Source organism: Geotrypetes seraphini, chromosome 10, assembly GCF_902459505.1.
Source record: "Geotrypetes seraphini chromosome 10, aGeoSer1.1, whole genome shotgun sequence".
In the NCBI taxonomy this organism is placed as follows: Eukaryota; Metazoa; Chordata; class Amphibia; order Gymnophiona; family Dermophiidae; genus Geotrypetes; species Geotrypetes seraphini.
Genome location: NC_047093.1, coordinates 137015896 through 137140859, shown reverse-complemented (window position 1 = coordinate 137140859; position 124964 = coordinate 137015896). Strand labels below are relative to the sequence as shown.

Here is a 124964-nt window from a genome sequence, read left to right as displayed (position 1 = left end):
GATCAATGGTCCATCAAGCCCAGTAGCTCGTTCTCATGGTGGCTAATCCAGGTCACTAGTACCTGGCAAAACCCCAAAGAGTAGCAACTTTCCATGCTTCATTTTATTTATTTATTCATTCATTAATTCAATTTTCTATGCCATTCTCCCTGAGGAGCTCAGAATGGTTTACACAAATGTATTCAGGTCTTTAAGATTCAGGTATATAAGCATTTTTTTCCTGTCTGTCCCATAGGGCTCACAATCTATCTATAATACCTGGGACAATGGGGGACCAAGTGACTTGAAAATAATTTACTCAATGAAAATGCTTGTCATCTAATTTACTTTACAACATTTTACTTGAAGGAAGCGATAATTAAGAGATTTTCTTATATTAAAGTATAAAATTAAATTAAAAATATATAAATAAACAAGATTTTAGGATCAATGATAATGAAATCCATTGGTTACCAATTGACATCAAAGAACTCTATGGTTTGGAATTCAGAGATCCTTTTTCCTTCAAGTGAAATATTGTAAAGTAAATTAGATGAGTTAATCAAAACATAAAATACTGAGAAACAATATTTTCGAAACACAGCTTCAAGCATAAATTCAAATAATTCATAAATAATGAAGCTAAACATTCTTTAATTTTTTAACTTTATATATATATATATTATACTAGTCTTATAGTCCGTTATATTAACGGGTGCTAGAATATATGTGTGTGTGTCTCTCTTTATTTCTTTCTCTCTCTCTCCTTAGCCGCTTTATTTCTTTCTGTCTTTCTTTTTCCTTGGCTGTCCATCACCACCCCTTGCCTGCTCCCCCTGTCCATTCTCCCTTCCTTTTACCTCCCCTGTGTCCACCATCACCCCTTCACAGCTCTCCTTATGCAGCAGCAGCCCTTCTCCCTTTGTTTTACCTCCCCCCTGTCCAGCAGCACCTTCCTTCTCCCCCTGTCCAACATTAGACCTCTGTTCCTTTTTCTTCATCCCCCCCCCTGTCCATCAGCACCTCTTTCCTTCTCCCCCTGTCCAGCAGTAGGCATCCCTTCCTTTTTCTCCCCCTCCTCCTTCTTATCCCTATGATACCTTGCTCTGCCCCTGATCAGAGGCTCCCGACAGCTGCCCAGTTGCACCCATTGGAAAAGTTCCCTCTGCGGCATTCCGCACCCCTCCTGATGTGACTCCGGCTGTCTTTCTTTCTGTCTGTCTCTGTCCCTGGCCCCCTTTGTCTGTTTGTCTTTCTGTATATCTCCCTGCCCCTGAGTCTATTCTTTTCTTTCTCTCTCCTTCCCTCTGTCTGTCCGAAGCAGCATTCCCTCCCCCTCCATTTCCCTCCCCCCACACCAGTTCCCTGTGCACCTGCCCCTGTGTCTTTCTTCTTGTCTTTCTGTCTCCCTTCCGCCCTCTGTCTGTCTGTGCAAAGCAGCATTCGCTCCCCCTTCCATTTCCCTCCCCCCACAGCAGTTCCGTGCAGCATTAGCGTTTCCTCTATCCCCTTTCCCTTCCCACAGTCGCGACTACAAACGCGGGCCCGAGTCCTTTTCCGCCCCCCCCTTCCCTTCCTTTCCCGCGGGCCCGACTACAATGGCAATTCAAGCAGCGCATGCAGCAGTCTTCACATGCTGCTTCGGGTCCTTCTACTGCCCTGATTTACTCTGGCACGTCCGGAGCAAATCAGGGCAGTAGAAGGGCCCGAAGCAGCGTGTGAAGACTGCTGCACATGCTGCTTAAATCGCCAATCGGGGAGAGGGGAGGCGGCAAATGACTTGGGTCCCGGGCAGCGGAAAGTTGCTGGGCTCCTCGGGGGTGCTGAGTGGCCGCGATCCCTCTCCTCCCAGACCCCCCCCCCCGGAGGAATGGAGATCGAGTTGCCGCCATTTTGAAGATCATTCTGCCCTGCTCCTTGACTTAGTATATTTTTAAGTTGAAAGACACGGTGGCGGCGGCTCCTCTCAAGATCCCCGACTGCATTGGACTTCCGACGCAGGTGGGGATCCTGAGAGGAGCCGCTGCCTCGTCTTTCAACTTAAAAATATAGCAAAGCAAGGAGCAGGGCAGACCGAAGAACAGCACGGCTGACAGCCGCTGCGTCCGACATCCGCCTCGGGGGAGACAGCCGCCGCGTCCGACATTCGTCTCGGGGGGGAGAGAGAGTGTTTCGGACGCATGCGCACTCCTATCTGAGATGCTCTACATCTCACGGAAAACGGACGCACACGATGGGAGTGCGTATGCGCAGCCTAGCATTTTATTATATTAGATATATATATATATATATATATCATACAATCATTATTACTAAAATACCTACATTTAAATACATTAACCATGTTAACAAATAAGAATACAATGCATGAATGTTTTTTGTTTTTTTTTAATCTTTATTCATTTTCAAGTCTTACAAGTGTATAATATTCAGTAAGAGAAATTTTTAAACAAATCACTTAACAATCTTACTTATATTCCTTAAAATATATAAATAATACAGTGCATGAATGGTTTGTGTAAGTGCACATAGCTACCATTATTTGAAAAATAACAAAACGTTGTTTAAACATAAGCCTGAAAAAGCCAACTTGCTTCAAATAATGGTAGCTATGTGCACTTACACAAACCATATTTACTAGTGTAGAATGTTTACAGCAGGTGCTTTGAATTAAGCGATGATTAGGCGTTGAGGTGGTAGTGTTGGGTATTCCCGGGAAGGGGTAAAACGCGGACCTCACGGACCTCGCAAATCTAAACCCGTACGGCCTTAAAAAAATGAGGTCCGTGTCGGTCCGTGTCCGTGGCGCTTGTAGTTTCTGTCGCTGACAGACCTTGATTGAGATTTGAGCGCTGACGGATTCGTCTCAGCCTAGGGAGGGAAAAGTGTTAGGATCCGTCAGCGCTAAAAATCTCTTCGAGGTCAGAGCCAGAGACTAGTGCTGGAGCGGCAGAGCAGAAGCCAAGAGAGCGGGGACATAGGTTTTGGACGTGCGTTATGGAAAAGAAGTCTCCAAACTCCAGCACGAGTCTCTGGCTCTGACAGACCTCGAAGAGATTTTTAGCGCTGACGGATCCTAACACTTTTCCCTCCCTAGGCTGAGACGGATCCGTCAGCGCAAAAATCTCATCAAGGTCTGTCAGCGACAGAAACTACAAGCGCCAGGGACACGGACCTCAGATTTTTAAGGCCGTACGGGTTTAGATCCGCGAGGTCCGTCAGGTCCGTGTTTTACCCCTTCCCGGTATTCCCTGTTATCACCTCCATATCTCTGAGCATTATAATTCACTATCAGTTGTATATGATATTTAGAATTTATTATGCTTGAGTGATTATTTTGTATTTTTGCTACGACTTTTGCCCTATTTTTTGATTTGACTGGCAAATTACAGCATAAAGCTTTAATGCACTTTCTGATCAATTATTTCCCCTATATTAAGGGCTCCTTTTACGAAGCCGCGCTAGCGGTTTAACGCGCATAATAGCGCATGCTAAAACCGCCAGCCGTGCTAGCCGCTACCGCCTCCTCTTGAGCAGGCGGTAGTTTTTCGGCCAGCATGGGGGTTAGCACGTGATGAAAAGTCGCATGCGTTAAAACCCGCAAACGCACCTTTGTAAAAGGAGCCCTAAATGTGTGATAGCATTTAACGCAGTTTGGCAAAAGGGCCCCTACATTTTTCTTAGGTCCTTCTTGCTGTTCCTTTCAGGCCTCAGCAGAATAATATAGCATTTAGGGATAAAGATACATCCCAACAGTCCAGCACTGGAGGCCAGAATAGCAAATATCTCCACTGCCACCATGTACTTGCCCTTGGAACTCAGGTATGTTGGGATGAAGGAGATCCAGACGCTGCAGACAACCAGCAGACTGAAGGTGATATTCTTGGCCTCATTGAAACTGTCAGGTAGATTTCTTGCTAGGAAAGCTATGATGAAGCTGACACCAGCCAGAAATCCCAGATAACCCAGAACACAATAAAATGCAATTACTGACCCTTCATTACACTCAATTAGTATTGTTCCAAGTTCTGATCTCATATTAAGATATGCAAATGGGGGAGTAGTGAACAACCAGGCAAGACACAGAACTGTTTGAATAAGGGAACAGGAAAGGACGATAGAGTTAGAGACCCTGGAACCCATCCATTTCCGGAGCTTGCTTCCAGGTTTGGTGGCTTGGAAGGCTGTGACCACAGTGATGGTTTTTGCCAGTATAGAGGAGAGAGCGATGGAGAAAGTGATCCCAAATGTAGTCTGTCTGAGAATGCAGGTGACATCCTCAGGATGCCCAATGAATAACAATGAACAGAGGAAGCAGAGTGTGAGGGAAATGAGGAGAATATAGCTGATGTGTCGGTTGTTGGCTCTCACTATGGGAGTGTCTCTGTAATAAATAAAGATTCCCAAGATGGCAGTAGTGATGAGAAAGAAGAACATGCTGATGGAAGTTAAAGCAATCCCTAGAGGCTCTTCAAAAGACAGGAAAGTTATCATTTTTGGGATGCAGGCATCTCTTTTCAGGTTTGACCATTGATCATCCGGGCATGTTGTACAGGTGTCCACATCTGAGAAAGAATATTATCATATCATTATCTCACATATATCATGAGGTCTATTTACTAAAGTGCACTTAAATATCATGAGTCCTATAATCTTCACAGCTCAGCCAAGAAAGAGCAGTTTAATTCACATTAACTGCATGGAGAGTGAAGGACTGTGAACTACATATTGAGTTAGCACCTGGAACTTTAACTCTAATGTCTGCAAATAACACGGCTGCATGTAAGAGCAGGTAGTATATGCACTCATGCTACTACAAGTAGATACCATAGATCAATGCACAAAAATTGCAACCATTCCCCCCAATATGAATCCTAAACCCCTCCTTTCTACTGGTGAAGAACTAAACCTTCTCTCGCTCATATGGATCACCCAGCCTTTAATGGTGGTGTCCCTGGGGGGTTAGGCGGGGGGCATGAGCAATCCTCAGACATTTTTTGTTGCTTTTCAAGCTCAGATTGAAAATAGTGGCTCTGATCCATGGTAGTACAGTCTACCAAATAAGGATGATATGACTTTATTTGATAATTTGACCCCCTAGAGTTAATTCTGAAAGGCTGATAAAGCAACATGGAGGAGTGTGTGGCACAGTGGTTGGCTCTACAGCCTCAGCATCCTGGGGTTATGGGTTCAAACCCCGTGCTGCTCCTTGTGACCCTGGGCAAGTCACTTAATCCTCCATAGCCCCAGGTACATTAGATAGATTGTGAGCCCACCGGGACAGAGAGGGAAAATGCTTAAGTACCTTATTGTAAAAACCGCTTAGATAACCTTGATAGGCGGTATATAAAATCCTAATAAACTTGAAACTTAAACTTGAAATGGGGATCATTATTGCCCCACTTGTAATGCATGAGAGACACCCATAAAAAAGTGCTTGGGTCTCTGGCCCTATATCAAGGAGTTATGGGTCAAAGATATTAAGAGAAACAAATGTCCCAAACTTTATTGGAATGTTAGGAAGGGTGGACAGGTGAGTAGTATGGAAATCTAGAATCCTGTCAGGGTTGTGAATTCAAAACAGCACATTCCACTCTTCATACAGCTATCTTCAGACATTCAGTTTATCCTTGGAACTTATTCTCAATAGTTCATCACCTTAATCCATGACAGGACCAAACAACTGTAAGCTGTGCACAATGTGGCTACCAATTCAATTCAGCCTTGCAGCCATCCTAGTGGTCCATCGTGCCCATCAATCTGCTCCCACATTGTCCCCTAGGTCAAAGACCAGTGCCCCAACCGAGACTAACCCTACCTGCGTACACTCCAGTTCTCTTATTGTATACCATTTAGATATCTTTGATGGACGTATATCAAGAAACTAATAAACTTGAAACTTGTGGAAAGTGTATTCAAACAATCTTGTATAATTCTGCAAGCAGGGAACCAGTTTACACAAGCCCACATCTCTCATAAGGAGTCAAGTGATTAAGAATAGCCTACACTTGTTGCTGGTTTTGCAGAAGCCTAGCAACGGAAGGCAAAGAGGTGGAACGGAGATCAGCATCAGTGAGAAGAAAGAGAAAATGAAGCCAAAAGCCAGGCACACTTGGAGAGGAAAAGCATAGCCCCCCAAAGAAACCAGGTCATACAGCTACAAGATTGTGTATTTAAATTCCCTGAAACTGAAAAGCAGGAAGAGGTTCCCAGGGAAGACAAGGTCATAGTCAAGAGATTGAATGCATGTTTTGCATTTGACTTCAATGAGGAAGATAAGGGGCAGAAATGGTAGTCAATGCTGATAAACCAGAGAAACTGAAACAGATCTCTGAAATACTGGAGGATATAATGGGTCAGTTTGACAATCTGAACATTGGCAAAGTCCCTGGACCAGATGGTGTATATCCCAGAATGCATTATAGAATAGAAAAATAAACATGCAGAGCTATTGTTACTAATTTGTTTTTAAAATCCAGCATTGTACTGGAAGACAGGAGGGTGACCAATGTGATACCAATTTTTAAAAAGGGTTCCAGAGGTGATTTGAAATATTATAGACTGATTAGTCTGATATTGGTACCAGGCAAATTGGTAGAAACTATTATAAAGAATAAAATGATAGAACTTGTTCATAAGCATTGATTGATGATAGAAAGCCAACATGGATTTAGTCAAGAGAAATCTTGCCTCACCAATCTACTACATTTCTTTGAAGGGATGAATGAACATGTGGATAAAGGTGAGCCGGTTTATATAGTGCATCTAGCTTTTCAAAAGGCATGATAATTTTTGAACCTAACTGACCTCACTTTTACAGGTCACTTTTTTAATAATTTACCTCACATTTATAAACAGGTCCCCATCAATTTTACTGTGATGGGAAAAAATATTTAGATTATAAGCCCTCTTGGGACAGGGCAGGTTTTACTTCATTTTATTATAAATGAACAAACTTCTCTGTTCCAAAGTGATATACAGTACCTACAATATCTAAAAAATCTGAATGTAAGTCCTCCTTCAGCTACAAATACAGAAGTTGAGTGTTTAATGCATTATCTTAAAAATTCTATAATATATATATATATTTTTTTTATATTTTGGTGATGGTGTGGCTCTACATAATTCTCATAAGACTGAGGATCTGAGTTTTCATAGAAAGATAGAAACATGACAGCATTTAAAGGCCTAATGGCCCATCCAGTCTGCCCTTCCCTACCATCCATTATCTTCTCTTCTCCATAAGAGATCCCACATGCCTGCTCCATGCTATACTAAATTCAGATACAGTCTTCATCTCCACAGGGTTCAGTGCTGGGGCCAATCCTGTTCAATATGTTTGCGAGTGACATTGCTGAAGGGTTAGAAGGAAAAGTGTGCCTTTTTGCAGATGATACCGAGATTTGTAACAGTGTAGACACCGAAGACGTAGTGGAAAATATGAAGAAGGATCTGCAAAAGTTAGAGGAATGGTCTAATGCCTGGCAACTAAAATTCAATGCAAAGAAATGCAGAGTAATGCATTTGGGGATTAATAATCGGAAGGGATCGTATATGCTGGGAGAAGAGAAGCTTATATGCACGGATGGGGAGAGGGACCTTGGGGTTTTAGTGTCCGAAGATCTAAAGCGTGACAAGGCAATGGCTGCTGCCAGAAGGATGCTGGGTTGTATAAAGAGAGGCGTAGCCAGTAGAAGGAAGAAGGTGTTGATATCCCTGTACAGGTCATTGGTAAGGCCCCACTTGGAGTATTGTGTTCAGTTTTGGAGACCCTATCTGACAAAGGACATAAGAAGACTTGAAGCGGTCCAGAGGATGGTGACAAAAATGATAGGAGGCTTGCGCCAGAAAATGTATGAGGAGAGACTGGAAGCCCTGAATATGTATACCCTCGAGGAAAGGAGAGACAGGGGAGATATGATTCAGACATTCAAATACTTGAAGGGTATTAACGTAGAACATAATCTTTTCCAGAAAAAAGAAAAATGGTAAAACCAGAGGACATAATCTACCAGAGGGGTGGTAGATTCAAAGGCAATGTTAGGAAACTCTGCTTTATGAAGAGGGTGGTGGTTGCCTGGAATGCATTTCCGAGAGAGGTGGTGGAGAGTAAAACTGTGACTGAGTTCAAAGAAACATGGGATGAACACAGAGGGTCTAGAATCAAAAAAATAATATTAAAAATTGAACTAAGGCCCATACTGGGCAGACTTGCATGGTCTGTGTCTGTATATGGCCATTTGGTGGAGGATGGGCTGGGGAGGGCTTCAATGGCTAGGAGGGTGTAGATGGGCTGGAGTAGGTTTTAACAAAGATTTTGGCAGTAGGAACCCAAGCACAGTACTGGGTAGAGCATTGGATTCTTGCCCAGAAATAGCTAAGAAGAAAAAAATTTAAATTGAATCAGGTTGGGCAGACTGGATGGACCATTCGGGTCTTTATCTGCCGTCATCTACTATGTTACTACTTCCACTGGGAGGCCATTTCATGTTTCTATTACCCTTTCTATAAAGAAGCATTTTCTTAAATTACTCCTGAGACTATAACCACTTAGCTTCATCCTATGCCTTCTCCGTCTGGTATCCTACCCTAGGATGTTTTGTAATTAAAGAGACAAGGGCTAGTTCCTGAATTATCACCATGGCTGCTTGGCCAGCTGGTAGGAAGAGAGGAATCTTATCAAGTATTTTCCCCATTCTGTAAAGGAAAAAATAGACCCACCTAGCCTGTGTTCTCCCTTTTTTGTATCTCTAACCTATCAATCATTGCATTTCCCACACCTTATCATATGTATGAAATTAAATGTCTTTGTTGGTTTGTACTTGACACCCCGTATTTATTTAAATTTGTATTATGTGCACAGCTTAGATATCTGATAAGCAGTATACAAATTTTTTAATAAATTTGAAAATGAATTACACTTTTTGGAGACCTACATCCCTCCTTAATTTCAAGAACAGGGACCATAATAGATACCCTATATTTATTTGTATCCCATGTTTTCCATGATGTCACCCACCAGTTTGGTTGGAGATCTCTCCCTCTGCACACGGAATACAGTCATAGCAGCAGATGGGTTTTCCTTCCTTGGTTAATTTCCTGTAACCAGGATGGCAACTTGGACTGCATCTGAACTGCGGAGGTTTCTGAAGATTGAGAAAGCATGTTATGTATCTTCATTTGATACTGGACAGTTGTTTCTGAAATGGAATGCTATTTTATTTACTTTTAAATTATCATCATGTGTAATAGCATATTTCATGCATAGGAAGGTACTTGTAAAAATATCCTAAAAGTGTTGATTCTTGTCAGTGCATAGCCAGATTAGACCAGCCTCAGATCAGATGTGATCACTTTAATGGAAATCGATTTATATAGACTAATTAAGTTATATAATAATATTTAGAGCTTACTAACCTAAGGATAGGTTATAATAATCAATAATTGAATATTCATAATGTAGGGTCATGAAATGGTTAACTGTTGTTTAAAATATTGCTCTGGTCTACATAGCTGAAGAAAGTTTACAATCTATTGACTTCATCTGCCTAAAATGTATGTCCCTACCTTACCACATTGTAAGCTGAATAGATAAGAGTTTGAGCCATGATGTGCCCTACCCTTCTGTACATGTAGCATTTAGACCTGTAAGATTTAGATAAGCAGAGAAATGAGCTATTTTCCTATAGGACTATAAGTTGTACCCCTGAACCTATCATAAGTGCTGGTATAGGACCAATAATAATTGTAGAAAAGTTATAGAAGTAACAAATGAAAATTGTAGTTTTTGCATATATTAGTTTGCAAAAAGGGCATAAAAGTCCATGTATTTCCTGTTTCTGACATTCTAGTAGGCAGGCTATTAATTGCACTAGAGTCCGGTATACCATAATAAATTTCTTGTACTTTCTTCACGCCTCTGACTTTGTGTGTCCAAGTGACCTTTCATTTGGCTTCCGAACAGGGACTTGAAGGTCTCTTGACCACTGGTTACTCGATTGGTCACTTGTTTCTGGTCCTACGGCTGATGTGTCTGCTTAGCCAGCTGCCTTCCTTTTGGGGGGTTGGCAGACCTCAGGACGTTGGACCGCTTCAACTGACTTATCTAGTCTCAGTTTAAAGTACAAGAATCTGTATCAGTTTAATTCTGTCCTGGAGTGGCCACCATCTGGTAAGTGGGGATTGATCATCCCTATCCTGCCTCTCGTCTCCTGCCTAGTAAGCCTCTTGATCTGTCGCTGAATTCGTGGGAAAGGATTCTAGGAACTGTTATTTTCTGGTTGAGTAACTGAACTGAAATCTGTTGTGTTTTGTGTGTTTGAGAGTGTCTGAGACGTCCTTGAGGACGAAGCGAGTATGGACCTGTTAGTACTGCGTTTCCCTAGTCCGGAGACGGGCAGGTCCAGGAATTCAGGGAAGTGTTTTTGTCCTCCATTGCACAATGGGGGGATGTCTGTCTACCTGTGGGGATCCCTTGATATGTTAGCTAATTTTAAAACGGGATTTGGCTCTGATTACACTTAACAAATCAACCCTTATTTGTCTGTGCCAGTTAGAATGGCCGGTGTTTGGTGTGGGCTGGCCCCCTCTGGCTCCCTGGAAGAGGACATAACTCGTCAGGTTTTTATGCATTCGTTTGCTGTCGGTTCCTCTTCCAGTCAGCCAATTTTTGCATTCCAATGGGAAAACCCTTCCACTGGACAAACCTCCTAAATAACCTGGACCCGTCTACCCCAGGGCTTTAAAAATAGCCCCACTCTATTCAGCACCGCCCTTGCTTCAGACCTTGCCAATTTCTTCCCTTCATCTGATTTCCAAGTCCTGCAGTATTCCAGGTTTTTTTTATGAGTTCTGTCTGTCCAAATGTATCAGTGAAGTTTAAACTGTCCGTTGTTCAAAACAGGAGAGGGGAGTACCAGTCCTCCTCCTTTTGTGATAAGGACCATGAAGTGTTTAGCACTTCAAATGCGGTTTCTCCTGAAACAGATAAGTGGTTTTGCATTTGAAGCTTTTGGCTATGTTATAAAATGTTTATATATATTCAGAAATAAATATAAACGAAAAATATGATTTCTGGAAATTATATTCCATGCTAAAAAGAAGTTCTTTGTCCAAATTTAGAAGTTATTTGTCTAATTTAAAAATTCTGAAAAGGACTACATCTGTAATTTGATCTCTTTGATCTTTAAGCAACTCTCTCTCCTTTGTGAAATTCTGTAGGAAGGGGGAGTAAGTCTCTACTGAGACCCATGTTGATTGTAAAAGAAAAAAAATGAACAATGTTTAAACTTGTGAGTACAGTAAAACCTTGGTTTGGGAGCATAATTTGTTCCAGAAGCATGCTTGTAGTCCAGGGCACTCGTGTACAAAAATATACATACTTGTATTGCAAGCCCTTGCTCGTTTGGAACAGTCACTGCATTCCTGCAGCGTCATATAGAGAGGAACCATTGGCTCAGTTGTGAAATGTGATGCTTCTATACTGTATGTACGTGTATTGCACGACGTTGCTGGTATATAAAATGTAATCATTGCTTGTCTTATAGAACACTTGCAAACCAAGTTATTTGCAATCCAAAGTTTTACTGTATATTCCAATCTTTATTTTGTATTTCTGTTTATAAATCATGTAAGTTTAGGTATAACAATGTAATTTTTAGGAATGCTTTTGTATTGAAGTAAATATTTTTGCCAGTCAGCTGATAGTGAAGGGACTGCTGCTTTAGAGAGCGCTTGTGTCAGACTACCCTGCTTAGTGGGTGGATCCAGAACTGCATTTTACTTAATTTTTACAAGTCAGCTCTTTGGGGTAGGGACCTGATATAGAATAGGGATTGAGAACAATTCTTAAGTGTTAGTAGACATTTTAAGTTCAATTATTTTGTACCTTCTCTAATCTTTTGTAAACCGCATAGCACTTCACGGTATTGCGATATATAAACTGTTATTATTATTATTTATCTGAGTCTTTCAGATAGTGGATCTGCCTTTTAAATGCTCCCCTCATTCTTGTCCTCCTTGAGGCCGTTAAATTGCCTTCCTGTGTCGCGGTTATGCACTATCGTGCCCACCGTCGTGTCACTGATCTCATTTCACGTGGCAATGCCCTTGCCGACCGCACAGCCCGAGCTGCCAGTCTCTGCCCCCTCTTTCGGCTCCTCTGTATACAATCATTCCTTTTCTGGACACCCTTACACCCCAGTACACTTCTCAGGAACAGACTTGGGCATGCATTATTTTGGGCCAGTCTGTCCTGAAAGGGGGGTGGATACAAAATGCGCCAATTCAAGTGCCAATCCAGACCCACACACTGACACTTCAAACACGAGCACAGTGGGTACCCTCATATTCATTCCTCAACACCTGGCCCTCACGATTGTCAAAAGATGCCATGATCTGGCACACTCTGGAGAACCTGCTATGCAAATGACTCTCAAGAGACATTTCTTTATCAATCACCTTGATCAGCTAGTCCGGAATATGGTCCGACAGTGTGTTGTCGGTTCTAGAATAAAATCCCCAATCAGATGACTGCCTCCTCTTGGACACCAACCCATTGGAACATATCCGATGCAGGTTCTGTCTGTAGACTTTACCCACATGCCCATTTCCCGTTCCTTCAGTCACTTCCTAGTCTTCACAGACACCCTGACTAGATGGGTCAAAGCCTTCCTTACTTGCACTGAACGCACCAGAGACGTAACCAAACACCTCCTGAATAATTCCGTGCTTTGATCTCCTTGTTTCCATAGGCAGTGACAACGGCCCTGCTTTCATTGTCAATGTTGTCCAACAAATTGCTCAGGCCCTCCAAATTGAATAGAAATTATATGCTGCTTTACCACCCCCAGAGCTGAAAGGATGAACAGAACCCTTAAGACCCTTCTCATGAAATGAATTGAAGAAACTAATCTGTCCTGGCCTGTCCTGCTGCCTTCTGTTCTTTTTCAGATTAGATGCACCCCATCTAAACCCACTAAATTGTCCCCATTTGAGCTCATGTTCGGCCGGCCACCACCCATTGTGAACCCAGATCCTGGTTCCTTTGCTACTCTGGGATCAGATATCCTCCAGAGTCAGGTCCAATCTTTAGCTAAGGCCCTTCAAGAGCTCCACAAATGGGTCCTGGAAAGGGCCCCACTATCGATAGCTACACAAGTCCATGGGTATGTCCCTGGAAATACAGTATGGCTAAAACTATGAAGTCAGATCCCCTGAAACCTAGGTGGATAGGTCCTTTTACTGTCCTAATTTCTTCTCTTATAGTTGTCAAGGTGTCCGGACATGAAACTTGGTTCCACTACAAAACAGATCTTCAGCTGAAGCTTTCTAAGACCTCAAAAGTTCTGAATATTTACCATTGTACTTAGCAGGTGTTCTGAATATAATTCTTTATAAGTGTTTGAGTTTAATTGACTGCCTGTGGTTCACCACTGCCTTTAGCAAGTGTCTTGAGTATAACTGTTTGAAGTTTTCTAAGTTGTGCCTGAAAGAAAAATGAGCCTCCTATATTAGTATATATATATCTGATATTTGTGTTGCCCTTACTTATGCTTCTTTCTTCTGTATTTCAGGAAACGCCTCAAAACTCACCTATTCCTGAAATACCTAGACAGCTGACCCACTTCCCTCTTTCCCCTCTCTTGCCCTTTCTCCCCATTGTTCCCACATCCCTTAAGTTAACTCAACTTGTACATCAACTCAACTTGTACTCCACTAATCTTCTGTAAATCGCATAGAACTTAACGGTATTGCGGTATATAAACTGTTATTATTATTATTATTATTATTATTATTTCTTTCCTATTGTACTTAACAAGTGCCCCTAGCCCTTTTGCCTGATGTTTGTTTGCATGAAGGAGTTAAGTACAGAAAGTCTCAAACATTTGAGGGTATTTTCTGTTTCCAACCTACTGGTGATGAAGTTTAAAAGTGGACGGAAATCTGCATTTATAATGTTGAGGGTCCACTTATCAATTAGACTCTTATTGTAGACCCCACTCGCCCGGTGTCTTTGTATTGTGATACATGTGTGTTATTTGATGTTTCTCAAGGTCATGGTACTACCCCTAATACAGTTTTGTGTGGCTCCCTAGATTGATTGTGTTATTATACCAAATGTGCTAAGCATATATGTCTGTATAACCTGATGCCTTTAATAACTGCCCCTATGAGGAAACCTTCACTAATGGTGGAGCCTGTCCTTTATAGGAAAGTGTCTTGTGGGCCACCTACAAGAACCCTCATAAATACTCAGCCAATACCCCCTCTGCCTCCCTTACTATAGGTCCTAGCTCCGGCCCCTTGTGTACTACAGGCTACTGTAATCCCATGGTTTTCACTACCACTGACCCATATAACTGGAATCCTAATGTCCAAGTCCAGAAGGCCAGAAACTGCATGGTATTGTATATTGATGGTAAAAGGTGAGACCCAGGTACTGTTGTATATGTCCGAATTGTATCCCGCTCATGTGCTCCTGTCCATCACTCTGTGATGTTTCCCCAGTTTTATGAAATTATGAAAGTAGATACTAATATCCTGTAATCACTAGAAATCTGTTTATACAGTTTGCTGAAACTATAGGTCAGACTCTTAATATTAGCAATTGTTTTGTATGAGGAGGGACTGGTATGGGAGAACAGTGGCTATGGGAGGCAATACAGCTGGACATGTTAAACCTGACTTCACAGACCCTCACTTTTACGTCAGGTCCACGACCTTCACGATGGGCCTTGCGAACCTCCATTGTTGCTTCCCACTGTCTTCAGCGCACTTCAGACACTGCTTAATGAAACTTCCTATGAATGATGGTCAGCTCCTGATAGTTGATATTGGCTCTGTGATCTGTTTGCCTACTCTTGGTTGCCTGCTAACTGGACTGGTACATGTGTGCTTTGCATGATCCGTCCCAGCTTCTTCCTGTTACCGCTAGCCGATGGTGAACACCTGGGAGCCCCTGTATTCAACACCAGGGGTCGCCAAAAGCGGTCTACTTCCACCAATTCCCTTAAAATAGGTGAATGGGGTAATGACTGTCCTGCAAAATGGATCTTTGCTGCTTATGGACCTGCCACATGGACTGAAGATGGCACCTGGGGCTATCGGACCCCAATCTATATGCTGAACTGCATTATTTGTCTACAAGCTGTATTCGAACTGATAACTAATGAGACCACCTGAGCTCTGAGTACCATTGTCAGAACGAATGCTAAAATGCACACTGCTATCTATCAGAACTGCCTAGCTGTAGACAGAAGGTGGTGTCTGTGGTAAATTCAACCTTTCTAAACTGTTGCCTTGAACTTGATGATGATGGTAAAGTGATTGAGGACGATGTGGATCGTATCACCAAACTGGCTCATGTTCCTGACCAGACCTGGCGTGACCTTACTGCATACTGGATCTCTGGTACCTTCGGCTCCTGGTTGCCCTCTGGTTCAGCACTGAAGATCATCTTGCTGGTTGCCGCCCTGTCTTCTCTGCTCCTTTGCTGCCTGCCCTGTATGGTCCCCATAGCCATAAAGCTGCTCTACTGAACTATGGACTCTGTTGTCAAACGTTCCACTGCTGCATTGGCCCTTGCCCTCTCCCATATCGACCCTTACCCATTGGGGACCCCGACTTTCCTGACCCCCTAACTTTATTTTATCAGGCTTGGCTCCTTAGGGGGCTTGGCCAGCCTGAAAGGGGGGAATGTAGGGTCATGAAATGGTTAACTGTTGTTTAAAATATTGCTCTGGTCTACATAGCTGAAGAAAGTTTACAATCTATTGACTTCATCTGCCTAAAATGTATGTCCCTACCTTACCACATTGTAAGCTGAATAGATAAGAGTTTGAGCCATGATGTGCCCTGCCCTTCTGTACATGTAGCATTTAGACCTGTAAGATTTAGATAAGCAGAGAAATGAGCTAGTTTCCTATAGGACTATAATTTGTACCCCTGAACCTATCATAAGTGCTGGCTTAGGACCAATAATAATTGTAGAAAAGTTATAGAAGTAACAAATGAAAATTGTTACTCTCTCCGAGATTGAGAGAGTAATCTCTCCGAGATTGAGAGCGAGACCAGAAGGCTTTGAGCATGCGCAAATGCTCAAAGCCAGTCCAGCCCAGCCCAGACCAGAAGAGGGAGGATCTCCAATGCACCGCCCAGCCCAGGCCGTGCCAGAAGAGGGAGGATCTTCGGGCACCGGCACTGGTGCCAAGACAGGGTAAAGTTAGTGTCATTGATGTGCTCGGGGGGGGGGGGGGGAGAGGGAAGTAGGATCGCGGTGGAGGGTGGGGCAACGCGAGTGGGGGGGTATGCCGGATTGCTGGGGGGGATGCCGGATCGAGGGGGGGCACTCGTACAGCGAGGCAAGCTCGGTTTACGAGGCACCAAGTTTGCAAATGTTTTGCTCGTCTTGCAAAACACTCGCAAACCGGTGCACTCGTAAACCGAGATACCACTGTATATCTAAATAACTTTAGAATAAGATTCCAAATAAAATTTTCCTCAAAGAATTTAGTCCTTTCAAATAATTTTATCCTCACAGAGTTCAGATGTAAATTTTTCTCACAAGGTTCCGTTGTTTTATTTACACAGCGGTTGGGTACCAGCGCTTCTTCTTTCCTCTATGGAGATTCAGCTCTAATCAATAGCGAACCTACTTCCTAACTTTAAAAAAAAATCAAAGGAAGCAAAACTCTATCACCCTGAAAATTATATTTGTTTCTTTACTTTTTGACTAACTACCCATAGAAAAGAATGGATAATTGAAATTCCCTAAACTTTTTCCACCCACGATGTTTCTTAAATTATTCTCAAGCAACCCCAAACCAACCTGTCTTCCAGACTGATCACTCCCCAATTGCTCTCTCTGGCAATTTTAGAATCCTGATCAGCACTGCTCACTTCTACATGAGATCATCAGACCTGATGCAGACATCAGCATTCTAGAATTCTTACTGTCAGTCAGGCAAATACAGCATTCATTTTGCTGGCTAACAACAAAAAAACTTTTTAGAGGAAAAAAACTTCTGTCAGGTCTTCTGCCCTGGGTAAACTATAACATATTTCAAATTTATTTTATAACCCATGTTTACATTAAGTACCTGTATAAAACATGTAAAACACTTTGTAATCAGTGAAAAAAGCAAAATATCAAGCCCCATCCTCTTTCTTTCTATTTCAAATGAGACAGGAGTAAGTAGGCAGACGTGCCTGTAACAGTTAATTAGTGTCAATTAATCCCAATTGACTAATTACTATGGGCTAGATTCACTAACCTTCCAATCCGTGTCCGATCCATGGGCGATTGGAGGCAGACCAACAATCCACCAACCATCTTCATACATAGTAACATAGTAGATGACGGGAGATAAAGACCCGAAAGGTCCATCCAGTCTACCCAACCTGAGTCAATTTAATTTTTTTTTTAATTTTTTCTTCTTAGCTATTTCTGGACAAGAATCCAAAGCTCTACCCGGTACTGTGCTTGGGTTCCAACTGCCGAAATCTTCGTTAAAACCTACTCCAGCCCATCTAAACCCTCCCAGCCATTGAAGCCCTCCCCAGCCCATCCTCCACCAAATGGCCATATACAGACACAGACAGTGGAAGTCTACCCAGTACTGGCCTTAGTTCAATATTTAATATTATTTTCTGATTCTTGATCTTCTGTGTTCATTCCACGCTTCTTTGAATTCAGTCACCGTTTTCCTCTCCACCACCTCTCTCGGGAGCGCATTCCAGGTATTTCCTAACATTGCTCTTGAATCTACCACCCCTCAACCTCAAATTATATCCTCTGGTTTTACAATTTTACTTTCTCTGGAAAAGATTTTGTTCTACGTTAATACTGTAGCGGAGCCGGTACCTGCGTCCTCAGTAACCCCGGCTCTGCTCACTTCAACGAGGCCCTCACGTGCTTCCTGCAAGTAGGAAGTCCTGCTGGACCAGCCTTGTCAACACTGGAACTATAATGGTTATCAAAGAAAAATCAAATCTTGGTTCAAAAATAAAGTCATTTATTGTGGCATGTGTGAGTCTATGCACAACTGGACCTAGCTCCACAAGTAACAATGATAGTCCAGCAACAAAACAAAGCAAAACAGAGCTCAAATCAAAAGCGCTCAGTTACCACCTTAATTCAGGTAAGTAAAATATCACATAGTCCCAAAATCATTGTTATTAGTTGGTCTAAGTAAATGTCCACAAATGTTGCGGCCTTCAAGCTTCACCAAGTCTTCAGCAATAAAGCCAGCCCTTTTGATAGAGCTATATGCAAGCCTGTGGTTCTGCTGGCTTGCTCCCAATCAGCTTAGCTAAGCTGATGTGGGGGGGAGGGGAGTAAGTGAATCCACCTTTTTAAACTTTTCTGTAAAACAGAATGCCACGAATGGCTCCACTAACCCACCCAAATGGTAAGTGGATTCTCCCCAAGGTTCCTTACTTCCCTCAGGTATCTTAACCCATTCAAAACCTAGTTCAAAACTTCAGGTATTCAGTCATTCAACACTTGGAACAAAACAAACGTTTTTTTTTTTTTCTTTCCCTGTTCCAAATGAACACAGCAGTAGCAGCCTCATTATATTCTCAGGGCAGCTTGCCTTGAGCAACCCCTCCTTAGCTTAACCCTGCTATAATATAGACTGCACAGACCTGCCACTTAACTCCAGTCCATGCCGCAATCTTCAGGCAGTCCTTCCGTCTGTGTCCAGTCCATGGGTTCAAGTACTGGCTGCTGGCTGGTTCCAAGGTCAGTATCAGCCTCAGTCATTTCAAAATCCTGGGGCTGCAGTGCTCCATCAGGAGAGTCCTCTCCTGTAGCTGACCCAGGAAAGACTGATCTTTTCCTTCTGAGGGCAGCCTCTAAATTGCACAACTTCCCACACCCTGTTCTCAGAGGGGGAGGAGTTGGTTGCACTGCCTTCTTAGGTTTAGCTGCACTCTTGCTTATTACCCTCAGCTGGGGACTAGCAGAGGGAGAGGTGTGTCTCAGAGGCTGTTCCAAGCTGTTCCTCTTAACAACCTCCACTCCCTGCAACTGGATTTTTTTAGTCTTAAAGGGGCAGTCAGTAATTTCCTTCTTACTGCTCACTACCCTATCTCTTTCCTTAGTGCTCTGTATGTTAGGGGTGACCTTCGTCCTATCACGGCCAGGCACGAGTCCAGCTTTAGGGCTAGGATCGTGACAATACCCTTCAAGTATTTGAATGTCTGAATCATATCTTCCAGGTCTCTCCTTTCCTCTAGGGTATACATATTCACGGCATCCAGTCTCTCCTCATACGTCTTCTGGCGCAAGCCTCCTATCATTTTCGTCGCCGTCCTCTGGACCACTTCAAGTCTTCTTATGTCCTTTGCCAGATAGGGTCTCCAAAACTGAACACAATACTCCAAGTGGGGCCTTACCAATGACCTGTACAGGGGCATCAATATATAAGTACATAAGTACATAAGTACATAAGTAGTCGCCTCCGCCGGGGCAGACCAGAGGTCCATCCAGCCCAGCGGTCCGCTCACGCGGCGGCCCATCAGGCATATTGCCTGGTCAGCGGTCCCTGACTAATTTTATGCCTACCTCTACACTTATCTCTAAACCTTCCACTGCTCTTATCTGTACCCCTCAATCCCTTTGTCTTCCAGGAACCTATCCAGGTCATCCTTGAAACCCTGTACTGTGCTATTTCTTATCACGGCCTCCGGAAGGGTGTTCCATGTGTCCACCACCCTCTGTGTGAAAAAGAACTTCCTTGCGTTTGTTTTAAACCTGTCCCCCTTCAATTTCATCGAGTGACCCCTTGTTCTTGTGGTTTCTTTCAAATTGAAAAATCTGTCTTTGTCAACCTTTTCGATGCCCCTCAGGATCTTGAAGGTCTCTATCATATCTCCTCTGAGTCTCTGCTTTTCCAAGGAGAACAGCCCCAGCTTCTTCAGTCTGTCAGTGTATGTAAGGTTTTCCATTCCCTTAATCAGTTTAGTTGCTCTTCTCTGGACTCCCTCAAGCATTGCCGTGTCCTTTTTGAGGTACGGTGACCAGTACTGTACACAGTATTCCAGATGCGGGCGCACCATAGCCCGGTACAGTGGCAGGATGACTTCCTTCGTTCTGGTTGAGATACCCTTCTTAATGATACCTAACATTTGGTTTGCTTTCCTCGAGGCTGTGGCGCATTGTGCCGACGCCTTCAATGTCGTGTCTACCATCACTCCCTAGTCTCTTTCCAGATTACTGACCCCTAGCATTGATCCCCCCATTTTGTAAGTGAACATCGGGTTCCTTCTCCCTATATACATGACCTTGCATTTCCCTACATTGAAGCTCATTTGCCACTTTTTCGCCCATTCTTCCAATGTCGTAAGATCCCTTTGGAGATTCTCGCAGTCAACTGTGGTTTTAACCTTGCTGAATAGTTTGGTGTCATCTGCGAATTTGATGACCTCGCATTTTGTTCCCGCCTCCAGGTCGTCAATGAATATGTTAAACAGGAGCGGTCCCAGCACCGATCCTTGAGGAACCCCGCTCGTGACCCCTTGCCAGTCCGAGTAATGGCCCTTTACACCAACCCTCTGCTTCCTGTCTGCCAGCCAGTTTTTGATCCATCGGTGGACCTCCCCGTGCACCCCATGATTCCATAGCTTCCTGAGCAACCGCTCATGTGGTACCTTATCGAAGGCTTTCTGGAAGTCTAGGTAAATTATGTCTATGGGTTCACCTTTGTCCACCTGGTTATTTACCCCCTCAAAGAAGTACAACAAGTTTGTGAGGCACGACCTACCCTTGCAGAACCCATGCTGGCTCGACCTTAGCTGTCCATTTTTTTCGATATGGTCACAGATGCTGTCCTTAATCAGTGCCTCCATCATCTTTCCCGGGACCGATGTGAGGCTTACCGGCCTATAGTTTCCTGGGTCGCCCCTCGAACCCTTCTTGAAGATGGGCGTGACATTAGCTATTTTCCAGTCCTCCGGGATCTCTCCAGTTTTTAGGGATAGGTTGCATATTTGCTGAAGTGTCTCTGCTATTTCATTCCTTAATTCCTTGAGCACCCTTGGGTGAATGCCGTCTGGACCTGGCGACTTGTCGCTCTTTAGCTTGTCTATCTGCCTGAGGACATCCTCCTGGCTCACCTCTAATTGGACCAGCTTGCTATCTTGATCTCCATTTTCTATTTCCTCTGGTTCCGGAATGTTGGATGTGTCCTCCCTCGTGAAGACCGACGTAAAGAAGTCATTTAACTTGTCAGCTATTTCTTTTTCCTCCCTCACTACTCCCTTTCTATCCCCATCATCCAAGGGCCCCACTTCCTCCCTCGCTGGTTGCTTTCCCTTTACGTACCTGAAGAATGATTTGAAATTTTTTGCCTCTCCCGCTAGTCTCTCTTCATATTCCCTCTTTGCTCTCCTAACCACTCGGTGGCACTCCTTCTGGCTTTCCTTGTGTTCCTTTTGGTTGGCCTGCGTTTGGTCCTGTTTCCATTTTTTGAACGATGTTTTCTTGTTACTGATCGCCTTTTTTACAGCTGCCGTTATCCATGCTGGGTTCTTTATTCGATTTTTCTTGCACTCTTTTCTGAACCTGGGGACGTACAGGTTCTGTGCTTCGTGCACCGTACGCTTGAGCAGGGTCCAGGCGCTTTCTACGGACTCTATCTTCCTTGTGCTGCCGTTGAGTTTCTTCCCCACCATTTTCCTCATTGCATCATAATTCCCTTTTCTGAATACCTTCTTCCTTCTACTGACTACGCCTCTCTTTATACAGCCCAGCATCCTTCTGGCAGCAGCCACCGCCTTGTCACACTGTTTTTTCGCCTTTAGATCTTCGGACACTATCACCCCAAGGTCCCTCTCCCCGTCCTTGCATATGAGTTTCTCACCTCCAAGCATATACGGGTCCTTCCAATTATTAATCCCCAAATGCATTACTCTGCATTTCTTTGCATTGAATTTTAGTTGCCAGGCATTGGACCAATCCTCTAACTTTTGCAGATCCTTTTTCATATTTTCCACTCCCTCTTCGATGTCTACTCTGTTATAAATCTTGGTATCATCTGCAAAAAGGCACACTTTTCCTTCTAACCCTTCAGCAATGTCACTCACAAACATATTGAACAGGATTGGCCCCAGCACCGAACCGTGAGAGACTCCACTACTCACCTTTCCTTCCTCCGAGTGACTTTCATTAACTACCACCCTCTGGCGTCTGTCCGACAGCCAGTTTCTAACCCAGTTCACCACTTTGGGTCCTAACTTAAGCCCTTCAAGTTTGTTCAACAGCCTCCTATGAGGAACCATATCAACGGCTTTGCTGAAATCTAAGTAAATTACATCTAGCATATGTACTCCAGCTTTCTGGTCACCCAATCAAAAAATTCAATTAGGTTCATTTGGCACGATTTACCTTTTGTAAAGCCATGTTGCCTCAGATCCTGTAACCCATTAGTTTCAAGGAAGTACACTATCCTTTCTTTCAGCAACACTTCCATTATCTTTCCAACAACCGAAGTGAGGCTCACCGGCCTGTAGTTTCCTGCTTCATCCCTGTGACCACTTTTGTGAATAAGGACCACATCTGCTCTCCTCCAATCCCCAGGAACCACTCCTGTCTTCAGAGATTTGTTGAACAAGTCTTTAATAGGACTTGCCAGAACCTCTCTGAGCTCCCTTAGTATCCTGGGATGGATCCCGTCTGGTCCCATCGCTTTGTCCACCTTCAGTTTTTCAAGTTGCTCATAAACACTCTCCTCCATGAACGGCGCAGAATCTACTCCATTTTCACATGTAACTTTGCAAGACGATCTCGGTCCTTCTTCAGGATTTTCTTCTGTGAACACAGAACAGAAGTATTTGTTTAGCATATTTGCTTTTTCCTCATCACACACCACATATCGGTTCCCAGCATCTTTTAGTTTAGAAATTCCATTTTTCATTTCCTCCTTTCACTAATATATCAGAAAAATTTTTGTCTCCCTTTTTTACATCTTTAGCCATTTGTTCTTCCACCTGTGCTTTTGCCACAGGAAGCACGCCACCAACCGACTACATGGATCGCTAGAGCTCTGACAGTAGTGACAGGAGAACCAGCCTCTTGTCACTGCTGTCAGGTCTTCTGCCGGCTTTTAATTTTTTTTTAATCGGGTAGATATTTTGCGTGTTTTCGACACACAAAATATCAGCTTGATTAAAAAAAAAACATGAACCCCTCTCCCTCTCTCGAGAAATGCCCCATCCCCCTTCCCCGAATCCTCCCAAAAATGTGCCCTGCCACTGCCGCCCTTTAAAATTATGGCAGGAGGGTTCCCACTCCCTCCTGCTATCGGTCCCACTCCTAACTTCACCCCCACAAAAAAAACATATGGCAGGAGGGAGGCCGACTCCCTCCTGCCACCCACCAGATGCCCCCTCCCTGTTCCCGGTCCCCTCCCCGTACCTTTAACAGATAAGGAGGGATGCTCCAATGCCTCTCTCGATGAGTCTGATGCATGGGGTGGGGTCTAAGGCCCTGATTGCATCAAGCGCCTTGGGTTCCTCCCTTGGAAGGGGCCTGAAAGTGCCTCAGCCAATCAGGGACTTCCTTAGTGAGTACTTAGGTACTTAGGTACTCACCAAGGAGGGCCCTGATTGGCTGAGGTGCCTCAGGCCCCTTCCAAGGGAGGAGTCTGAGGTGCCTGAGCCAACAAGGGCCATGCATCAGACTCATCGAGAGAGGCATTACTTACTAAGGAAGTCCCTGATTAGATGAGGCGCCTCAGGCCCCTCCCAAGGGTGAAGCCTGAGGCACCTTAGCCAAACAGGGCCTTAGGCCCTGCCCTTGCTGCCATAGGCTGCGACAGCAGTGGGCAAAGGCAAATGGGGGGATTATTGGGGGGCATCGTCATGGGGGGAAAGGCATGCGGGTTAAAGGTTTTTGCAGAATATATAAAAAAGGAAGAATTTTTATATATTCTGCATAACTGCATTGCAGGCTCTTGATTATAAAGGCACGTTAAAACAATGGGCTTGCACTGCGGGGAAGGGCAGGAGAGTTGGGGCTAAGAGCAGGAGATCGGGGCTGAGAGCAGGAGACTGGGGCTGAGAGCAGGGTTTTAGTACAAGTGACTGGTCCTCACCAGTCACTTGTTTTTGGATTGGCCAGCCAGTTGGTGTGCCTGAAAAATGTTTAGTGAATTGCGTCCTTCCTACTTTGCATGCTGTTTCCCCTCATTTGCATGCATGGATCAGAATTGGATCGGAGGAGAGGTTAGTGAATCGGATCAGAGGAAAATCAGGTCACAAAGGAGTCACAAACCGATCGGTACACGATCGGTTTGCTTAGTGAATCTAGCCCTATATGTACACAAATGGGATCAGCACTCCAATTTAAGTGATCTTTACAGAATCTGGAAGCTAACGTTTTGCCCAGAAAGCCAAAATACACCATTCTATTGACCATTTTATGACAAGTTTCATGATACCTGTTTGAATCAACACCTCTGATCGCTTAAATCTGACCTGAGTGAAAGAACTCTCCCAGATGATCGCCTTTTCATCAATGGTGAAATCCTGCCCTGGGGGAGCATGGGGGTTATAACGTCCAACAGCTTTATATTCCAATGTTGTATTAGGAAGATAGTTCAAATTCAAAATATCGTATCCAATGGCGAGTTCTCCATTTTCATCCAGGTACATCTCTTCCCCTAGACCATTCTTAAAATGGAGGTTCCTCAGATAACGATGAAGCTAAGAAATGTAATTGGAAAAATTGGAATAGATTGAACTACAGTTTTTGGTGGAATTCAGTATGTCATATTTATAAAATAGAAAGATCATTAGCTATTCAGAAAGGGAATTTTAATAAATTTCAAGATGTGTGGAGGCCATTAACAAATTATTGTAATGAAGAGGTATCATTTCCCCTGATTTGTACAAATGAAAGAATTGGGTGGGGGGAGGGGGACTGTATTATATGATATGAGATATTAAAGGGATGGGAGGGAAAGGGATAAATTTCATTTAATATGAAAAATTGTAGAATTCAAGTGATATATTAAGTTAAAAGGTGGATATTTTTTGATGCACTTGATGTAAGTTATTAAAAGAATAAAAAAAAAAGAAATGAGGGTTGCATTTTAAGTAGTATTAGGTTAGACAGGTAATTTTAAGCATACATAAAGATTTGTTTATAACTATAAGGAGAAATACACTTCCCCCTCCCCATTCGCGGTTTCGACACTTGCGATTTCACAAATTCGCAATTTTTTTGTTTAGTACATTTCCGCTTCTCTCCAGCCTTCCTCCCGTCATCCCGTCATCAGTAGTGATTTATGCACTTTTCTTTGCTTTTTGAAATTCTGGAATGTTGTGATTTTGCACTTGACACTTTGGGCATTTTATTATAACTATTACCAATTTTTGCACTTCTAAATTCATATTTATTAGATTTTTATATATACAGTACTCCCCGATATTGTTGGGAGTTCCGCTCCAGGCAGTAGCGTACTAAGGGGAGGGGGCGGTCTGCCCCGGGTGCCAGCCCTGAGGGGGGTGCTCCCGGCCTTGCTGTTCAGTTCCCCCCACCCCCGAAGGACCGCTCGCCCCCCTGACCTCCCTGCACCACCTATGAAGCAGCCCGCAGCGGGATCGCGATGTCGGCGATCCCTGAGCTGCTTCGGCGCTGCTTCCTGCACCGTGGTCCCGCCCCTCCCCTCCTCTGACATCAGAGAAGCGGCAGGACCGTGGCGGAGGAAGCAGCGCCGAAGCAGCGAAGGGATTGCTGACATCGCGATCCTGCTGCGGGCTGATTCAGATGGTGCAGGGGGGTGAGCGGTCCTTCGGGGTGGGGCGGGCAGGCAGGCCGGCAGGCAGGCCTTCAAGGGGGAGGGAGGGGTGACAGGCAGGCCGGCCTTCAAGGGGGAGACAGGCAGGCAGGCCTTCAAAGGGGGTCAGGCCTTCAAGGGGGAGGATCAAGCAGGCTTTCAAGGGAGGGACAGGCCTTCAAAGGGGGGGATAGGCAGGCAGGCTTTCAAGGGAGGGACAGGCCTTCAAGGGGGGGGGACAGGCAGGCCTTCAAGGGGGGGACAGGCCTTCAAGGGGGGGATAGGCCTTCAAGGGGATCAGGCAGGCAGGCCTTCAGGGGGGGACAGGCAGGCAGGCCTTCAAGGGGGGATGCAGGCCTTCGGAGGGGGGTTGCAGGCCTTTGGAGGGGGGGTGCAGGCCTTTGGGGGGAGTGCAGGCCTTTAGGGGGGAGTGCAGGCCTTCAGGGGTGGGATGCAGACCTTCAGGGGTGGGATGCAGACCTTTAAGGGGGGGCAGGCCTTCAGGGAGGGGGGCCCTGGTGTAGAAATACACGGAGGGAATGAGGGTGTTCAAAGATACGCGCATATGCCGGACTTTGGGTGGGAAGAAATAATGGGTCTGAAAATAGAGAAGAGGGAGAGATGATGGACCATAGTTTTTAGAGAGGGAAGGAACAGAAAGGGAGAGAAGTTGGACACAAGGGATGGTGTGGAGGGGGAGATAGAGATACTGGATAGGAGGGTAGTTGGGAAAAGAAAGGGAGAGATGGTGGACCCTGGGGTGATGGGGAAGGAGGGAGAGATGCTGGATGAAAGGGTAGTTAAGAAAAGATAGATCTGTGGAGGGAGACGAAAAAAGGATAGATGCCAGACCTCCTGGGGAGGGAAGGGAAACGGGGAGAACAGAGATGGCAGATGGATGGTTAGCATGCAGAAAGAAGGAAGAAGGAGACCCTGGCAAGCAAGTTATCAGAAGACAACCAGAGCCTTGGACCAACAAGATATGAAAAATAACCAGACAACAAAAGGTAGAAAAACTAATTTTATTTTCTGTTTTGTGATTACAATATGTCAGATTTGAAATGTGTATTCTGCCAGAGCTGGTGTTAGACCGCAAACATGAGCTAGGATTTAACAGAGAGAGGAAAAGTCCTTTTTGTTTCTTTATTTTATTTACACCACAGCGCCAGTGTGGTTAGGAGAAGCCAAAGGGGGATGAAAAAGCTATAAAATAAACCCACCAGGATGTTTAAAAAAAAATAAACACCCAATTGGGCAGGAAAGTTGAATCGAAAAACCAATTCAATAGGCTGAATCGAATCGAAAAATTTTTTTCTTGAATCGGGCAGCACTAGTTTGCACTACTATCTTAGACTTTAGTTCCTGGGATTGGAGAGAGATGGCATCCTCAGTACTTTATAATGCAAGTGAAACGAGGATTTGGTCAGACTTTTGAAGGGTCTGCAGAAGAAAAATATTGTATAGGCCGGGGACATGACACAACAGGAAACGGGAACTTTTCTTCCTTCTATTTTTGTGAATGGCAAGGCTGAGGATGTCAGAGAGTTCAATTAAAATATGTACTTTATAAGAAAATATAATAATGTGTTTTATAAAGTTTATAAGCATTGCTGGCCTACCCGTTGAGGTGTTCTAATGGTGGTGGTGGTGGTGGCAGCGTGTCAATATGTTGAGAGGAAGAGGTGGTCTTGGAAATTCTGCTGAGCAAACTCTGGGCCCATTTCCACCCCCCAGTTAGTCCACTCCACTCAACTGGTTCACACACTGAGTGGGTCTTTGGGTGTTGTGCCTGGGTAGTTGTTTTGGGATCTCTTCTAGTGGTTTGTCAGTATCTCCTTCTGGTCCAAGGAAGGAAACTTTGTTAACCTTAGCATTGATCTTCAGAATATGTTTGTAACAGCGTTGCTTGTGTGGCATTAGACTAAGTAGTGATCGAAAGAAAAAACCAGATCTTTGCACATTTTTGCACTATATGGTGGGTGTATGAGGAGATTCACATTTCCTGCACAGCTAAGTCCTTGTGAAGTTACCTTGTTCTTTCTGTATTTGACATCTAGCAAGGTCTCTGTTTGGAAGGAAAGAACTAAGCTTAAAAATGAAGTGGCCAGAAGTTATGGTAAAAGCAGATAGCATTGCTGATTTTAAGAAAGGTTTGGACAAATTCCTGGAGGAAAAGTCCATAGTCTGTTATTAAGACATGGGGGAAGTATCTGCTTGCACTGGATCGGTGGCATGGAATGTTGCTACTCTTTGGGTTTTGACCAAGTATTAGTGACCTGGATTGGCTACCATGAGAATGGGCTACTGGGCATGATGGACCATTGGTCTGACCCAGTTAGGCTATTCTTATGTTATGTTCTCATCTGTAGGGGCCTTTGTTTTCACTTCTTATTTTAATGCATTTTTTTTCTGGGAACTTATCAGTGTTTTTTTAGAATGGGAACAAAAATGGAAGAGAATTAATGTGTGTGGAATGGGGGGGGGGTTTACTAATTTCTTCAGCTAAATAATTAAATCCACTTCAACCAGACATAGAACTCACGCACCATTCACACACCCTCCAACCAAAATCGTCAAAAGAAAAAAAACTGTTCGATAACCTCCTAACACTCGACCCACAACTCTACAACCTATTGACCTCGACCACAGACTACAAAACCTTCAAAAAAGAAATAAAAACCCTTCTATTCAAAAACACATAAAACCGAACTAACACAATCAGAACTGTCCCAAGCATCACCTGCAACTACTCCATATGTACTTCTGATGTCATGACAATTCAGACATAATTTATATTATCCCAGGACAAGCAGGCATGATAATCTCACATGTGGGTGACGTCATCTACGGAGCCCCGATGCGGACAGCTTTTCAAGCAAACTTGATTGAAGATTCAAGTTTGCTGTGCTGCACCACGCATGTGTGCCTCCTGCTCCACTAGAGGGCGCATCGCTTCCTCGTGGTCTCCAGTTCATTTTTTTCCGCGGAGCCAAGAAGTCCTGTATTTCTTAGGCTCTGCCCCATGTGCCTTCTTGCACTGCAATTTCTTATTTTAAATTTGTTGGAAGTCGCTGTGCGCCTGTTTATTGTTTTATTTTTTGTTCCTGCTGTCGAATCGCGAAGTCACGGTTCATTTTTGACCGCCCGGGTTCTCCCGGGTTGTCATGGCCGTGTGGCCTCCCTGGCCGCGGCCTATTTTTCGTCTTATGTCCCGGCCTCTGTCCGGGTTTAAAAAGTGCACCCGGTGCGAGCGTCTGCTTTCGCTTACCGACCCGCATCGTTGGTGCATCCGGTGTTTGGGTGCTGATCATCCCACCGAGTCCTGTCCCCGGTGTGCCACTTTCCAAAACCGGGCGCTCCGTCGGCGTAAGGCCAGGATGTCGGACCTTTTTGCGGTCGACCAGCCCTCGACCTCGGCCTCGAAGTCGGCCCCGGCTTCGGCCCCGGACTTGACCTCAGCCTCGGCTACATCGGCCCCGCCTCGAGACTCGACCCCGAAGACTTTGGGTTCCCTGAAGTCCTCGGCTATAAGTAGGTCCCCGCTTCCTTCCTCAGGTTCCGCATCAGCGAAGAAGCCAGCCTCGGGGACGCCGGCCGGGCATGGTGGAACTTCCTTGCCTTCGGCCCCGGCGAAGTCCTCTAAACCTTCGGGCCGTGCCTCCACCACATTTGGGGTCATCGACCTCATAAACATACACCCCATTCAACTACCATTATCCGACCTAGACATTACATCACGATACATCCCACTAATATTCTCAATCTTAAACAACATAACTCCCCTTCTAAATTTAACTCAGGCCTAATCAACGTACGTTCCATAAAAAATAAATACCATTTGATCCATGATACTATCACACAACATAATCTTCAAATATTATGCCTTACTGAAATCTGGTTATCACAGGGAGAAGAAGCTTACATTACCCAAGCCTGCCCCCCCAACTATAAAGCTATTTTTCAACCCCGCCTAAACAAAAAAAGGAGGTGGTTTAGCTGTCATCTATCATACTTCTATCTTTCTCCAGTCCAATACCACCAATCTATCCTCTAATACCCTAATTGAAACTCTCCATTTCTCCATTAAACATTTTTCTTCTCTTAATTTTCTTTTGATCTATTTACCACCACCAGTTTCTAAATCCTCACTTTCTTCCTTGATTTCTACCATATCTGACTTTTATATCGCCTATCCTGATTCTATAATCCTCGGAGACTTTAATATACACTTCAATTCTCCTAATCATTATAATACCTCTGAACTATTAACTTTGCTCTCTGACCTATCACTTTCTCCACTCATCCATATGCCTACACACTCCGCCAGAAACACTCTCGATATGATCCTCAGTCCCAACTCTATCAATCACCTTTTCAAAAATTTCCACTTTCATCCAGTACCATGGTCTGACCACTCTTTGATTACCTGGCACTTAGAAATTCCTATATATCTCCATCATGATCAACTAACAACAAATATCCCTAACACTAGAGACATTAACAAAATAACGCTTCAGGCTATTCAGTCCTCTTTTGACTTAAATCTTAAAGACTTCTCTTCCCTTTCAGTCATCGAACAATTCCATCTCTGGGAAACTTCTACAACATCCTTACTAGATTCCTTAGCACCCATATCTGAAAAGAAATCTACCTCAAATCAATCCTCTAAAAAACATCATCCCTGGTACAACGAAAACCTAGCTCTTCTCCGTCGACAACTCCGATCTGCTGAAAATAAATGGCGCAAGACACAACTTAACAATCACCTTATCAAGTTCAAAGAAAAAGCATCCTATTATAAAAAAACTATTCAACAAACAAAAAAAGAATATTACTCCAAGCTCATCTCATCTACCCGCAATTCTTCCACTCTCTTCAGCCTTGCACAGTCGCTTTCAAAATATTAAAAAAAAAAACAAAATCCACCAATCTCAACCTTACCATCAGCAGTCGAACTTTCACAATTCTTTGACACAAAAATCAAAAAAATATTAGATCACTATTAGGTTCATCATTACCTACCCTTTCTGCTCAAACCTCTGTTGACTCGACTCAACTACCTTTCAGCTTCTTTGCTAACTTTAAAATGCCCTCTTTATCTCACCTATTTCTCATGTTACAATCGCTCAATTCCTCTAATAACCTTTTGGAAAGCATTCCTCCATCACTTCTTAAAAAATTCTTCTCTTTCTTCGGCCCATACCTTTGGGAAATGATTTCCAAATCTCTTTCTGATAGCTCGGTTCCAATCCCTTGGAAAACTGCTCTCATCTTTCCTAAACTCAAACAACACAATACAGATCCTACTTTACCTAAAAACTATCGTCCTATAGCCAATCTACCTTTAATCTCTAAACTAACGGAAAAAATTATTCACACTCAACTAACAGATTTTCTCGAGAAAACCCATGCCCTTCATCCATGCCAAACCGGTTTCCGCTCTTCTCACTCCACAGAACTATCTCTACTAGGGCTTATTTCAACTATACACTACCATCACGATCATCAGAAATCTACTATTCTAATCTCTCTTGACCTGTCTGCAGCCTTTGACACTATCGATCATTCTCTTCTTCTCTCCAGATTAAAAGACTGCGGGATTACAGGTTGTGCCCTTTCTTGGTTCACATCCTATTTTCATGAACGCTGCTCCAAAGTCCGAGCAAAAAATGAAACTGCTTCAATCATACCACAAACATTTGGAATCCCTCAAGGTTCAATCTTATCTCCTTTACTTTTCAACATTTTTCTATCTCCGCTTCTTACCTTGGCGCAATCTATAGGATTTACAATTTACGCCTACGCCGATGATATACAACTCCTTCACCCAATCAATACTTCTAACATTTCAGAAATAAAAGAAATAAACAATAAACTGAACATCATCAGCGACTGGCTATATTTAAACAAACTCTCACTTAATATCGATAAATCTTGCGGGCTTCTTCTTCCAATCAAAACATCTGAATCATTATTAGGAACAATCTCAATCAAATCTTTACCAATACAAATGCTAACCAAAATAAAACTTCTTGGCGTCATCATCGATAGAGAGCTTACTTTTCATGACCACATAAGTTCGGTCGTAAAAATCTGCTTTTTTAAACTTCGTATTATTCGATCACTCTGTCCCATTCTAGATACTAACTCAATCAACATCCTAACTCATTCCCTAGTTATTTCCCACCTAGACTACTGTAACTCCCTTTTAAACGGACTCCCTCAAAAAGAATTGCAACGACTGCAATTAATACAAAACTCTGCTATAAAACTAATATACAAAAAAGGTAAATTTGATCATGTTACTCCTCTTCTTAAAGAGGCCCATTGGCTCCCCATCACCCATCGCATCACTTATAAAATCATCTTACTTTCTTTTAAAATTAAACTTTTTCATCAACCACTATTCCTTGATAAACTATTAATTCCACAATGTTCTCCTCGAACGTTAAGATCCACTGACCAAAAACTCCTTTTCATCCCTTCTCTAAAAGAATTCTACTACACCCGAAAAACTAATTTTGCAGTAACTGCACCTACTTTATGGAACTCTCTTCCACAATTTTTACGCGATGAACAAAATTTAATCAAATTCAAGACTAGCTTAAAGACTTTTTTATTTCAAGATGCCTTCGAATGAACCTAAATCACTCATTTGCTTCTCCCAAATCTTACTCAAAATTATTATTATTATTATTATTTTTTTTCCTCTTCCCTTTTTCTTTCTTTCTCTCTCTTTTTTCTGCTTCTTACCGCGAGTAAGTATTTGCCTCAACAAAGCTACCCTATCCTTCGTGTTCTATCCCCTCCCCATCTTCTCTTTTCTTACTAAATTATGTAATTTCTCCCCTCCCTCCCATACTTCCCTCACTTTCCAGTTCGTCTAGTCTATGTCATTTACGTTCACTTCATTTTATAAATTTTTTAGCCTTTTCAAAACATTGTTAACCGGCCAGACATTTGTTTTATGGTCGGGATATTAAAAACTAATAAACTTGGAAACTTGGAATACTCTGATACGAGGTCGCCCCCGGTGGAGTGCACCCCGGCCTCGGACATGCCTTCGATGCTGTCCGTGCTGGTTTTTCAGGACATGCTCTGAGCGATGATATCGACGGAGCTGTCTGCGGCCCTCGCTCACCTTACTCCGGCCCCGCCCTTCTTTTACGAGGTTCGTCCAGGACATGGGACGTGCCCTTGACTTGGACCTCCAATCTGACTCGAGGTTTTCCAAGGAGTACCTGGCGGAGCTGGATATGCCTTTTCCGCCCCGAGAGTCCCCCAAGCTGCCGCTGAACCCTGTGCTCCGGCAGACCTTCATTAGGAACCTCGAGACTCCTTACATGGTGACGGCTGTCCCCTCTAAAATGAAGTCAAAGTCCTGTACGGTACCCTGTCCGGGTTTTGAGCAGCCACAGCTCTCTCATCAATCGCTGTTGGTGGAATCTTCATTGAAAAAGGCTCACCCCTCCCGGGTCTCTGCTGCGGTCCCTCCGGGTCGCGAGGGCAGAACCCTGGTCAAATTCGGCCGCCGTCTGTACCAGAACTCTATATTGGCCTCTAGAGTGCTGAAGTACACTTTCACTTTTTCATCCTATCTAAAACATCTGCTTGGGCTGTTGAGCGCCTTCGCAACGGATTTGCCGGCCTCTCGCCGAGGGGCGTTTGGCCTCCTACTAGAGGATATTTCTAGCCTCCGTCTCCACCTGTTTCATGCAGCTTACGACGGCTTTGAGCTTTCCTCGAGGATCGCTGCCTTTGCTGTGGCCATGCGCCGGCTGGCATGGCTGCGCCTGGTCGACATGGACCCCAACCTCCAAGACCGGTTGGCTAACCTACCTTGTGTCGGTAAGGAACTCTTTGACGACACTATTGAAGCGGCTACAAAATGCTTGTCGGAGCATGAGCGGTCGTTCGCCTCCCTTGTGCATCCGAAGCCTAAGCCGACCACTTCGCGTCCCCTATGGGGCAAGCCTCGCCGCTACCCACAAAAGTCCACCCCGGCCTTTTCTAGACCTCCACCTAGACGTCAGCAGGCTCATTCTAGGGCATTGTCGAAATCCCAGCAGACTGCCCCTGCCAAGCCGTCTCTGCCCTTTTGATGGGATGCGCGGACGGGGGCTGGCCCTCTCCGCACCACCGCCTGGCCTTCTTCCCATCGGGGGTCACCTGTGAGCCTTTTACCCTCGTTGGGAGTCCATCACGCTTGGGTCCTTGGCGTGATCTCATCCGGGTACTCTCTCAACTTTCGGGAGATCCCTCCCGACAGCCCTCCGAGTGCGTGTCCGCCCAATCGGACGCAGTTGTCCCTCCTTCTCTCTGAGGCTCGAGACCTTCTTCGCCTGAGGGCGGTGGAAGTGGTTCCCCCCTGCCAACGGGGGCAAGGGTTTTACTCCCGTTACTTCCTGGTACCGAAGAAGACGGGAGACCTGCGCCCGATTCTGGACCTGAGACGCCTCAACAAATTTCTGGTACGGGAAAAGTTTTGGATGCTTTCCCTTCCGATCCTTTACCATCTGCTCGACGAGGGCGATTGGCTCTGCTCCCTCGATCTGAAGGAGGCCTACACACATGTTCCGGTGCATCCCGCTTATCGCAGATTCCTGCGCTTTCAGGTGGGAGACCTGCATCTACAATATCGGGTCCTCCCCTTTGGCCTGGCCTCGTCCCCTTGGGTCTTCACAAAGTGTCTCGTGGTGGTCGCAGCTACTTTGCGCTCCCAGGGTCTTCAGGTATTCCCCTACCTGGACGACTGGCTGATCAAGGCTCCGTCCAGGGAGGGGGTTATCTCAGCGACCCGACAGACTATTACTTACCTTCAAGGTCTGGGGTTCGAGGTAAACTTCCCAAAATCCCAGCTGTGCCCCTCTCAGTCCTTACAGTTTATCGGGGCCATGCTGGACAAGATCCGTCTCCGTGCCTTCCTTCCTCCTCCGCGTCTGGAGGCATTGGTAAATCTGAGTTGACAAATCTCGATGCTGGACTCGGTCCCAGCACGACGAATGATGACACTCCTAGGCCATATGGTCTCTACCGTCCATGTCACTCCCTTCGCCCGTCTCCATCAGTGGATTCCGCAATGGACCTTGGCCTCTGAATGGCGCCAGGATTGAGACTCGATCAACCGTCTCGTGACAGTGACTCCTTCCTTGCAAAGAACGCTCCGTTGGTGGGCCGACTCTTCGAATCTTTCCAACGGTTTACTCTTTCTCACCCCTCCACACCACAAGGTCCTCACCACGGACTCGTCGGAGTACGCTTGGGGGACTCATCTGGATGGTCTACGCACTCAGGGGATGTGGTCAGCAGAGGATCGTCGCTGTCACATCAACGTGCTGGAACTTCGGGCCATCTATCTCGCCGCTGTGGCTTTTCAACATCTGCTTCACGACCAGGTGGTTCTCGTCCGTACGGACAACCAGGTGGCAATGTATTATGTCAACAAACAAGGTGGGACAGGGTCCTGGTCCCTCTGTCAGGAAGCTCTCCATCTCTGGGAGTGGGCGGTGTCCCAAAACATCTTCCTTCGAGCGGTTTACATACAAGGGGAGCGAAATTGTCTGGCGGACAGGCTCAGTCGCCTCCTCCATCCGCACGAGTGGTCCCTGCATTCTTAGGTCTTGCGACAAGTGTTCAACAGGTGGGGAACGCCTCAGATAGATCGGTTCGCCTCCCCCCTCAATCACAAACTGCCTCTCTTTTGTTCCCGGATACACTCCCCGGACCGTCTCGAGGCCGACGCCTTCCTCCTGGATTGGGAGGGGAGGTTCCTGTACGCGTTCCCGCCTTTCCCTCTGATTCTGCGGACACTGGTCCATCTCAAATCGTTGCGGGCCACTCTGATCTTGATTGCTCCTCGGTGGCCCCGCCAGCCTTGGGTTTCCCTACTACTTCAACTCAGTGTTCGGGAACCTCTACTTCTGCCTGTGTTTCCCTCTCTACTATCTCAGAGTCGGGGTTCACTGTTACATCCCAATCTTCAGTCTCTTCATCTGACTGCTTGGTTTCTTTCCCCCTGACTTCCCTTCCTGTATCTCAGTCGGTCAGGGAGGTATTGGAGGCCTCTCGGAAGGTCTCGACTAGAATCTGCTATTCTCAGAAGTGGACTAGATTTTCGTCCTGGTGTTCCTCTCACTGCTAGGATCCGGTGTCGGTCCCTGTGTCTTTGGTTCTGGAGTATTTGCTTCATTTATCTCAGTCTGGCCTGAAGACCAATTCCATTTGAGTACATCTTAGTGCGATTGCTGCCTTTCATCAGCCTCTGGAGGGGAAGGCTCTTTCACTCCATCCCTTGGTTTCTCGTTTCATGAAGGGTCTTTTGAATGTTCATCCTCCTCTCAAACCTCCCCCGGTGGTTTGGGATCTTAATGTGGTTCTGGCTCAACTCATGAAACCTCTGTTTGAGCCTCTGGATAAATGTCATCTTAAGTTCCTCACTTGGAAGGTGATTTTCCTGCTTGCCCTCACTTCCGCCCGGCGGGTTAGTGAGCTGCAGGCTCTGGTGGCGGACCCGCCTTTCACTGTATTCCATCATGACAAGGTGGTTCTCCTAAGTTTTTGCCTAAGGTGGTGTCTGATTTCCATCTCAATCAGTCCATTGTTTTGCCCGTGTTTTTTCCCAAGCCCCACTCTCATCCTGGAGAGGTGGCGCTCCACACTCTTGACTGTAAAAGAGTGTTGGCCTTTTACCTTCAACGCACTCAGTCTCATCGGACAGTTCCACAATTGTTTTTGTCCTTCGACCCTAATCGGTTGGGTCGCCCAGTTTCCAAGCGCACCTTGTCCAACTGGTTGGCTGCTTGTATTTCTTTTTGCTACGCTCAGGCTGGTCTCGCGCTGCATGGTCGAGTAACGGGACATAGGGTCCGAACGATGGCAGCTTCCGTAGCTTTCCTCCGGTCCACGCCTATTGAGGAAATCTGCAAGGCTGCCACGTGGTCTTCGGTTCATACTTTCACCTCTCACTACTGTCTGTATACATTGTCCAGGAGCGTTGGCCATTTCGGCCAATCGGTATTGCATAATCTGTTTTCTTAAATTGCCAACTTCCCTCCATCCCTTTTTCAGTTAGCTTAGAGGTCACCCACATGTGAGAATATCATGCCTGCTTGTCCTGGGATAAAGCACAGTTACTTACCGTAACAGGTGTTATCCAGGGACAGCAGGCATATATTCTCACAACCCGCCCGCCTCCCCGAGGTTGGCTTCTTTGCTGGTTATGTGAACTGGAGACCACGAGGAGGGGATGCGCCCTCTAGTGGAGCAGGAGGCACACATGCGTGGTGCAGCACAGCAAACTTGAATCTTCAATCAAGTTTGCTTGAAAAGCTGTCCGCATCGGGCTCCATATGTGAGAATATATGCCTGCTGTCCCTGGATAACACCTGTTATGGTAAGTAACTGCTTTATGTTTGGATTAATGGTTACATATATGAGGTTCAATAAAAGAAAATTTTCAGTGCCTGTTTCTATTATGACCATTTATTTTTCATGGTTATTACAAAAAATATGGGGGGGTGTCAAAAAATGATGGGCCCCGGGTGCCACATACCCTAGGTATGCCACTGGCTCCAGGACCCCCATGAATCTTGAAAAACCGCAAATATGGTTTTTCATGGGTGAGACTGGAGAGGGCAGCAGGAGAGGCAGGAAAGAGCAGCTAGAGTATCGTCGAGTGAAGGAAATCATTCGTTGTATGCTCCGATTGCCTCTTCCTGTACTAAACTCGGGCCTTACCAATCAGGAGGTGCGTGTCAAAGCAGCTCCTGATTGATGAGGCCCGACTTTAGTACAGGAAGAGGCTGTCAGAGCACACAGTGAGTGATTTCCTTCATTCGCTGGCGCTCTGGCTGCCCTATCCTGCCTCTCCAGCTGTCCTTTTCTGGTCGGCGATACATGTCGTAAAATACTGCGAATGATCAGGACCGTGAACCGCCGACCTTGAATTCATGGGGGAGGACTGTATACAAAAAAAGCTTATTGAGCTAGAGCTAGAGGATGGCGTTATATGTTTGTGGGTAACCTTGCAGGCACTCTAGGGTGCTGTATGTTTAATCAGCCCTGGTGAACTTCTGACTTTTTGTCAAAAAGTTCCCATAAACTGATTGCCACCCTCTGCTATCTATTAAATTTTCTGAAAACATTGGCACTTCTAACCAGTATTAATTAAGTGGTGCAAACTTGAAAGCCCATAGATTCAAGACAGTTCCATGAATTGAGAGTAGGTCTGTTTCTTCCAGTTTATATGTTATGACCCTTCTTTTATAGAGTAGGCTATTTATTACGAAGGAAAAGAGATACCAGACCATGGAGAGAGAAGGGAAGGAGAAAGATACCAGACCTGGGAGGAGGAAAGAAGGAAGGAGACAGATACCAGATCTTACTCGTCTACAAAACCAGTTTCACCCCACCACTACCTCTCTAGTATCTGCTGACCCAGCCACACCCAGCCAGGCAATAGTCCTCACTTATCACAACCCGAACCACTCACCTTACCACACAACATGGCAAGCTGCAACAAACAACAACTACTCTTAGGGATTCTATACCTATGCCTATTAAGCTCTAAATGCTGGGGCAATGAAGACAACCTCCCCCAACCTATGCACACCTACCCCATCTCCTGGCTCAGACCAATCGAACTAACTAAGCCCTCCAACCCTCTCCAACTCCTACAAAACCAACCAAAACAAGACCTTCATCAAATCACAGTACTAAACACCACCCGCAAACACCGCAAACCACACAAGAACAAGCTCTGCAACAGAAACATAAAAAAGATAACATTTTCGGAAATCCCTACAGCTAACAGTTACGAAAACATTAAGGGATATTACCTAAACACCCGTTCTGTGAGAAACAAAGCCCACATAATAAATGATTGGATACTACAAACAAAACCCGATCTCCTGTTTCTGACAGAAACATGGATGATCTCTGACACCGACACTATCATGAGAGAATTTCTTCCTCAGGGATATAAAATTATCCCACTATCAAGAAACTGGAAAAAAGGAGGAGGACTAGCGATCATCCTAAAAGATCACTACAATTACACCATGACCGACTCCAAATCTTCAGATAACCTCGAAATACTAACTTGCATAATCACTAACGCACAGTTAGAAGAATCATTAACCACAACTCTATTCTACATCCCACCCAAAAAATGGTCAAGCGCGAAAGAGGAATTCGCCGAATTCCTTACCTTATCTAACCTAAAAGGCTCATACAACCTGCTTCTGGGTGACATAAACACTCACCTAGAACTAAAGACAAAACCAGAAATAACTGAAATCGCCAACCTCCTTATGTCACTGGACTTTCCAAACCCAGACACAGAAATAACCCACGAAAAAGGACACAAACTAGATCTAATCACCTTCTCCCACAAAGAAATACTAACCCCCAAAATACAATACCACTCAGGTCCCTGGGAAAAATGTATCTGGTCAGACCATTTCATTGGCAAGTTCAATCTACATTGGCAGAAACAGAATACACATCAAAAACACAAAAACGCAAATTTGAACACAGTAACCACCCGTGGCATTATTAACCCAACCGAATTCTGGACCCATTACGAGTTACAACCCATAAACAATGAAATTCAAGACTTCCCCGCATCATGGGAAATCTACAGCAAAGAAATCTTAGACCTAATAGCACCATATAAAACATACAAAAAGAAAAATAGACCACCAAACGAATGGTTTGACTGTGAACTTCTAACCACCAAACAGGAACTAAGAAAATTGGAGAGAATCTGGCAAAAAACAAACAATGACTCAGACAAGACACACTGGAAACAAAAAATGAAAATATACAAAAATCTGATCAAAGAAAAACGCACTAAGCATTATGCAAATAAAATCGGTACATCAAAAATAAACAGCAAAGAATTATTCAAACTAGTAAAAACTATAACCGATACAACACAAATACTGAAAAAGGATACTGAGCAAACTCCTTCAGCACAAACCCTAGCCAATTTCTTTCAAAACAAAATCACCGAATTAAGAGCAACTCTACCCACATCCACAGCAAATGCTCTCCAATTCCTGGATCCCCATGACCAAGACACCAGAGTAGACATGTTATGGGACCACCTCGAATACCCAAACTGGCAGCAATTCCTAAATTTATTTAACAAGTACACCAAATCTAACTGCCTACTTGATACATGTCCCTCTAAAATCATGTCAACTGCCCCCCTAGAATTTAAAAAGGAACTTTTCACATGGCTAACATTCGCCCTTGCAAACGGAACACTAAACAAAAAAATGGGACATATACTAATCACCCCAATCCCCAAAGATCAGAAAGCCTCCCCAGCACTGACATCCAATTTCAGACCCATAGCAAGCATTCCCCTCTTCACAAAGATACAGGAAGGATTGGTCAACCTTCAACTAGTCAATTACCTAGACAAATTCAACCTCCTTAACGATCACCAATCAGGATTCAGAAAAGGATACAACACAGAAACTGTCCTAGCCTCCTTGCTGAACCACCTTTATGATCTCTTTAGCAAGGGCAAAAGCGCACTGATCCTACAATTAGATCTCAGCAGCGCGTTCGACTTGGTAGACCACGAAATCATGCTACTGTGCCTTGAAGCAATGGGAATCTCGGGAAAGGCAAAGAAATGGTTCCAAGAGTTCCTAACAAATAGATCCTACCGAGTAATCAGCAATGGAAACTACTCTAAACCATGGAAAAACCCTTCAGGCGTACCTCAAGGTTCCCCCCTATCCCCCACACTTTTCAATATCTATATCGCCTCCTTAGGTCACCTACTACAAAAACTAAATTTAATATACTACATTTATGCGGATGACATATCCATCCTCATACCCTTAAACGACATCACAAAAGAAATTATAGATAATCTCTCAAACACAATGACCGAAATCGATAAATGGACCACTAATTTCAAACTAAAACTAAACGCAGAAAAAACAAAAGTCTTTCTGGCTAGTCCCAATGACAAAATTACGAGAACATCGATAAAAATAAATAATCACGAATACGCAATTTCCAAAAACATAAAAATACTAGGCATCACTCTTGACACTCACCTAACTATGACCGACCACACAAACTTACTAGTGAAAAAATGCTTTTACACATTATGGAAACTAAGAACCATAAAAAAATACTTTGACCCTTCTTCATTCAGGTTGCTGGTTCAGGCACTGATCCTATCCCTCCTTGACTACTGCAACATCATCTACCTAGGCATCCCACAAAAAACAATAATAAAACTGAGACTAATACAAAACACCGCCGTACGCCTAATTTTTGGGCTAAGAAAAAACGATCACATCAGCCCCTACTACAAAAAACTACACTGGCTTCCAATAGAAGCGCGAATTCTATTCAAATTCGCTTGCACCTGTTTCAAACAAGCCTGGGGACTAGCACCTTCATACCTACAAACTCACTTCACCCTATACAACCCCACAAGAACGACCAGAAACAAAAACATCTTTGCATACCCAAAGATTACAGGCTGCAGATACAAATCCTTCTTGGACAGAACCTTCCAGTTCCAAGCGAACAGACAGCAAACCTGGCTGAAAAACCACATAAACGAACCAAACATGACTTATAATACTTTCCGCAAATCGATCAAAACCACCCTATTCACTAAATTCATAGACTAAAACGGTCCCCTCCCCACTAAGACCCCTCTCATGGATGTTCTAAATCTTTCAGACACTCATTACCCTTAGATCTCCAATTAATATGTAAGTTACCATTTAGACTATTGTACTGCATCTAGTCTCTTTATTCGGTACTGTATTTAAACTTATTGTATGTTTTGAATTTGGACTCACTCTACTGTATTATATGTGAATTTATTGTATTGTATTAGTATTGTACTGTACTTGTTATTCGCTGAATGTCCAGCCTTCTTACAATGTAAACCGCCTAGAAGTCGCCTGACTATGGCGGTATAGAAAAATAAAGTTATTATTATTATTATTATTATTATTATTATTATTATTATTATTATTATTATTATTATTATTATGAAAGGAGGGGAGAGAGAGAGATTGATGCTAAAATCTTGTGGGAGGGAGGGAGAGATGGAAGGGAGAGGCAGACAGTTTTAGAAAGAGGCATGCAAAAAGATCAGATGCCATATGGAAGAGGCAGAGAGAGGGCAGACAGTGGATGGAAGGAAGAAAATGATGAGGAATGCAGAAAGATGACAAAGGTAGGAAAAAAAATTATATTTGTTTTATTTATTTATTTTTGCTTTAGGATAAAGTATTATTGTAACTGTGTTGATAATATTTTATTAATAGAAAATGGAAATGTTTATTGGACTTATTTTAATACATATTTTACTAATTCAAAGACAATAACTCCTTTCCTGGGTCAGAACAGGGATACTGTAAAAGCAGTATAGTTTATTGACCTGAAGAAAAAGGTTTTAATCTCTGAAAGCTAATTGAGAAATTTATTAGTCCAATAAAATGGCGGGCACTAAATTTTCTTCCCGCCATGCCCCTTGCCTCCTACCCAAGTGCAAAATATAAATTTGTGGGCTTCCCAAAGCCCTGCCAGCTACAGATCTCTTCCTCTAGGAAGGAAGGGGGGATTTGGTCAGAGATCTTTGGAGGTTGCATAGAAGAAAAACTGTACACTGGTTATGGTAATCTTTGTTGTTTGTTTTGAATTTTAATATAAAAGAAATAAAGTGGAAGTAAATAAGAAAATGGGTAAATAAATGGGGCAAGGCAGGGGGGCATGATAGGGAGGCAGAGGGCCCAGTGGACCTGGGTGCCTAGGGGCCCTCGATGAACTAATCTTGTCCTGAATTCAGGTCCTTACCTTCCATGGCAAAGAGTCCAAAACGTCCATATTTTCTCTAGTCCATGTAGTGCCATTTCTTGAGCCAGACATGATCATGTTATGCAGTGCGTGTGCCACGGCATAAACAGCATTATACACACTGTAGCTGCTCCCATAGAATGTGCCAAGACAGTGAGCTACGAAACCTTTCTCAAGTGAAGAGTTGCAGTCTCTTCTGATCTTCTTTGGGCATCTGCTGTCACACAGGACCTTCCACCAATATTTACTATTGACATCATTTGCCAGCCTGACAGGTATCATCTCACGGATAAATTTATAAAAATGTGGCATAGCTTTCTTATATGGTTTGAATATAAAGAACTTGTTGCTTATGTTAAAGTGTTTTAGATTGTCTTTTTTTTCTACCTCAGCTATAGTGATAAAAACCAGGCCCCTTTTCACATTTGCTTGAAGATTCCGTAGATCATTTAGAGAATATGCAGAATTTTTATAAAAGTAGAAAATGTTCACAGTAGATGATTGGTTAATTGCTCTAAAAAATATCTGTAATTCAAAATTTGCGATTCTTCTCTGGTGAGGAAAGGTTTGATGTAATGCGATGCAGCCACCATTCCGTTCAATCCCTTCTTTCATGATCTTGATAGCTCTCACACTGCTTTCGTCATTGGTTGATAAGATATTGACCCATTTCCAACCAAAATACTTCAGTAGCTTGCCTATCGCAGCACAGAGATGCAACTCATTGGGGATAGTCCGGTAAAAATAAGGATACTTAACAGGGTCACTCATATAAAGATTCTGTGAGATATAACTGACCTGTCAGGACAATATAAAATAATGAATATATAATCCTTTTTCATCTCTCTGAGAGAACAGCTTATATCACATAGGTCATAGGATTTAACAGCACATAGTTTGCAGGAGGGTGCTTGTGTCTAGGCTCCTGTTAGTCTCTCCTTTATAAAATTGCTCTTTATGAGGGTCATTTTATAAAGGGATGTATAATATACCTGATATTGCATGCTCCCCCTTTGGGGATATTTAGTCATTTACACATAGACAGCCTCACATTAGGCCAACTCTCTTCCTTCCACCCTCCCTCACAAATCCAAGGAGGTAGATAAATATATTTGAATCTAGAATGATTTTAGTGTAGTATTGCTTTGCAAGTTAATCAAGGCAACATTAAATGGTATTGGCTTTTCTTTGGAGCCTCTGGAAGAATACAAGGTGGGAACAGTCAGTAAATTTTTCAAGCTGTAAATATTCTTCAATCCGGTCATTAAAAAGTATGTATATTTGTTTTAGATCAGTAGTCTGAAAGTGTCGGCCTGTGGGCTAAATGCGGCCCGTCTGGTACTATTTTGTGGCCCGTGGTCTGTACTAGTGCTGACCACTCTTTGCAGATACTTCTGGATTCCCCCCCCCATCTCCCACTCTTACCTTCAGATTATTACCACAGCCTGCAGAGAGGATTGCCAGTGCTGTAGCAATCCTTGCAGGCTGCCGTTGTCCTCAGGAGCACGTTCCCTCTGCCGCGATTCTGCCCCTGACATCAGAGGAGAGGCAGGACCACAGCAGAGAGAACATGCTGTGGAGGCCGATGGAAGTCTGCAAGGAACACTACAACACAGCGATCCTCTCTGCAGGCTGCGGTAATTAGCTCAAACTAAGACCGGGATCCCAGGGAGGAAGCTGGAGGACACTGCAAAGAAGAGGGGAACATGCAGGCCTTCGTGAGGGGGGGGGGGAAGATTTCTAAACTATATAGAGTTTTACCTCATGCAAAATTGTCATTTCTTTAATAAGACATTAACTATTTTTTCTGCGGCCCTCCAAGTACCTACAAATCCAAAATGTGGTCCTGCAAAAGGTTTGAGTTTGAGACAACTTTTTGAGAGTGATTGCATTTGAAGTAAAGGGAAATAGGGACATTTCAAGTGGAAACAGTAGGCAGGAAGATGGGCTGATATTTCTTCCTACTGGTTGCACCACTTGGTTTCATTTTCAAGGCTCCTTTCTCATGAAAACAGAGATTAGTGTTCGGGTAGATGAGGTTAAATATAATCAAGTGCAGGGTTCCATGTTAGAAGTCACCACCCATAAGAACATAAAGAAGTTGCCTCCGCTGGGTCAGACCAGAGGTCCATCGCGCCCAGCAGTCTGCACCCGCGGCGGCCCATCAGGTCCATGACCTGTCAGGTTTTCTTGATTTAGCCCTATAGCCCCCTTATTTTTCTATCTATACTCTTTCTATACCCTATCTACCTCTCTCTGTACCTCTCAATCCCCCTATCCTTCATGAATATATCCAATCCCTCTTTGAATCCCCGTAGTGTACTCTGCCCGATCACCTCCTCCGGGAGCGCGATCCATGTGTACACAACCCTCTGAGTGAAGAAAAACCTCCTGGCATTGGTTCTAAACCTGTCCCCTTCCAGTTTCTCCGAGTACCCTCTCGTACTTGTGGTTCCTCGTGGTCTTAAGAACCTATCCTTCTCTATGCCCTTCATGATCTTGAAAGTTTCTATCATGTCTCCTCTAAGTCTCCTTTTCTCCAGGGAGAAGAGCCCCAGCTTGTCCAGCCTGTCAGCGTATGAACAGTCTTCCATACCTTTTTATCATTTTTGTCGCTCTTCTCTGGACCCTCTCAAGTATCGCCATGTCCTTCTTGAGGTACGGTGACCAATATTGGACACAGTATTCCATATGCGGGCGCACCATCGCACGATACAGCGGCATGATGACTTCCTTCGTCCTGGTTGTGATACCCTTCTTAATGATGCCCAGCATTCTGTTTGCTTTCTTTGAGGTCGCTGTACATTGTGCCGATGATTTCATTTTTGTATCCACCAGCACACCCAAGTCTTTTTCAAGATTACTTTCCCCCAGCAATGCTCCCCCCCATTTTGTAGCTGAACATCGGGTTCCTTTTCCCTACATGCATGACATTGCATTTCTCTATGTTAAAGCGCATTTGCCATTTATTTGCCCACTCTTCCAGTTTGCTTAGGTCCCTTTGCAGGTCTTCGCACTCCTCTGTGGTCCTAACTCTGCTGCAGAGTTTAGTGTCATCTGCAAATTTTATAACTTCACACTTCGTCCCATGGAAAGGACCTAGATATCATCACTGAGGATACATTGAAATCCAGAGCTCAATGTGTGGTGTCAGCTAAGAAATCAAATCAGATTTTAGAAATAGAAAAGAAAGATGCAGAACCATCTGAGACTCATTCAACCAGCTCACAGAGGAAGCTTTTGAAATCCCCCTGAAAGGCCTATGGCCTACAACCTGCCCGCTGTCCAGCAAAAATAGTACAAGTGAGTATTTGCCTCGTTGAAGGGGCCAATTAAATTGTTCACTCCTTGTTTGGAGAAGGGCAGCAGCCAACAACAGAAAAAAAGACCTGTGGTACACCTCCTGATGATAAAGAGCTCCCTTGATGAGGACAAGCTCAAAAACTACCAACCAGTCCCTAACATGTGTTTCCTGACAAAACATAGAATGGACAGTTTGCATTCAACTCAATAACCGGTTAAATGAATGTAAATATCTAGACCAGGATGTCATTCTGGCTTCAGACCTGGGTATAGAACAGAGATAATTCTTGTGTCCCTTCTTGATAATCTGCACAGGGATCATTACAGGACATTAGCCTTTAACACTGAATCATAATATCATTCTTACAAGACTGGCAAAAAAAGATATTTGTAGCACAGTACTTACAGTACATGGCTCAAAACCTATTTGTCAAAGAGACAACAATGAGTTTTGTTCAGCAACAATACATCATTACCTTGGACAGTGAACTGTGGGGTACCACAGGGGTCCATACTCTCTTCCATCTGATTTAATATCCACCTTAAGCCTTTGGCTGAACTGCTTCAGTCAATGGACTCAAAATTCTATATCCATACCAATAACATGCAACTTCTCTTACCCATTGAATGAGATCTACCCATAGCTTTGAGAAAACTGACTGCCTGTTGTGACCGGGCATGGCCAAGCTGGGCTCAGCAAGTGACCTAACCCATGCACACAAACCTCGGCCGAGCGGTTTGCGAGGTTGTTTTGGGATCAAAATAAAAGAGTTCAAAACTTTGGGTGCAATTTTCATGGGTACTGTTTATTGTTTCACCAGTATAAACAAGTGTCAAATAAAATGCTCAGGTATGTATCACTTTGAGCTTAAGTCCAGCATTCACAATCCAAAACGAAACAATTGCTGTCCAAATATATGACAAAATATAAAAGCCTTTTTCCAACAAAACAAAAGCTTTTCTTCTGAGGAAAGGCCCTTTGGCCCCCCACAAGGTCCCTGCATCCCACATGAAGTGGAACTATAATTAACTTACTGATATCAAGACTCTATATGCAAGTCTGCCCTGCATTTCATTTTCAACCTGCTTAAGTTTCATGTATTAAAGAAGCAAGCTGAGGACTGCACGACACCAAACTTTTCTGGAAGAACAAAGGCTTGTCATGGATTTGAACATGAATCATGTGAGCAAGAAGATATATGGTCCCGTTACAGAGAAGCACAAGCAAAACAACTGGATGTAAAGATATAGGCGTCAGGCCTTATGAATGTACTGAACTTTTTAGCTAGGCTGGACCTGACACCAGCTAACACAAAAAACAACAACTTTAAATTGCCAAATAAGGAAAAGACAGACCTACAGAAAAAACTGTGGACTTGTGTACGGATTGGTCATTTATACATAAACACAGCTATGGTTACCAGGAAATGATAGGATATGGTAGATTGGAGCAAATTTGCAATATGAGTTTTGATTGGCATAAGAATAAAGGGTGTAGCCATGAGAGAAGGTTATAAAAATTGATGCATGCCTTTGTGTAAGCTAGGAATGAGTAATTTACAGCTAGATATTCTTTTGCCTTGGCATTAACCTGTACCAATCCCTCCAATGTATACCAATTGAGACACTATCCTTTGTTAAATATATTTTGTGCTATTACATTATCATATTCTGCTTAAATAAAATATTGTCAGCTTTTGGGTAATAATTGCCCGTTTGCATTGTCCTTGATGTCAATTATTGAGGAGCTTGTCTGCGGCTTCTCATTTCTGCCAGGCAAAACTCCCTTGGGGTTAGGCTTAATGCCCCAAGGGTAGGATCCTCTCCAAATAATTTTCCCTCTATGAATCAGCTTGGAAAGATCCCCTCCCCAGATCCCAACAAAATGACTGCCTGTAGCTTGTATTTAAAGTTCAAAACAAAACCTCAACATTTTCAATAAACTTGGGCAGACTTTACTTTTCCTTCCAGCTCCCTTATTAGCAATGGCTCTCAGCCTATGTCCATACCTTCAGAGCTGGGCAAATCAGAACATTCTATTTCCATATCATAGGTAATGTCATTATCCGCCATTTCACTATCCTGCACAAACCCAGAATTAACCTTATCATTAGCCTCTTCATCAACAATCTCTGCCTGGGGGGGGCGTGGCTTGACTGCGCTAGAAGATGGCTGGGTGATTAACTAGCTCCACTCCTCCAGGCATAACTTTAATTTCTTATCGGTTCAAAAATTCAAGTCTACTGCCAGATTGGTCATTCATGATCTATTATGGCCTCAACTAAGCAAATTAATTTAGAAACAGCGTTCGCTGGGAACAAATCAAAGAGAAGTAAGTAAGAACAGCTGACGCCGTGTAAAGTTCCCTTGCCAGTTGAGCCGACAGAAAAGGATGAATTCATGGAGGAATTTTGTTGTATTAAACTGCTACCACATGGAATTCAGAGAAGCTGGAGACAGTGATAGAAGAAGTTGCTAATTTAGCCAAAAAGATCGAGGTAACAAATGCTCGTTTAGAAAATCTAGATGGAAGAATGGGAAAAGCAGAATCGGCTATGATTCAGTGCAAACAGAATCACAAGGAAATGCAAGAACTATCAAATCAGCTTTTAGATCTTGAAAACAGATCTAGGAGAAGGAACATTAGACTTTTGGGATTACCGGAAAATTCAGAAAAGAAAGATATACAGTAATTACCTTTTTACAACATTTTATTCCCAAATTGGTCCCACTCTCCTCTAAGCTTCCATTTGAAATAGAGAGGGCCCACAGAATTCCAAGTAAACGGTTCAACTGTTCTTCTGCCCCTAGACCATTGTTTTACGTTTTCAACAGGCCAAGGAGATGTTACAATTTGCAAAGCAAAACAAAAATATACCATATAAAGAGTCAAAAATCCTATTAGTTCCTGATTTTGCAAAAAAGACAGCGAATTTGAGGGAGGAATTTTTAAATCTAAGACCTCAACTAAAACTGCTTGGAATACAATATGGGCTTATCTCAGGACAAGCAGGCATGATATTCTCACATGTAGGTGACGTCATCTACGGAGCCCCGATACGGACAGCATTTCAAGCAAACTTGATTGAAAATTCAATCTTGCTGTGCTGCACCACGCATGCGTGCCTCCTGCTCCACTAGAGGGTGCATCCCCTCCTCGTGGTCTCCAGTTCGTTTTTTTCCGCGGAGCTAAGAAGACTTGATTTTCCTAGATCTGCCCCAAGTGCCTTCTTTGCATGGCAATTTCTTGTTTTATTCGTTTAAAAAGTCGCTATGCGAATAGTTGTTTGTTTTTTAGTTCTTTTTCCTGCTCATCGCGTATACGCGATTTTGTTTCGCGACCCGGGGGCTCCCGGGTCGTCGCAGCCACGTGGTCTGGTAGGCCGCGGCCGCCTGTTTTTTCTATGTCCCGGCCTGTTACTGGCTTTAAAAAGTGCACCAGGTGCGAGCCTCTCTTATCGATCACAGACCCGCAACGTTGGTACATCCTTTGCCTGGGGGCCGATCATCTGACCGAAACTTGCCCCTGGTGCGCAACTTTCCAACACCGGGTGCTCTGCCGCCGACGGGCCCACATGGCGGACCCGTTTGCTGCCGATCAACCCTCGACCTCGGCCTCAAGGTAGGCCCCGGCTTCAGCCCCAGCCTTGACCTCGGCCTCGGGTCATTCGGCCCCACCTCGGGACTCGACTTCGAAGACCCCGAGTTCTCAAAAGTCTTCGGCTCTGGGTAAGTCCTCTCTTCCTTCCTCAGGGTCCATACCTCCGAAGAAACCAACCTCGGGGACGATGTCCGGGCAAGGGGGGAGTTCCTTACCCACGGCCCCAGCGAAACCCTCGAAGTCTTCTGGATGTGCCTCCACCACTCGGGAATGCTCAAAGTCGAGATCGCCCTCGGTGGAGTGTACCGCGGCCTCGAACATGCCATCGATGCTGTCTGTGCCGGTGTTCCAAGATATGCTCCGGGCAATGATCACGACGGAGCTATCTGCCGCCTTGGCTCACCTTCACCCGGCCCCGACCTCGACCTCGCGTGCGCCGGACCAGCCTGAGCCCCATGTCTAGGCCCCTCGGGGCAAAGTGCGCCGTTTTCGGCACCTCTCTTTTTCCTCCAACTCATTGCCGAGACACTCGAGGCGTTCGTCCCCAGCGGAGCTGCGCGGGGCGAAATGTAGGTCTAAGCCCCTCAAGTCCTCGGGCCGCCGACTTTCCAAGAAGGCCCGGAGTTCGCCTCCGACCCGAGGCCGCTCGCCCTCGACTCGATCGGGAGGACCGCTACTGGTTACCGAGCTGTCCTTCGCTAACCCTAAGCTCTTACTAACTCCCCCTCGGTCCGGGGCTCCGTTCCGAGGCTCCAGGCTTTCACCGAGGGAGTTTGGGGAGAGGTCTCCGAACCAACATCGGTCGGTGCCCCTTACCCCGGCAGTGTCCCCGACGGGCTCCTCGAGGCGACGCAGGTCCTCGACCCCGGAGCGCTTCCCAAGCCTGTCCCCGATGTCGGATCGAGGGTCCGAGCGAGAACCTCGCTATTCGAGGGAGGCTTCCCCTTCCTTTTCAGCGAAACGGAGGTCTCGTTCACCGTCCCTGCAAGGGGCTACGGGAACGCACCGCCCTTCCTTTACGAGGTTCGTCCAGGACATGGGACGTGCCCTTGACTTGGACTTACAATCTGACTCGAGGTATTCCAAGAAATACCTGGCGGAGCTGGATATGCCTTCTCCATCCCGAGAGTCCCTCCGGCTGCTGATGAACCCGGTGCTCCGGCAGACCCTCATCAGGAACCTCGAGACTCCTTACATGGTGACGGCTGTCCCATCTAAAATGGAGTCTAAGTACCGTACGGTGCCCTGCCCGGGGTTCGAGCAACCACAGTTGTCCCACCAGTCCTTGTTGGTGGAGTCTTCCTTGAAGAAAGCTCACCCCTCTAGGGTATCCGCGGCGGTCCCTCCAGGACGCGAAGGCAGGACCCTAGACAAGTTTGGCCGCCGTCTGTATCAGAACTCTATGATGGCCTCTACAGTGCTGAACTATACATTCACCTTCTCCTCTTATCTAAAACACCTTATTGGGCTGCTGGGCGCCTTCTCGGCGTTTTTACCTGCCGCTCGACGGGCAGCGTTTGGCCTCCTCCTCGAGGATTTCTCAAACCTCTGCCTGCACCTGTTCCACGCCGCTTATGACGGCTTCGAACTTTCATCCAGGGTCGCAGTCTTTGCTGTGGCCATGCGCCGGCTGGCGTGGCTGCGGCTGGTCGATATGGATCCCAACCTCCAGGATCGGTTAGCTAACCTTCCTTGCGTCGGTAAGGAACTGTTTGACGACACTCTTGAGGCGGCTACAAAGTGGTTATTGGAACAAGAACGATCCTTTGCTTCCCTCGTCCGTCCGAAACCTAAATCGAAGGCCTCTCGACCTTTTCGGGGATTGCCTCGTCGTTACCCTCAGAAGTCCACCCCGGCGTTTTCTAGGCCGCCGCCTCGGCGCCCCCAGGCTCACTCTAGGGCTTTACCAAAATCACAGCCTACTGCGCCTGCAAAGCCGTCTCCGTCCTTTTGACGGGATGCGCGGACGGGGGCTGGCCCCCTCCGTGCCACCGCCTGGCCTCCTTCCCATCGGGGGCCGCCTGCGAGCCTATTACCCTCACTGGGAAGCTATAACATCGGACTCGTGGGTCCTTGGCATGATCTCATCAGGATACTCACTCAACTTTCGAGAGGTTCCTCCTGATAGCCCGCCAAGTGCGTGTCCCCCCAATCGAGCGCAGTTGTCCCTCCTTCTGTCCGAGGCCCAGGATCTCCTTCGCCTGCGGGCGGTGGAAATGGTCCCCCACAATCAGAGGGGCCAAGGGTTTTACTCCCGTTACTTCCTGGTACCGAAGAAGACGGGAGATCTGCGCCCGATTCTGGACTTAAGACGCCTAAACAAGTTTCTAGTGCGGGAAAAGTTTCGGATGCTTTCCCTTAAGATTCTTTACCCCTTGATCAACGAGGGCGATTGGCTCTGCTCCCTCGATCTGAAGGAGGCCTACACCCATATTCCGGTGCACCCTGCTTGTCGCAGGTACCTGCGTTTTCAGGTGGGAGACCTTCATCTTCAATACCGGGTCCTCCCCTTTGGCCTGACCTCGTCTCCCCGGGTCTTCACGAAGTGTCTCGTAGTGGTCGCGACTGCCTTGCGCTCCCAGGGTCTGCAAGTATTCCCCTACCTGGACGACTGGTTGATCAAAGCTCCAACCAGGGAGGGGGTTATCTCAGTGACCCGACAGACTATTATTTCTCTTCAGAGTCTGGGGTTCGAGGTAAACTTTCCAAAATCCCAGCTGTGCCCCTCTTAGTCCTTACAATTCATCGGGGCCGTGCTGGACACGGTCCGCCTTCGTTCCTTCCTCCCCCCTCAGCGTCTGGAGGCGTTGGTAAATCTGAGCCTCTGGATATCGAGGATGACCTCCGTCTCGGCGCGACAAATGATGACGCTCCTGGGCCATATGGCCTCTACCGTCCATGTCACTCCATTCGCCCGTCTTCACCTGCGGTTACCGCAGTGGACTTTGGCCTCACAATGGCGTCAGGACTGGGAACCGATCACCCGCCCCGTGACAATGACTCCTTCTTTGCAAAGATCGCTCCATTGGTGGGCCGACTCTTCGAATCTTTCCAAGGGTTTGCTCTTTCTCGCCCCTCCACACCACAAGGTCCTAACCACGGACTCGTTGGAGTATGCTTGGGGGGCTCATCTGGATGGTCTCCACACTCAAGAAATGTGGTCAGCAGAGGATCGTCGCTGCCACATCAACATGCTGGAGCTTCGGGCCATTTACCTCGCCGCGGTGGCTTTTCAACATCTGCTTCGCGACCGGGTGGTTCTCGTCCGCACGGACAACCAGGTGGCGATGTATTACGTAAACAAGCAGGGAGGGACGGGGTCTTGGTCCCTCTGTCAGGAAGCTCTGCATCTCTGGGAATGGGCAATCTCCCAAAACATCTTCCTTCGAGCGGTTTACATACAGGGAGAGCGAAACTGTCTGGCGGACAGGCTCAGCCGCCTCCTCCAGCCACATGAGTGGTCCCTGCACTCTCATGTCGTGCAACAGGTGTTCGACAGGTGGGGGACTCCTCAGATAGATCTGTTCGCCTCTCCTGACAATCAAAAACTACCTCTCTTCTGTTCAAAGATATACACCCCGGAACGTCTCGAGGCCGATGCCTTCCTCCTCGATTGGGAGGGGAAATTCCTCTACGCGTTTCCGCCTTTTCCTCTGATTCTGCGGACGCTGGTTCATTTGAAATCAGTGAGGGCCACTCTGATGTTGATTGCCCCTCGGTGGCCTCGCCAGCCTTGGTTTTCCCTACTACTTCAACTCAGTGTCAGGGAACCTCTGCTTCTGCCTGTGTTTCCCTCTCTGCTATCTCAGAGTCGGGGTTCGCTGTTACATCCCAATCTTCAGTCTCTTCAGCTAACTGCTTAGTTTCTTTTCCCCTGACTTCTCTCCCTGTATCTCAGTCGGTCAGGGAGGTGTTGGAGGCTTCTCGGAAAGTCTCGACTAGACTCTGCTATTCCCAGAAGTGGACTAGATTCTCGTCCTGGTGCTCCTCTCACCGCCAGGACACGGTGTCGGTCCCTGTGTCTTTGGTTCTGGAGTCCCTGGATAACACCTGTTACGGTAAGTAACTGTGCTTTTTCTACCCTGCAATCATGAAGATAACATATAAAAACAAAACATCTCAATATGATGATCCTAAAAAATTAAAGGAATTCATCTCTTAGCAACAATCAGAACCCATGGAATAAATAGTAATTGGTAATTTGCTGATGCGGTTTGTATTTTTATAAACTATACAAAATGCTTTAATAATACAATTCTACAACTTTTAGTGTGGGGAAAAAGGAAAAGAAAAGAAAAAGGATAAAGAGGTTTTTGAAGAATGGGAAAAAAAGAAGATCAATGTGATATTCTATGAAAAGTTGAAGTCTACCACTGTCAGATATTGGAATAACAGTTGGTCACTTCGTTCCATGTTTACTCTTTAAACCTGGCATTATTGGTTGAAAATGGTTAGTGCCACCATTTCCTGTGGGGGAAGATATGTTTTTTGTCTGCTTCGTTTGTTAATGGCGGCGGCTCCTGAGGAAGAAGATTGGTTTTGAACTAATTCAATGGAGTTCTCTCTGCCTCAACCCACGTATGCTCATTCAGATAACTGGTTGGATTCACCAAATTTGCTTGTAACTTGGATGGATTCGCTACTTTGCAACAATTCTTATGTGGGAAAATGAAAACTGATTGCCTGTGTTTGAAGGGGCACGGCTGGACTATCGGAGGGAAACCTTGTAAAGTTTTCATTTGAATCCTTGGGAAACTGCCTGGATTTTAGAGATATGAGAAGAATGAGAGCAGAATAGATGTGACTCTGGCTTCGGGTGAAGGTTTGGATGGAAGAGGATCTTGTGTTTATTGTACATTATTAAAAACTTGTCTAATATTTGAGAGGGAAGATCTATGAGATAATAGCAATGGAATGAATTGTTGGCTGCTCTGGTTTAATTTTTATGAAAAGTTAAAGTGTTAAAGTGAATTATCCCCAGATACAGGATGAGATAGGAGTGAAAGGGAATAGTTTCACTGCCTTTGGTGGGAAGGAGAAGGAAGAATGGAAGAGAAAGGGGGAAAAAAAAGAAAAAGTCAGAAGTTGGATAGGGTGAGTGTTAGATTTCAGGCATGGATTGACAGAAAGTGGGAGTTTTGGGGGGTTTTTTGGTTGGTGTCTGCTTCTTTTACGAGTCGGCGTCCCCGAGGCCCTTTAATTTTGTATGGGGTTCGGGGCCATTGAAGCAGAGTGGCCGCTGACGTGACTATGTATACAGAGCCCTAATTTTGTTGTTATTGACTGATAAGATTTTCCGCCCTTTAAAATGCTTTCGGTATGAGAAATTTATTTTCATCCTTCAAATAAAGTATATAGGAGTCAAATGGTATAGATAATGTATCCTAATGAAAAATATTTGAACTTATATAAATTTACTTTGTCTTCCTTTGATTTTCTTCCTCTGATTTATGATTTTATCTTAACACTTAGTAAACAGGTTGGAATCCATATAAGTATTCTTTCTGCTTGAACGCTTATGATATGTCTTTAATAACTCTATGAGGAGTTTGCAGAAGGATGTTAAATATTTAAGTCAAATATGGGATGGAGGTTTTTGTTATGAGACTTAAACATGTGGTGGGGCAAAATAAAAAAAAAGCGTATAAGTCCCCTTTTGGCCCCCCTCCCCCCAACGACCGCCCCCCCCCAAGAACCTCCGACCGCCCCCCCAGCCGACCCGCGACCCCCCTGGCCGACCCCCATGACACCCCCACCCCCTTCCCCATACCTTTGGTTTAGTTGGCCGGACAGATGGGAGCCAAACCCGTCTGTCCGGCATGCAGGCCACCGAAGAATGGGTCCGGATTGGCCCAGCGATACCAAAGCCCTGCCTACTGGCACATGGTCGTGGGTTCAATGGGGCAAGAGGGCTTGGGCTCCTTCTTGCCCCGATCGAGTCGGGGGGTTGCGGCTTCAACGGGGCAAGAGGGCTTGGCCTCCCTCTTGCCCCGATGTTGTTTGTGTGGGGGTGGAGTGATCCATCGCGGCAGGAGAGATGCCATCACCTCCCCTACCGCGATGCCATCACTCCTCTACCGGAACTGTCGAGGGTCGCGGCAGTTTGGGTAGAGGAGTGATGGCATCGCGGTAGGGGAGATGAGGCATCTCTCCTGCCATGATGGTTATGTTGCCGGGCCGCTGAACTGATGGCGCCAGCGGCCAACAGCTCAGCGGCCCCTTTTTCGGCACTTAGATCTGGTTTTATTTTGTCTAAGTGAAAAAGGTCTAAATGCAGACTAGGCAACCTTTAACTGTTTTGGTTATACCTGTTGTACGGCTAGGTATAGGTCGGCCCACCTCCCACCCACTGCCTGCCCTTTCCCCTCCTCTAAACATGCCTCTTTTCTCTCTGTGCATTTAGAGGCAGGGGAAAGGCCTAAGTTGGTTTTACATACGTCTAAAAACCAGCTTTGGTTATGGGTACTTGGACGATCAGGCTTTCTGATCGTCCAAGTAGCCACTTAAGACACTTTTTAGAAGTTTTTTTTTTATTATGAACCCCATATTGTGAAGTTATAAAATATTTTTATTTGAATTTCTTGCTATTTTTTTTATGAAATACCAGATCTATAGTATTCTTTTCCTGGAATTACTAGTTGATTTGAATTTTATGGTAATTAATGAAATAGTTCATGATTTGTTTTTAACATTTGAAATTTTCTATATAGAATGCATTTGATTCATATGAGAGAACAAATGAGCATGAGATTTGATATATTCTCTTACTGATACTTTAATATTCCATTTTTTAGATTTATGACCAATTTTACTTATTTATAGAGTATATGAATCTTTTAAATTAGTTAATGATTATATACTATTATATTTATATTATATATACTATTGATGATTTAATTAATCCCTTAGTTTATTTAAATATGCTTTGTCTGATTATTTATACAATTAATTTAATGTATGCTTTAAAGATATTAATGGAGTGCATTTGCCTGGAGGGAGCTGTCGATTGCTTGTCTATTTGAGTGCTTTCAAGCAATCGTATTCTTTATGGGGAGGAGGATGGGAGGGAGAGGGGGGATTACATTGGGTGAGTTATGGATGTGCATTGGATATACTAAAATCTTTAATTTAAATAATTTGGGTTTACTTATTTGGGCTATATTAACAAAAAATTCACAATGTTTTTGAAAATATTCTCATTAAACGTCAATGGGCTCAACCATCCTATAAAAAGGAAAAACACTTAATTTTCTTAAACAAAATGCAGATATTTATTATGTTCAAGAGACCCATTTATCTGATATAGAATCTAAAAAGTTAGAAGGTGATTGTGTAAAACATTGTTTTATGCTCCTGCTGTAGGAAAGAAGGCGGGGTTACTATACTAATAAATAAAAATTGTACGGCATCACTTAGTTTGATTTCAGCTGACAATATGGGAAGATGGGTACATGTGAACATGAGTTTAGGCAATGCTACTCTGATGCTTTTTAATATTTATGCTCCTAATTCGAATCAAATAGAATTTTTCAAAACACTCCAACATATTCTTCTACCTCTGGCTGAGACTAATTTAGTGGTGGCGGGGGATTTTAATGATGTTATGGATCCATTATTGGATAAAAAAACCTAGTAGAATGATAAAATCATTAAGGATTGGATAATCTGATTCAAGTTTGTGCACTGAAAGATATATGGAGAATTCTAAACTTTAATGCTCGGGAGTTTTTCTTTTTGTTCACATGTTCACAAATCATTTTCTAGGATTGATTATATTTTTGTTTCAGATAATCTAGTACAACAGGTAAGGAAAGCTGCCATAAATCCAATTATTTTATCAGATCATGGTCGAGTATGGATAGAGTTTGAATTGGTGGAACAAGATGGAAACAGACCTATTTGGAGGTTCAATAATACATTGTTTTGGGACACAAAATTTACTGAAAAATTTCAGACAATAATGGAAGAATATTTTAAATTTAACTCAAGATATGAGAACTCATTGGAAACTATATGGGATGCTTTTAAAGCTACCATGAGAGGGCATATAATTTCATATTCGGCTTATGTTAATACTCAGTCTAAAAAAGATTTCTCTGAATTGGAGGAAAAGATTAAGGAATTAGAAGCAAAATTAACAGTAAAATGGAAACATGATACATTCCAGTCCCCCTTAAAAGCTAAATATAAATATAATGAGATATCTTCTAAATGGGCTAGGAAAGAATTATTTACTCAACAGGCGTTGTATTATGCAAACTCGAATAAAGCGGGAAGATTACTAGCTAATTATTTAAAAGCAAAAAAGAAGGAAAGTAAAGATTGTGGATATTGCAGATGAAAATGGGGTTACTCATTCTCAAATTGATAATATATTAAAACAGTTTTTGGAATATTATAAGACTTTGTATTCTTCTGAGCTTTATTCAAATAAAGAACTTGATGGTTTAAAGTTTTTGAATTTAATAGAGGTCCTAAAATTCCCGAGCATATAAAAGGATCTCTTGATGCACCTATTACATTGAAGGAGATTTAGATAGCATTGAAGTCCCTTAGAGTTGGATCCATTCCAGGAGGGGATGGATACACTGTGGAGTTTTATAAATCATTTCAAAATATATTACTGCCTTTTTTATTAAATTTATATCAGGTTCAACTGAATAAAGGTACTATGGCAGAATCTTTGACTATAGTTTTGCCGAAGCCAAATAAAGATCCTTTATTGGTTTCAAATTACAGGCCAATATCTTTGATAAATGTTGATGGAAAACTGTTAGCTAAGTTATTGGCTCTACGCTTGGCTAAAGCTCTCCCTTATATTATAGGTATGCACCAAACCCGATTTGTTGCTCATAGACATTCCTCACATAATACTAGATTGGCTCTTCATATGTTGACTTTAACAAAATCCATGTAGGATCCAGCCTTCTCTGTATCTTTGGATGCGGAGAAGGCATTTGATCATGTAGAATGGACTTTTATGTACCAAGCCATGGACTGGTTTGGGGTGGGTTCTGGATTTATTCAAATGATCAAAGCTTTGTATAACTCCCCTTTGGCTAGATTGTATATAAATAATTCTTTTTCAGACAGTTTTTGTCTAGAGAGGGAAGTTAGGCAGGGATGTCCCTTATCTCCTCTATTGTTTGATATTGTATTGGAACCCTTACTATTGGCTATTCAACAAACAGCGGAGATTCAAGGTATTCCTTATGCTGATAGGGAATACAAAGTCTCTGCATATGCAGATGATATTTTGCTTCATTTGAGGAATCCTGAATCTACTATTACACATTTATTGGATTTGATCAAAATATTTGGAAAATTTTCAGGATATAAAATAAATTGGAATAAATCAGAAATCCTTCCACTTAATATACATTCTCAAAAAGGATTGTTTGATCAGTTCCCTTTTCTTTGGAAATAAGAGGGTATAAAATATTTAGGAATATATATTTATAAGACACTGGATGATACAATAAAAATAAATGAAAAATCTTTATTGTTAAAGGTTACAGATATGTGTGAGAAATGGAATCCGTTACATTTATCTTGGTGGGGGAGAGTTCAAACAGTGAAAATGATGATTTTGCCTGTGGTGTATTACCAAATGGGAATGTTACCAATTTACTTTCAAGGTTCTTTTTATAAGAAATTGAATAGTATTCTTATCAAATTTGTTTGGATGGGCAAAACTGCTAGAATAGCTTTAGTATCTCTACAAAAATCAATTGTGGAGGGAGGGGTACATTTTCCAAATTTCTATAGGTATCATCAAGCCTATATTATGCTTCAGGGTATGTACTGGATCCTGCCTGACCTCATGGAACATTATCCAGAGTGGTTAATTTTGGAATGGAAAATTATGTCCCCAATGCGTCTGTCTCATGTATTGGACATTAAATTACCTAGTTATGCTAAGGATAATAACATTATTTTGGATACTTGGAAGTTAACTGAAATTCCTCTAGAACAGTCTTTGTGTCAATCCCTATGGCTGAACTCCAAGATACAAATAGATGGGTCAAAAATTGCCTGGAGGATTGGATGCAAGTAGGCATAAGAACATTAGAAGATGTCATTTTAAATGGAAAATTGCTTGATTTTTCACGGTTGCAACAATTTTTTGGTATTTCAAAATTTCAGTTTTATAAATGGTTGCAACTGAAGCAGGCTATTCAGAAAGGGTTCCCTGAGTGGCGCCAAGTGGTATAAATTAATATCTGAACTTATGAATAAGAAATCCAAAAAAGCTCTTAGAGATATTTGGAGCATTGAGATTAAGCAGTATATTTCTGCATCTCGATGGCCACGTATTTGGTCTTGGAGGATGAGGTGTACAGCTTCAGCATCTATGAAACAAACTTGGTTCTTTTTGTTACATCGTTCTTTTTGGACCCCAGTTAGATTGAATAAAGTTAGATAATTCTAGATCTAACAGATGCTGGCACTAGCACCTAGACATAGGAACATTAGATCATTTACTGTTTTATTGCCCTAAGATATTGATTTTTTGGAGATATTTTAGAATCTGAGATTCTGTTAACTTATGAAATAGTAAATTGTGGTACCATATTACTTATCAAGGAATCCCTAGATAAATAAAAAAGACATCTTTTATTAATTATGACTAGTACAGCTATACAAATGATTACACAAAACTGGAAAAACTGGGATCGTTTCAACTTTACATTCTGGTGGGCAAGTTTATGTCTAATTTACAAATATGAGAGAAGGAACGCTGATTTATTAGGGAATACAAAAAACTTTAACTTAATTTGGGGCCCATTGTCTTCTTTTGTACAATTATTATAGATATGATTTTTGTTGTTTGATAAAATGCACATCCAGGGAAGGGGGGGATGATTATAAGGTCTTTTAATTGATTATTTATACAGATGATAATAGGAGAGAAGGGTGGTATTTTTGAGGTTGATAAATAAGTCTGATTAATCATATGTATAACTTATGTTTAAAATATGTACCGTATTTTCACGTAGATAACGCGCACCAGTGTAAAATGCGCACACTGGTATAGCGCACGGGGAACACAAATCTATGTAAAAATATTTTAATATAGCGCGTACACGTGTATACCGCGCATTCTAAAACCCGTCTACTCCGAACCGGCATCCTCCTTCCCGCTCGCTTACCCGCGTTTTACAACTTTTTTTTTTCAATACGATCCGGCATCCCCCCTACGAACCGGCATCCTCCCCCCCCCTGGCTCGCGTCACCCCCCTCCCCCGCAATCCTACATCCCCCCCAGCACCGCAAAACATCTCTTACCCGATTGGGCATCGGCACCAGCACCAATGCACAGGATGTGCCAGTGCCCAAAGATCCTCCCTCATTGGTTTGGGCTGGGCTGGGCTGGACTGGGCTGGGCAGTGCGGTGCAGGAGAGATCCTCCTTCTTCCTGCGCCAGGCTGGACTAGGCTTTGAGCACTTGCGCATGCTCAAAGCCTTCTGGTCTCGCTCTCTCCATAAATTGAAAATACAAGTCTAAACAGAGTTGTCCATACCATGATAGCATCACGACTAGACTACTGCAATGCCCCGTGAATTGGTCTAAACAAAAAGAGTTTGAATCATCTGCAACTAATTCAGAAATCAGAGTGAAAGCAGCATGACTACATTGCAGTCTTCTTGAAAAAGCTACATTGGCTACCAGTATCTTACAGAGATAAATTTAAAGCTCTATTTTGATCTTCACTAGGACTAGTGGACATACAATGAAGCTACTAAGTAGTAAATTTAAAGGAAAGTGACTAAAACAGTTCCTCATTCAACATGTAATTAAACTCTGAAATTTACTGCCAGAGAATGAGGTGAAAGCAGTTATCTTAGCAGGGTTTTTTTTAAAAAAAGTTTGAATAATTTCATAAAATAAAAGTCCATTAGCCATTATAAAGATGGACTTGGGGAATTACACTGGTTATTCCTAGGATTAGCAGCATAAAATCTATTTTACTCTTTTGGAATCTCTCTAAATACTTGAGACCTGGGTCGACCACTGCTGGAAACAGGATACTAGGCTTGGTGGACCTCCAGTCTCTCCCAGTGTTGCAACTGTTTTGCTCTTATGATGTTATGGTACTGTACCGTTGATGATTGAAAAATAAGATTGAAAGATTATGAACGTGCTAAAGCTTTAAATGAGGGTTAACCATACAATATAAGCAGTTTATATTGACATGTGTACCTTGGACTGTGCAACACTGGGAGAGTCTGTTCAATTTGGGGATGGATTGTGTTGCAGCAAAATTTGTTCCACGGTTGATGACCGATGACTAGAAGAACAACCAGAAATTGTGCACAAAAATCACAATGACAGCTCTTCCCTCATGTACCTTAATTTCCTGACTTGGCCCCAGCTGACTTCTTGTTTCCTAAACTTAAATCTATACTGAAAGGAAAGTGATTTGACACCACTGAAGTCATAAAGCAAAATTTGATGAAGCAACTTTTGTCGATTCCTGAAGATCTATTTAATGACTGTTTCCAGAAGTGAAAATGACATTGGGAAAAGTGAGTATGTAGGGAAGGGGAAAACTTTGAAGATGACCCAATGGAATAAGTTGTAGGATTGTTTAATATATTTTATAAGATCAGTCCTGGAATTTTTAACAGACCTCTTATGTTGCCAGGAGCTTCTCCTATGTTATACTTTCTCTGGCAAAGAATCAAGATCCAGTCCCAACATGACTAGACTCTTCTCCTTAGGTCACACTGTTCCTATAATGAGCAGTTGTTGGTCAGACTTACATACCTCTGTTCAGTTCATTTAGCATGTGAACAAGTCTCTATCTTTCTTCTATATAACAGGGGACAGCTGTTGCCCAGACTCACAATACATTTGCTAATTCTTCTCCTTCCTCTCCTTCCATAGTTCATAGATATTCCAGTGAGCTCCTGGTGGGATTTCACTTATGGCTGTTCTACATATTTCTTGTGGACCAGCTCCAGGAAATAAAAGACATGGCTCCTTCCTAACTTGGAATTTTATACTTCCCTCCACAAAGCTCAAGCCCAAATCTAGTTGGACCACTTCCTAAGCACAATTCAGATTTCTATTCAGATTTGTTTCACACATTTTGGGAGCAGAAATCTCAAATATTCTTCCTGAAACTGCAAAGGAAAGAGCATTTTGGCAGCATAATATATATGAATTCATTTGAAGAGGATTTATATATGCAAGGTTGGACTGTATAGGGTAAGGGGTAGAATGTAAAGTAAGATTAAGAATATCTCTGACCTGTGGGTATTGATATATCTGGAACATGTTGTAGAATGCATATGTTTCCTCATTTGTAAAGCCTTCAATGATGGCAGCCACTGTGCGAAATGAATTACACTTGAAATTTACGATTGTGCTCTGTCCTGCCAAAATTTGCAAGGCTGATTCAATTATTTTCCTTGTATATGTAAAAGAATCTTTAATATGGAGCCCCAGTGTGATGTTGGGTAAGAGCTGTGAGTTGTTGTTAATTTCCTCCACCGCAAAAACAAAGGCCAAGAAGTTATAGGTGTTAAGTGCAAAATATCTGTAATGACATTAAGATCATAATTTCATAACAGTGTACCTGAAATATTTGCAAAAATACACTTATTTATGCGTATTTGTTTTTTTAATAAAATATCAGAATGCAAAAATAAAACAAAACAAAAAAATGTTCTCTTTTATCATGCAGTGTGAAAAAGAAACCTGGTGTGCTGAAGCCACTTGTAATGCTGCCAGGAACATGCAGCATTTTCTATTTTTTTATAATGACCATGAGCTAATATCCCCACCAAAGCAAGGCCATTAGATTGTGAGCCCTTCTAGCCCCTCTTTTGCACATAGTATGAGCTCGCACACTATTCCTGAGCTAATCAGTTAGCAATGCACAAGTGCTGATGGATTCACATAGCTTTGTCTGCACTCTATTCCCTAGAAGTATATCTTATAGAACATAAGAACAACCATACTAGGTCAGACCAGTGCTCTCCTGTTTCCAAAAGTGGCAAAATCTAGGTCACAAGTATGTTATGTTAGTATATGTTAATCAGGTTCTTTGTACCCTCTCTACCTATTCAGTTCAATAATAATAATAATAACTTTATTTTTCTATACCGCCATAATCTTGCGACTTCTAGGCGGTTCACAATGAAGATAAGCTGTACATTTAGCGAATTACAGAGTATAGATAGAAGTGAGAAGATTCAGCGATCAGTGAATTAGAAGGTGCCAAATGGTTAGGAGAAAGATGTACATAGGTTGTTGAAAAGAGTTAACTTAATTTTCATAATTACATTGGAAAAACATTGGGCATCAGCAGAAAGCTGGGTACAATTGTGAGGAAGACATAATAGTAGACGGAAAAAAATGGGGCTTCTAATTGAGAGGAATAACGGAATATGGGTGAGGTGAGGTAGCTTTGATCATGTAGGGAAAAATCTGGCTAGGACATGAATTTCTTAAATAGGGCGGTTTTTAATTCTTTCCAAAAGGTCTGATTACATTAAAGAAGTTGGTTCAGTTACCCAGGAAGTTACAATGGACAGTTTGACACAGACATTCAATAGATTTGGAAGTTCAGGTAGATCAGTACGATTATTAATACAATTATGTTGTAGGTACAAATACATAATTACAAGTTACAAGTCAAAAGGAGCCTGAGAAGTTTCACTTCATGTACAACATCGAGATTACTTTATGTACTGTGGTGCCTTGCCCATTAATATAGGTGGGTAAATCATGAAGGCTTTTTAAAAAAAATATATCTTTATAGATTTTCAAACTACAATTGTGCAACAAATAATTCATATACATAAAATATCACAAGACAAGCACAATAAACTTTCAGACATTAATATACAATTAAATATTTCCCCACCCTCCCACCCAATACTCAAATAAAATAAAACCCACAAGAAACTATCCATATATACCCTGAATCAAGTTCCAATGCAACTCCCTCCCCCCCCAACCTACCCTGGATGTGTATGTTTACAAGTCTATAAAATAAAATCAATTATTCTTCTTTACAAAATTTAGCCAATGGCTCCCAAACATCCATAAACTTTCTGTAACGCCCTTGCTGTATGGCCATGAAGCGTTCCATTTTAAAAATGTAACACAGAGATTCCCACCAAAAATTGTAACTTAATCGATCCAAATTCTTCCAATTCCTTAAAATGAGCTGTATGGCAACCCCTGTCATTATAAATAGAAGTTTGTTATTTCAATTAGATATTTGGCTTTTAGCTCTCATCAATGTATCAAATAAAATGGTATCCAATATACACAACTGGGAAGAGTTTCAAAAAAAGGGGGTTGTTCCCAAAGACTCTGAATAGGCAAAAAACTAGTAAAGGAACAAGCTACTTTAAATACCTTTTTAAACGAGAGAGGTGCTCAGAATCCAAGATGGAGTAAAAAAACATCAATTTGGGGTACAAACCCCTAAAAGGCGTTTTTTATAGAATCAATCATTGCACCATTTTGAGTAAAAAGGTAATAGAGAGTGCTTGTTGAAAAACACTCTAAAATTAAATGTCCAATAAATGTCCAATAAAGTGAATATTCTCCAACTCCTATGTAAGTTCAATAAATTTGAGTTCAAAATAAGAACTTATCTTAATAGGTTCAGATAGCGTTGACCCGGCGAGGTTCTGACGCGTTTCGCCAATCCTGGCTGCTTCAGAGAACCTGCTGCGTTGCTAGTGAACTGCTGCTTAAATAGTCCTAATTTAAAGGTGCTTCTTATATCTAAGCAAAGTAACAAAAACAGAAAATGATGTTGGTTTGTAACAAACATTTATGATAAAGCAGTTTTACAGCTAATAGACAACTATAATGACGCTGACAGCAGGGTACCTGGTTCAGAGGAACTTCTTTTACGTTTCCTGTGACGTGGGAGCTCAGCTGAGCTCCCTATATTTATATGATGACGATGTGTCAATCACCTAATGAAGAAACGCCCACCACTCTACTATTTTGTTTAACCCGTTAGGAGACACAGTTTGCCAGTGAAATATCCACCTTTGTTCTTGTTTCCATAACCACGCTTGCACATTGCCTCCCCTATCCTGGTGGGCCACTTCCAAAACAACAAAACGAAGATCTTGCAATTGATGTGGAGTGACATGCCAGTGTTGTACCAGGGGGGCCCCCATATCGCCCCTCCTGATATGACACATCGTCATCATATAAATATAGGGAGCTCAGCTGAGCTCCCACGTCACAGGAAACGTAAAAGAAGTTCCTCTGAACCAGGTACCCTGCTGTCAGCGTCATTATAGTTGTCTATTAGCTGTAAAACTGCTTTATCATAAATGTTTGTTACAAACCAACATCATTTTCTGTTTTTGTTACTTTGCTTAGATATAAGAAGCACCTTTAAATTAGGACTATTTAAGCAGCAGTTCACTAGCAACGCAGCAGGTTCTCTGAAGCAGCCAGGATTGGCAAAACGCGTCAGAACATCGCCGGGTCAACGCTATCTGAACCTATTAAGATAAGTTCTTATTTTGAACTCAAATTTATTGAACTTACATAGGAGTTGGAGAATATTCACTTTATTGGACATTTATTGGACATTTATTGGACATTTAATTTTAGAGTGTTTTTCAACAAGCACTCTCTATTACCTTTTTACTCAAAATGGTGCAATGATTGATTCTATAAAAAATGCCTTTTAGGGGTTTGTACCCCAAATTGAAGTTTTTTTACTCCATCTTGGATTCTGAGCGCCTCTCTCAAATAAAATGGTGTCATATGTTAATGCCACTGGATTTTCCAATATTTTGTTCACTTGATTCCATATGGACCTCCATAATTTAAGTATCAAGGGACAATAGTATAATAAATTATCCCTAGTCCCAGCTTCAAGACGACAGTGCCAGCATCTATTAGACTTTGAATTATCTAATTTCTGTAACCTAACAGGGGTCCAAAATGCTCTATGTAATAAGAAAAACCATAGATGCAGACACGTTAAAAACGCAAGCGCACCTTTGTAAAAGGAGCTCTAAGTCCTTAATATTTTGTTCCAAATTAGTGAATTCTAGCTTAAGTTGCATCCTGACATGAGCTGATTATGAGATAATTTGCCTTCTCATGGTAGCTTTAAAAGCATCCCAAAGTATTTCTAAATAGATTTCCTCTGAGGCATTAAGTTGAAAATATTCCTTCATATTTATTTGGAATTCCTCAATAAATTATGCATCTGCAAGCAATTCATTATTAAATATCCAAACAGGTCTATTATATTCTTGCTCCTCAACTTTAAATTCAATCCAAACTCCACCATTATCTGCCTAAATGATTGGATCAATAGTGGCTTTTGTGATCTGTTGCACAAATGTGTCTGATACAAATACATAATCTATATGTGAAAATGATTTATGGACATGGGAATAAAAAGAAAACTCCTAAGTATTATAATGAAGAATCTGCCATATATCCTTCAATCCACAAAATTGAACCATATTATCCAATCCTAATGATTTTAACATCCTACTAGGTTTTTTTTATCCAGCAATAGATCAATTACAGCATTGAAGTCCCCTGCCACCACTAAATCAGAGGCACACAGTGGTAGAATCAACTGTTGTAGAGCCTTGAAAAATTCAATTTGATTTGAATTAGGGGCATATATGTTAATGAGCTTCAGCGTATGTTTCCCCACGCTTAGGTTTACTTGAACCAATTTGCCTAAGGATCAGCTGAAAGGAATTTAAATGTAGCCAGACATTTTTTATTAATTAAAATAGCCACTCTCACCTTCTTGCCTACCACAGGAGCATAAAAGCAATGTTTAACCCATCCTTTTTCTAATTTACTTGATTCTGAGGCATTTAAGTGTGTTTCCTGAATATAATATATATCTGCATCTTGTTTTTTCATGGAATTAAGAGGTGTTTTCCTCTTAATTGGATGATTAAGACCATTGACATTTAATGAAAACAATTTCAGCGTCATGTATATTCTAGCAAAAATGGGATCCAAAAATATAATTCAACACGCTTAACCCTTACTAGCATTATATAAACATTACACATCCTATAAATAATCCCTCCCCCTACTCCAGAGCACTTATTTAGTTCTTTAACTCAAAGACCCCTTCAGGCCTTCTTTAAGTTCTTTTCCAAATTCAACCTTGTATCCCTTACAGATTACTACATGAATCAACTTCTCATATTGATGTAAACCTGCCCTCTGTGCAGACAGTTAAGAATCGCTGTAACTTCACGGCTGACTGCGGCAAATCACTGTAATTTATCGTAATTCGGCCTGCAATTTTCTGTCAAAAATTCTTCTAATTATGCTGTAAATCTGCTTCTAATTTTGTAAACCTACTTCTAATTTGTTGTAAATCTGCTATTCAATGCTGTAAATCTGCTTCTAATTTTGTAAACCTACCTCTAATTTTGTTGTAAATCTGCTACTCAATGCAGATCATTTGCTAATTGATGTAAACCGCCTAGAACTCACTGGGTATGGCGGTATATAAGAATAAAGAATAATAATAATAATAATAATAATATGACACTACTGATTAATGATTTATAATATATATGAGATAATCTTTATAACTTATCAATTTATCCCAAAATAAATTATTGCTCTGAAAGTCATAAAAAACTATAACTCTAAAAATAAATTACAAACCTTAAAAAGAGCCACAGAAACCCTCCCCCCCTCTCAATATCATTCCAATACACCCCCATTCTATTCAGTTAATATTACCAACATTACCTATATCACTCTATAACAGAACAACCCGTATGGACAAAAATATAAATCATTCATTGCATTTGATCTATTAAAACACAGCCAACCAAAACAAGTTCCCCACATACCAAGCAATCTTTTCCATATACTCCAATCACTCTCACAAAATTAAATCATCAACTGAAATTAATAACCAGAAATAAAAGTTACTCAAAAAGCTATTTCATTCACATTCATGCACTGTCAAACCCAAATGAATAAATTAATATTGAAAGAGTAAATAATCCAAAGAGATTATAAAGAATCATTATATTCCATATCTACCCTCTCCCACCTGTCTTACAAAACCATTCATCCCAACCCCCACCTCGCTCTCTACAAAGATTCCCCTTAAACATCCATACACCAATATATGCACATTGCCAATCTACAACAGAACAACTTCCAATCTGACGTGTCTTTTCCCTATTTAATACATTTCCAAGCATTAGAAATACAGTCAAACCAAACCCCAAGACAGGGCTCTCAATCAGGCAGAGTGAACATCCTGAAGTGTCTGCCAATGCTGCTGCTTCTCCTCCATCTCCCAGTGTCAGTCTGCACATGCCGGATCCAAGCTTCATGCTCTTTTACCCTTGCATGTGCTGTTTTTTTTCCCTCCCCTTTTTGTCCCAACCAAACCGCTTCCTGTTCGTTCCTCCAGAATTCGGGATGGTAATGCTTTCTAAGGGTCATAGGGGCCTGGAGCTCGGACATTCTCCTCTCCCCTCTGCAGCAAACCTCCCTGCACCTCTTCTCTCATTCTGCCTCCTCCCAGTTTGCAAACACCAATGGAAATCTCAAGAAATCCACTTTTCATTTGGAAATCAACATGAATGCTTTTAAAAATGAGGATTATTGAGCATTAAATTCACATCCAAAAACAGGTCAAGAACTCACCTGTAGCTGCACATTGTTTGATTTCCACCATTATTTTAATAACTTATGATTCACAGTTTTGGAGACAACTCAGAATAGTCTGAGGGGAAGTGGCTTTCATAGACTCTTGATACAGAAGAAGGGGCATTGGATTTTTTTATTTAGTCAGTGTGTTTCCAAATGGCTAGTATCATGAATGTGGCATTGGAGCCCACTTTTTGCATTCTAGGCATTAACTTCCAGCTTAGGGAACAAAGAGGAGAAGTGCATGCCATTCCTAGTGTTAGGCAAGTTGAATGTTGTAAGGGTGTTTATAGTTCTTTAGAGTAATTTAGAGTGTATATGAAGGGGGTTTTTGTGGAGGTGGGAACAGCTTTAAAGTGGTTTTCTAGATATTCAGTGCTACTACTGATGTTTGGTGGAGTCATTATATATATATATATATATATATATATATATATATTGTGGTATGCGAGGTAAGCCTGCTAGGATTGGGTCTAGTACAAAACCCATGCCTAGAGCAGGTAATTCCTATACTGTTCAAGATAAAGAACATTTTACCTTCTTGCCTGATATTCCCACTAAATCCAGCAGAGGGAGCCTAGGGGTTGAGCTACAGACTTCCCCTCCCCCTCACCTTCCCAAGGTTGATGACTGGAAATGCTTTGCACCTGGGAAGGTTGGGCGGGGCTGTAAGTTCCTTAACCTCAGAGCTGGGCAGTTGGAAAGGCAGAGGGAGAACTGGAGAGCAGGAGAACGGTCACAGGAACAGCACTGGCAGTCTAGCTCAGGACTAAGAGCTCTACAGGACCTTCAAAGCCCAGAATGTATAGAAATTGATGAGGCTGATACTGGTTTGACTCCTGAACTCTCTGAAGTTCCACAAACCATGGAACTAGAATTTGAACCAGGCCCAGAGGTTCATTCTGTCCAACCTATGGAAGTGTGTGTCTCCAAGGCAAGTTCCAAATCTGCCTAAGGAAAAAGGTATTGTAATTTAATATGCTTTGGGACACTGAACTGTTTTGTTTTTCATTTTTGAAGCTGTGCTTTGTTCTCCCTTGTTGAGTTGGTGCAGGGAAGCACAGAGTCTTGTGACTGAAAGAACCTAAGTGCATTTGTTTGCTAAGCTTGTTCCTGTTCTGGAGAAAATAATCCTTTTTCCAGCCAGTGTGGTGGGGGATTTAGCCCCACGTTTTGAGGTAGGATAGAGGGCTCGATTGTGTAGCAAATATTACAGCACGTGGAGCACACCACCTGGCCAGCAATTCCATTTGCTGAAGAAGCGCAGTGCTGTGTCACTGATCTTTGGACCAGTTTCTATTAAAAGGAAGAGACTGTTTGTTTTGTTAGTTTTGTTTTTTGGTAAGAACTTTAAAGCTGAGGCTTATGAATACAGAGTCCTTCTTACTTTAGCTGTGAGTTTGAACTTTAAAGCATATAATATTGAAATTGAGATTTTGAAGACTGCATTATTTGTTTGGAAACCTGATGAAAAGTTTGTTGTTGTTTTTTTTTTTGTTTACTGCTATGCAGCAGAATAAAGTCCATTCCTGATTTTCAAGAAAACTTACCTGACTTTTGGCAAAATCCTTATTCTAAACCTGGTGTCTTTTTCATTCCTTGTGGAGCCTTCCGCGGCTCACAAGGATACAAATCTTGTTCCCGCAGTCCTGGACACATGGCCCTGAGAGTGCGGGTGACAATATATATATATATATATATATAATCAAATTCTCTAACATATTCTTCCATTAAACCCTGGTTACTTAACATGCCATCAACCAGATTACAAACAAGCGGGTGCTGTAAATTATCAAGGGTTGTGGACTCTCCGTGAGTCAGGAATCTTCTTAAATCAGGAATTATTGTGAGCTAGCTGTAGTAGAGTAAGTTTTGATTGAGGTAATTTTATTCTAGTTAGATTGGTGGTTAGATATTTAATCATCTTATGTATTTTTCTAGGGTATCGGCAGCAAGAATCCCCTGAAGCAAGTTGCCTTAAATCGTGTACCAATGTTTGGAGTTGAAAAGGGCATATATTGTTAGGACTATTTTTGAATTTTCTGGGTTCTCTGCATTTACAAGTTGGTGGTGACTGCTAACAACAGAAAGTAAATAGGAAAAGAGAGTCACTTGATTAAAGGCTTACATCATAAGATCAGGAGCTGGAATAGCTGCGTTATATAAGGTCATATGATCCAGGTTTTATAAGCAACTCTGATACCTCTCTTTCAATTAATAGAAAGCAGTTTTTTCAACAATTTGTTTTGACGTTCATTGCAACTCTAGGGAGTGATAGTAATTTATCTATTCACCTTTCCCCCTTTTTCTTTTGACTTCTTGAGGCCATTTGGGACAGTGTGTGAGAAACCCAAATAGAAGCAACGTTTCATGCTACTGATCCCATGGCAAACAATGGCTTTCCTTAATGTCCATTTCAAAAAACAGACTATGAACTTTTCTTCTTTGAATGAAAAGAGTATTTCCTCCTATTGGTTTAAAAAGTATCTCCTTTTAACTTCATTGACTGTCCCCTAGTCTTTGTTTTCAAAGTATTCCCATGTAATGGAATTTAGTGTCTCCTGGTTTTTGTTCTCTTTGAAAGAGTGAAAAATTGACTCTCTCTTACTCTTACAGGGTATATATTTATCCTTCACTGATAAGTCTCTTACTCTAAAATTTGGAGAGTTCACAAAAGCAAAATATAGTTTCACAAACTGTTCACTCTTTCTATCCAAAAGAACATTTTATTTGGGAATCAGTGCTTCCCATTCAATCCAAGAACATAGCACCTTTGAAATTAAAATGATGAAATATTTTGACTTCTACCAGACAGTATTTAAAGATCTGGGCTTTATTTCATACTCCAAAGAAATTTAACACTGCTTTGCCACCTCTCTATCTCCTGTCCACCCACCCACCCCTCCCTCTTCCTGTGATACTATCACTGAAATGCTTACATGTTTTCCTTAAATATACTATTTTTCACAATTTTCATCATAAAATGCATTGAGTTACCATTTTTCCATTGTTTTTGTTTTATTTCTGTTACCTTGAAAAGTGGCCAACACAGCCTCCAACCATTTCAATACATACACAAAGTCTTACTTAGCAACTCAGTGGAGTAGTCATGGTAGGAGGTACCCCCCTCCCCTTCTGCACACCCACACTCCTCCAATGCCCCTATCAAACATTTGTCTATTTTTCTTTCCATATCTCTTTAACTCTTTGCCAGCACTCCCAGCACCTGCAACCTCCTGCCCACACTGGTCTTGGCTCTGTTTATCAGCATTACCCCACACCATCTTACATCTGATCAGCTAGTGATGCTTCAGTTTCAGTGGCATTAACCAGTCAAGTAGTGCTGAAAATCCAGGAGTAGCCAGCTCATCAGGAATTAACAAGGCAGGAGTCTTTCATGATGTGAAAGTTCTTCTTTAGGGTCCCCGCCTAAATGGTCTTCATTTTGTAAAGTATGCGCTTTAAATGTGACTGCACCTGCTATTTTGGGTGATTGATTGAAAAGGGGAAATTCCCTGACTTCTTGTGAAAATGTCATGTACATTCTCTGCTTTTCTCATCTTTTCAAAGCACCCCTCTGGGAAAACCTACTCACTGGTGGAAGAAGAAATGTACTTTTCACTGGGCAGAGGACATTTTCAAACAGGACTATCAAGGCATGTTCATCTGTTTTAAGATTGACAAAAGTGCAAATATATTAAATTTCAATTTTAAAAAATGATAGCATATTAACAGTGTATGGAAGATTATTGCTTGGCTAGTAAAAATTCACTTGCTACAGGTTATCATGAGTTTATGTGTTCAATGATAAATAAAAATATTCATAGACAGAATGAGGACACCAAAAACTCAGATGTAATTATAAATTTAGTAATATCATATAAAAATGAAGGAAAATGTAAACTCCTTATAAGACATAGACTACAAAACATCCTTCATACAAGTACAAGTTATATTTCCAACAGCTAGTCACAGAGCAACTCACAAAGACTTCTGAAATGGGAGGTAATGCACAATGCTACTTACGCTGAAGAATTAAAAGATATGGTGTTGGTAAAGGATTTAGTTAACCTAACTGCATACTGTTGAACAAATCCCCCAATTATAATGTCCCCATCCTTGTAGTAGCCATCTTCTGAAAAGTCCATGTACAGCTTTGGACATTGGCTCTCAATAGGCTTCCAGAGATCAGTGTAAAATATGAATAAAATCAAAAGGGGATAAGCTGCCATATTTCAAGGTGAGGAACAACTGCTCTTCCTGCTCTGTCACTTTGGGAAATTTCTAGTGGAAGATTCTGCAAGTCATGGTGAACCCCACCTTTTTAAATCTATGTATTATGCAAGAAGTTTCAAACTGACACTGAGAAGACGCTTTGATGGACACAGATCACATTATGATTGGACCAGAGAACTTCATCCTGATGTTGATGTGAACGCTGCAGCTGTGTGGGCTTTGTGTGATCTTTATAGGTCTCTCGCTCCTGAAAGGTTCAACCTCAGGGGATTTCGTCCACTGACTTGTGCATTTGATATTAAATATAGATTATTTTTATAAACTTGTTTTTCTGAACATGCTTTGTGAAGAGTGTAATAATACCAGCAGGGGAATTGTGCACTTGATTTATGATGCACAGAAAATAAATAAATTAGAAAATGCATTTCGATGATTAGAATATAACAGATAGTCAACCCCTGAAGACTCACTGTATATAGAGTCATATTTTCTATCTTAGAGCTGAATTTATCAGTTGTTTAATTATGAAAATACTGAATTTTGAGGGCAATCTTGTGGATTTGTTCACAGGTGCATGGGTCTTTAGTCATATACAAATACGCATGGCAAAAAACCACTTTCCTATCTGTGTTATGGTCTTTGACACCAATAAAGCCTTTATGTTGAATGGACGTTATTTATTTGAGGCATTGCACTGGTATCATCTAGGCTCCAATTTTATTACTAAGATCAATGTATTGTACTATTGCCCATTGGCCTGCATTTTTCTTGATGGTTATGTCACAGAGGCCTTTGAGTTATCCAGGGGAACCAATCAAGGATGCCCCTGATCACCGTTGCTCTTCAATTTAGATTTAGATCCATTATTGCACACAATTCAGCCACATCTCACAATCTTTGGAATTCCCATGAGTAATCAAGTTAAGGAAGAAGTCCAGCACATGGCCTTCATAGATGATGTTCTCTTCTACTTAATGCATCCAGAAAAGTCTATCCCAGCATTACTAGCCCTGCTTAAGCGTTTTGGATCTCTATCTGGATATACTGTAAACTGGGAGAAAACTGAAGTTATGCTACTAATATACACTATACAAAAACTATGCTAGCTTCCTTCCTGCTTCAATGGTGCTCCTCTGGGCTTCAGTATCTTGGTATAAAATTTTCACCCCCTACATACACAGTATCTCATGCTAATTCAGTAGGTGATATATTAGTATATAAGCATTAGAGAACAACGGGTCTACTCAAAAGAGCATCTTTTATTCAGTTTTTCAAGATTTTTCCAATGAATATGCATGAGATTATTTGAATGTACTGCTTCCATTGTATGCAATAGATCTCACGCATATTTATTGAGAGAAATCCTATAAATCTGACTTGGTGAGGGCTGAGGTTGGGCACCTCTGGTTTAGGTTTTCTTCTATACCCCTTCTTTAAATGTCAACACATACCACTGGAAGCTAGGGTTCCTCAGCATGGAAGAGAGATGGCTGAGGGGAGATATGATAGTGGTCTGTAAAATACTATGAGAAGTGGAACGGGTTGACATGAATCCTTTGTTTATTCTTTTCAAAAATAATAAGACTAGGAGACATGCAATGTAGTTACTAAATAGTAAATTTAAAACAAGCTGGATGAAAAATGTCTTCATTCAACATGTATTTAAACTTTGGAGTTCATTGCCAGATGGGGCAGGAGTGGAACGAGACCATTCCTCCCCATTCCACTAGACTGCTAGGGATCAACTTTGCATAATTCCCAAGGTAGTGAAGAGCCCGGCCAGGGGGCAGGTCTGAGATTTGGGAGAGGGACTGGGGAGTTAGAATGGTGAGGGGTGGGGAAGGTAAGTGAAGGGGACTATAGATAGGAGATTAGAACTATGGAGGAATATGTGGAGAGATCAGACCAAAGGGGAGATTTGAGGGAGATAATATCCAGGGAATTAAAAATCTGCATGGTCTATGCAGTTTTCAATCTGTGCAGAGTGAACACTGGCATTACAATCACAGCTACTAGCAATATGTTACCACGCCTATAACATATAGGCAGTTCTAGATGGTGCACAAAATCACACCAGCAGATCACTAGAGAAACATAACAGCCACTCTAGGGTTGTTCAAAAATCTAAAGTGTGAATTGAAGTCTACAATGGTGTTCAACTCCTTGCAACTAGGCCTCAGTTTAACACCTCGCTCAGCTGTGTTATTAACCACCTTCACTGTGTTGAGAAACCATTCATCAGAATGCAAGTTTGGATCTTCAGATCATCTGTCCATATTATCCAATTTTCCTTTGATCATCTTAATGTGCTAGAGGGAGAATACTGGAATGCCCATGCCATTTCTATGACCCACCACCTTCGATTATTACATGCTGACTGGCAAATTACTACAAAAAGCTTTAATGCACTTTCTGATTAATCATTTTCCCATATTTAAGTGTGTGATAGCATTTAATGCAGTTTAGTAAAAGGGCACTTATATTTTTCTTAGGTCCTTCTTGTTGTTCCTTTCAGGCCTCAGCAGAATAATATAGCATTTAGGGATAAAGATACAGCACAACAGTCCAGCACTGGAGGCCAGAATAGCAAATATCTCCACTGCCACCATGTACTTGCCCTTGGAGCTCAGGTATGTTGGGATGAAGGAGATCCAGACGCTGCAGACAACCAGCAGACTGAAGGTGATATTCTTGGCCTCATTGAAACTGTCAGGTAGATTTCTTGCTAGGAAAGCTATGATGAAGCTGATGCCAGCCAGAAATCCCAGATAACCCAGAACACAGTAAAATGCAATTACTGACCCTTCATTACATTCAATTAGTATTGTTCCAATTTCTGATCTCATATTAAGAAATGCAAATGGGGGAGCAGTGAACAACCAAGCAAGACACAGAACTGTTTGAATAAGGGAACAGGAAAGGACTATAGAGTTAGAAACCCTGGAACCCATCCATTTATGGAGTTTGCTTCCAGGTTTGGTAGCTTGGAAGGCTGTGACCACAGTGATGGTTTTTGCCAGTATAGAGGAGAGAGCGATGGAGAAAGTGATCCCAAATGTAGTCTGTCTGAGAATGCAGGTGACATCCTCAGGATGCCCAATGAATAACAATGAACAGAGGAAGCAGAGTATGAGGGAAATGAGGAGAATATAGCTGATGTGTCGGTTGTTGGCTCTCACTATGGGAGTGTCTCTGTAATAAATAAAGATTCCCAAGATGACATTAGTGATGAGAAAGAAGAACATGCTGAAGAAAGTTAAAGCAATCCCTAGAGGCTCTTCAAAAGACAGGAAAGTTATCACTTTTGGGATGCAGGCATCTCTTTTCTGATTTGACCATTGATCATCCGGACATGTTGTACAGGTGTCCATATCTGAGAAAGAAGATTATCATATCATTATCTCACATCTATCATGAGGTCTATTTACTAAAGTGCAATTAAATATCATGAGTCCTATAATCTTCACAGCTCAGCCAAGAAAGAGTAGTTTAATTCACATTAACTGCATGGAGAGTGAAGGACTGTGAACTGCATTTTGAGTTAGCACCTGGTACTTTAACTCTAATGTCTGCAAATGGCTGCATGTAAGAGCAGGTAGTACTATATGCACTCATGCTACTACAAGCAGATACCATAGACCATTGCACAAAAAAATGCAACCATTCCCCCCAATATGAATCCTGAACCCCTCCATTCTACTGGAGGAGACCTAACCCTTCTCTCGCTCATACGGATCACCCAGCCTTTAATGGTGGTGTCCCTGGGGATTAGGCAGGGGGCATGAGCAATCCTCAGACATTTTCGTTGCTTTTCAAGCTCAAATTGAAAATAGTGGCTCTGATCCATAGTACTACAGTGTACCAAATAAGTAAGATACAACTTTGAGTTAGTTCTGAAAGGCTGATAAAGCAATATGAGGAAAGAGGAATCATTATTACCCCACTTGTAATGCATGAGAGACACCCATAAAAAGTGCTGGGGGTGTGATTTCAGGCTTAGGTCTCTGGCCCTATATCAAGGAGTTATGGGTCAAAGATATTAAGAGAAACAAATGTCACAAACTTTATTGGAAGGGTAGGTAGGGTGGACAGGTGAGTAGTATGGAAATCTAGAATCCTGTCAGGGGTGTGAATTCAAAACAGCACATTGCACTCTTCATACAGCTATCTTCAGACATTGAGTTTTTCCTTGGAACTTATTCTCAATAGTTCATCACCTTAATCCAAGACAAGGCCAATCAACTGTAAGCTGTGCACAACATGGCTGCCACTTCAATTCAGCCTTGCAGCCATCCCTGTGGGTTTTAAATAATTATTTTTTCTTTTTTATATAGTTTCATAAGAACATAAGAATTGCCACCTGCTGGGTCAGACCTGTGGTCCATCGTTAAATAGTCTGTTTCCGCGGTGGCCCTTAGGTCAAAGACCAGTTTCCCAACCGAGAACAGCCCTACCTGCGTAAGCTCCAGTTCTCTTATTGTAAACCATTTAGATATCTTTGATGGATATAAATCAAGAAATTAATAAACCTGAAACTTATGGAAAGTGTATTCAAGCAGCCTGGTATAATTCTGCAAGCAGAGAATCAGTTTAGACAAGCCCACAACTCTCAGGAGGAGCCAAGTGATTAAAGAACAGCCTACACTTGTTGCAAGTTTCCACAAGCCTAGCAATGGAAGGCAAAGAGGTGGAACGGAGAGCAGCAGCACTGAGAAGACACAGGAAATGAAGGCAAAAGCCCAGCCACACTTGGAGTGGAGAAGCAGAGTCCCCCAATGAAACCAGGTCATACATCTACATCCCCACCCGCACCCTCCGCTCAGAAACGGAGATACGCCCATGCATTTCCCCCGGAAGGTCCCTCCTCTCAGAAACCGCCTGCAAACGCTCCTACAGCCACTTCATTCCCCAACTCAGGAACCAACTCCCCCCTCAACTCAGACTACAGAACTCACTAATGACATTCTGGAAAATGGTAAAGACCCTCCTCTTCAACTAAAGATCACCCTCAGTCTACACCCAACCCTCTTAAACCCCACCTCTACCCTTCTTTCTCCATTCTAATCTTCTGCCTAAATTTCTGTATAGTCCACTCTCAGCCTATACTCAAATAACTTGTATCTAAACTAAACTACTTATATTTAAACTACTATTCTTAATTTGCTGTATAGTCCCTATATCTAAACTGCTGCACAGTCTCATATGTCCAAGTATTTAAATCTACTGTATAATCTTGTGTGTCCAATTCACTCCATTGTGAATGTTTACTTGTAAACCGTTCTGAGCTACTGGGAGGACGGGATAAAAATCTAAATAAATAAATTAAATTAATTTTGTATTTGAATTCTGTGAAAATAAAATGAAGGAAGGGGTTCTCAAGGAAGACAAGGCCATAGTCAAAAGATTAAATTAATGTTTTGCATTTGTCTACAATGAGGAAGATAAGGGGCAGATACCAGTATCAGAAATGGTAGTCAATGCTGATAAACCATAGAAACTGAAACAGATCTCTGAAATACTGGAAGATATAGGGGTCCTTTTATCAAGCAGCGGTAGGGGTTTAACCACCTGCCACTCTAGCTGCTAATGCCTGCATTGAGCAGGCGTTAGATTTTTAGCCGGCCTTGGGGGTTAGCGTGTGATGAAATGTCCGACCCGCTAACCCGCTAGCGCGGCTTGATATAAGGACCCCTTAATGTATTTTGAAGATTTAAATTAATTAATTATATTATTGTAATCACATCATATGTATTATTGTATTAATAATTGAGATGAGTATGGGAGAAAATATTTGTTTTATGTATTATTTGTGTAGTTTATAGTGCGTTTTATGCAGTATTTTATGTTCAATTAATTATATTGCACTATCAAAGATTGAAAATCAATAAAGATTAAAAAAAAAGGCATGCTAATTTTAAGGCTTCAATGGCTGGGAGGGTTTAGATAGGCTAGAATAGGTAGTAACGGAGATTTCAGCAGTTGGAACCCAAGCACAGTACCGGGTAGAGCTTTGGATTCTTGCCCAGAAATAGCTAAGAAGAAAAAATTTAAAAAAATTTAAATTGAATCAGGTTAGGCAGACTGGATGGACCATTCGGGTTTTTAGCTGACGTCATCTACTATGTTATCTCACTTTTTTAAACAGCCACCTCACCTCAATAATTTTGTAATAATTCATCTTACTTTTATAAACATGTCCCCATCAGTTTTACAGCAATGGGAGAAAATCTTTAGATTATAAGCCCTTTTGGGACACTTCAAGTTTTATTTCATTTTATTTTATTAAAAATGAATAAACCACTCTGTTCCAAAGAGATATACAGTACCTACAATGTCTAAAAAATCTGAATGTAAGTCATCCTTCAGCTACAAATACAGAAGTTCACGTGTTTTACGCATTATCTTTAAAATTCTATAATATATATATTTTTTATATTTTGGTGATGGTGTGGTTCTATATAATTTTCATAAGACAAGATTGATGCATTTTTTTTTTTTATTTCATGGTATCTCTGTGCTTAGGCTACGCTGAGGACCTGAGTTTTCATAGAAAGATAGAAACATGACAGCAGTTAAAGGCCTAATGGCCCATCCAGTTTGCCCTTCCCCACCATCCATTATCTTCTCTTCTCCATAAGAGATCCCACATGCCTGTTCCATGCTATATTAAATTCAGATACAGTCTTAATCTTGATGACTTCCACTGGGAGGCCATTTCACGTTTCTACTACCCTTTCTATAAAGAAGCATTTTCTTAAATTACTCCTGAAACTATCACCACTTAGCTTCATCCTATGCCTTCTCCGTCTGGTATCCTACCCTATGGTGTTTTGCTTTTAAAGAGACAAAGGGCAGTTACTGAATTATCATCATGACTGCTTGGCCAGCTGGTAGGAAGAGAGGAATTTTTCCCATTCTGTAAAGGAAAAATAGTCCCAGCCAGCCTGTTTTCTCCCTCTCTTTGTATCTATCCTATCAATCATTGAATTTCCAGCACCTTATCATATGTATGAAATTAAATGTCTTTGTCTGATAAGCAGTATACAAATTTTTTAATAAACTTGAAACTTGAAAATGAATTACACTTTTTGGAGACCTACAGCCCTCCTTAATTTCAAGAACAGGGACCATAATAGATACCCTATATTTATTTGTATCCCATGTTTTCCATGATGTCACCCACCAGTTTGGTTGGAGATCTCTCCCTCTGCACATGGAATACAGTCATAGCAGCAGATGGGTTTTTCTTCCTTGGTTAATTTCCTGTAACCAGGATGGCAACTTGGACTGCATCTGAACTGCGGAGGTTTCTGAAGATTGAGAAAGCATGTTATGTAACTTCATTTGATATTGAATGGTTGTTTCTAAACTGGAATGTTTCTTTTATTTATTTTTAAATTGTCATCGTGTGTAACAGCATATTTCATGCTTAGGAAGGTACTTGTAAAAATACCCAAAAAGTGTTGATTCTTGTCAGTGCATAGACAGATTAAACCAGCCTCAGATCAGATAGGACCACTTTCATGAAGATAAATTTATAAAAATGAATTGTTATATAATAATATTTAGAGCTCACTAATCTAAGGATAGGTTACAGTAATCAATAATTGAATATTCATAATACATTACATTAAAAATAAAAACGGAAATGAAAAAAAAAGTTGTTAAAAAAATGCAGAACAGCCAACAAATTTCAAAATAGAAAAAACAGCATCATGCCGCTCTCACATCCCATTTGCTTCCTGAAAAAGAACACCTTCTCCTTTCTAAGTGGGGAAGTGGCCAAGTGGTTCAAGCAGCTCCTCAGCACCCTGAGGTTGTGAGTTCAATTCCCACAGCAGCTCCTTGTGACTCTGGGAAAGTTGTTTAATATTTGTCTTTTGGAACTTTGCCTGTTCTAGCAATTTTTAAAGACTCGTTATTAAACTTTGATACAAATGGTAAATAAAGGATTTGTGACTACAGGATGGACTTGACATCTCCAGTGCTTCTTTTTTTGTTGATTTTGATTTGCCTCGAGGCTTGGTATCTTCTTTCCCTGTCTAAAACACGTAAAACACTTTGTAATCATTGAAAAAAGCAATATAATAAGCCCCATCCCCTTTCTTTCTATTTCAAATGAGTGAGCAGTTTGTTTTAAGTAAGTAGGCAGACGTGCCTGTAAGAGTTAATTAGTGTCAATTAACACCAGTTGATTAATTACTATGGGCTAGATTCACTAACCTTCCGATCCGTGTCTGATCTGTTGGCGATTGGAGGCAGGTTGACCGATTCTCCAACCATCTTAATACAAATGGAGTGATCGGAGGCACGCCACCAACCGATTACACGCTAGAGCCCTGACGGTAGTGACAGGAGAATCAGCCTCTTGTCACTGCTGTCAGGGATTCTACCGGCTTTTAAAATTTTTTTTAATCGGGCAGATATTTTGCGTGTTTTACACACCCAAAATATCAGCTCGATTAAAAAAAAAAAATGAACCCCCTCCCTCTCTCGACAAGTACCCCATCACTCCTTCCCCGAATCCCCCAAAAATGTGCCCCGCCACTGCCGTCCTTTTTGGACTTGTCCCATTATTCAAAATTTTGGGAAAAGAATAATATCCTATATGCCTAGGGGTCATCGGGTGCTGTGTAGGAAGATGAGTTTATTGGCCCCAAAAATATTTTACAATATTGGACGGTCCCTAACCCCCCAAAGTTTTGGCATTAACGAAACCAGTTACATCAGTTGGCCATCTGGGAGGCGAGAGATGCTGGAAGGCCTGAGAAGAGAAAGTTGATGTTTATGAATATATGGGAACCTTACTTACAAACCTTGCATCCTTAGGGCCGTAGTGCGGTCTTAAGATGGGTGTCCTAGAGTGTATTGATGTGTCATAGTGAGATGAATTAGAGAATACCATTGGGGGGAGGGAGGGTTATGGGTGGGGAGGTGGGGGGTATTTATGCTTCTTAATTTATATTATTTGATGCATTGTTGTATTATACATAATGTGATGTGCTTATGTTGTTTTTGATATTGTTTGCATCAATAAAAACTGTTTGAATCTAAAATTATGGCAGGAGGGTTACCACTTCCTCCTGCCATCGGTCCCACTCCCAATTTCCCCCCACAAAAAAAAACAAATGACAGGAGAGAGGCCGACTCTCTCCTGCCACCCACCGGATGCCTCCTCCCCATTCCCGGTCCCTCCCCGTACCTTTAACAGAGAAGGAGGGATGCTCAATCCCTCCTGATCCAATGCCTTTCTCAATGAGTCTGATGCAGGGGGTGGAACCTAAGGCCCTGATTGCATCAAGCGCCTTGGGCTCCTCCATTGGAAGGGGCCTGAAGTGCCTCAGCCAATCAGGGACTTCCTTAGTAAGTACTTACTAAGGAAGTCCCTGATTGACCAATCAGGGACTTCCTTAGGTACTCACTAAGGAAATCCCTGATTGGCTGAGGTGCCTCAGGCCCCTTCCAAGGGAGGAGCCCAAGTTGCCTGAGCCAACAAGGGCCTTAGGCCCCACCCCGTGCATCAGACTTGGGAGAAGCATTACTTACTAAGACCTTAGGCCGCTCCCAAGGGCAGAGCCCGAGGCACTAGAGCCAATCAGGGCCATAGGCTTTGCCCCTGCTGCCATAGGCTGTGACAGCAGTGGGCACAGGCACATGGGGGATCATCGGGGGGCATCGTCATGGGTGAAAAGGCATGCGGGTTAAAGGTTTTTTATATATTCTGCATAAGCGCATTGCCAGCCCGTGGTTTCAAAAGAAATGTTAAACCCATGGGCAGGAGAGTTGGGGCTGAGAGCAGGAGATCGGGGCAGAGAGCAGGAGATCATGGCAGAGAACAGGAGATTGGGGCTGAGCAGGGTTTTAGTAGAAGTGACTGGTCCTCACCAGTCACTTGTTTTTGGATCGGCCAGCCTGTCGGTGTGCCTGAAAAATGTTTAGTGAATCGCGTCCTTCCTACTTTGCAAGCCATTTCCCCTCATTTGCATGCATGGATCAGAATCGGATCGGAGGAGAGGTTAGTGAATCGGATAAGAGGAAAATCAGGTCGCAAAGGGGTCACAAACTGATCGGTACACGATTGGTTTGCTTAGTGAATCTAGCCCTACATGTACACACATGGGATCAGCACTCCAATTTAAGTGACCTTTACAGAATCTGGAAGCTAACGTTTTGCCCATAAAGCCAAAATACACCATTCTATTGACCATTTTATGACAAGTTTCATGATACCTGTTTGGATCAGCACCTCTGATCGCTTAAATCTGACCTGAGTGAAAGAACTCTCCCAGACGATCGCCTTCTCATCAATGGTGAAATCCTGCCCTGGGGGAGCATGGGGGTTATAACGTCCAACAACTTTATATTCCAATGTTGTATTAGGAAGAAAGTTCAAATTCAAAATATCGTATCCAATGGCGAGTTCTCCATTTTCATCCAGGTACATCTCTTTCCCTAGACCATTCTTAAAATGGAGGTTCCTCAGATAACGATGGAGCTAAGAAATTAGGGGTGCATTTTAAGTAGTGTCAGGTTAGACAGCTAATTTCAGGCATACATAAACATTTGTTTATAACTATAAGGAGAACTCATTTTAAACTGCTTTAATTAGTCACCCATCCACAATCTATAAATCTCTTTATATGTACAATATGTCCTATTATTCAAGAACAGCAAAAGGAACTGTCTGATAAGTTGGAAGCACTCATGAGCCAGTACTCAGAGGAAACTTATGCACAGAACATTCAAGAACTAGAGGAGCAAATGAAGAAATATACAAGTGAACAGAGGGCAATATAAATAAAAAAATATCATCGAGAACATATGGATTACACACGTGGGTATGTTTATCAATGGATGAATAAGAAAAGTAATATTCGCAAAAGCAGACAGACGGGGAAGTAAGTGCTCTTTAATTTATCCACTAGTGGTTCTTTATCTGAATCAGAAGAGAAACAAAGTTTAAAAGAGCCTGACCAGGCAAGGTCAGTTAATTTCCAGCCTATTCTGTCGGAATCTTTTTTACGTTTATCAGCACAACCACCAGTGGAAGCTGTGGAAGTGGTAGACCCGGTGGTAAAACCCAAAACCAACAGGATCAAGAAAGTGGCTCGCAAGTGAACACAGGAGTGTTCAATTTGAGAAAAAAATAAGCACAAAGAAGAAAGGATAAGTGAATTGAAATAGTATTTAAACACTTATAAGGACAAAAAAAATACAGCAGGACTAATGAGGAGGCCATCCAACTAGAGTCCTTTGACCCTACTGGCCTTCTGAAGACCCTGCGGTTAAACACTAGCAAGTCTTTATACTTTTGTAAAAACTTTTTGCACTTTGATATTTTGTTACTCCTTTAATGAGGACACTGCATTGGATTCTGGTATACTGGAGGATTCAATTTAAATGTGCCAGTGTTGTTTTTAAAAGTTTATATGGGATCTTTTCCCCATTACTTAATCTTTCTTTGAATTCTCAATAACCCCTTTCATCTAGAGCAGGGGTCTCAAAGTCCCTCCTTGAGGGACGCAATCCTGGCAGGTTTTCAGGATTTCCCCAATGAATATGCATAAGATCTATGTGCCTGCACTGCTTTCAATGCATATTCATTGGGAAAATCCTGAAAACCCGACCTGGAAAAACCTGGATTGAGGCCCTCAAGAAGGGACATTGAGATCCCTGATCTAGAGTAATACATAAATTAAAATTAGTATTCCCTTCCACTAGAGGTATACAAACCTTAGGTAGGCTGTCTTACTCTATGGCATTTGCTTTGGTAAAAATCTGGAATGATCTTCCTTTAGAAATTAGACTTCTCTCTTCTTTGACACTTTTTAGAATGACTTTGAAGATGTATCTTTTTAAGAAATTCTTAAATGATAAATAAGGGATTGTAATAGATTAATTTTGTCCAATCATTGTCTCCTTTGCCTCTTTGGTTAATTTAGTAAACCGGATCGAGTCCCTTTCTTGGAATGATCCGGTATATAAGACAAAGGACTGGATCGATTGGTATTGGTTATACATAATTCAATGAATATCTAATTACAGTGGAGCTCATTGCAATTCAAACAAATAACTAAAGGGATAGATCTGTTGGCTACTACTGCATGATGAAAGGGTGAGGAGGTATATAATTTGATAGGGGAAGAGCAGAGTCAGGAGCTGTTTAACCTGTGGTACTGGGGTTATTGCTGGGCGTGTGACAAAAACTGAAACAAAACTTACATATTCAAATATAAGTCGATCCGAATATAAGCCGAGATCTCCATTTTCCTCCCAAAAGGAGGAAAAATTGTTGACTCGAATATAAGTCGTGCGGTTTAATATTCAAGGGTCCTGCCCTGCCAGGTTCTGCACTCAGCCCCCCTCCCTCCCTGCCCTGCACTCAGTCCCATTCCCTACCAGGCTGTGAACCAAGCCCTCCTACCTGCCAGGCTCTGAACACTGTCCCACCTTCCTTATTTGTACCCTCTTCCCCCTAAAAATTGCCAATCTCATCAGTGATGTCACAATGGCTTGATTGTCCCATACTCCCCTCTAACCCAGCCAGCAGATTAACCCTTCCCCTTAACTTAAACCACCTAGTGTTAGGCCGGGACAGGAGGGATCCCTCCCGTCTCCTGCCCCAGCTGACACTAATAATTACCAGCTTTCCTCCTTCTCTCCCTCTTGTACCTGTTCCCAGGTGGTCCAGCGTGTATCCCACACTGAAATCCTCCTTTGTAAAGGTAGTAGCCAGTGGCACACCCAGGCTGGCACGCAGGAGTGAGCTTTTCATGCTGCCAGCCTGCCCTGCACCACTCCTTGATAGGCTGCCGTGAGAACCGCAAATCCTGTGAGAACCTGTGGCAGCCTATCAAGGAGTGGCGGAGGGCTGGCCGGAAGCAAGAAAAGCTCGTTCCTGCATGCTGACTCGGGTGTGCCGCTGGCTACTATATTTACAATCTTCAGGAGGATTTCAGCTCGGGATACATGCTGAAGCACTAAATTTTGAAAAGATGTTGAGGGGGACCTCCGACAGAGTCTCAGCTCCTTTCACTCTCTCTCCTGCCTCTAATCACAGAGAAGGAGGCCCCGGGCTCAGAGGGCCTGCAGTGTGTGAAGGATCAGGGACCCTTTCTCTCTGGCTTCGGAGGGAGGAGAGGGAGGGCCGTGCTATGGAGGTGTTGAATTCCTCGCTGAAGGAGAGGGGCTTCCGATTGCCAGGGGAGAGAGGAGAGGGCTCTCAGAGCATTGTTATTCAGTGCTGGCTGCTCTTGCTGCAGTAGGAATCCTGATCAGCTCCTCAGTATGCAGGTCTCAGTGCAGCTCCTCACGCCATCAATGGGCGGAGGGGAGGAAAGAGATGAAGGAGGGGGCAGGCCAGAGTAAAAAGCATTTAGGCAAGTGCCGGAGAGAGGCAGCGGAGGAAGAAAGGAGGGGGGTACGGAGAGAGAAGAAAGAGTACAGGGTTAGGGCTCGATAGAGAAGAAAGAGTATGTGGGTTGGGGCTAGATGGAAAAGGGGGAGGGAGAGGTGAGTGCCAGAGATGAACAGGGGGTGAGACTGGTGAACAATTCCAAAATAAAGGGAGAGCAAAGAAAATGCGAGTGCTTAGGGGGTGACATGATAGAGAACAGAAAGAGGGGGAAGGGTCATCCATTGACAGGAAAGGAGGGTAAGACATGTAGCTTATTTCCTGCTCCCAGAGGAAGAAGCAAGAGTAAGTTCACAAGGTAAGATAGCGGGGCACCATGCTGGCATCAGGGAGGGACGGAGGTATAGCAGGCACTGCTTCATCTTTCTAAGAAATTTAAGGCTATTGGAGTCCCACTGGCAGGGCACAGCTGGATTGGCTACTGCTAGGAAACAGGATAGTAGGCTTGAGTCCTTTGGTCTGACCTAGTATGTGACCCAATTGGGGAGTGAGAGGAAAGAAGGAAGAAGGAAGACCAGGGAAGGGAGAGGAGAAGAAATAGAGATGCCAAGACCATGGGGCACTCCTGGATAAGAGACCCTCTTATTAGATGGATGTTTGCAGCTTCTGAGATAAGTCCTTGTAGATGATAGTTTAAGTTTGTTGGACATATGTGACTTCCTGCTTTCACAAGGCTCATCAAATAGTGATTTTTATACTTTTCTTTGCTTTTTGAAATTCTGGAATGTTGTGATTTTGCACTTTACACTTTGGGCATTTTATTGTAACTATTACCAATTTTTGCATTTTTGAATTCATATTTATTAGATTTTTATATATATAGATAGATAGATAGATAGATAAATATAGATATAGTTATAGATATATTGAGCTAGAGCTAGAGCTAGAGGATGGTGTTATATGATGTTTGTGGATAACTTTGCAGGCACTGTAGGGTGTTGTATGCTTGACTAGCCCTGGTGAACATCTGACTTTTTGTCAAGAAGGTCCCATAAACTGATTGCCACCCTCTGCTATCTATTACATTTTCTGAATCCATTGGTACTTCTAACCAGTATTAATTAAACAGTGCAAACTTGAAAGCCCATAGGCAGTGGCGTTCCAAGGGGGGGCGGGGGGAGGTCCACCCCGGGTGCAGTCTTAGGGGGGTGCACAGCCAGCCAGGTCCCTTTACCTTCGTGGCGAATCCCCCCCGCCCGCCTGACCGTCCGACTGACTGACCACAGGCCCGGTCTGACAAACCTCCCTGCCCTGTGACTGCGAGTTTAAATTACCTTCTTACAGCAGCTGGAGTATTAAATCTGCGTGTGACAGCCGTAAAGGTCATCTCTGACGTAACCGGAAGTTGAATCAGAGACGACCTTTACAGCAGCCATATGCAACTACAACGCTCGGCTGCTGTAAGAAGGCAATTTTGACTTGGGCAACAGGGCTAGGGAGGTTTGTCGGACCGGGCCTATTGTTGGGCGGGCGGGAGAAAGGGAGGAAAGGTGGAGTGGAGTGAAAAAGACGCTGACAGGACATTGGGAAGAGAGGGGGGAGAAGGACGCTGACAGGTCATGGGGAAGAGAGAGTGGGGAGAAGGACGCGTGGGGAGAAGGACGCTGAAAGGAAATGGGGAAGAGAGAGTGGGGATATGGATGCTGAAGGGAAATGGGGAAGAGAGAATGTGGAGAAGACACTGAAGGGAAATGGGGAAGAGAGAATGTGGAGAAGACGCTGAAGGGAAATGGGGAAGAGAGAGTGGGGATAAGACGCTGGCAGGGAAGAAGACAGAGATGTCAGACTATGGGGGAGCGGAGGGAAGAAGATGGGTGCCAGACCAATTTGGAAGGGGGAGAAAGGGAGAGGCACAGTAACAGAGCAAATGGAAGACGCAGAGAGAAGAGAGACAGTGGATAAAAAGAATTGAATGAGAACATGAGGAAAGCAGAAACCAGGCAACAAAGGAAGGAAAAAAATTCTTTTTTTTTTTTTTTGCTTCAGGATAAAGTAGTATATTAGTTGTGTTGATAACAATTTATAAACAAAGCCCTGCCAGCTGAATATCTCTTTCTCCAATTCAGCAGCCAGAACTTTGATTTATAAGGAAGGAATAAGCTAAATATTGCAGTACTGAGGCTTGTATGGATGCTGCGGGGATGGTGACGGGGTGGTGAATGGGATGGCAGTGACAGGGCGGTGAAGGGGACGGTGCAATGACGGGGACAGATTTTTTTCCCCATGCCATTCTCTAGTGCTCATGTCAAAAGCTTCTCTCTGACTCAGCTTCCTGTTTCCGCTTTTGACTGAGCACCACATTGCCGATCTGAAGTTCTGTTGATGCCAGGGGTAGGAGGCCCGTTGCCGATCTTAAGTGTCATCGCGGGAGGGGGGTTGCAGATTTTGTTGCCAAAATTGGAAAGATGAGGAAGGGAGAAAGATGGGCCTGTGGTGGATGGCGAGATTGAGAGAAGGGGCAGATGATGGAAGTGGGGAGAAAGGGGAGAGAGAAGAGGGTAGATGATGGGGAAAAGGATTGAGTTAGGGAAATACTGGAGGGGGTGAGGGAAAGAGGTGGCAAGTTGAAGGTAGACAGTAAAAAAGGAAATTGATGAGAAGGTAGTAAGAATGTAATCTAGATGGATGCAGAAAATAAATTGAAAAGGAAAATGAGGGAAGAAAGGGATTGCAGAAGAGAGGTGTTGGAGAGAAGAGAGATGCCAGACCAATGGGGGTGAAAGGAGAGATGGAAGGGGGAGGCATACAGTTTCTGGAAGGGGCATAGAAGGAGAGAAGATGCCATATAGGGAGGGGCAGAGAGACGGCAGACAGTGGACGGAAGGAAGAGAGTAACAAGAAGATGAGGAAAGCAGAAACCAGAGAAGACAAAGGTAGAACAAAATTTTTCTATTTATTTATTGCTTTAGGAGACATGTGTCACTGTTTCTGTGACACATGTTTATGCAGAGTCCAGCTTCTTGCTGGTTCAATTTAACCTTTGTCTATGTATTTCTATTTTATCCCCCCTTTTACAAAACTGTGGAGCATTTTTTAGCGCCAGCCGTGGTGGTAGCAGCTCTAATACTCAGAATTCTATGAGCGTCAGAGCTGTTATCACCGTGGCTAAAATCCACACTACAGTTTTGTAAAAGGGGGAGGGGTTAGTTTGTGATGACATATTCCATACTAGGCGAAGGTGTTTTCTGTGTTCTGTGTGTTCGAAAGACATGGTTTTCTGTTAGGATTGATCTATACTAGTCTAGCTTGTTTAGTTTTACAATGGGTGTATTGATGTACTGCACACTGCAATATGTAAGATGCTGCCTTTTCCTAGGTACTCACAAGTGATGTGTGGCTTGTTACTAAAAATTATGTTTTTCATACAGATGGGGGGGGGGTGTATGCCAAAAAATGATGGGTCCCGTGTGTCACATATGCTAGGTACGCCACAGCCCATAGGTGCAAGACAGTTCCATGAATTAAGAGTAGGTCTCTTTCTTCCAATTTATATGTTATGACCCTTCTTTTATAGAGTAGGCTATTTATTACGAAGGAAAAGAGATACCAGACCATGGAGAGAGAAGGGGAGGAGAAAGATACCAGACCTAGGAGGAGGAAAGGAGGAAGGAGACAGATACCAGATTTGAGGAAAGGAAAGGAGGAGAGAGAGAGAGAGAGAGAGAGAGAGATGCTAAAATCTGCTGGAAGGGAGGGAGAGATGGAAGGAAGAGGCAGACAGTTTCCAGAAGAGGCATAGAAAGAGAGCAGATGCCATATGGAAGAGGCAGAGAGAGGGCAGACAGTGGATGGAAGGAAGAGAATGATGAGGAATGCAGAAAGACAAAGATAGAAAAAAAATTTCTATTTGTGTTATTTATTTCTTTTTGCTTTAGAATAAAGTATTTTTGTAGCTGTATTGATAATAGTTTATTAATAGAAAATGGAAATAAGGTGATCCTGTTTATTGGACTAATTTTAATACATTTTTTACTAATTCAGAGACCATAACTCCTTTCCTTGGGTCAGGATAGGGATAATGTAAAAGCAGCATAGTTTATTGACCTGAAGAAAAAGGTTTTAACCACTGAAAGCTAATTGAGAAATGTACACTAAACTAAACTAAACCTTAAGTTTGTATACCGCATCATCTCCATAAAGATACAGCTCGACACGGTTTACAGGTAATTCAATAAATGAGGAAAAGACATAATAAGAAATTAGAGGTTAAGAAGAGGATAGCTAGCTTTACATTTTAAATAGATAGCTTTACGTATTGAAGAAAAGCCAGGTTTTCAGATGCTTTCGGAATAATTGGAATGAGCCTAGGTTCCGCAGCGGGACAGGGAGGTTATTCCAAAGCTCAGTGAATTTTAAGAAAAGGGATTTCTCTAATTTACCTGCATACCTTTTAATGAGGGGAAAGATAGTTTGAGTATGTGGGCGGATCTGGTAGGGTCAGGTCTTGAAGAATTCCAGGATAGTGGGATTAGGGGAGGAAGAATGCCATGTAGGCTCTTGAAAATTAGGCAGGTACATTTAAAGTGAATCCTAGAAATCACCGGATGTATTAGTCCAATAAAATGATGGGCACTAAATTTTCTTCCCGCCATGCCCCTTGCCTCCTATCTAAATGCAAAATATAAATTGGTGGGCTTCCCAAAGCCCTACCAGCTGAATATCTCTTCCTCTAGGAAAGAAAGGGGGATTTGGTCAGAGATCTTTGGAGGTTGCATAGAAGAAAAACTGTACACTGCGCTGTTATGGTAATCTTTGTTGTTTGTTTTGAATTTTAAAATAAAAGAAATAAAGTGGAAATAAAGAAGTAAATAAGAAAATGGGTAAATAAATGGGGCAAGGCAGGGGGGCATGATAGGGGGACAGAGGGCCCAGTGGACCTGTGTGCCTAGGGGCCCTCGACGAACTAATCTTGTCCTGAATTCAGGTTCTTACCTTCCATGGCAAAGAGTCCAAAACGTCCATATTTTCTCTGGTCCATGTAGTGCCATTTCTTGAGCCAGACATGATCATGTTATGCAGTGCGTGTGCCACGGCATAAACAGCATTATACACACTATAGCTGCTCCCATAGAATGTGCCAAGACAGTGAGCTACGATACCTTTCTTAAGTGTAGAGTTGCAGTCTCTTCTGATCTTCTTTGGGCATCTGCTGTCACACAGGACCTTCCACCAATGTTTACTATTGACATCACTTGCCAGCCTGACAGGTATCATCTCACGGATAAATTTATAAAAATGTGGCATAGCTTTCTTATATGGTTTGAATATAAAGAACTTGTTGCTTATGTTAAAATGTTTTAGATTTATATCTTTTTTTTCTACCTGAGTTATAGTGATAAAAACCTGGCCCCTTTTCACATTTGCTTGAAGATTCCATAGATCATTTAGAGAAAATGCAGCATTTTTATTAAAGTAGAAAATGTTCACAGCAGATGATTGTTTAATTGCTCTAAAAAATTTCTGTAATTCTAAAACTGAGCAAATGCTCTGGTGAGTACAGCTTTGATGTAATGCGATGCAGCCACCATTCCGTTCAATCCCTTCTTTCATGATCTCGATAGCTCTCACACTGCTTTCGTCATCGGTTGATAAGATATTGACCCATTTCCAGCCAAAATACTTCAGTAGCTTGCCTATCGCAGCACAGAGAAACAATTCATTGGGGACAGTCCGGTAAAAATAAGGATACTTAAAAGGGTCACTCATATAAAGATTCTGTGAGATATAACTGACCTGTCAGGAAAATATAAAATAATGAATATATAATCCTTTTTCATCTCTCTGAGAGAAGTTTATATCACATAGGTCATAGGATTTAATAGTACATAGTTTGCAGGAGGGTACTTGTGTCTAGGCTCCTGTTAGTCTCTCCTTTATAAAACTGCTCTTTATGAAGATCATTTTATAAAGGGATGCATAATATACCTTATATTACATGCTCCCCGTTTGGGGATATTTAGTCATTGACACATAGACAGCCTCACATTAGGCCAACTTTCTTCCTCCCACCCTCCCTCACAAATCCAGAGAGGTTCATAAATGTATTTGAATCTATGTATTTGAGTCTCTATCTTTTTTCTATATAACAACAGGGACAGCTGTTGCCCAGACTCACAATACATCTGCTAATTCTTCTCCTTCCTTTCCTTCCATAGTTCATAGATACTCCAGTGAACTACTAGTCGGATTTCCCACTTGTGGCTGTTCTACATATTTCTTGCTGAACCAGCTCCAGGATAAAAAGGACATGGCTCCTCCCTAAATTGGAATATTATAATTCCCTCCACAAAGCTCAAGCTCAAAACTAGATGGGCCACTTCCTCAGCACAAACCTCTTTCTATTTAGATTTGGGAGCAGGAGTCTCAAATGTTCTTCCTGCAACTGCAATGGAAAGAGCATTTTGGCAGCATGATATAGATGAATTCATTTGAAGAGGATTTATATATGCAAGGTTGGACTGTATAGGGTAAGGGATAGAATGTAAAGTAAGATTAAGAATATCTCTGACCTGTGGGTAGTGATATATCTGGAACATGTTGTAGAATGCATATGTTTCCTCATTTGTAAAGCCTTCAATGATGGCAGCCACTGTGCGAAATGAATTACACTTGAAATTTACGATTGTGCTCTGTCCTGCCAAAATTTGCAAGGCTGATTCAATTATTTTCCTTGTATATGTAAAAGAATCTTTAATATGGAGCCCCAGTGTGATGTTGGGTAAGAGCTCTGAGTTGTTGTTAATTTCCTCCACCGCAAAAACAAAGGCCAAGAAGTTATAGTTAACATAATTAAAATATCTGTAATGACATTAAGATCATAATTTCATAACAGTGTACCTGAAATATTTGCAAAAATACACATATTTATGCGTATTTGTTTTTTTAATAAAATATCAGAATGCAAAACAAAACAAAACTATATCTCTTTTACCATGCAGTGTGAAAAAGAAACCTGGTGTGCTGAAGTCACTTGTAATGCTGCCAGGAACATGCAGCTTTTTCTATTTTTTTGATAATGGCCATGAGCTAATTTCCTCACTAAAGCAAGGCCATTAGATTGTGAGCCCTTCCAGGACCTCTTTTGCACATAGTATGAGCTCACACACTATTCCTGAGCTAATCAGTTAGCAATGCACAAGTGCTGATGGATTCGCATAGCTTTGTCCACCCTCTATTCCCTACAGGTATATCTTATCCTCTATAATAAAACCCTTACCCACGCATGCGCTGTTGATACAGCGTGATCCCTGCGTCTGTTATTTGTGCTTCCATGCTGAATTCGATTTCAGGCGCATGGGGCAGCTTGCGGTGCATGGGGCAGCTTATGACGGTTTGCGGCGTGTGCAACAATTTGAGTGGCGGTGGTGGTTTGAAACCTGCGCTGCCACTGCCTGGACGCCTCTTCTCATCCCCGGACCAGCAAACCCAGCAGCCACGGGGCATTTGCTAGGCTGGCCCACTTCAATGATGCGAGATGGGCTGGCCTAGCAAAAGCCCCGAGGCTGCCCAGGCTAGCGGATGCTGGACAGGGGGAGCAGGGTAAGGAGAAGGCCTTCTGCTGGACAGGGGGAGCAAGCAAGAGGTGCTGCTGGTCATGGGGGAGGTAAAAGGAAGGGAGAAGGCCTACTGCTGGACAGGGGGAGCAAAGAAGAAGTGCTGCTGGACAGGGGGAGGTAAAACGAAGGGAGAAGGACTGCTGCTGGCAGGGGGAGCAGGGAAGGGGTGCTGCTGGACAAGGGGGAGGTAAAAGGAAGGGAGAAGGATTACTGCTGGCATTGGAGCCCCCGTTTTGCATTCTAGGCATTAACTTCCAGCTTAGGGAGTATTTTGGAAACAAAGAGAAGTGCATGCCATTCCTAGGGTTAGGCAAGTTGAGTGTTGTAAGGGTGTTTATTTAACATGTCATCAGCAGATTACACACAAGCGGGTGCTGTAAATTATCAAGAGCTGTGGACTTTCCTTGAGTCAGGAATCTTCTTAAACCAGGAATTATTGTGAGCTAGCTGTGGTAGAGTAAGTTTTGATTAAGGTAATTTTATTCTTGTTAGATGTTGGTGTAGGTGGTTAGATATTTAATCATGTTATGTATTTCTAAAGGGCAGAGGTAGGCAATGCCAGTCTTCAAGAGCCGGAGCCAGGTCAGGTTTTCAGGATATCCACAATAAATATGCATGAGTTAGATTTGCATCTCAAGGAGGCAGTGCATGCAAATCCATCTCATACATATTCATTGTGGATATCCTGAAAACCTGACCTGGCTCCGGCTCTCGAGGACCGGAATTGCCTACCCCTGCTCTAGGGTGTCAGCAGCATAAATGCCCTGAAACTAGTTGCCTTAAATCATGTACCAATGTCTGGAGTTGAAAAGGGCATATAATGTTTGGACTATTTTTGAATTTTCTGTGTTCTCTGCATTTACAAGTTGGTGGTGACTGCTAACAACAGAAGTAAATAGGAAAATAGAGTCACTTGATTAAAGGCTTCCATCATAAGATCAGAACCTGGAATAACTGCATTATAGAAGGTCATATGATCCAGGTTTCATAAGCAACTCTGATACCTCTCTTCCAATTAATAGAAAGCAGTTTTTTCAACAATTTGTTTTGACGTTCATTGCAACTCTAGGGAGTGATAGTAATTTATCTATTCACCTTTCCCCCTTTTTCTTTTGACTTATTGAGGCCGTGTGGGACAGTGTGTGAGAAACCCAAATAGAAGCAACGTTTCATGCTACTGATCCCATGGCAAGCAGTGTCTTTCCTCAATGTCCATCTCAAAAGCAGACTATGAACTTTTCCTCTTTGAATGAAAAAAGTATTTCCTCCTATTGGTTTGAAAAGTATCTCCTTTTAACTTCATTGACTGTCACCTAGTCTTTGTTTTCAAAGTATTCCTATGTAATGTAATTTAGTGTCTCCTAGTTTTTGTTCTCTTTGAAAGAGTGAAAAATTGACTCTCTCTTACTCTTACAGGGTATATATTTAACTCTAAAATTTGGAGAGTTCACAAAAGCAAAATATAGTTTCACAAACTGTTCACTCTTTCTATCCAAAAGAACATTTTATTTGGGAATCAGTGCCATTCAATCCAAGAACATAGCACCTTTGTAATTAAAATGATGAAATATTTTGACTTCTACCAGACAGTATTTAAAGATCTGGGCTTTATTTCATACTCCAAAGAAATTTAACACTGCTTTGCCACCTCTCTATCTCCTGTCCACCCACCCACCCCTCCGTCTTCCTGTGAAACTATCAATGAAATGCTTACATGTTTCCCTTATATATACTGATATTTGTCACCATTTGCATCAAAAAATGCATTGAGTTACCATTTTTCCTTTGTTTTGTTTTATTTCTGTTACCTTGAAAAGTGAGCCAACACAGCCACCAACCATTTCAACATATACACAAAGTCTTACTCAGCAACTCAGTGGCACACTCCTCCTGTGCCCCTATCAAACATTTATCTACTTTTCTTCCCATATCTCTTTAACTCTTTGCCAGCATAAGTAGCACCTGCAACCTCCTGCCCACACTGGACTTGGCTCTGTTTATCAGCATTACCCCACACCATCTTACATCTGATCAGCTAGTGATGCTTCAGTTTCAGTGGCATTAACCAGTCAAGTAGTGCTGAAAATCCAGGAGTAGCCAGCTAATCAGGAATTAACTAGGCAAGAGTCTCTCATGATGTTTAATTTGTTATCTAGAATTCCCTCCATTTTGTAAAGTATGTGCTTTAAATGTGACTGCACCTGCTATTTTGGGTGGTTGATTGAAAAAGGGAAATGCCCTGCCTTCTTGTGAAAATTTCATATATATTCACTGCTTTTCTCATCTTTTCAAAGCACCCCTCTGGGAAAACCTTCATACTGGCTGCCTAAATGTGAAAGAAGAAATGTACTTTTCATTGGGCAGAGGAAATTTTCAAACAGGACTATCATAAGAACATAAGAACATAAGCAGTGCCTCCGCCGGGTCAGACCATAGGTCCATCCTGCCCAGCAGTCCGCTCCCGCAGGCGGCCCAAACAGGTCACGACCTGTCTGAATCTACAGAAGGGGCCCCCTTGCCACCTTGGTTTCCTATAGGGTCCTATCTTCCCATCGAAGTCCTAACCCTCCGGTCTTGCACATGCACGACCTGGTTGGGTTTCTATCAAGGAATGTTCATCTGTTTTAAGATTGACAAAAATGCAAATATATTAAACTTCAGTTTAAAAAAATGATAGCATATTAGCAGTGTATGGAAGATTATTTCTTGGCTAGTAAAAATTCACTTGCTACAGGTTATCATGAGTTTATGTGTTCAATGGTAAATAAAAATATTCATAGACAGAATGAGGACACCAAAAACTCAGATGTAATTATAAATGTAGTAATATCATATAAAAAAGAAGAAAACACTACAAAACATTCTTCATACAGGTACAAGTTATATTTCCAACAGCTAGTCACAGAGCAACTTACAAACAATTCTGAAATGGGATGTAATGCACAATGCAACTTACCCTTTGTATTTAAAAGATATGGTCTTGCTAAAGGATTTAGTTAACTCAACTTCATACTGTTGAACAAATCCCCCAATTATAATGTCCCCATCCATATAGTAGCCATCTTCTGAAAAGTTCATGTACAGCTTTGGACATCGGCTCTCAATTGGTTTCCAGAGATCAGTGTAAAATATGAATAAAATCAAAAGGAGGTCAGCTGCCATATTTCAAGGTGAGGAACAACTGCTCTTTCTGTTCTGTCACTTTGGGAAATTTCTAGTGGAAGATTCTGCACGTCATGGTGAAATCCACCTTTTTAAAACTATGTATTATGTATCACGCAAGAAGTTTCAAACTGACACTGAGAAGACACTTTGATGGACACAGATCACATTATGAATGGACCAGAGAACTTCTCCTGATGTTGATGTGAACGCTGATCCGAGTGAGTATCCTGCAGCTGTGTGGGCCTCGTGTGATCTTTATAGGTCTCTGCTCCTGAAAGGTTCAGCCTCAGGGGATTTCATCCACTAACTTGTGCATTTGATATTAAATATAGATTGTTTTTATAAACTTGTTTTTCTGAACATGGCTTTGCAAGATAAATATTAATTTGAAAGGAGTGATTTGTGAAGAGTATAATAATACCAGAAGGGGAATTGTGCACTTGATTTATGATACACAGAAAATAAATAAATTATAAAATGCATTTCAATGAATAGAATATACAGATAGTCAACCCCCTGAAGGCCATGACAGGACTTACTGTATATAGAATCATATTTTCTATCTTAGAGCTGAATTTATCAGTTGTTTAATTATGAAAATACTGAATTTTGAGGGCAATCTTGTGGATTTGTTCACAGGTGCATGGGTCTTTAGTCATATACAAATACGCATGGCAAAAAACCACTTTCCTATCTGTGTTATGGTCCTTGACACCAATAAAGCCTTTATGTTGAATGGAGGTTATGTATTTGAGGCATTGCACTGGTATCATCTAGGCTCCAATTTTATTAATAAGGTCAATATATTGCACTATTGCCCATTGGCCCACATTTTTCTTGATGGTTGTATCACAGAGGCCTTTGAGTTATCCAGGGGAACCAATCAAGGATGCCCCAATCAAGGATGCTCTTCAATTTAGATTTAGATCCATTATTGCACACAATTCAGTCACATCTCACAATCTTTGGAATTCCCATGAGTTATCAAGTTAAGGAAGAAGTCCAGCACATGGCCTTCATAGATGATGTTCTCTTCTACTTAATGCATCCAGAAAAGTCTATCCCAGCATTACTAGCCCTGCTTAAGCATTTTGGATCTCTATCTGGATATACTGTAAACTGGGAGAAAACTGAAGTTATGCCACTTAATATACACTATACAAAAACTATGCTAGCTTCCTTTCTGCTTCAATGGTGCTCCTCTGGGCTTAAGTATCTTGGTATAAAATTTTCACCCCCTACATACACAGTATCTCATGCTAATTCAGTAGGAGATATAGTAGTATATAAGCATTAGACAACAACGGGTCTACTCAAAAGAGCATCTTTTAGTCAGTTTTTCAAGATTTTTCCAATGAATATGCATGAGATTATTTGAATGTACTGCTTCCATTGTATGCAATAGATCTCACGCATGTTTATTGAGAGAAATCCTATAAATCTGACTTGGTGAGGGCTGAGGTTGGACACCTCTGGTTTAGGTTTTCTTCTATACCCCTTCTTTAAATGTCAACACATACCACTGGAAGCTAGGGTTCCTCAGCATGGAAGAGAGATGGTTGAGGGGAAATATGATAGAGGTCTGTAAAATACCATGAGAAGTGGAACGGGTTGACATGAATCCTTTGTTTATTCTTTTCAAAAATAATAAGACTAGGAGACATGCAATGTAGTTACTAAAGAGTAAATTTAAAACAAGCTGGATGAAAAATGTCTTCATTCAACATGTATTTAAACTTTGGAGTTCATTGCCAGATGGGGCAGGAGTGGAAAGAGACCATTCCTCCCCATTCCACTAGACTGCTAGGGATCACCTTTGCATAATTACCAAGGTAGTGAAGAGCCCGGCCATGGGGGCAGGTCTGAGATTTGGGGGAGGGACTGGGGAGTTAGAATGGTGAGGGGTGGGGAAGGTAAGTGAAGGGGACTATAGATGGGAGATTAGAACCATGGAGGAATATGTGGAGAGATCAGACCAAAGGGGAGATTTGAGGGAGATAATATCCAAGGAATTAAAAATCTGCATGGTCTATGCAGTTTTCAATCTGTGCAGAGTGAATACTGGCATTACAATCACGGCTACTAGCAATATGTTACCATGCCTATAACATATAGACAGTTCTAGATGATGCACAAAATCACACCAGCAGATCACTAGAGAAACATAACAGCCACTCTAGGGTTGTTCAAAAATCTAAAGTGTGAATTGAAGTCTACAATGGTGTTCAACTCCTTGCAACTAGGCCTCAGTTTAACACCTCGCTCAGCTGTGTTATTTTAAGTTCAATATGTTTATTTATTTTCAATTTAATAGCAAATCAATACATGACCGATTCATATATAATGATAACAAGACAAAATAAAGAAAAGAAGAAAAGACAGTCAAAAGTGTAGAAACATCATTCGATAGTACAAGATGTTAATAGTACAAGTAATCAGACCTTGAGCAAGTGTAGCACAAAATACCAGTAACAACAATATCACACTTCAGTGTAGTTGAGTTAAAGAGTCGCAATAAGAAGACAATAAATGCCAAAAAGCATCATGAGAACGTGAAGTACCTCTTTTTTCACTGTGTTGAGAAACCATTCATCAGAATGCAAGTTTGGATCTTCAGACCATCTGTCCACTGGCTTTGCTAAACATTCATAGTAACAGTAAATGATGGCAGATAAAGAACTTAACGGTCCATCCAGTTTATCCATTAGTTATTCCCATTAAAAATACATGATTAAGTTGACTTGTTTCTTTTTTGATATTTCTGGGCCATAGACTAAAGCCCACCTGGTATTTTCCTAGGTTTCAACTGGCGAAGTTGCTGTCCAAGCTCACTCTAGCCTATCCAACCATACCATTGTTTCAAGTTAGTGGAGTTCTCATTGATGCCCTTCCCCATCCAATCCTACACCAAAACACCATATAAGGGATACAAGCCAGGCTTTGAGTGACCCCAGGATGGGTTTTATGTTTTTACAAATATTTTCTGATCAAGCACAATCAAATTCATGAAAAAACTTCAGTTTGAATGGTTTTTCCAACTTTAAGTTTTTCTGGACAAACATACAGCCACACATATAGCAGATGATATAAATGCCATATAAAATATGCTTATTTAATCCTGACCTGTCTTTGCCAATTTTGGCACACAAAGAAAACAGAGACGATGACATGTGCTTAATATATAAATTGAAGTCAAGACTCGACACGTATGTGTTTCGGCCGTAAGGTAATCAACCATATGGATTCTGCGTGTAGGCCTGTTAAAATGGTCTAGAAAAAAATGAGAGACCAGGTACTCAGGAGCCATACCAAATATTGATTTAAAACAGATACAGGTAGATTTAAACAAAACTCTTGCCTCCATCGGTAACCAATGTAGTTTTTGATAATAGGGAATAATATGTTCCCATTTTTTCAATCCAAAAATCAGCCGAACTGCTGAATTTTGAATAACTTGAAGCCTTATCAGTGTTTTCTTATATGTACCCAAATAAATAATATTGCCAAACAGTGCTTTATGTGGCAGGCAAATTAATCTCGTGAGTAAGATCTTGGTTCCCCTCCCTTCCTTAAATCAAGAATGTTACTTAAGCCAGGAGTTTGGCTTTACTTTGGATCAGTTCTTTTTAGTCAACAAGCCGTCAGACACTCCATGCATTTTTAAAATCATTGGTCTGCAGAGAAAGTTTCCAGTCCAGAACTCCTTTTAATTCAAAAGTCCATTTTAAGATGCCCTCCCAATACTTCATCAAAGTAAAGCAGAAAAGAGACTACAATTCTCTACACTCATTCCATTTTCTGTATTGCATTCGAGGGGATGCTGAAAAGTTCTCAGACCACTTGAAACTGCCACAATTTTCATTCACATATTTCAATCAAAGATCTGAAACAAGGTCAACATACTTCATTATAATTTGCAGAATCATAACAAAATGCATTGACATAGTTTCAGATCATTGATTGAATCTTGCCAGCGAAAACTGTGCAAGTTTCAAGTGGGCTGAGAAATTTTCAACACCAACTCATAGTTGTTTCTTGCAGTTTTAGTCCAACAAAATATAATTTTCTAAACAGAAAATCCATGTTACAAGTCTATACCATCATACTAATATGTGCTAAAATAAAATCTTAATTGTGTTTTCACATGGTATTTTCCGGTGCGCTATGTCATATTTAAGGGACAGTATTTTCTTTTATTGTTGTTGTTTCAAGACAAATGCTAATTTTAGATTTAGTGCTTAGGACTTGCAAAAATTAAGGTAGGAACACTTAACACCTCCTGTTTAGGAAGTCCTAAGTTCTTTGTTAAGTCCACATTATCCAGTTTTCATTTGATCATCTTAATATTCAAGTAGGAGAACACTGGAATGTCCATGCCCTTTCTATGACCCACCACCTTCGATTAGTACATGCTGACTGGCAAATTACTACAAAAAGCTTTAATGCACTTTCTGATTAATCATTTTCCCGTATTAAGTGTGGAATAGCATTTAATGCAGTTTAGTAAAAGAGCACCTATATTTTTCTTAGGTCCTTCTTGTTGTTCCTTTCAGGCCTCAGCAGAATAATATAGCATTTAGGGATAAAGATACAGCACAACAGTCCAGCACTGGAGGCCAGAATAGCAAATATCTCCACTGCCACCATGTACTTGCCCTTGGAGCTCAGGTATGTTGGGATGAAGGAGATCCAGACGCTGCAGACAACCAGAAGACTGAAGGTGATATTCTTGGCCTCATTGAAACTGTCAGGTAGATTTCTTGCTAGGAAAGCTATAATGAAGCTGATGCCAGCCAGAAATCCCAGATAACCCAGAACACAGTAAAATGCAATTACTGACCCTTCATTACATTCAATTAATATTGTTCCAATTTCTGATCTCCTATTAAGAAATGCAAATGGGGGAGCAGTGCACAACCAGAAAAGGCATAAAACTGTTTGAATAAGTGAACAGGAAAAGACTATAGAATTAGAGACCCTGGAACCCATCCATTTATGGAGTTTGCTTCCTGGTTTGGTAGCTTGGAAGGCTGTGACCACAGTGATGGTTTTTGCCAGTATAGAGGAGAGAGCGATGGAGAAAGTGATCCCAAATGTAGTCTGTCTGAGAATGCAGGTGACATCCTCAGGATGCCCAATGAATAACAATGAACAGAGGAAGCAGAGTATGAGGGAAATGAGGAGAATATAGCTGATGTGTCGGTTGTTGGCTCTCACTATGGGAGTGTCTCTGTAATAAATAAAGATTCCCAAGATGACATTAGTGATGAGAAAGAAGAACATGCTGAAGAAAGTTAAAGCAATCCCTAGAGGCTCTTCAAAAGACAGGAAAGTTATCACTTTTGGGATGCAGGCATCTCTTTTCTGATTTGACCATTGATCATCCGGACATGTTGTACAGGTGTCCATATCTGAGAAAGAAGATTATCATATCATTATCTCACATCTATCATGAGGTCTATTTACTAAAGTGCAATTAAATATCATGAGTCCTATAATCTTCACAGCTCAGCCAAGAAAGAGTAGTTTAATTCACATTAACTGCATGGAGAGTGAAGGACTGTGAACTGCATTTTGAGTTAGCACCTGGTACTTTAACTCTAATGTCTGCAAATGGCTGCATGTACGAGCAGGTAGTATATGCACTCATGCTACTACAAGCAGATACCATAGACCATTGCACAAAAAAATGCAACCATTCCCCCCAATATGAATCCTGAACCCCTCCATTCTACTGGAGAAGACCTAACCCTTCTCTCGCTCATACAAATCACCCAGCCTTTAATGGTGGTGTCCCTGGGGATTAGGCAGGGGGCATGAGCAATCCTGACATTTTCGTTGCTTTTCAAGCTCAAATTGAAAATAGTGGCTCTGATCCATAGTACTACAGTGTACCAAATAAGTAAGATACAACTTTGAGTTAGTTCTGAAAGGCTGATAAAGCAATATGAGGAAAGAGGAATCATTATTACCCCACTTGTAATGCATGAGAGACACCCATAAAAAGTGTTGGGGGTGTGATTTCAGGCTTGGGTCTCTGGCCCTATATCAAGGAGTTATGGGTCAAAGATATTAAGAGAAACAAATGCCACAAACTTTATTGGAATGGTAGGTAGGGTGGACAGGTGAGTAGTATGGAAATCTAGAATCCTGTCAGGGGTGTGAATTCAAAACAGCACATTGCACTCTTCATACAGCTATCTTCAGACATTCAGTTTTTCCTTGGAACTTATTCTCAATAGTTCATCACCTTAATCCAAGACAGGGCCAAACAACTTTAAGCTGTGCACAATTCAGTCTTGCAGCCATCCCTGTGGGTTTTAAATAATTATTTTTTCTTTTTTATATAGTTTCATAAGAACATAAGAATTGCCACCTGCTGGGTCAGACCTGTGGTCCATCGTTAAATAGTCTGTTTCCGCGGTGGCCCTTAGGTCAAAGACCAGTTTCCCAACCGAGAACAGCCCTACCTGCGTAAGCTCCAGTTCTCTTATTGTAAACCATTTAGATATCTTTGATGGATATAAATCAAGAAATTAATAAACCTGAAACTTATGGAAAGTGTATTCAAGCAGCCTGGTATAATTCTGCAAGCAGAGAATCAGTTTAGACAAGCCCACAACTCTCAGGAGGAGCCAAGTGATTAAAGAACAGCCTACTCTTGTTGCAAGTTTCCACAAGCCTAGCAATGGAAGGCAAAGAGGTGGAACGGAGAGCAGCAGCACTGAGAAGACACAGGAAATGAAGCCAAAAGCCCAGCCACACTTGGAGTGGAGAAGCAGAGTCCCCCAATGAAACCAGGTCATACATCTACATCCCCACCCGCACCCTCCGCTCAGAAACGGAGATACGCCCATGCATTTCCCCCGGAAGGTCCCTCCTCTCAGAAACCGCCTGCAAACGCTCCTACAGCCACTTCATTCCCCAACTCAGGAACCAACTCCCCCCTCAACTCAGACTACAGAACTCACTAATGACATTCTGGAAAATGGTAAAGACCCTCCTCTTCAACTAAAGGTCACCCACAGTCTACACCCAACCCTCTTAAATCCCACCTCTACCCTTCTTTCTCCATTCTAATCTTCTGCCTAAATTTCTGTATAGTCCACTCTCAGCCTATACTCAAATAACTTGTATCTAAACTAAACTACTTATATTTAAACTACTATTCTTAATTTGCTGTATAGTCCCTATGTCTAAACTGCTGCACAGTCTCATATGTCCAAGTATTTAAATCTACTGTATAATCTTGTGTGTCCAATACACTCCATTGTGAATGTTTACTTGTAAACCGTTCTGAGCTACTGGGAGGACGGGATAAAAATCTAAATAAATAAATTAAATTAATTTTGTATTTGAATTCTGTGAAAATAAAATGAAGGAAGGGGTTCTCAGGGAAGACAAGGCCATAGTCAAAAGATTAAATTAATGTTTTGCATTTGTCTACAATGAGGAAGATAAGGGGCAGATACCAGTATCAGAAATGGTAGTCAATGCTGATAAATCATAGAAACTGAAACAGATCTCTGAAATACTGGAAGATATAGGGGTCCTTTTATCAAGCAGCGGTAGGGGTTTAACCACCTGCCACTCTAGCTGCTAATGCCTGCATTGAGCAGGTGTTAGTTTTTTAGCCGGCCGTGGGGGTTAGCCGCTAGCGCGGCTTGATATAAGGACCCCTTAATGTATTTTGAAGATTTAAATTACTTAATTATATTATTGTAATCACATCATATGTATTATTGTATTAATAATTGAGATGAGTATGGGAGAAAATATTTGTTTTATGTATTATTTGTGTAGTTTATAGTGCGTTTTATGCAGTATTTTATGTTCAATTAATTATATTGCACTATCAAAGATTGAAAATCAATAAAGATTAAAAAAAAGGCATGCTAATTTTAAGGCTTCAATGGCTGGGAGGGTTTAGATAGGCTAGAATAGGTAGTAACGGAGATTTCAGCAGTTGGAACCCAAGCACAGTACCGGGTAGAGCTTTGGATTCTTGCCCAGAAATAGCTAAGAAGAAAAAATTTAAAAAAATTTAAATTGAATCAGGTTAGGCAGACTGGATGGACCATTCGGGTTTTTAGCTGACGTCATCTACTATGTTATCTCACTTTTTTAAACAGCCACCTCACCTCAATAATTTTGTAATAATTCATCTTACTTTTATAAACATGTCCCCATCAGTTTTACAGCAATGGGAGAAAATCTTTAGATTATAAGCCCTTTTGGGACACTTCAAGTTTTATTTCATTTTATTTTATTAAAAATGAATAAACCACTCTGTTCTAAAGAGATATACAGTACCTACAATGTATAAAAAATCTGAATGTAAGTCATCCTTCAGCTACAAATACAGAAGTTCACGTGTTTTACGCATTATCTTAAAAATTCTATAATATATATATTTTTTATATTTTGGTGATGGTGTGGTTCTATATAATTTTCATAAGACAAGATTGATGCTTTTTTTTTTTAATTTCAAAGTATCTCTGTGCTTAGGCTACGCTGAGGACCTGAGTTTTCATAGAAAGATAGAAACATGACAGCAGTTAAAGGCCTAATGGCCCATCCAGTTTGCCCTTCCCCACCATCCATTATCTTCTCTTCTCCATAAGAGATCCCACATGCCTGTTCCATGCTATATTAAATTCAGATACAGTCTTCATCTCCACCACTTCCACTGGGAGGCCATTTCACATTTCTACCTCCCTTTCTATAAAGAAGCATTTTCTTAAATTACTCCTGAGACTATCACCACTTAGCTTCATCCTATGCCTTCTCCGTCTGGTATCCTACCCTATGGTGTTTTGTTTTTAAAGAGACAAGGGCTAGTTCCTGAATTATCACCATGACTGCGTGGCCAGCTGGTAGGAAGAGAGGAATCTTAAAGAGTTTCCTTTTTAAAGATGCGTTTGATGTGTGAGCTTAATTAAGGATTATTATCAATTTTTTTCTTTTTTTACCTTTTTATTTCTCCGTTTTCTCCCCTACCTGTTGCATTTTTACCATTTATGTTTTCTTTAATATATACGATTGTAGTTCTACCCTTTCTTTCCTTATGTGTCTGTTAGTTGGTATGACTTTATTTATTAATTTGTATGATAATGTGTTAAATTTATGTATCCTTTTATAATTAATCTGATGTATCTATTTTTTTATCTGTAAATCGCTTAGCAAATTAAATTAAGCGATTCAATAAGTCAAAAATAAACTTGAAACTTGAATCTTATCAAGTATTTTCCCCCTTCTGTAAAGGAAAAAAATAGTCCCAGCCAGCCTGTTTTCTCCCTTATTTGTATCTATCCTATCAATCATTGAATTTCCAGCACCTTATCATATGTATGAAATTAAATGTCTTTGGCTGATAAGCAGTATACAAATTTTTTAATAAACTTGAAAATGAATTACACTTTTTGGAGACCTACAGCCCTTCTTCATTTCAAGAACAGGGACCATAATAGATACCCTATATTTATTTGAATCCCATGTTTTCCATGATGTCACCCACCAGTTTGGTTGGAGATCTCTCCCTCTGCACACGGAATACAGTCATAGCAGCAGATGGGTTTTCCTTCCTTGGTTAATTTCCTGTAACCAGGATGGCAACTTGGACTGCATCTGAACTGCGGAGGTTTCTGAAGATTGAGAAAGCATGTTATGTAATGTCATTTAATACTGGATGGTTGTTTCTAAACTGGAATGTTTCTTTTATTTATTTTTAAATTGTCATCATGTGTCACAGCATATTTCATGCTTAGGAAGGTACTTGTAAAAATACCCCAAAAAGTGTTGATTCTTGTCATTGCATAGCCAGATTAGACCAGCCTCAGATCAGATGTGAATGGAAATAGATTTATAAAGACTAATTAAGTTATATAATATTTAGAGCTTACTAACCTAAGGATAGGTTATAGCAATCAATAATTGAATATTCATAATACATTACATTAAAAATAAAAACGGAAATGAAAAAAAAGTTGTTAAAAAAAATGCAGAACAGCCAACAAATTTCAAAATAGAAAAAACAGCATCATGCCGCTCTCACATCCCATTTGCTTCCTTAAAAAGAACACCTTCTCCTTTCTAAGTGGGGAAGTGGCCAAGTGGTTCAAGCAGCTCCTCAGCACCCTGAGGTTGTGAGTTCAATTCCCACAGCAGCTCCTTGTGACTCTGGGAAAGTTGTTTAATATTTGTCTTTTGGAACTTTGCCTGTTCTAGCAATTTTTAAAGACTCGTTATTAAACTTTGATACAAATGGTAAATAAAGGATTTGTGACTACAGGATGGACTTGACATCTCCAGTGCTTCTTTTTGTTGATTTTGATTTGCCTCGAGGCTTGGTACCTTCTTTCCCTGTCTAAAACACGTAAAACACTTTGTAATCATTGAAAAAAGCAATATATTAAGCCCCATCCCCTTTCTTTCTATTTCAAATGAGTGAGCAGTTTGTTTTAAGTAAGTAGGCAGACGTGCCTGTAAGAGTTAATTAGTGTCAATTAACACCAGTTGATTAATTACTATGGGCTAGATTCACTAACCTTCCGATCCGTGTCTGATCTGTTGGCGATTGGAGGCAGGTTGACCGATTCTCCAACCATCTTAATACAAATGGAGTGATCGGAGGCACGCCACCAACCGATTACACGCTAGAGCCCTGACAGTAGTGACAGGAGAATCAGCCTCTTGTCACTGCTGTCAGGGCTTCTACCGGCTTTTAAAATTTTTTTTAATCGGGCAGATATTTTGCGTGTTTTACACACCCAAAATATCAGCTCGATTAAAAAAAAAAAATGAACCCCCTCCCTCTCTCGACAAGTACCCCATCACTCCTTCCCCGAATCCCCCAAAAATGTGCCCCGCCACTGCCGTCCTTTTTGGACTTGTCCCATTATTCAAAATTTTGGGAAAAGAATAATATCCTATATGTCAAAAATAATTGGGAGATCTTTACGTAGTTTTCCGACCCATTTTGTTTTAGATTTGCCAGAGGCTTTCAGACATTTGCCTAGGGGTCATCGGGTGCTGTGTAGGAAGATGAGTTTATTGGCCCCAAAAATATTTTACAATATTGGACGGTCCCTAACCCCCCAAAGTTTTGGCATTAACGAAACCAGTTACATCAGTTGGCCATCTGGGAGGCGAGAGATGCTGGAAGGCCTGAGAAGAGAAAGTTGATGTTTATGAATATATGGGAACCTTACTTACAAACCTTGCATCCTAAGGGCCGTAGTGCGGTCTTAAGATGGGTGTCCTAGAGTGTATTGATGTGTCATAGTGAGATGAATTAGAGAATACCACTGGGGGGAGGGAGGGTTATGGGTGGGGAGGTGGGGGGTATTTATGCTTCTTATTTTATATTATTTGATGCATTGTTGTATTATACATAATGTGATGTGCTTATGTTGTTTTTGATATTGTTTGCATCAATAAAAACTGTTTGAATCTAAAATTATGGCAGGAGGGTTACCACTTCCTCCTGCCATCGGTCCCACTCCCAACTTCCCCCCACAAAAAAAAACAAATGACAGGAGAGAGGCCGACTCTCTCCTGCCACCCACCGGATGCCTCCTCCCCGTTCCCGGTCCCTCCCCGTACCTTTAACAGAGAAGGAGGGATGCTCAATCCCTCCTGATCCAATGCCTTTCTCAATCCCTCCTGATCCAATGCCTTTCTCAATCCCTCCTGATCCAATGCCTTTCTCAATGAGTCTGATGCAGGGGGTGGAACCTAAGGCCCTGATTGCATCAAGCGCCTTGGGCTCCTCCATTGGAAGGGGCCTGAAGTGCCTCAGCCAATCAGGGACTTCCTTAGTCAGTACTTACTAAGGAAGTCCCTGATTGACCAATCAGGGACTTCCTTAGGTACTCACTAAGGAAATCCCTGATTGGCTGAGGTGCCTCAGGCCCCTTCCAAGGGAGGAGCCCAAGTTGCCTGAGCCAACAAGGGCCTTAGGCCCCACCCCGTGCATCAGACTTGGGAGAAGCATTACTTACTAAGACCTTAGACCACTCCCAAGGGTAGAGCCCGAGGCACCAGAGCCAATCAGGGCCATAGGCTTTGCCCCTGCTGCCATAGGCTGTGACAGCAGTGGGCACAGGCACATGGGGGATCATCGGGGGGCATCGTCATGGGTGAAAAGGCATGCAGGTTAAAGGTTTTTTATATATTCTGCATAAGCGCATTGCCAGCCCGTGGTTTCAAAAGAAATGTTAAACCCATGGGCAGGAGAGTTGGGGCTGAGAGCAGGAGATCGGGGCAGAGAGCAGGAGATCATGGCAGAGAACAGGAGATTGGGGCTGAGCAGGGTTTTAGTAGAAGTGACTGGTCCTCACCAGTCACTTGTTTTTGGATCGGCCAGCCTGTCGGTGTGCCTGAAAAATGTTTAGTGAATCGCGTCCTTCCTACTTTGCATGCCATTTCCCCTCATTTGCATGCATGGATCAGAATCGGATCGGAGGAGAGGTTAGTGAATCAGGTTGGAGAAAAATCAGGTCGCAAAGGGGTCACAATCTGATCCGTACATGATTGGTTTGCTTAGTGAATCTAGCCCTACATGTACACACATGGGATCAGCACTCCAATTTAAATCACCTTTACAGAATCTGGAAGCTAACGTTTTGCCCATAAAGCCAAAATACACCATTCTATTGACCATTTTATGACAAGTTTCATGATACCTGTTTGGATCAGCACCTCTGATCGCTTAAATCTGACCTGAGTGAAAGAACTCTCCCAGACGATCGCCTTCTCATCAATGGTGAAATCCTGCCCTGGGGGAGCATGGGGGTTATAACATCCAACAACTTTATATTCCAATGTTGTATTAGGAAGAAAGTTCAAATTCAAAATATCGTATCCAATGGCGAGTTCTCCATTTTCATCCAGGTACATCTCTTTCCCTAGACCATTCTTAAAATGGAGGTTCCTCAGATAACGATGGAGCTAAGAAATTAGGGGTGCATTTTAAGTAGTGTCAGGTTAGACAGCTAATTTCAGGCATACATAAACATTTGTTTATAACTATAAAAGAGAACTCATTTTAAACTGCTTTAATTAGTCACCCATCCACAATCTATAAATCTCTTTATATGTACAATATGTCCTATTATTCAAGAACAGCAAAAGGAACTGTCTGATAAGTTGGAAGCACTCATGAGCCAGTACTCAGAGGAAACTTATGCACAGAACATTCAAGAACTAGAGGAGCAAATGAAGAAATATACAAGTGAACAGAGGGCAATATAAATAAGAAAATATAATCGAGAACATATGGATTACACACGTGGGTATGTTTATCAATGGATGAATAAGAAAAGTAATATTCGCAAAAGCAGACAGACGGGGAAGTAAGTGCTCTTTAATTTATCCACTAGTGGTTCTTTATCTGAATCAGAAGAGAAACAAAGTTTAAAAGAGCCTGACCAGGCAAGGTCAGTTAATTTCCAGCCTATTCTGTCGGAATCTTTTTTACGTTTACCAGCACAACCACCAGTGGAAGCTGTGGAAGTGGTAGACCCGGTGGTAAAACCCAAAACCAACAGGATCAAGAAAGTGGCTCGCAAGTGAACACAGGAGTGTTCAATTTGAGAAAAAAATAAGCACAAAGAAGAAAGGATAAATGAATTGAAATAGTATTTAAACACTTATAAGGACAAAAAAAAATACAGCAGGACTAATGAGGAGTCCATCCAACTAGAGTCCTTTGACCCTACTGGCCTTCTGAAGAACCTGCGGTTAAACACTAGCAAGTCTTTATACTTTTGTAAAAACTTTTTGCACTTTGATATTTTGTTACTCCTTTAATGAGGACACTGCATTGGATTCTGGTATACTGGAGGATTCAATTTAAATGTGCCAGTGTTGTTTTTAAAAGTTTATATGGGATCTTTTCCCCATTACTTAATCTTTCTTTGAATTCTCAATAACCCCTTTCATCTAGAGCAGGGGTCTCAAAGTCCCTCCTTGAGGGACGCAATCCTGGCAGGTTTTCAGGATTTCCCCAATGAATATGCATAAGATCTATGTGCCTACACTGCTTTCAATGCATATTCATTGGGAAAATCCTGAAAACCCGACCTGGAAAAACCTGGATTGAGGCCCTCAAGAAGGGACATTGAGATCCCTGATCTAGAGTAATACATAAATTAAAATTAGTATTCCCTTCCACTAGAGGTATACAAACCTTAGGTAGGCTGTCTTACTCTATGGCATTTGCTTTGGTAAAAATCTGGAATGATCTTCCTTTAGAAATTAGACTTCTCTCTTCTTTGACACTTTTTAGAATGACTTTGAAGATGTATCTTTTTAAGAAATTCTTAAATAATAAATAAGGGATTGTAATAGATTAATTTTGTCCAATCATTGTCTCCTTTGCCTCTTTGGTTAATTTAGTAAACCGGATCGAGTCCCTTTCTTGGAATGATCCGGTATATAAGACAAAGGACTGGATCGATTGGTATTGGTTATACATAATTCAATGAATATCTAATTACAGTGGAGCTCATTGCAATTCAAACAAATAACTAAAGGGATAGATCTGTTGGCTACTACTGCATGATGAAAGGGTGAGGAGGTATATAATTTGATAGGGGAAGAGCAGAGTCAGGAGCTGTTTAACCTGTGGTACTGGGGTTATTGCTGGGCGTGTGACAAAAACTGAAACAAAACTTACATATTCAAATATAAGTCGATCCGAATATAAGCCGAGATCCCCATTTTCCCCCCAAAAGGAGGAAAAATTGTTGACTCGAATATAAGTCGGGCGGTTTAATATTCAAGGGTCCTGCCCTGCCAGGTTCTGCACTCAGCCCCCCTCCCTCCCTGCCCTGCACTCAGTCCCATTCCCTACCAGGCTGTGAACCAAGCCCTCCTACCTGCCAGGCTCTGAACACTGTCCCACCTTCCTTATTTGTACCCTCTTCCCCCTAAAAATTGCCAACCTCATCAGTGATGTCACAATGGCTTGATTGTCCCATACTCCCCTCTAACCCAGCCAGCAGATTAACCCTTCCCCTTAACTTAAACCACCTAGTGTTAGGCCGGGACAGGAGGGATCCCTCCCGTCTCCTGCCCCAGCTGACACTAATAATTACCAGCTTTCCTCCTTCTCTCCCTCTTGTACCTGTTCCCAGGTGGTCCAGCGTGTATCCCACACTGAAATCCTCCTTTGTAAAGGTAGTAGCCAGTGGCACACCCAGGCTGGCACGCAGGAGTGAGCTTTTCATGCTGCCAGCCTGCCCTGCACCACTCCTTGATAGGCTGCCGTGAGAACCGCAAATCCTGTGAGAACCTGTGGCAGCCTATCAAGGAGTGGTAAAGGGCTGGCCGGCAGCAAGAAAAGCTCGTTCCTGCATGCTGACTCGGGTGTGCCGCTGGCTACTATATTTACAATCTTCAGGAGGATTTCAGCTCGGGATACATGCTGAAGCACTAAATTTTGAAAAGATGTTGAGGGGGACCTCCGACAGAGTCTCAGCTCCTTTCACTCTCTCTCCTGCCTCTAATCACAGAGAAGGAGGCCCCGGGCTCAGAGGGCCTGCAGTGTGTGAAGGATCAGGGACCCTTTCTCTCTGGCTTCGGAGGGAGGAGAGGGAGGGCCGTGCTATGGAGGTGTTGAATTCCTCGCTGAAGGAGAGGGGCTTCCGATTGCCAGGGGAGAGAGGAGAGGGCTCTCAGAGCATTGTTATTCAGTGCTGGCTGCTCTTGCTGCAGTAGGAATCCTGATCAGCTCCTCAGTATGCAGGTCTCAGTGCAGCTCCTCACGCCATCAATGGGCGGAGGGGAGGAAAGAGATGAAGGAGGGGGCAGGCCAGAGTAAAAAGCATTTAGGCAAGTGCCGGAGAGAGGCAGCGGAGGAAGAAAGGAGGGGGGTACGGAGAGAGAAGAAAGAGTACAGGGTTAGGGCTCGATAGAGAAGAAAGAGTATGTGGGTTGGGGCTAGATGGAAAAGGGGGAGGGAGAGGTGAGTGCCAGAGATGAACAGGGGGTGAGACTGGTGAACAATTCCAAAATAAAGGGAGAGCAAAGAAAATGCGAGTGCTTAGGGGGTGACATGATAGAGAACAGAAAGAGGGGGAAGGGTCATCCATTGACAGGAAAGGAGGGTAAGACCTGTAGCTTATTTCCTGCTCCCAGAGGAAGAAGCAAGAGTAAGTTCACAAGGTAAGATAGCGGGGCACCATGCTGGCATCAGGGAGGGACGGAGGTATAGCAGGCACTGCTTCATCTTTCTAAGAAATTTAAGGCTATTGGAGTCCCACTGGCAGGGCACAGCTGGATTGGCTACTGCTAGGAAACAGGATAGTAGGCTTGAGTCCTTTGGTCTGACCTAGTATGTGACCCAATTGGGGAGTGAGAGGAAAGAAGGAAGAAGGAAGACCAGGGAAGGGAGAGGAGAAGAAATAGAGATGCCAAGACCATGGGGCACTCCTGGATAAGAGACCCTCTTATTAGATGGATGTTTGCAGCTTCTGAGATAAGTCCTTGTAGATGATAGTTTAAGTTTGTTGGACATATGTGACTTCCTGCTTTCACAAGGCTCATCAAATAGTGATTTTTATACTTTTCTTTGCTTTTTGAAATTCTGGAATGTTGTGATTTTGCACTTTACACTTTGGGCATTTTATTGTAACTATTACCAATTTTTGCATTTTTGAATTCATATTTATTAGATTTTTATATATATATATATAGATAGATAGATAGATAAATATAGATATAGTTATAGATATATTGAGCTAGAGCTAGAGCTAGAGGATGGTGTTATATGATGTTTGTGGATAACTTTGCAGGCACTGTAGGGTGTTGTATGCTTGACTAGCCCTGGTGAACATCTGACTTTTTGTCAAGAAGTTCCCATAAACTGATTGCCACCCTCTGCTATCTATTACATTTTCTGAATCCATTGGTACTTCTAACCAGTATTAATTAAACAGTGCAAACTTGAAAGCCCATAGGCAGTGGCGTTCCAAGGGGGGGCGGGGGGAGGTCCACCCCGGGTGCAGTCTTAGGGGGGTGCACAGCCAGCCAGGTCCCTTTACCTTCGTGGCGAATCCCCCCCGCCCGCCTGACCGTCCGACTGACTGACCACAGGCCCGGTCTGACAAACCTCCCTGCCCTGTGACCGCGAGTTTAAATTACCTTCTTACAGCAGCTGGAGTATTAAATCTGCGTGTGACAGCCGTAAAGGTCATCTCTGACGTAACCGGAAGTTGCATCAGAGACGACCTTTACAGCAGCCATATGCAACTACAACGCTCGGCTGCTGTAAGAAGGCAATTTTGACTTGGGCAACAGGGCAGGGAGGTTTGTCGGACCGGGCCTATTGTTGGGCGGGCGGGAGAAAGGGAGGAAAGGTGGAGTGGAGTGAAAAAGACGCTGACAGGACATTGGGAAGAGAGGGGGGAGAAGGACGCTGACAGGTCATGGGGAAGAGAGAGTGGGGAGAAGGACACTGACAGGTCAAGGGGAAGAGAGAGTGGGGTGAAGGACGCTAAAAGGAAATGGGGAAGAGAGAGAGGGGAGAAGGACGCTGAAAGGAAATGGGGAAGAGAGAGAGGGGAGAAGGACGCGTGGGGAGAAGGACGCTGAAAGGAAATGGGGAAGAGAGAATGGGGATATGGATGCTGAAGGGAAATGGGGAAGAGAGAATGTGGAGAAGACACTGAAGGGAAATGGGGAAGAGAGAATGTGGAGAAGACGCTGAAGGGAAATGGGGAAGAGAGAGTGGGGATAAGACGCTGGCAGGGAAGAAGACAGAGATGTCAGACTATGGGGGAGCGGAGGGAAGAAGATGGGTGCCAGACCAATTTGGAAGGGGGAGAAAGGGAGAGGCACAGTAACAGAGCAAATGGAAGACGCAGAGAGAAGAGAGACAGTGGATAAAAAGAATTGAATGAGAACATGAGGAAAGCAGAAACCAGGCAACAAAGGAAGGAAAAAAATTCTTTTTTTTTTTTTTTTGCTTCAGGATAAAGTAGTATATTAGTTGTGTTGATAACAATTTATAAACAAAGCCCTGCCAGCTGAATATCTCTTTCTCCAATTCAGCAGCCAGAACTTTGATTTATAAGGAAGGAATAAGCTAAATATTGCAGTACTGAGGCTTGTATGGATGCTGCGGGGATGGTGACGGGGTGGTGAATGGGATGGCAGTGACAGGGCGGTGAAGGGGACGGTGCAATGACGGGGACAGATTTTTTTCCCCATGCCATTCTCTAGTGCTCATGTCAAAAGCTTCTCTCTGACTCAGCTTCCTGTTTCCGCTTTTGACTGAGCACCACATTGCCGATCTGAAGTTCTGTTGATGCCAGGGGTAGGAGGCCCGTTGCCGATCTTAAGTGTCATCGCGGGAGGGGGGGTTGCAGATTTTGTTGCCAAAATTGGAAAGATGAGGAAGGGAGAAAGATGGGCCTGTGGTGGATGGCGAGATTGAGAGAAGGGGCAGATGATGGAAGTGGGGAGAAAGGGGAGAGAGAAGAGGGTAGATGATGGGGAAAAGGATTGAGTTAGGGAAATACTGGAGGGGGTGAGGGAAAGAGGTGGCAAGTTGAAGGTAGACAGTAAAAAAGGAAATTGATGAGAAGGTAGTAAGAATGTAATCTAGATGGATGCAGAAAATAAATTGAAAAGGAAAATGAGGGAAGAAAGGGATTGCAGAAGAGAGGTGTTGGAGAGAAGAGAGATGCCAGACCAATGGGGGTGAAAGGAGAGATGGAAGGGGGAGGCATACAGTTTCTGGAAGGGGCATAGAAGGAGAGAAGATGCCATATAGGGAGGGGCAGAGAGACGGCAGACAGTGGACGGAAGGAAGAGAGTAACAAGAAGATGAGGAAAGCAGAAACCAGAGAAGACAAAGGTAGAACAAAATTTTTCTATTTATTTATTGCTTTAGGAGACATGTGTCACTGTTTCTGTGACACATGTTTATGCAGAGTCCAGCTTCTTGCTGGTTCAATTTAACCTTTGTCTATGTATTTCTATTTTATCCCCCCTTTTACAAAACTGTGGAGCATTTTTTAGCGCCAGCCGTGGTGGTAGCAGCTCTAATACTCAGAATTCTATGAGCGTCAGAGCTGTTATCACCGTGGCTAAAATCCACACTACAGTTTTGTAAAAGGGGGAGGGGTTAGTTTGTGATGACATATTCCATACTAGGCGAAGGTGTTTTCTGTGTTCTGTGTGTTCGAAAGACATGGTTTTCTGTTAGGATTGATCTATACTAGTCTAGCTTGTTTAGTTTTACAATGGGTGTATTGATGTACTGCACACTGCAATATGTAAGATGCTGCCTTTTCCTAGGTACTCACAAGTGATGTGTGGCTTGTTACTAAAAATTATGTTTTTCATACAGATGGGGGGGGGGGTGTGTGCCAAAAAATGATGGGTCCCGTGTGTCACATATGCTAGGTACGCCACAGCCCATAGGTGCAAGACAGTTCCATGAATTAAGAGTAGGTCTCTTTCTTCCAATTTATATGTTATGACCCTTCTTTTATAGAGTAGGCTATTTATTACGAAGGAAAAGAGATACCAGACCATGGAGAGAGAAGGGGAGGAGACAGATACCAGACCTAGGAGGAGGAAAGGAGGAAGGAGACAGATACCAGATTTGAGGAAAGGAAAGGAGGAGAGAGAGAGAGAGATGCTAAAATCTGCTGGAAGGGAGGGAGAGATGGAAGGAAGAGGCAGACAGTTTCCGGAAGAGGCATAGAAAGAGAGCAGATGCCATATGGAAGAGGCAGAGAGAGGGCAGACAGTGGATGGAAGGAAGAGAATGATGAGGAATGCAGAAAGACAAAGATAGAAAAAAAATTTCTATTTGTGTTATTTATTTCTTTTTGCTTTAGAATAAAGTATTTTTGTAGCTGTATTGATAATAGTTTATTAATAGAAAATGGAAATAAGGTGATCCTGTTTATTGGACTAATTTTAATACATTTTTTACTAATTCAGAGACCATAACTCCTTTCCTTGGGTCAGGATAGGGATAATGTAAAAGCAGCATAGTTTATTGACCTGAAGAAAAAGGTTTTAACCACTGAAAGCTAATTGAGAAATGTACACTAAACTAAACTAAACCTTAAGTTTGTATACCGCATCATCTCCATAAAGATACAGCTCGACACGGTTTACAGGTAATTCAATAAATGAGGAAAGACATAATAAGAAATTAGAGGTTAAGAAGAGGATAGCTAGCTTTACATTTTAAATAGATAGCTTTACGTATTGAAGAAAAGCCAGGTTTTCAGATGCTTTCGGAATAATTGGAATGAGCCTAGGTTCCGCAGCGGGACAGGGAGGTTATTCCAAAGCTCAGTGAATTTTAAGAAAAGGGATTTCTCTAATTTACCTGCATACCTTTTAATGAGGGGAAAGATAGTTTGAGTATGTGGGCGGATCTGGTAGGGTCAGGTCTTGAAGAATTCCAGGATAGTGGGATTAGGGGAGGAAGAATGCCATGTAGGCTCTTGAAAATTAGGCAGGTACATTTAAAGTGAATCCTAGAAATCACCGGATGTATTAGTCCAATAAAATGATGGGCACTAAATTTTCTTCCCGCCATGCCCCTTGCCTCCTATCCAAATGCAAAATATAAATTGGTGGGCTTCCCAAAGCCCTACCAGCTGAATATCTCTTCCTCTAGGAAAGAAAGGGGGATTTGGTCAGAGATCTTTGGAGGTTGCATAGAAGAAAAACTGTACACTGCGCTGTTATGGTAATCTTTGTTGTTTGTTTTGAATTTTAAAATAAAAGAAATAAAGTGGAAATAAAGAAGTAAATAAGAAAATGGGTAAATAAATGGGGCAAGGCAGGGGGGCATGATAGGGGGACAGAGGGCCCAGTGGACCTGTGTGCCTAGGGGCCCTCGATGAACTAATCTTGTCCTGAATTCAGATTCTTACCTTCCATGGCAAAGAGTCCAAAACGTCCATATTTTCTCTGGTCCATGTAGTGCCATTTCTTGAGCCAGACATGATCATGTTATGCAGTGCGTGTGCCACGGCATACACAGCATTATACACACTGTAGCTGCTCCCAAAGAATGTGCTGAGACAGTGAGCTACGATACCTTTCTCAAGTGTATAGTTGCAGTCTCTTCTGATCTTCTTTGGGCATCTGCTGTCACACAGGACCTTCCACCAATGTTTACTATTGACATCACTTGCCAGCCTGACAGGTATCATCTCACGGATAAATTTATAAAAATGTGGCATAGCTTTCTTATATGGTTTGAATATAAAGAACTTGTTGCTTATGTTAAAATGTTTTAGATTTATATCTTTTTTTTCTACCTGAGTTATAGTGATAAAAACCTGGCCCCTTTTCACATTTGCTTGAAGATTCCATAGATCATTTAGAGAAAATGCAGCATTTTTATTAAAGTAGTAAATGTTCACAGCAGATGATTGTTTAATTGCTCTAAAAAATTTCTGTAATTCTAAAACTGAGCAAATGCTCTGGTGAGTACAGCTTTGATGTAATGCGATGCAGCCACCATTCTGTTCAATCCCTTCTTTCATGATCTCGATAGCTCTCACACTGCTTTCGTCATCGGTTGATAAGATATTGACCCATTTCCAGCCAAAATACTTCAGTAGCTTGCCTATCGCAGCACAGAGAAACAATTCATTGGGGACAGTCCGGTAAAAATAAGGATACTTAAAAGGGTCACTCATATAAAGATTCTGTGAGATATAACTGACCTGTCAGGAAAATATAAAATAATGAATATATAATCCTTTTTCATCTCTCTGAGAGAAGTTTATATCACATAGGTCATAGGATTTAATAGTACATAGTTTGCAGGAGGGTACTTGTGTCTAAGCTCCTGTTAGTCTCTCCTTTATAAAATTGCTCTTTATGAAGATCATTTTATAAAGGGATGCATAATATACCTTATATTACATGCTCCCCGTTTGGGGATATTTAGTCATTGACACATAGACAGCCTCACATTAGGCCAACTTTCTTCCTCCCACCCTCCCTCACAAATCCAGAGAGGTACATAAATGTATTTGAATCTATGTATTTGAGTCTCTATCTTTTTTCTATATAACAACAGGGACAGCTGTTGCCCAGACTCACAATACATCTGCTAATTCTTCTCCTTCCTTTCCTTCCATAGTTCATAGATACTCCAGTGAACTACTAGTGGGATTTCCCACTTGTGGCTGTTCTACATATTTCTTGCTGAACCAGCTCCAGGAAAAAAAGGACATGGCTCCTCCCTAAATTGGAATATTATAATTCCCTCCACAAAGCTCAAGCTCAAAACTAGATGGGCCACTTCCTCAGCACATACCTCTTTCTATTTAGATTTGGGAGCAGGAGTCTCAAATGTTCTTCCTGCAACTGCAATGGAAAGAGCATTTTGGCAGCATGATATAGATGAATTCATTTGAAGAGGATTTATATATGCAAGGTTGGACTGTATAGGGTAAGGGATAGAATGTAAAGTAAGATTAAGAATCTCTCTGACCTGTGGGTAGTGATATATCTGGAACATGTTGTAGAATGCATATGTTTCCTCATTTGTAAAGCCTTCAATGATGGCAGCCACTGTGCGAAATGAATTACACTTGAAATTTACGATTGTGCTCTGACCTGCCAAAATTTGCAAGGCTGATTCAATTATTTTCCTTGTATATGTAAAAGAATCTTTAATATGGAGCCCCAGTGTGATGTTGGGTAAGAGCTGTGAGTTGTTGTTAATTTCCTCCACCGCAAAAACAAAGGCCAAGAAGTTATAGTTAACATAATTAAAATATCTGTAATGACATTAAGAATCATAATTTCATAACAGTGTACCTGAAATATTTGCAAAAATACACATATTTATGCGTATTTGTTTTTTTAATAAAATATCAGAATGCAAAACAAAACAAAACTATATCTCTTTTACCATGCAGTGTGAAAAAGAAACCTGGTGTGCTGAAGTCACTTGTAATGCTGCCAGGAACATGCAGCTTTTTCTATTTTTTTTGATAATGGCCATGAGCTAATTTCCTCACTAAAGCAAGGCCATTAGATTGTGAGCCCTTCCAGGACCTCTTTTGCACATAGTATGAGCTCACACACTATTCCTGAGCTAATCAGTTAGCAATGCACAAGTGCTGATGGATTCGCATAGCTTTGTCCACCCTCTATTCCCTACAGGTATATCTTATCCTCTATAATAAAACCCTTACCCACGCATGCGCTGTTGATACAGCGTGATCCCTGCATCTGTTATTTGTGCTTCCATATTCATGGTGGATATCCTGAAAACCTGACCTGGCTCCGGCTCTCGAGGACCGGAATTGCCTACCCCTGCTCTAGGGTGTCAGCAGCATAAATGCCCTGAAACAAGTTGCCTTAAATCATGTACCAATGTCTGGAGTTGAAAAGGGCATATAATGTTTGGACTATTTTTGAATTTTCTGGGTTCTCTGCATTTACAAGTTGGTGGTGACTGCTAACAACAGAAGTAAATAGGAAAATAGAGTCACTTGATTAAAGGATTACATCATAAGATCAGGACCTGGAATAACTGCGTTATAGAAGGTCATATGATCCAGGTTTCATAAGCAACTCTGATACCTCTCTTCCAATTTAGAGCAAGCAGTTTTTTCAACAATTTGTTTTCACGTTCATTGCAACTCTAGGGAGTGATAGTAATTTATCTATTCATCTTTCCCCCTTTTTCTTTTGACTTATTGAGGCCGTGTGGGACAGTGTGTGAGAAACCCAAACAGAAACAACATTTCATGCTACTGATCCCATGGCAAGCAGTGGCTTTCCTCAATGTCCATCTCAAAAGCAGACTATGAACTTTTCCTCTTTGAATGAAAAAAGTATTTCCTCCTATTGGTTTGAAAAGTATCTCCTTTTAACTTCATTGACTGTCACCTAGTCTTTGTTTTCAAAGTATTCCTATGTAATGTAATTTAGTGTCTCCTGGTTTTTGTTCTCTTTGAAAGAGTGAAAAATTGACTCTCTCTTACTCTTACAGGGTATATATTTATCCTTCACTGATAAGTCTCTAACTCTAAAATTTGGAGAGTTCACAAAAGCAAAATATAGTTTCACAAACTGTTCACTCTTTCTATCCAAAAGAACATTTTATTTGGGAATCAGTGCTTCCCATTCAATCCAAGAACATAGCACCTTTGAAATTAAAATGATGAAATATTTTGACTTCTACCAGACAGTATTTAAAGATCTGGGCTTTATTTCATACTCCAAAGAAATTTAACACTGTTTTGCCACCTCTCTATCTCCTGTCCACCCACCCACCCCTCCGTCTTCCTGTGAAACTATCAATGAAATGCTTACATGTTTCCTTTATATATACTGATATTTGTCACCATTTGCATCAAAAAATGCATTGAGTTACCATTTTTCCTTTGTTTTGTTTTATTTCTGTTACCTTGAAAAGTGAGCCAACACAGCCACCAACCATTTCAACATATACACAAAGTCTTACTCAGCAACTCAGTGGCATGGTCATGGTAGGAGGTACCCACTCTCTCCTTCTGCACCCCCACACTCCTCCTGTGCCCCTATCAAACATTTATCTACTTTTCTTCCCATATCTCTTTAACTCTTTGCCAGCATAAGTAGCACCTGCAACCTCCTGCCCACACTGGTCTTGGCTCTGTTTATCAGCATTACCCCACACCATCTTACATCTGATCAGCTAGTAATGCTTCAGTTGCATTGCTTTTCAGTGGCATTAACCAGTCAAGTAGTGCTGAAAATCCAGGAGTAGCCAGCTAATCAGGAATTAACTAGGCAAGAGTCTCTCATGATGTTTAATTTGTTATCTAGAATTCCCTCCATTTTGTAAAGTATGTGCTTTAAATGTGACTGCACCTGCTATTTTGGGTGGTTGATTGAAAAAGGGAAATGCCCTGCCTTCTTGTGAAAATTTCATATATATTCACTGCTTTTCTCATCTTTTCAAAGCACCCCTCTGGGAAAACCTTCATACTGGCTGCCTAAATGTGAAAGAAGAAATGTACTTTTCATTGGGCAGAGGAAATTTTCAAACAGGACTATCATAAGAACATAAGAACATAAGCAGTGCCTCCGCCGGGTCAGACCATAGGTCCATCCTGCCCAGCAGTCCGCTCCCGCAGCGGCCCAAACAGGTCACGACCTGTCTGAATCTACAGAAGGGGCCCCCTTGCCACCTTGGTTTCCTATAGGGTCCTATCTTCCCATCGAAGTCCTAACCCTCCGGTCTTGCACATGCACGACCTGGTTGGGTTTCTATCAAGGAATGTTCATCTGTTTTAAGATTGACAAAAATGCAAATATATTAAACTTCAGTTTAAAAAAATGATAGCATATTAGCAGTGTATGGAAGATTATTTCTTGGCTAGTAAAAATTCACTTGCTACAGGTTATCATGAGTTTATGTGTTCAATGGTAAATAAAAATATTCATAGACAGAATGAGGACACCAAAAACTCAGATGTAATTATAAATGTAGTAATATCATATAAAAAAGAAGAAAAATGTAAACTCCTTATAAGACACTACAAAACATTCTTCATACAGGTACAAGTTATATTTCCAACAGCTAGTCACAGAGCAACTTACAAACAATTCTGAAATGGGAGGTAATGCACAATGCTACTTACCCTGAGTATTTAAAAGATATGGTCTTGCTAAAGGATTTAGTTAACTCAACTTCATACTGTTGAACAAATCCCCCAATTATAATGTCCCCATCCATATAGTAGCCATCTTCTGAAAAGTTCATGTACAGCTTTGGACATCGGCTCTCAATTGGTTTCCAGAGATCAGTGTAAAATATGAATAAAATCAAAAGGAGGTCAGCTGCCATATTTCAAGGTGAGGAACAACTGCTCTTTCTGTTCTGTCACTTTGGGAAATTTCTAGTGGAAGATTCTGCACGTCATGGTGAAATCCACCTTTTTAAAACTATGTATTATGTATCACGCAAGAAGTTTCAAACTGACACTGAGAAGACACTTTGATGGACACAGATCACATTATGAATGGACCAGAGAACTTCTCCTGATGTTGATGTGAACGCTGATCCGAGTGAGTATCCTGCAGCTGTGTGGGCCTCGTGTGATCTTTATAGGTCTCTGCTCCTGAAAGGTTCAGCCTCAGGGGATTTCATCCACTAACTTGTGCATTTGATATTAAATATAAATTGTTTTTATAAACTTGTTTTTCTGAACATGGCTTTGCAAGATAAATATTAATTTGAAAGGAGTGGTTTGTGAAGAGTATAATAATACCAGAAGGGGAATTGTGCACTTGATTTATGATACACAGAAAATAAATAAATAAGAAAATGCATTTCAATGATTAGAATATAACAGATAGTCAACCCCCTGAAGGCCATGACAGGACTTACTGTATATAGAATCATATTTTCTATCTTAGAGCTGAATTTATCAGTTGTTTAATTATGAAAATACTGAATTTTGAGGGCAATCTTGTGGATTTGTTCACAGGTGCATGGGTCTTTAGTCATATACAAATACGCATGGCAAAAAACCACTTTCCTATCTGTGTTATGGTCCTTGACACCAATAAAGCCTTTATGTTGAATGGAGGTTATGTATTTGAGGCATTGCACTGGTATCATCTAGGCTCCAATTTTATTAATAAGGTCAATATATTGCACTATTGCACATTGGCCTACATTTTTCTTGATGGTTGTATCACAGAGGCCTTTGAGTTATCCAGGGGAACCAATCAAGGATGCCCCAATCAAGGATGCTCTTCAATTTAGATTTAGATCCATTATTGCACACAATTCAGTCACATCTCACAATCTTTGGAATTCCCATGAGTTATCAAGTTAAGGAAGAAGTCCAGCATATGGCCTTCATAGATGATGTTCTCTTCTACTTAATGCATCCAGAAAAGTCTATCCCAGCATTACTAGCCCTGCTTAAGCATTTTGGAACTCTATCTGGATATACTGTAAACTGGGAGAAAACTGAAGTTATGCCACTTAATATACACTATACAAAAACTATGCTAGCTTCCTTTCTGCTTCAATGGTGCTCCTCTGGGCTTAAGTATCTTGGTATAAAATTTTTACCCCCTACATACACAGTATCTCATGCTAATTCAGTAGGAGATATAGTAGTATATAAGCATTAGACAACAACGGGTCTACTCAAAAGAGCATCTTTTGGTCAGTTTTTCAAGATTTTTCCAATGAATATGCATGAGATTATTAGAATGTACTGCTTCCATTGTATGCAATAGATCTCACGCATGTTTATTGAGAGAAATCCTATAAATCTGACTTGGTGAGGGCTGAGGTTGGACACCTCTGGTTTAGGTTTTCTTCTATACCCCTTCTTTAAATGTCAACACATACCACTGGAAGCTAGGGTTCCTCAGCATGGAAGAGAGATGGTTGAGGGGAAAT

The 124964-nt window shown here is 42.0% G+C and overlaps 3 protein-coding genes across 3 annotated transcripts; all 3 read right to left on the bottom strand.

Moving 5' to 3' along the window:
- Window positions 1-3648: 3648 nt before the first annotated feature.
- On the bottom strand, window positions 3649-69186 carry LOC117368642 (vomeronasal type-2 receptor 116-like). The gene is made up of 8 exons (XM_033962369.1): window positions 69173-69186; window positions 62771-63059; window positions 47921-47993; window positions 46318-46334; window positions 42609-43406; window positions 24460-24687; window positions 8999-9125; window positions 3649-4544 (listed from the first exon to the last, which is right to left on the bottom strand). Exons 1-8 carry the CDS (start codon window positions 69184-69186, stop codon window positions 3649-3651), a joined length of 2442 nt encoding a protein of 813 aa, XP_033818260.1.
- Window positions 69187-75888: 6702 nt separating this feature from the next.
- On the bottom strand, window positions 75889-97543 carry LOC117368641 (vomeronasal type-2 receptor 26-like). The gene is made up of 6 exons (XM_033962368.1): window positions 97338-97543; window positions 93335-93623; window positions 91758-92558; window positions 83679-83906; window positions 80595-80721; window positions 75889-76784 (listed from the first exon to the last, which is right to left on the bottom strand). Exons 1-6 carry the CDS (start codon window positions 97541-97543, stop codon window positions 75889-75891), a joined length of 2547 nt encoding a protein of 848 aa, XP_033818259.1.
- Window positions 97544-102061: 4518 nt separating this feature from the next.
- On the bottom strand, window positions 102062-123389 carry LOC117368640 (vomeronasal type-2 receptor 26-like). The gene is made up of 6 exons (XM_033962367.1): window positions 123184-123389; window positions 120036-120324; window positions 118459-119259; window positions 110270-110497; window positions 107064-107190; window positions 102062-102957 (listed from the first exon to the last, which is right to left on the bottom strand). The coding sequence occupies exons 1-6, from the start codon at window positions 123387-123389 to the stop codon at window positions 102062-102064; spliced, it is 2547 nt and encodes an 848-aa protein (XP_033818258.1).
- Window positions 123390-124964: the final 1575 nt, after the last annotated feature.

Coding starts and splice junctions, on each gene's coding strand:
- LOC117368640 (XM_033962367.1), bottom strand. CDS start 123,389: ATGGCAGCTGACCTCCTTTTGATTTTATTCATATTTTACACTGATCTC. Junction 120,325..123,183: donor ATATCTTTTAAATACTCAGG/GTAAGTAGCATT, acceptor ATGTCATTACAG/ATATTTTAATTATGTTAACT. Junction 110,498..118,458: donor TGGACTCTTTGCCATGGAAG/GTAAGAATCTGA, acceptor CTAATTTCTTAG/CTCCATCGTTATCTGAGGAA.
- LOC117368641 (XM_033962368.1), bottom strand. CDS start 97,543: ATGGCAGCTGACCTCCTTTTGATTTTATTCATATTTTACACTGATCTC. Junction 92,559..93,334: donor AGATATATCACTACCCACAG/GTCAGAGATATT, acceptor TTTTCCTGACAG/GTCAGTTATATCTCACAGAA. Junction 76,785..80,594: donor AGAGATCTCCAACCAAACTG/GTGGGTGACATC, acceptor CTTCTTTCTCAG/ATATGGACACCTGTACAACA.
- LOC117368642 (XM_033962369.1), bottom strand. Junction 9,126..24,459: donor GGGAGAGTTCTTTCACTCAG/GTCAGATTTAAG, acceptor CTCAATCTTCAG/AAACCTCCGCAGTTCAGATG. Junction 4,545..8,998: donor AGAGATCTCCAACCAAACTG/GTGGGTGACATC, acceptor ATTCTTTCTCAG/ATGTGGACACCTGTACAACA.